The following is a 144,179-nucleotide window of genomic DNA, read 5'->3' as shown; positions in this document are numbered from 1 at the left end:
TCGCTGCAGTGACGCTCTTAAAAGCTGTAATGACAAGATTACTATGGAATACCATGTTCGCATGGACAAAAGCGTTTTAGACCTCGCACGTCTCAGAGTAAAACGCAAAATAGACTCTGTTTCAGTAATAGATGTTCTGTATGCCGACGATGTCTGCCTTATGGCTGACAGTTTGGACGACCTACAGAGTTTTTTGGAAAAATAAGATGAGTCCTGTCATAAATTCGGCTTAGTAATCAGTGTTTCTAAGACCCAGATTCTAAAACAACCTGCGAAAGGTAAATCTGCAGACGATGGTGTTGTTTACCCACGAGTAAAACCACTGCCAGAAGTAGGTACCTTCCGGTACCTTGGAACTATTTTGCGCAGTGATAATCGTCTCGAGTCTGAGATCCCTGCGCGAGTCGCCAAAGCAGCTGCAGCTTTCGGTGGTCTTAACCGACGAGTTTGGAAATCACATGACCTGAAACTCCACACAAAACTCGCTGTCTACAGGGCCATAATCTTAGCATTGTTGCTCTATGCCTCGGAGACCTGGTGTCTTTACAAGGGAGATATCAGACGCCTTGATACCTTCCACATGAAGTGTCTTCGGGCGATTCTTCGGGTGAGATGGCAGGATAGTGTGCCAAACTCGGAGGTTCTACGTCGAGCTAAGCTCGCTGGAATGGAGTGTATGCTAATAAAAGGCCAACTACGCTGGTGTGGACACCTTCTACGCATGGAGTCTTCCAGATTACCAAAAAAGGTATTTTACTCTGAGCTTAGCTCAGGTAAACGAAAGCCTGGAGGACAGTTTCTGCGCTACAGGGATGTCTTAAAACGCCACTTGACTGCAATTGGCATGTCTAGTGAGTCATGGGAGGAGCTTGCAACGCAGAGGTCAGAGTGGCGAACTGCTGTCAATACGGGTATAGAAAACTTTGAGCATTCCCGTCTTGAAAACCTTGACGCCAAACGCCTGATCTAAAAAACTCGACCCAAGCCCTCCTACAACTATACTCGCAATTCAAGTGGGTCTCTCCAGGCGAAGACGAGCTAAGGGTGTCGCCGTCGACGGATACATCTGGGAGGACATCATCACTAGCGTATAGGCAAACAAAGTGAAGGAGGCCAAAGAAATGAGAGGAATAGCGGGGAATGGCCCCGCTACTTTCCACGCCACTCGTCCAGTGTATAGCAGGCCCAATATGGGATTTGGGATTCCGTCGCCGGTGCTGCTTTGTAAGTGCATATCACTTAGTAACCGTTTGCCTTGCTGATCTCATTGGTTATTCTCATTAAAAAAGTACATTTTTTAAATTTAGAATAAAGATAAGACAACATGCCTTTTTTTTGAAAGGAATGTGAATTATAGTGTAATTTCCCATAAATCAGGCTGTGAAAACCTTAGATATATGAAATAAAATTAATTTTGTTTGAAGGCTTTAAATAATTCCCCCAAACTCAGGTAAGTAAAATCGAATGACACAAATCAATTTTACGATTCGAAAACCCACAGTAGAGGAATGTAAATATATATTGTAATTATTATTGTGACCCACTTCAAAAACAAGAATAATTTAACGTCCATTCACTTAAGTTATCTCAATGAAGAATTATGTAGATATAGAATACTAATTACTAAATAACTATTACATATTTTTTTATAGAAAAATTGAAAGTATGAAAAAGCAACATAAATATTATAGTCTTATCGTCGTCTTTTCTTTTATTTGGGTTGAGATATTTGTTATAAGAAACGGTGTGTGAACTCATGGAAGTGAAAACTTCATTATGTCTCACCTTGATTAGCCTCAGTTAATTATATCAAAAAAACGTTTGTGTGGTAAAGGTTATTACGATAATACATTGTAATCCATATTTTTATGAGTTTTTTGCGCTCGTTCTTCTCAGGTCTGACTGAGGCACACTATTTTAAGTTGGTGGTAGTTTTTGATGTTCAATAAGTGATTTTTAGGGTTCCGGAGCCAAACGGTAAAAACGTAACCCTTATAGATTCGTCAGTCTGTCTGTCTGTCCGTCCGTATGTCATAGTCACTTTTTCTACTATAAGAACTATACTTTTGAAACTTGGCAAGACGATGTATTCTGTAAACCACTTTAAGATCTTCATACAAAAATAGAAAAAAAAAAACAATAAATTTTGGGGGTATACAATACTTAGAACTGAAACTCAAAATTTTTTTTCATCAAACCCATATCCCTCATATGGGTATGGATGGGTATTCAAAAATGATATTGAGGTTTCTAATATCATTTTATTAATAAAAGTGTTTGAATTTGAACATATGAAATGCAAATATTTTATGTTCTATATTCATAAAGTTTACACAAACAGGGTGAGAAATGTAGGTCCGTCAGTATGTCTATGTCTGTAATTATATCACATCAACTATTAAATATCATTGTATCACATACAAAGATCTGCTCTTGTCAACCATGTCATAAATTTTAGTAAAAAGAAAAACTGCATTCATATATTGAAAAAACAACGCAGTTCGGGAAACCAACCCGGAAGTATTAAAAATAGAACGTACAGTCAAATAACTTCAATTGAGACCGAGTTTTAAAAATACGAAATAATATTTAAGGCTCTATGTATGACGTAAAATTTTCCCGAAGCTCTATATGTCATTTTAAAAACAGTTGCAACTCTAACGTTAAACGTTAAAAGAGGAAAAAACTATTATCAAGATATTTTATTAAAACACTTCATTTTAACCTACATGTTTCAATAACTAACAATATAACTATGATATTGTAATGGCGGACATAGACAAAGAGCGACAAATCATATCTGTGTTTATTATAAAAGAAACTAGATGGCGCTACTTGAACCATTAAGATTATAATATTATCACATGTTACAACAAAAAAATATATTTTCATATTTCAAAGTGAAAATAACATTATAATTACTACATTATTTTTATATATTTGCTTCGATTTATTGGTCATGAGATTTATGAACACTTATTGAAGTAGGCCCATTTGAGACTAACATAAATGTTATCATCGAAATATTGTGAGCCTTCTTCACTGTAAATTCCGCTAAGATTCGAAGACACGAGACGTGTCGTGCTAGAATTTGGCGAGTGAACATCTCCTGGGGATGCCTCGTGTAGAGGCGAAAGACGTGTCGAATTGATTGTAGACGAATCTTAGCGTAATTTACACTCAAGAAGACTCACAATATTTGGATGATAATATTTTTGTTAGTCTCAAATTTGCCTGTGAATGCTTAATTAAAAGCTGCATGTATTACAAATACTTTATGATGCAACTAATGTACACTAAATTATATTAATAATATTTTTTTTTCTTTTTCGTCTTTCATCGCTAGTCAACGGTTCATTCTAATAGCTTATGTATATAGAGGATATATCTTGGACAAATTTTCTATTCTAAATTATTTAACAACCCTTTGTGACTACCCACTGATCTAGAGGTCCCGGGTTCGAAATCCCGACAGGTACAACATTTATAATTTGTGTAATTAATATGAATGAAGTTGGAATAAAATAATTCTTGAATAAGTATATCATTATTATTATTATTATTGTAGCATCATAGTTACATAGTATGTGGATAGATAGATTGGATTCCATACCTAGTAAGACCTCAATTCATTTATACCTCTAGCTATGAAAACGTCGAAAAAATGATGAGTTTAGAATTAACGTCTATTTTGAGCAATTCACGCACACTAACACAAAGTGTCATACAAATCGGGAGTGTGAGATGTAGCTTGTCACGCACACTAAACTGATATACTAGCTTGTTTTTATCTGTTGTCTAACAGCAAGAGACTGAAAACGAAAGATGTAAACTATTAGTATATGCTAAGCGGCTAATTTTTTAAATCACTGATCTGAAATCTTAAAATAATTATTTTCCTCCTTAATTAATATTCTAGTTACCATATTACATCCAAAATATAAATCATACCAGTATAACTTAACATCAAATTCATTGTTTACAAAACAATACGTTGAAGGCAATACAAGAGTGTTGACAAAACATTATTAAATAAATGTTAGTTTTACTCACTTCAATACGTCTTGTAAAGTTTCGAACTTGGTCTTTGTACAGCGTCCATAAACAACAGAGTTTTAGAAATGTTCTAGAACAGTTCCATATTTGAAAGTTTAAAGCGACGAGGGTTTTGTTTGTATTGCTTTTGTTTATTTTGTACTAGTTTCTAACTGCGACTTTGTCCTTTTGATTTTCGTATCGCCATGAGAACTCTTAAAAGTTTCTGTATTCCTGTAAAGGTATGTATGCACGAGAAATTGTACGACAGTATAATTGTAATATTATAAATACGAAAAGTTATATTAGTATTTCATTAAAATGGTCAAAATACAATAAAGGTAACTTACTACTTTATAAAAGATACCATTCCTTGGAAGCGGAAATTTCGCTTCTAGGTTTTTTTCTTGAAATAATACTTTTTTCTACTGTTTTTATATTAATAATTTGAATATGCGAAAGATTGGCTGATTATCAATAAATTATTCTGAAATCCAATTTGTATTTGAACAAATACAACATTATATTATCTACGGTAAGCTTTTCCCAAAAAATGAATCTGCCAACATGAAATCGCACAAACTACAAGATAAATGCTCTTCCCTTCAAACACTCGCAATCTAAACGCACTGCAGTTAAAACCACATGGATAATGTGTGACTAGATAGTTCAACTTTATACATAGTATCCTATCCCTACTCTGTTTTTCTCATAAAAGTGTGCACTGTGTTTTTGTTACCTATAAGAAATTATATCTGTCACATTCATATTTATTCGATGAATAAAAAGGAACGTTATTGATACATAGTCCAGTTATTAAAACTTATAAATAGATTGAAATATTAATCTCAGACCGCGATCTTAAGATTGCCAGTGAATAACAGAAGTAACCGTTAACTTGCATGTCATCTTATGATTTAGTTTGATTTAGATGCTATAATTTTAAGCTTTCATAAACTGCATAAATAACCATTTTTTGTTAATTTTAACTTGATTCAAAAGCGCCTTCCTAAGTTTCGGCGGATTCGGTTCATTGCTATTTAACAAAAGTTTAACCCGGTTAAATTAAGAGTCTTCCATCTACAAACTGATGACATGCAATAATGATATTTGAAAGAAAAAAAAATCAATTCGCAACTTCCTTAATCTAGTTTACAATTAATATTTGGATTATTGTTGTATTTTATAACATATTTTAAAATTTGGATTCACCTCGGGACAATGCAGATTATAATTAATGTGATGGACGGCAAGTGGTGTTGCATGTATTTTAATTCTGATATTAAAGGCATGTATAGCTTTAAGCCTCAGTAAGACGGTTGCAAAACGTTGTGTTGAATGTCCTATTGTATAACGATTCAGATCGTCCTGTAACTGTGTACTTTCTTAGATTCATGAATCCCAAATTCACCCAAATCAAAGTATAATTATATAAACTTTTTTAATGTCAGAAATACAGTAAAGTACTTCGCCCCAAACATTTTCGTCGCATCTATGGCATGTCGAATTACAATCAGCTAAGGAGAATAGCTAAACTTGAATTATTTATTACAACTACTACTTCGAAGTCAGGTTAGCCGAGCAGTCTAGTTTTAAACTCTGATTACCTTATCTGCGATCGAACCCCACTCCTTAAAAATGTATTTTTATTTTATGAGTAAGTATAGCATAATATATATGATTTTCTTTACTTTCGATTGTTTAACTGATAAATTATGTTAGTTTGTGAAAAAAAACAATCGGATTTATTTATTAACGGGTACTAGTGTCAATTTGAATGTCATATCTAGTATCGAGTGATCTGCGTTATGGTTCCAGATAGCACGAAGCCTGATTGCTCAGGGACGTGCGATGTTTGCCGGTTGTTACTAACATGACTCTACGGGATTTCGTGACTTTAAATTAATACACATACCTATATACAACCTGTACTAGATATTTCATTTAATGATTTGTACATATTAAGAAATATGGAATTTAAATTTTCAATTACTCAAAATAAAAATAAAATTACTCACACGTCAACCAAATACCAATTTAAGAACCATTTCAGGGTACAATCGCTTGGATAGTTAAGTGGAGGTGCTGATACTGGGGTGGTGGACCCGAATCGACCCTCGCAAGTACCACCTCGGATAACAGCGAAGGAAATAACTTAAATAATATAGAATATGACTAAGGGTAGGTCTCCCGGTCATGACCACCTCAGCATTGAGCACTTTTAACACGCTGGTCCACATTTACCTAGATTGCTGGCGCTCTTGTACACCTTCTGTATTAGACATTTGTATCTGCCAGGGGCGTTAATGTGAACGGTCCTTGTCCCGATTTTAATAAACAAAACAGGCGACGTATCGCATAGTAAACAACTATCGGCCAATCTCCCTGGCAACCATAACTGCTAAGGTACTCGATGCAGTGCTCGAGTGGCAGGTGAGTAATCATCTTAAATTAAGTGATGCTCAGTTCGGCTTTAGACCGATGTTATCCACCGAGTGTGCAATCCTGTCGCTAAAGCATGTGGTAGGATACTACACGAAAAGGAATACGCCTGTTTATGCAGTGTTACTCGATCTTTCGAAGGCTTTCGACCTAGTCAGATACGACTTGTTGTGGGGTAAGTTAAGGCAGACGGGAGTACCGGGACCTTACGTGAACTTCTTCTCCCATTGATACGAGCATCAGACCAATCAGGTAAGATGGTCAAACACACTGTCGGAGGAGTACAGGTTGGCGCACGTGTCGGCTGCTCGATTGATGGTCACTGTGTGAACACGACATGGTGCTGTTGAGCCCATCGAATTAAAAAAGTGAACTGCTCGTCTTTAAGGCAGCAAAAAAAAGCCGACTTATGTGCCACCAGGAACGCTCGGAGGTGTTCCACTGAAGAGGGTTACTGAGTTCAAATACCTTGGCCATATTGTACCTGAGCACCTTAAAGACGATGCAGATATGGAAAGGGAACGGAAAGCGTTGGCTGTCCGCTGCAATATGCTGGCCCGCAGGTTCTACCGTTGTGCCGCACAGGTTAAAGTAACCTTGTTCAAGGCGTTTTGCCAGTCCTTATATACCTGTGCCCTGTGGGTTGGATATACGCAGCGGGCATACAATGCTCTCCGAGTGCAATATAATAATGCTTTCAGGATGTTGTTGGGGCTCCCGCGGTACTGTAGCGCATCAGGTATGTTTGCGGCTGCACACGTGGATGACTTTTCATCAATCATCCGCAAACGGATAGCCTCACTGATGCGTAGGATTCGTAAGAGTACTAACAATATCCTGATGGTTATAGGTATAGGTATGTATCCCGAGTGTGCTGTTTGGAGACACTGGGTTCATATACACACCCATGTACCTGGTGCCTCAAAACAACGCAGATTTATGAATTAATTTAAATCATATATAATGCTCAATTGTTTTAATAATTTTGTTAATTCTTAATTTTACTTACATAGTTTTAAGTATTATTCTACTAACAATATATGGATTTATAATGGTCTGAATTAAATGAATTTTATATTATTAGGTAACGGTCACGGGGGAAGTAAAAGCTGTAGGCGACATGCCCGAACCTATAAAACAGGACCTATACATACTTTCACGCTTGTCTCCCAGTAGGAGAGGCAGAGGTTACGGCCATTCATTGGGCACGTTTCACATTATTGTCGGGCTTCTTCCACTAGCTTCAAACTGTCAAAAGAGATGAGTCAAGACCGGAACGCAGCATTGAAAAAAATAAGAAAATCACAACCCTAGCAGAATTCCCTACTCTGACCTCTAGTGTCCCTTATAAACTCTATGACGGGGAGAATGAGAGCGCGCTTAGACGTTCAAAAAACTTAAATATAACTTTTTTTTATTTATTTATATTATTTTAATTTTAAACTAACATTACAGGATGAACCTAGTGCGCTAGTGTAGTTGTCCATAAATAGTTATTTATTGTTGTGTTATAAGGGGCATTAAAACACGAATGAGAGATAATAGTATCACATGAGTGTTTTAATAACTAATTATCAACAGTTGCATACACGACTTTATCCACACCCATAATATGAATCCTCTTTAAAAGATGCTGAAACAGTTAGCTTAGAGCTAACATTTAAATTCAAAAGCCAGTCCTAGTAACTGTAATAGAATCAATAATAGAGGATTTAAAGTATAGGAAATTAATAAAGATAATAATTAAATTCAATTTAAATAAAATGTACCTTTACATGGTACTCTAGACGTCTTTTGATTTTGAACCCCTTTTGAACAACCAAACAAAAGAATGAGCTTTCTCGCTGTGTATATATACGATACGACATGGACTGTACGATTAAAAAATCGCGTACACTTTCTAAGAAGCAATGCTCGTGTGATTCTTCTTGTGTTGTAGAATGTGGGCGGGGGTGATCACTTAATTCCAGGTGACCCGTGCGCTCGTTTGTCCTCCTCGTCCATAAACATAATTATGATAAATGCCGAAATGATGTTGGAACATACGCGTTGAACAACTTTTTCGCAATGGAGTTGTTCCCAAATGGACCACCTCTTTGAAAGTTTACTAGATATAGCATAAGATTATGCATAAAAAAACTTATCGTTACTATTTGTTTGATATATTTTGTCCTATTTTTCGTGTACAAATTCAATCATTGAATTGATGTTGGCAATACGGCTGTAGTACATCATTATTTTTGCACGAGCAGTAGCCTTAATACGGCAAAACAAAAGGCTAACATGGAACCATAGAGTACCTATTATTTTGTAACATAATAGTATTATAATGATCTGTCCTTATTATTATGAGATGAGCGATCTTATTTGTTGCAATTATGCTGAGTTTTCATCCATGTAGTGAAGTGCGCGTTTATACGAAATTGGACGTTGTAAACGTCAATGTCACTGTAATAAACTGCCAACTGTCACATGTGTACATGTTTCAGGCACAGAACGGTTAGACGTGACAGTGACAACTGACACACACATTCACGCCACATTTAAATCATTGCAAATGTTGCCTTAATTTGTTACTTACTTGCGACCTTGTCCGCGAGGAATAGTTACTTTGAACAGCATTTTAATTTTTTTGGATTCTTTTCAAATAATACACTTACAAACTGCTCAATCCGCTGCTGGTGTCGTTCTCCTATGATACAGCGGATATCCCTTGTCACTTTATTTAATATAATCCTATTTCATCCCACCTATACAAACCATAAAATACCCATAAAAACACCCGGCTAGCTGTATAAAATATAAACAATATAGAGCAAATACTAAAGATAAATCACAAACACCCTGGGTGTCCCACACTCTCAACAATAATAACAGACAGGATATACAACATCAAAATAACGACGACAGAAGACAACCTCCACAAAGACCTCAAAAATCCCAACAAAATAGAAGAAACTCAGAGCACGTGGCACCCAGACTGCGCGAACAACACTTTCCTACACTGGAACAAAGATTTGATTCGGACATTAAGAAAAATACTATTCCCTCGTTAGAAAGACATAAAACAATATCAGGACAAGGCAAATCCTATGCCGCAATGATCAAAGAAAAAATGGTCGACAGAAACGCGACCATAGCCAGCAGCTTACCAGATAAAACTGAACTGGAAGTAATCATGGACAGAATGTTCAACAAATTCCAAATTATTATGGCAGACATGATTGACAAAATGATGGATCGAATATTCCAACTTTTCAGCCGACTGCAAATAAAATGACCAATAATATTAGAATAATGACATGGAATGCCAATGGCCTGACAGAACGTAAACTAGAACTAGAGACATTCCTAATAATAGAAAAAATTGATATAGCTCTAATATCTGAAACTAGATTTACTGCAAAAAGCCATATTGAATTCAAAAATTATAAAATATATACTACAAACCACCCTTCAGGGAACGCTCATGTAGGGGCTGGCGTTATTATCAAAACAAATATAAAACATTACCCCTTAGAACCCTATTCCTCAGAAAAAATACAAGCATCTATCATTAAAATCATCGACACAGTATCAGAAATCACAGTAGCAGCGGTTTACAGTCCTCCAAAGCATACCATAACAGTGTATGATTATAAAGAATTCCTAAATACTTTAGGCAACCGCTTCATCTGTGGCGGTGACTGGAACGCCAAACATACACAATGGGGATGTCGTCTGATTAACCCTAATGGAAGGCAACTTTACTATGCAATGGGTGAGTTGAATCTCGACTATCTTTCTACCGGCGAACCCACATACTGGTCTACTGATAGGGCAAGGCAACCTGACTTAATGGACTTCTTTGTAACGAAAAACCTTGCAACCTCAATAATATGAAAACAGAGCATATAACAGACCTCTAATCTGACCATACACCAGTCTTATTGAAAATTTTTAGTAAAGTTATTCTTCAAGAGGCTCCATCGAAAATACACAGCCAATATACTGGCTGGGGAAAATATCAAAACATCATATCAAACAAGTTAGAACTAAATATACCTTTAAAGAACTCAGAAGACATAGAAAAAGCTATAGAAAAATTTAATAGAGTTGTACACATAGCAGCTTATGAATCGACCCCGAAACATAAATTAAGAGTTCCCAAAGAACATATCTATCCAATTTATATAAAAAATAAAATATTAGAGAGACGGGAGATGAGAAAGGTGTGGCATAAATCCAAATACATCAGAGACAAAGCAGCAGTTAACGAATCCTCAAAATAACTGAAACGACTAATCAGAGACCTTAATAATAGTAACTTACAGGAATACCTAAATATCCTCAGCCCTGGCAGTGACACAAACTATTCGCTTTGGAAGGCGACGTAAAAACTAAAACGTCCTACAATGCAAATAGCCCCTTTAAGAAATCAAGCCGGAACTTGGGTCAGATCGAACTTGGACAAAATCAACATTGCAACAAAGCGCATTTGCAAAGCACCTAGAGCAAGTATTCCAACCTTTACCTAGCACGAGTAAGGAGCATGACGATGAAATACATAGATATCTTAAATCAGCTAACCAAATGTGCCTACCAATGAAAAGTGTATCACCGAAAGAAGTCTTAAGTGAAATCAGTAAACTTAAAGACAAAAAAGCTCCTGATCAAAATCAACTCTTTTAAAAAAACTCCCGCAAAAAGGAATAGTCTTTCTGGTCTTAATTTTCAACGCATGCTTAAGACTTTTGTGTTTTCCAAGTCAATGGAAAATAGCTCAAATTATTGTGATATTAAAACCTGGAAAACCGGCACAAGAGCTTTCCTCCTATAGGCCTATAAGTTTGCTACCAATAGTAGGTAAATTACTCGAAAAAATCATATTATCCAGATTGACAAATCATCTTGAGAAGGTGTTGCCTTCAATTTGGCTTCAACCGGTCATGATACGATCGAGCAAGTCCACCGCCTGGTTGAAAAAATCAACAGAACTTTGGAGAACAAACAATACTGCTCTGCCATATTTCTAGACATCAGTCAAGCATTTGACAAAGTCTGGGATGATGGCCTTCTTTATAAAATCAAGCGAAATATTCCTCATTGCTTCTTCCAAATCATCAAATCATACTTGGGAAAAAGATGCTTTGAGGTTAAATACAACGACGAAGTAACACCAATGCATGAGATTAAGTCAGTTGTACCCCAGGGCAGCATTCTAGGACCAGTGCTTTATCTTATTTTCACAGCAGACTTACCAACCCTTGATGAAGTTACCACAACAGCTACATATGCAGACGACACAGCGCTCCTATCTGTACATGAGAAACCGCAGATAGCATCTGAAAACCTACAAAGACATCTTTCTTTAGTTCAGGAATGGTTTGATAAATGGCGCATTAAAGCAAACAAGGTTAAATCCATACATGTAACTTATACACTCAGGCGAGAAACATGTCCACCAGTTTTCATCTACAATGAGCCAGTGCCGCAGGCGGATGTTGCAAAATATCTAGGGATGCACCTGTATAGACGACTTACGTGGCAGAAACATATCTGGACCAAAAGCAAACAGATACCAAAGTCCGCAATCTATACTGGCTGTTAGGTGGAAAATCCAAACGCACATATGAAAATTGCTGTTTACAAAGTCATTCTAAAACCTATTTGGACATATGGAATTCAGCTCTGAGGATCGGCAAACACAAGTAACATAGAAATACTGGAGAGGTTCCAAAGCAAAACAATCAGAAACATGCTTAATATTCCTTGTCATGTTAACAACAAACTGATGTACGCAGACATAAAACTGGAAACCATTAAGCGAGAAATAGAAAAGTACAGTAAGAGCTACCAGTTTAGACTTAACAGTCATAGAAACAAACTTGCTTTTCAACTTCAGGGTCCTGGCAGCCTTAAATTCAACAGGCTGAAGCGCTACGTATTCAGGGACTACCAGCAAGATTTGTGGACAAGAATTGAGAGACTTCTCACCGGAAAAGCCTCTCCTAAACACAACGCCAAAATACAATCATTTTCAGACAGCTTAATGGATCATTGTTGAAAGACAGATTGCCAAGACAATACAAAAGAAGAAAAAAAGTGTGCGTGAAAGGCTACGTCTCACACTCGCGATGACACTTTTTGTTAGTGTGCGTGAATTGCTCAAAATAGACGTTCGTTCTAAACTCAATTTTTTTTTCGACGTTTTCACAGCTGTCATAGTCTATCTAGACGTATTAATGATATAAGCTAATCTTATTCATCATCTCAACAAGATCAAACCATCCCAACCTGTCAATCATCTATGACATCACTCTCCTATGACATTGTTATACAACAGTTACGCACTTTTCAAATTTATTTCTAACCGACTTCAAAAAGGAGGAGGTTCTCAATTCAATCGATTTTTTTTATATATGTCCACCGATTAAACTGAGATTTATGATCCAATTTACGTAATTCTTTAGTTCGATGTGGAATCGCTGCCATATGGTCAAATATAAATTTTTAATAAAATAAAAAAAATTGTTTACGTGAATGATGTGATTGTAGTTTCTGTACAGGTTTTTTAGGATTTCTCATTCAGGTTGATTATATATTATTATTAACTGACACCAAAAAGTAAAAAAAACGACTTCAAAAACTAAAAAAATAACTTAATAACAATTTAATTTAATACACATCATATGAAAACCTTTACCTTTAATTTTAATTAAATACTATTATTTGTATGTGCTACATTGGAAGTTGGTTTAAGTCTGATAGCATCGTCTAGAACAAAACAACCCAAGCGGGCAGACGTCCAGTAAGCAAGCTGTTGTTTATAATATAAAGTTTTATATTGTTTAGGGCTTGGCACCTACTTAAGCCTATCAATATGTAGCACATAAAAATAATAGTATTTTATTAAAATTAAAGGTAAAGGTTTGCATAAGATGTTTACAAAATAATTTTTTTATTAAGTTATTTTTTTACTTTTTGATGTCGGTTTTTTGTCTTCGAGCTTTTAGGATATTTACCAAAATACCATAATATGGATCACACAATTCGCAGTACTTACGGTTATCTATGTGTTTCCTTGAATGGTTCTAAAGAAAACATTAAGTAATACTCTTAGAAAACAATTGTTTCGCAGCCTTTATATTTTTATTTTATCTTAAGATGCCTGCAAATACGTTACGTTCATTGTTTCTCTTGAAATTGTTTAGCGTGTTCATTATCTGGAAGAAAAAAAGTATTAAAAACAATATAGTTATCTCAACAGGGTTGGACTTATAAAATAAAATAATTATTATAATTGTTCAAGTTGTATAATACTAGGTTAGTAATTATATAAATTTTACTGAAGATACTTTATAATATTTATAATTCTGAATTTAAATGTAATTGATACAGCGTCGTATTGTTTTAAGCGTTAATTAATTTCAAAACATATCCAATATCTAGATAGCATCGGTGCCACAAATGTGTTTTCGATTTTCGAATTTTCATAACATTATATGTTTTTTCACAAATCTCACCGATTTAACACATAAATATTGTTAGGAAGCATAAACAACACAGTTATCTGTGGGAGAGTTTTTGCACAGGATACCACCATGTTGTAGTAATGGTAATTGATCTCCCTGCCCATTATAATGCAGTACCGCACAGGATTCGTGTAAAACCCCAAAAATTCTGAGTGGCAATACAATGCGCCTGTCACCTTAAGACTTCAGATGTTAAGTCTGGGCAAATCCCAGTAATTTTACTAGATACGGCGCACTGACCGAAACACAATAATGCTTACACACTACTGTTTCACGGCAGACAAAGGCGCCATTGTGGTGCCTATAATTTAGCCGGCCCTTAGTCTCCTCTTACGACACCCTCGGGCCTGGGACTTCCCTATTCTTTTTATGCCCCGAGGAATCACAGGGATGTCTCTGTATGCAGATTTTGCCTTGAGGCCGATGATACACCTCTCGATCTCCTCTGGGATTGTGGCTAACTGAAGCATAAACGTAACACCATCCTTGGTGACTACACTTACAAAAACTCTTAAGAACAAGTTAGAGCGGCGAACACATTAGTTAAATTTTGGGCGCGGTGTTACTAGGACTCATTAGGACTAGATTAATAGTCACCCTCTCCAAATAATAATGAAAATAATATGTCCCAAAACGGCAAGCGTAATTGTGGTATCCCACAGATTTTGGTGAAATCTTGCTCTTCACTATTTCACATAAAAATAGCTCACCAACGAAGAAAATCAAAAAGGGTCATTAGTTTGCGAGTTTACTGGAGAACAAACATGGATTTATGTATATTATTAAGATGTATTCAAGGCGGTACAATAACTTGAAATGTGCCATCGTATTCATATGACAACCGAGCCAATTCGTTATTTATTACGTAAAAATATGTGAGCGGAAAATGTATTATGATATGCGAGAGTTTAATTAAACGGAAAGCTGGTAAAACCGGTTGAATCTGCTACATTTCTTGGTATAAGTCTTGTTTTCTAATTACAGTGGTGGCCCCATACTTACGGATTGGCGAAAAGACTTACGGCCGTTTTCAATAACTTATCTATCCTTAGTTTGACTTACTAGAGGTAGACAAATCTATCCTTTTATGCTTACTTACATTTCAATAACCTATCGACATAAAGCATTGGACTATAACTACGAGTATATTGGACATAACTATGAATAGATAAAGTCTTGTCATTAAACGGTGACAGCAGTGTATCCGTAACCGTTTTGAAAAACTGTTACTTTATTTGATTTCGTATTCAGCGATCTAGGGCAAACACGCGAGATAAATCTGCTAACGCTGTTTGTTCAGGCGCTCCACTGCATACGGCAGTAACATGTGTTTCATGTTTCAAATGGTTTTATTCTTTTAATTTGTGCTAGCCTGGTATGTTCGGAATAAAAAGATACTGTTTTATACTGTGTAACGTTTTCATGAAATTGTAAATTTTATTAATTATTTTTCTACTAAACGGGAACATATACTAAAATACCATATTTTTTAAATGTTATGTCACATGCATTGATGTTCAATAAACAACAAGACTCACAATCTCTCCGCAAAACTCAGCCTATGCGTTTATTAAGGCAGAGATGTCGTTCAGTTGTGTTTCGACCCCGCTTTGAATAAAATGCCGCGCAATGACAGTGTTCAGTGAATTGACACTGTATAAATCAAAGTCAAAGTCAAAAAATCTTTATTCACTGTAAAACTTTATAAGTTATTTAGTGCAAGTCAGGATGAAGTACAAAAGTTACAATAGCATTTAAATGAGTATAACAATATTCATTAACAAAATTTAGAACATTAATTCCAACTATCTTTATCATTCAAATAATCTTTCACGCTATAATAGGCCTTAGATGTTAATTTTTTTACGATACATTTAAATTATTTAATAGGTAACATTTTAATTTCATTTGGGAGTTTATTATAAAATACAACACAATCCACTTTAAAAGATTTAGCAATTTTACGGAGCCTAGTAGATGGAATTGCGAGTTTATGTTTGTTTCGAGTATTGACACTGTGTACATCACTATTCTTTTTAAATTGGCTAATATTTTTATCGGCGTATAGGAGGTTCTCGTATATGTACTGGCAGTGTACTGTCATAATATTTATTTCACTAAACTTTTCTCCCAATGAATCCCTTGAACGCATTTTATAGACTGCTCGAATTGCTCTTTTCTGCAGCACAAATATGTTTTCAATTTCTACAGCCCTACCCCACAATATAATTCCGTAAGACATGACCACTATATATAACAGCATATCCAAACTTAAAAGTGATGGAGTGTCGTATTTCAGGTAAGTGCCCCATTAAATTAACAAAATTATGAAACCAATTTGTCGTTCTTAATTATTTTGTCGAATAATTTAATTTCACATGCTTGCAAAATGTTCTTACTTGATTTCTTGCATTTTAGACGACCTTTTTATAGGCAAGTGTGAGTCTAGTCTTGCCATTTGCTACTTTTAATTAAGGCTAGGGACCGAGCCAACGGCCCTGAGGATTCGAGTGGAGCTAGGTTACCTCTCCCGTACAAGATCGCCATAGTTTTAGTTCGGAATTAGATGCATTTTTAATTTATTACAAACATAATATAATTTTCTGTACAAAACTAACAAAACTATGTCATGTTAAATAGTATTGGTGCAATTAATAAATTTTCGTACAATATTTATCTATATTTAATGATTAGCATGACCAACTGTAAAAGTTATGGGTATTTTGGTAGATTTTTTTTCTCATATTCTGTAGATATATAATTATTTTTTGTAAAAATATAAGCTTTATATAAACCGTCAAGAAATGGTTTCAACTATGCGCTATTTTCGCGATTTTTTGGGATGGCAGCCTTAAGAATCGGGGATTAAGGCCCCTGACGTTGTGAAAACAGTGCAAGGGTGAGTGTAACGGAAATTTTCGCAGATGTAGTGGGGACGAGACGAGCAGTACGTTACGCACCCTATCCAATTCAATGCAGTGCCACTCAGGATTCTTTGAAAATCCAAAATTCTGAGCGGCACTACAATTGCGCTCGTCACCTTGAGACATAAAATTACCCAGTAATTTCACTAGCTACGGCGCCCTTCAGACCGAAACACAGTTATGTTTACACGTTACTGCTTCACGGCAGAAATAAGCGCCGTTGTACCCATAAACTAGCTGAAAATCTGTGCAAAGAGGCCTCCCACTTGTACTCGTATGTCTATGGTATATTGTTAGTCAGTGGTCCAAAGGGCTTAAGTAATTACTGGGAATACGGCCATAAACGGCGTATGGTACATTACAATATAATGTTAGTAAACGTACAACTACTAACAGCTCATCAATATTCATAGTGCTATCAAGAGACAGTGGACCATCGCTATCAATTACCAAATGCGCGACCACGCTTCATGAATATGGAAGGAGCACTCAGTGAATTTGATCATTAGACTGTGCACTCGCGGTGCAGTGAGAGCATTTGGCGTTGATAATTTGGTTTCAACTTGTAATAGTAAAATTGTTTCACAGCAGAACTCTCAAACTGTGTGTCAATAAATTATTTCCTAGAAAATGTGTTCATACAAAACAAATATTGGAAATTAAAATAATTATGGCTCTCATAGCGAAATAAAAACTATCCTATCTCTCATGTTGGACTAAACTGCTCCATGAAGTAATCCCCATTAAAATCCGTTTATTAGTTAAGGAGTTCACTGAAATCAAACATCAGGATACTGGATTTTTATATATAAAGATACCAATGAACTTTCTTGGGTAGAATGCCGGCTAATCCACAAGCCGACAACACAGCGACGCCTTCTCCTACCGTGAAGCAGTAGTAAACAAACTATACTACTTTTATATCGGTTTAAAAGGCGACATAATTAGTGAAATTCGTGGGGCAATGAGACTTAACATCTTATGTCTCAAGGTGACACGTTGTGCTACAGGAAAACAGCCTTGCTTGTCTCGTCGCTTATTGTAATAAAAATATAATTATCAAAAGTAATTTTTTGAATTTGTTATATGTATTCAGAATATTGCTTACTTCAACAAATTAATATAATAATAAATAAAATTATAATAATTTTTACATATGATATTGGATTTGTTGAAAATACACCGTCATTACTTTGAGTGTCAAAAATCTGCTTTTCGCCTATCACGAACGATTTTATCAGCTTTATTCTCCAGCTTACTTAATTGTTTTAACTTTGTTTTTGTTTTAGCGTGTTTGTTAACAACTGAGAGAAACTTAATTTCTGAAAAGAGATATGTGGAAGCTGTTACATTTAGATTTTTATGGTTATAAGCAACATATACATCTAATATATAATATTCTCGTGTCGCGGTGTTTGTAGTTAAACTCCTCCGAGACGGCATATTGGGTAGGTCTGATAATGGAACAACATCTATTTTTCATCCCCCTAAATGTTAAGTAGTAGTAGGTAGTCCACCCTGAATTTTTTTAAGTTTTAGATAAATTATTTATTTTTTTATGATACAAAATTAAAAAATACATACAACCCTAATTATTCAACCCTCTACGATCAACACCTATTTTTCTATCGGGATTATAATATTATTCTATTACATTCACAGATACGCACTAGAGTTGCAAGATGGCAATCGAATTTAATGATTATCGAAGTATGATCAATTTTTTGTACATTTATATGTATCTATGTATGATAAATTATAATATATCATTTGGTAGGTCTGCGAATCGGTCATCATCTATTTTTATACCCCAAAAATTTTAATTATTGAATTTATTTTATTACTCTATATGGCAATACAACGTTTGCTGGGTCAGCTAGTATATGTATATTATTCATGAGAAACAAGTAAACGGAAATAAACTATTATAAATTAATAAATCGGTAAATGGAAAACCACCATGTAAGTGAAAATAAATGCTTGGAATAACAATAAGTATAATATTATTATTATACTTATAACCTCAGCAACCAGCTAACCTCGACAATAAGGAAGTCCGGTATAATTGATATTCGCTCTATATGCCAGTCTTATCAGTATTATAATACACACAGTGAAACCTGGTTAAGTGAGACATCAAGGGACCTGCAATGTCGTTTCACTTATAGAGGTATTCCACTTACCCAGTGTCTCAGATATACAGGTATAAATAAATATCTGTCTCATTTACAGAGGGTTCAATGGAACCCTTAATTAATGAATAGAGGTGAGAATACAGGTTATTTCAGTTATACAGGTGCGATCATTAAATAAAATAACGTGTTATGTATGTAAACGAGTTTTAATAAAAAAAATATTATGTACCTAAGAACATTGTGATTCAATTTTATGTTTACTCTGAATTATTCTACAAAGAGTAGATTTTGGCACATTAAATTCGGCACAAACTTCTTCGCGTGTCTTCCCACTTTCATAAACGGATATTAACTTCAGTTTTTCACGTAATAATAACGATTGTAGCTTTCGTTTTGACATTTTTCAAATAAACATCTGTATGATAGTAAAGCGAAACTAAAACTGAAGGTAATTGAAGCTCAAAATTTGTACTTACGTTCTTGGAATTACGTGTGGAATTTGTGGGTAGAATAAGAATGAGTAAACAGACAATGTTATCTATGATGATAAATCGAAAGAACAATTCCCAGATATAGAGGTTTACCTCGTCCCACTAACAGAGGTAATTCAGTGCCAAAGTGTTGGGACCTCAGCATGAGTTCCAGTTATGGAGGTTTCTCACTTATCCAGGTCCCACTTAACCAAGTTTCACTGTATTACATAAGTACCTACTACGTGGTAGTGGTAGGCTCCTTTGCATAGGATGCCGGCTAGATTATGGGTACCACGACGGCGCCAATTTTTGCCGTGAAGCAGTATGGTCATGGTTTGTAAAGTGGCTTTGATCCAGTTCAGTTCAGCCCTGTTTCACTGCGACCAATGGAATCTATTGTGATAGCAGTTATGTGTAAACATTATTGTGTTTCGCACTGAATTGAGTTGAGTTAACATTTTACGTTTAAATGGGAACAGCGCAATTGTAGTGCTGCTCAAAATTTTTGGGTTTTCAAAAATACTAAGCGGCTCTGCATTATAATGCAGGGCGTATCAATTAGCATCAGCTGAACTAACCGCCTCATCCCTTATTTTCATAAAAAAATACTACTTTGTTCGCCTGAATTACTGCAATCCGTACACCTTACTTTGTAACATCTATACGCATCGCCCAAAAAAAGACTCACAAACACGATTCGACAGAGTAACAGTAAGCTTAACAAGTTTATATCTATTCCAGTATAATTTAAATCTTAAAATATCAGTTTTATATCGCCCCAAACTAAACCAATTTTCGTAATATAAATTTAATTAAGGTTTCCCACAGTAAGAATGGTGTGAGTGGCAGCCCTAAATCACCAGTCAATATTCAGGAGTATGCATTATTCAGTTTCATTACTCCCAAGCCACTTGGGCTATAAATTGAAGCCTCATTTCTCTTTTTTCTGTTTACTGAAGTTTTCTCGCGCAAACATTGATTGAATATGATATTTCAAACTTCTTTGATTTCTTGATTTATTCGCACTAAATAAATTGTATTTTGTGTTATAATGTAAGAAGCATATATTATGTTTCAAATCAAATTAAATTAATTCAATTTTGCTGGATCACTTGGCAACTCTTAGAGTAGCTTCATTGTGTGTCTTCTGCCGAATTTATCACGGTGAGTGTTCCTAAGAGCTGTTTTACGAGTACCTAATTCCTGCCACAGAATTTCACCTTTGTATGACACGCTACACATTAAAATACCATCCCCACCATCTGGATGTGTGGCGTTCCTCGGCAGTGCATCTTTCAAGATAATTTCTTCCATGTATAACCAAGCTGTCGAATAAGCTTGCAAAGCGGTAACCATCCTGTAATTCCTCTGGTGTTGTAAGAGAGCGTGGGCGGCGGTGATTACCTAACACCAGGTGACGCCTACACTCGTTAGTGTCCTCCTCTGCCAAAAAAAAGGAAGGAATGGAATGAGTAGGGAATAATTTCAAAAATTCATATCAGTAAAAAGTTTTAGTATATGGTTAAATATAATATCATCCATAATTTCAACGACTGTCTTACAAATTTTTCTATCAGGCCACGTGTCCTGACGCGAATTTAAAATTTTATGCCCATCCCAAGAAAAGTGATCAACGCCACTAAAAAAGATTTCACTTCAAAAAGAAATATAATTATTTTTTCATATAATAAACACGAAGTAAAAACTATTACCTAATACGAGGATCCCGCGTTGGATATGATTTGGTTCGATAGCAAGGGTGACCGTTGGCCGAAATAGCGTAGATAGTACTTTTTACATTCTCATTTCTGTTCATTTCTAATACGTCTTATTCTCAGTGGAATATATATATCTCTATTTATAGTTCGTCTTCTTCACTTCTTATGTTTTAATAAGAAGAGTTCGTTCTGTAAGTATATAAATATATAATACTAGCTGACCCGGCAAACGTTGTTTTGCCATATAAAGTATAATTCACGCGATAGTTTTATAAGTAATAAAATATTGCCTTATTATAGCCTGTACATCATTTTGTTCTATTGTCAATAGTTTTTGAAGCGCACGCAAAAATAGGTTTTCGATTTTACACCTTGTGTTACAAAATAGCAATTTTATTACGGATCCCTAATTTTGAAAAAAATAAAAACAGCCTATAGCCTTCCTCGATAAATGGACTACCCAACACTGAAAGAATCATTCAAATCGGACCAGTAGTACCAGAGATTAGCGCGTTCAAACAAACAAACAAACACTGCAGCTTTATAATATTAGTATAGATTATACCTAGTCCTGCCATAAATACATAAACATTTATTACTTTTACAGTGTGTTAGTTTAATACATAAATATAAAACAATTTAAAATATGAAAAGCTTATTCGAAGTGGTCACCATTGGCTGCAATACGTTGAAGTCAGTTATCAATAGAAGCACGCACTCTTTCCATGGGAAAATTCTTCACTGCCAGATCTTTTTCTGTCTCTAACAGAATAGGTCTCATTGTACCTGTTGATAGCCCGGTACAAAACATTTTACTAATACCAAGCGTATGAAGAGTTTTAAAAATTTTATTTGGGTCCATGCCTAATTTGGGTAATGCAATCACAGCGATTCGGTTCTCTTTATCTTCCCACTCCATTTTAAGGGTGCTGTATCTGCCAACGGCCTTGAGTATATGGGCGGAGCGAGATGTTTTCCCCGCACCTACCGGGCCCCCGCTATTATTTATTCGCTGGCCGCGCGGCCACGCTGCAATCTGCTACTGGGCCATCGTTGGGTCGTGCGTGCGGCCTTCTGTTAAATATCAATGAGTTGTCTGCACCCTCAAGAACCACGGATACGATATCCATATTGTTGTAATCATAATTTTGCGCGGCGGCCATCTTGGATTTCAAAAATGATCACAAATTCGTTGTGTTTGCCCTCGAGAACCACGGATTCAATATCCATATTGTTGAAATCATAAATTTCCGCGGCGGCCATATTGGATTTCGAAAATGATCCCAAATTCGTTCTCTGCACCCTCGAGAACCTCGGATACGATATCCATAATGTTGAAATCAAAATTTTGCGCGGCAGCCATCTTGGATTTAAAAAAAAAACCTACACGATACAAGGCTAGTAGGGTAGCCCGAGAGAAAGATATACTCCTCCTCAATCGGTGTCAATCGCTCTCTCCCTTGAACAAAAACCTCCTCCTCTTCTTAAACAAAAACGTCTCAAATTTGCGTGAAGCTTCCGTTTCCGCTTCATTGGTAAAAAAATTACCCTCATGCGACTAAAGAAGTTTCACTTCAAAAACTTTTTTGCACACTGTACATTGCACAAACGACAGTTGAGTCAGGCGTCATGTTGATTCGCCCGAGTTGTACCATAGAAATGAAATGTACCTACCTAATATAAATGAAAGGACACGCAAAAGTGTTTTAGTTCAATAGTCCTATATTCAATAGGATATTATAACAACTGATAATTGAAGCCAAATAATATCGATAGTATCGATATTTTCGATACACAGTAATACTATAGTATAATTGAATCTAAATATTCAATGTTATATCGATAGCTCTATAGATATTATAGATGATTTCTGGCTTATAATAAATCATACATCTATAACCGAAGTATCGATAGTTTGACAACAGCAATCCGCACGCACGACGCAAAATGAAATTTTATTATTTACACAATAAGTACCTTATACTAAAATAAAACAAGTGTCACTAAAGCGGAATGCGCGAATTAGTGCACCATAAAATTACAACAAGTAGAATTTCCTCTCCGTCCGAAAGTCTGACTTACACTGCCGCCCGTCGCCCGCGCACGGACCCGCCCATGCGAATTTGTATAGAAAACAAGGAATTGTTATTTGTAACCTAATAAGTCATTATATTGAGTCGCCAATCGTACACTTTGTGAAAAATATCTAGCCAAAAATTTATGCGAAATAAAAATACTGAAATTCAATGCCGTTTAGAAGTTGTTATAAAAATTCAAACAAAAAAGGCTTAACTTTGAGATTTTTTTCCATCTATTTATAACAATATAAAAATAATTTCAAACGTTCAAACTAAAATATAAGGTCCAATAAATAACATGTATTTTTTTTGGTTATTTATATTCACTCAATAAAGAACAGTTACACGGAGAAAACCAATTATTGACATACACACAAGCCTTAAAATATCGCAAAATATTGTACAATGTATTGGCGCCAAAATGAGAAAACTCAATATAAAAATGATAGATTCCAAATTCAAATGTAATATTTTTTTTAATTTTAATAATATTTATAGCCCGACTAAGTATATTCTGTAAGTATATAAATATATATATAAACGATCTCTCAATATTAAAAAAAATTACAACTAATTAACGATTGTTTATTTTCTTTATATACACCAATATTTTATTTCTATCCGAAGCCCGTACAGAAGGATTTGCTAGCAAATGCTACTAATCAATATAAATAATGAATTAAAAAGCCAATTTATAAATACTCCATAAAAACGGCTCAAATTAAAGGCACAAAACTTTATTATATTCGGAGGCAGACTGGCTTTGATTTATATGAAGTTTCTGTTTTTAAAATCCTTACATTTCCCAGTTTGTACTGTGAACTGGGTTAATATTGCCTGTTTGTAAACTTTTGTAAGAGACAGCATGATTTATAAATTCTACAGAATTTTTTGATTAAAATTCCTTTCATTGCTGTTTTAACGTTTTCAATGTTCCGTGAACAAAATTTGTTTGAACATAAAGAGATGATTTTAAAATCTCAAAACTAATTAACGATTAAACAACCCATTATAGATAATACAGCTTTTAGCCTTAAAAGCCTTAAAAGTAATTAAATATGAATTCGCTAAGAGTGCGCTTTATGTACATTCAATCAATCTCGGAATTGTTTGTGTCTTATTTCTGTAGTTTAGTTCTGTAGTTATTACAGTTGTTTATACATTATTTGAGAATCAGTTTTTTTAGGCCATAGATTAAGAAAACTGACATGGTTAAAATAATCATACATTAAACATAATCTTTTTGTACCTATTTAAGTACTCGGCGACGTCTCGTTAGCAGGTATGTCTTTTATTGGGCAAAGTTCTGTATTCGCATTAATAATGCCAAATATTATGTTTATGATATATTTATTGTTAAATTAATTGTATTAAACAGCTGTTCCAGTCTTCCTGAAATACGTTACGGCCTCTTGAAACGCATTCACTTCAGGGCTTGTTAAACATATACCTCTTAGCTTATTTTTAAAATTTGTAAGTACCAAAATCTCAAATTTCCGGACTAGTCACTGTCTAGTTGTTTAATGTACGTCAATGCTTAAGAAAAGGTATCATCATTTTCAAGCATCGTCAAAATCATATTAGAGTACAGTAGTTGTATATGGTCTCCAAAGTACTTCTGCAAGATCGGAAAATATTCCAAAAAAAATCTTGTGGCACCTATCATTTGCATATAATAAATGTAGAAGTTTACCAAAGTATGAAAACAGATTAGTATATTTTAAAATGGAATCACTAAGCACTCGCCGGAAAATCTTGGTTTTAATATACTTATTTAAACTAATGCATGTCTTCGTGAATTGCCCTGAACTGCTGGCTCTTCTACCGATACATGTTCCACGCGACAGCTGCCGGCTCATGAACCGGAAGACCCACCATTTACCGTATCGTCGAACTAACGATGGTAGAAACTCGCCCATATACAGGTTGTTTTCATTACAAGTCTTTTTCCCATAAAATTGATATTTTCTATGGGTCTTTCGCCTCAGGTAAAGTCTAAATTTAGGCTATAATTTGATTTAATAAACATAATTAATGTTACCTTATCTACTTATATACTTGTAACCTAAAACTATAAAGTACCTTCTGTTTATTTGAGTGTCGTGCTCACCGTTTATAGGAAAGACACTGTATTTATTGTCTAACGTATTGTCTTTAATACACAAATTCTTATGAGTGAAACAATTAAGTTGTGTTTAAAACGTTTATTTTCGATACAATACACATAATATATAAATTTTACACTGGTACCACACTACGCAACAATTCAATGCGACTTAGATAATCACAGGGGGGCCATTACAAAATATGAACATGTGTTGATTAGTACAGACAGCATCAAAATCATTCCAGTTCCTAGTCACTTTTATTAATTTGTCCGACCCAGGATTCCTCTGGAACGATTATTTATGAGATACATAAGGAAATTTATGAAGCCTCGTGAACATCAGCTACGGTTTCGGTAGAGGATGAACAGCAAGAAATAAAATACATTCAATCGAGTCCTTTTAACTGAGAACTTGTTTAATTGTAATGAACCCAATATCTTAAAGAAAAAAAAACAATCAGCTTACTTACGTAAAAATAATTTATACTTTCAATAATTTCCTCTCAACTAAAAATTTATCTGACGGTAGCGTTTATGCAACCATGGGTAAAAAATATGTGTAATTGTAATGGGCAGGGCGTATCAATTACCATCAGCTGAACTTTTTGCACGTCTCGTCCTTTATTGTCCTAAAAAAATATTAATCTTGCAACATTATATTTGTGTCGCTTCTTCATAAGCCGGATGCGAAAGTCCCCGTTCTAAACTTTTTACAACGTTGGAATCGACAACAGTGAATCTTTTACAAATGTCTGCGTTTACATAAATAGTTTTATGAGTAATATGCTCACCAAGTTATTGTAATCTTATATTGGCTTGTAACATAGCTGTAATTTCACACATACATTTTGTAACAGACCCCCAAGAAAGATGTCATGAACACGGAAAATAAGGTTTTATGACGTTGTTAATTAATAATATTATATACCTACTATAGCATAATATATTCAAGGGTCTCACAAAGAAACATTTTCCAATAAGACAAAGAGAGACAAACTTGGTATTTGATTTATATTGATGAAAGTGGGGTTAAATTTAATCTTTTGAAATTATCAAGTTTCGTCATCTTTCAGACTTACATCTAAGGAAACATCAGTCTTATAAAAGATATAGGTACAACAATAAACTTTCAACACGACTACCTAATGACTAGATTTATAAATATTTACATTTAAAAATGATATTTGAAACATTTGGACAAAATATACATGTAATAAATAATTTAATAATTATGATTATGTCCATAAGAAATATAATATAAAAATAAAAAAACAGGCTTTCTAATTTGATTTTATTTACCAATTGCCTTGCGCTTGATAGCAGCTGTGTTCCTCGTACCATAAAACTGAATGCGATAATTATGCGACAGTCGGTACCCACCAAACATAAAAATAGTCCACATTATAAAAATAGTATTAATTTAAAATAATTCATATTTAATATAATTAAACATAACTGATCCAGCAATATAAGTGACATTTAATTTATAAAAGTATGAAATTGGTATAATAAGTACAAAAATAATAATGTTTAAGAAAAGGATAATCGAAACTCAGTAACCTAATTGAGTCAATAGATTTAACTCACATACATTTATGTAATAACAACATTAATAAAACGTATTAAATTTACATTCAATATGATATGACTTAAGTTCTCATGTAGACCTAAATTTCATTTTAAAATTATAGAAATACTTAATTTTAGCAAAATTATTTTTTATCTGTAGTGCGGCGTACGGCAGTGACCTGGAATGAGTAAGATGTAATCTTAAAAATCATTTATACGCCTAGATAGAGTTTGAGAGCTGTGAAAACATCGAAAAATTGAGGTTGACAGTTAACCTCTATTTTGAGCAATGCACACTAACGCAATGTGATACAGCGAGTGTAAGACGTAGCTTGTCGCGCACACAAAAGTTATAAGCCTGCCTGTTTTCATAAATTATGTAACGGCATAATATATTGACACATTGGTTTGGTACATTGATATTATTTGTTTAGGATGGCTACCTGAACAAATAATATAGTTAGATATATAGCTTATCTTATTTATTACTCTAACTCAATATTATGCAGAAAGTGAATCAGATTAGATAAGTCAAACGTAACCATATAAGTCAAGTATACCAGTGGGAGGCTATTTCTGCTGTGATGCAGTGCCACCGTAGCTAATGAATTTACTGGACAAATCAGTCTTAACATCTTATGTCTCAAGGTGACGAGAACAATTGTAATGCCATTCAGAATTATTAAAAAATATATGAGTTATAACAAAAAACTTAATGACACAGAAAACAATATTGCATACTGCTACCTAGTATAATTTTAAATATAAATTAATTAAATAACAGTGACTTGTACTTATGGAGACAAAATATTTTTATGAGAATTTGAGAGCATCGGTCACCTTATGGTAAAATTATTTTGATTAGCTGGTAATACAGTTCAATAAAATAAAATTGTCCCACATCTTTATTCCGTATGTACAAGCCAGCTACAAATAAAATTTGTAACCGAAATTTATGAACGATGTGAGATTCGACCTCTCGCGTTCCGTCCGAGCACTCTTCCACTGAGCCAACCGTTCGAGTGACGTAACGTTCATACATTTTGAAATGTCTTGTTCAACTGTCAGGTTGTCAGGCTCATTCATAAATTTTCTTTACAAATTTTCTTCTCAGATCATTTATACGACTAGATAGACTATGTGACAGCTGTGAAATCGTCGAAAAAAATTGAGTTTAGGACTAACGTCTATTTTGAGCAATTCACGCACACTAACACAAAGTGTCATACAAATCGCGAGTGTAAGACGTAGCTTGACACGCACACTAAACTAATATTCCTGGCCTGTTTTTATCGGTTGTCTAACATATAAATTATCTTAGGTATAATGAATCCGAAGTGAGGGATGTTGCTGATTTTGTAATAGACTCTGTAAAACTTTTGATTAACTTACGTCTTGGCATACCAGCAACTGTAGCTTTAGAGGTGCTGTCACTGTCGTCAGACTCCGAGCGAGTTTGGAAACTGGTCTCTATGAACAATACGAAAGAATTTGTATTAAAATCATAAAGATCTTCATTTACCTCGGAGTTCTAGGTCTCGAGTTTTATAAGCGAATATGGGTTTATACGTTTATAAACCATACTTTCAATCATTTATTTAAGGCTGCTTTTCAAAGTCTTAGCTCATTGGCGATCAAAATTATCATTCGTTTTCATGAAATGAAATGTTTTTGGGAAATCATCTTTAATATAAATTTATTTTAATTTACTAAATTGTAGTCGGCCCCAAAAGGCAAAACCACATTTATATTTTTCTTTTTCAATTACAATATGAACATATTGTGTGGAATCAGTCATAATTGTATCCTATAGGTTTATGCTGGTAATAGTTTACTGAACCTCTCTGCTGTGAAATGTGTATGGGTATATTACCCCTCGTCAATCTAGTTAGCTCTGAAGTTGCCAAATGCAGCTGTTTGCGATAATACATTCCGCATTCGCCCCTGCGACATCCTGTTTTTGTACTGCGCAGCTATTCGTACCAACGTCAGAGTGAACTAGAAGTTTGGCCAGCGGCAAAAAAAAGTATCTATATTCTTTACATAAGTCATTATAAAACTTAAATAATACAATTCTCTGTTTACAGTCCGGTAATATGTTATATATATACAGAAATATTAGCTGTTATTTGTTGTTTTAAAGATAATGAACTAGTATAGTGATGATTAATGTAGAAAATGTCTGCTATTTTTTAGATCTCTGTTTTATTATGAAGTGAATTTTTTTGAAATGAAATTATTTATTTTGCTTTGGAATAGGGTATGTCCAGATCTTAAATATTACAATGTGTCCTCTATCCAGCTTAAATTAAAAGCATACAAAAATTTAACACTTATTTAAATATTCATTAATACTATAAAAAATATTTTCAAGCTGCCATTTAAAGAGTCTTGGTATAAACATTTTATTTGGCAGTATTTTCAAGTCCTCAGCCAATTTGTTATAACATTTTATACACGTGTTTTGGCTATTTTTAAGAAAAAACATTGTTTTATGACAATGTCACAAAACCAGGCTATGTGACTGTCTTGTTACTCTAGCATTCAACAGTTGACGTGAAAAGATATCTGTGGTTACGCATAAATTTGCAAGCCTCGAAAATGAACATTCGTGGTATAATTAGCAGATTATGTTTTTTAAATAGCGTTTTGCAAGAGTGCAACGGCCCTATACCTACTATTGCACGTAAGCATTTTTTTTTAGGCAACAAAAACTCGCTGAACATATGAACCATTACCCCATGTTAGTATAAAATATAATACATATTATTAATCCATTTAGATTAAAAATGATAATATATTATATTAAAACTCAGTACTGACTTACTAACTAAGATGGATGATAGCTCCATTTTTCCAACAAAATCGCAACAGCGATCAATCAGTATCTCGCGAGCAGATAACAGCGCTGGGGAAGTCATTTATTTCATTTAATTAGACTTTGATTGATGAATTATAGTTCCTTGCAGCTATAATAGCTTTTTTCTTCACCTCTACTTTCTACTGTCATTTATACAACCACGATCACTTACATAAATACATACTTTATATGCCCTAAAATAGTAATTTTATGAACATACAGGACGAGACGAGCAGGACGTTCAGCTGACGGTAATTGATACGCCCTGCCCATCGTAATTTTTAAATTATAATTTAAAGAAATCCATTTTGAGAAAATAAATGCCTTTTTATCACACGCTATCTTTGATTGACAAAATGAAAAAGAAAGGGTATTATATTTAATAAAACATTAACTTTAAGCATGCTTTCTGCAACTAGCGGTAAGCCGTTTCACAATTTTCGAAATACTCTAGCAGTTACAGTAAGAAATATATTTAAAAAAGCAAGACAGAGAGAAAAAGATAGTGGTAATATTGATCTTATTTGGGAAAAAATTTGGTCTAGGGTTAAAAATCAAGGAGAAAAGAGTCGAGAACGTTTGTATGTAAATGGCCCACCAATTGATAAGATGGCAAATAAAATTCGAATACAAACAGATAATAGTATTTTATGCAACAGCTGTATAAGAAGCGTCAAAAAACGTGTTAATTGTGTAGTTGCAATGAATGACGCCACGAGCGTTTTATGAACTAACTAACTACGAGTAATTTTAAATGAAACAGAAATTTAAAAAAAACACAAGTTTTCGGGTTGCTGTTTAAATGAGCGGGAAATGTCAATACATTTCCCGCTCAATATATAATAAATATACATACAACTCTGGGAAGTGGTTTAAACTACCATCCCTCATCGAGATTTAGTTAAAACTGTGCTTTTTGGTATTGGTAAAGGGCTCCTGTTTCCGCAATTAGACCGCTTAATTGGGTCCATTTTGCGTGCTTTTTTTGCGTGCTTTAAACTGTGCTTTTTTGTTGACATTAAAGTACGATAAACAAGGTTTCTTTGCACAGGATGCCGGCTGGATTAGGGGAACCACAACAAATCAAATCAAATCAAAATCATTTATTCACGTAGGTCACGGAAATCAATGATTTTGATTTGATTTGAATCAACGGCGTCTATTTCTGCCATGAAGCAGTAATGTGTAAGCATTACTGTGTTTCGGTCTGAAGGGGGCCGTAGCAAGTGAAATTACTGGGCATATGAGACTTGACATGTTATGTCTCAAGGTGACGAGCGCAATTGTAGTGCCGCTCAGAAATTTTGAATTTTTCAAGAATCCTCAGCGGCACTGCACTGTAATGGACAAGGCGTATCAGTTACCATCAGCTGAACGTCTTAATCGTGTTTTCATAAAAAGAAAGCATTTTAAAGGGTTAGTGAGTTTGTACGCTTGTTACACACCATAACTACTCAACTGATAAATATACAATCTAACACATTATCAGGACTACAAAAAAAGGATATATTACAGTAGTTCCGGGTACTTTTTATTCGGTGAGGGTATGTCGCGGACAGAAGCGAATTAATACAAATAAAGAAACAGTTACAAAATTGTATGTTAGGCATATTTACCAATTTAAGGAAGTCTTCATGTAAATATACAATATTGGATGCTATCTCCTTATCAATAACTTTATCCATCTCAGGACGGAAATGAGAAACCCAACTCAGAACGCTAAGTTGAAACGTAATTACGAAAGCTACTCCCGAGGGATAATTACGCAGCCTTATCGTATGTAATCAAAATTTCAAAACCAAATATTCCGGATAAGTGATTTTTAAATGGAATGAATATGGAAACGTTTAATAATAATAATAATTAGTAAGTAGTAGCCAAGTAGCCAGGATTATCCATCAGCAACTTGCTCTTCGATACAATCTTGTGCATTTTAAAGTCCCCTATTACATAAATTATAGCAGCTAAGAGAATTTGAACCTGCTAAGTCATATTTATAAGTTATATTTATTCGTTTTTAAGTCTTTTAAAATATTTTCACTGTGTTCATTTAATTTATAGCATAAGTTGTTGTTGAGTTGTGACGTATTATTAAGTGTTATTAGCATTAGTTGTTAACCTTTGTGGTTTTTTTTAGATGCTAATTTGACCTAGTTTTATATCGGTATATGTAATATGATAAATAAAAAAAAAAGTATACTCTGGAGCCAGTTCTGGAAAGCAGCCGTGCCAAGCTCTACTGAGACCGATCTAATATCATCACGGACAGAACTATTATTGCTAATAAGCCTGATATTGTGTTGGTAAATCGGTTAGAGCGTCGGGCATTTGCTGATATCACCATTCCGTGTGATGATAACCTTGTGAAAGCTGTTATAGACAAATTGTCGAAGTACCTAGACCTAGCATACGAGGTTACTGACACGTGGGATGTTATTGACGCCCCTTATTTTCTTAATTTAAAAAACCCTGTTGCTTCAATGGAGTGTACGCAAGTGTAGGTAAGTATTTCATCAATAAGGCTTAATTTCTATACTGTTACATATTTCTATTGTGATAATATGCGTCAACTGCTATATTTTTTGCAATTGTTTAAAATATTCTTGGTGAATAAGCAGCAAAATAATCACTTATTCAAATACGTACCTGTGTCAAATCTAGGTCTTCCAGGCAACCTTCGTGGCAGGTCCTGGTTTTCAACGTGATCGAATGTCCTAAAGCCCAAAGCGAACTCGGCGTACGGGCTTATCTCGAACATATCTATATTCAAATGGATTAGTGAATTAATTGTATCTAATAATATTTTCATTTGATATCATTGTCCTACTAATATCTTCCTTTTCCTGGCGTGCGTCCGTGCAGAATGGGATATCGCTATGACAACTTAATGGCTGACAGGCTTGCGCTGCATGTTTCAATATGACAACTCTCTCTATTATCCCTACTTAAACATTTTATTGAGATAAAACCTTTAGTTGCGAATGCAACGGGCAACTACTAGTAATATATAAAGCGTCTGTTTCATCTTATATATAAAATTCTCGTATCACAGTGTTTGTTACCAAACTCCTTCTGGCTCCATGGCTCAAGCGATTTATGTGAAATTTTGTGTACATATCGGGTAGGTAGATGTTGGCCGATTCTCAGCCAGCATCTATTTTTATTTATATTTTTTTTTTATATATTTGTATGGCAATACAACGTTTGCTGACTCAGCTAGTTATATAAAATATTTAATTTCTAGCGCAACCCAGCAACAGCTCGAAAAATTAGACCGCGTGCAAAGCAGATCTGCTTGAATTGTCGGGGATCCAATGTTCTAAGAACGGCTAGATCACTTGGCGTGTCGTAGAGACGTCGGTTCATTGGCTGGCCGCTCCTATGATTCCTCTCGTGTTGCAAGAGAATGTGGGCGGGGGTGATCACTTAAAATCGGGTGATTTGTACCAGTGGGAGGCTCCTTTTCACCGGATGCCGGCTAGATTATGGGTACCACAACGGTGCCTATTTCTGCCGCGAAGCAGTAATGTGTAAGCACACACTAATTGACAATTAAACCACCATTCTTTTACAGCTGTGATTATTTGCTATTTAACTATTCAGATTCTAATTCATTAGCTTGGCAACCACGCTTTCTTCATGCATTCCAAATACGTTCTTCTCTTCGAAGACACGGAAGTAAAATTTTAATGGTAGTTAGATATGATTTACAATGGTTATATCATTATGTATACAGCTACTCAATAACAAAATTAAGTTGAAATGTACATTCCGCTCTTTAAAGCCTGTTCAACAAGGCTTCGACCTATCCAACTAATTAATTAAATTGTACACTTATACTTAGTATTACATGGCTCGAAATGAAATTTTAGAACCCTTATCACTTCGACGTCCATCTATGTGTGAAGACCCGGATTGTCATCGACCGTAAGCATAAGACTCCTTAATACATAGCTATTTATTCGCTATACCTTTCAAGGTTTTTAAAAAAAGACTGCATCAGTGGTTAATAAATAAGAGATTCTATAGTTTAGATGAATTTTTCAATACAAAATGAATTATTAAATTATTTACGTCTTATAACGAGGGCGGCACTGAAAATTTCGGGAATCAAGGAAGTGACACAACACTACTATTTAAAAATGTATTTGTTGCCTTTCGAAGTATTCAGCGCGAAATTTGACAAATTCTTCCATACGATGGAACCAATCATTGAAGCAACCATTCCATTCGGAAGTTGGGGTCTCCAAAATGGCCGTTTTGTTTTTGTCTTCAGGTGATGTAAGTCTCTGACCACGCAATTTATTCTTTAATTTAGGGAAAGTATAGAAATCATTAGGGCTTAGGTCGGGGCTGTACGGCGGATGGTCTAATAATTCTATGTTTTCTTTCTAAAAACTCTTTTGTTCTGTGCGCGGTGTGAGCATTGTCGTGATGGAGGATGATGCGGCTGTTGCAGTTCTCTTTAAGGAGTTCAGAAACGACCTGTGGCAAACAAATGCTAGCATACCATTCTGTATTAACCGTTCTTTGTCCCTCAAGAGGAATAGTCGCAACATGGCCGGTTTTGGAGACAAACGTGGCAACCATTTTTTTGCAACACTCCGTGAGCGAACATTTTTTGTTGGCTTTAATTCCTTTTCGAACACCCAAACTCGTGACTGCGGTATCCGCTATATCGGGAAAACAACCTAAATGCCTAAAGTTGCCTGAATTTCGCGGTATGTCACATGTCGATCTTCCTCAATCAGCTTACGCACAGCATCAACGTTTTCTTTGGTGACTGCAGTTTTTAGACGACCTTGACGGGGATCATCACTGAGCTTGACACGTCCAAGTTGAAATTCAGCAAACCAGCGATAAATTGTGGTTTTGGATGGGGCTTCATCACCAAATGCAGAAATCATCCGGTCAACACACTGTTTTTGTGTTAAACCACTTCGAAAGTCATAATAAATCATCGCTCTAGAATTTTCTCCAGTCAATTTCCATTTTCTCGACGACAAACCAAGTTTGACAAGACTTTGTGACAAGACCAAGAATCTTTTTTTAAATTAATAAATGGTATTCGATTATTAAAACCACGGAATTTTTTAATTAAAAAGATTTTAATATGACAGGAACAATGGAAATATTCCATTCCCGATACTTTTAGTGCAGCCTATGTATTATAATATCTTTAAATATTAATTTTATAAATATTTGTATGTCAATTGACATGCAAATTAACATCTTGAGTACAATATTTCTTGTAAATAAAATTTCGTTTCATTTCGATGCAAATAATTCAATAAACCAACTGAGGTAAGCGGACGCTTATACTCAATGCTCATTGGATTTCTTAACTTTCTAGCATTACCACCGTAACATCCTCATCCTCTGGACCTCGCTAGAACGTGAAGCCCCCTCCCGTTCCCCTTTCAACCCTCGCGCTCGTCCTGTTGCGTCAGTACGGTGTACAGTTTCATTACCATTAAGTACAACATGTCGTATTTTTTTCGTGCTTTCACTACTTTGTTTTTCAAGTTTTCATTGTCACGTTTTGACTTTTGTTGTTAATAGTTCTTTATATTTCATAATTATTATAATTATAATAACCAGAAAAATAAATCATTAATTTGTTTATTATTTATTTATTACTTTAGAAAAACAAACAGTTATTTTACAAATTATAGTTAAATTTAGATTAAGTAAAAACAAACTTAAAGTTCCATAAAAAATGCATAAAATAAAATTACTAATAAAATTATTTCACAAAGATCTACTTACATTATTTATTAATAATAATATCCTAGTGATGCTTGTTTTACACACCGCTACAAAGTGACGATGTGACGTCATCGACGTCAGGTCCAGAGTTTTTTTTATGAAAATAAGCAAGACGTTCAGCTGATGGTAATTGATACGCCCTGCCCATTGCAATACAGTGCCGCTCAACCCAAAAATTTCGAGCACTCGTCACCTTGAGACATAAATTGTGAAGTCTCATTTGCCCAGTAATTTCACTAGCCACGGCGCCCTTCAGACCGAAACACAGTAATGCTTAAACATTACTGCTTTACGGCAGAGATAGGCGCCGTTGTGGTACCCATAATCTAGCATCCGATGGAAAAGAGCCTCCCTCTGGTAAAGATTATGTAACCGGGTAGTAAGTAGGTACTAAATTATATGTCTCTGTTTTTGCTATGAGAGAGCGAGCCTCCTACTACAGCATTTCATGCTTAAATAATTTAAGTTTTTGTTTCTCAGCAAATAACAATTTTTAACTAATCTAATCTGTAGCGTGTGGTATGCATATTGTAATAGGAATCGAATCAGAACAAATAAGTTCGGAACACTGCCCTCATAACTGTATATAATTATGAGACAGCAACTCACTTCAACTAGAATGATTATATATGACTTTTTTTTCGAGAAAAAGTTACGAGCCCAGCAATGTAATGCGCCCTGTCCATTAGAATGCAGTTACGCTCAGGATTTCACTGAGATCAAAATTCTTTACGACATCTTAATTCCTCGACACTTTAAGACATAAGATGATAAGTCTTATTAGGACAGTCATTTCTCTTCATACGACGCCCTTCACGACCGAAAAGCAATCGTTCTTGGATACTGATTGACGGCAGAAAAACCCGCCGCTTTGGTACCCATCTAGCATTCTGTGTTACCCATCTGTTGATACCCATATTGTGTTGTTACCCATACCCTTTTATTCAACATATCTTACCGCTCTTGCCAGTCTTCGGCGATGTAAGAATTCTCGGCGCGTGCGCATATCGCTCTTTGTGTTCGGATTGAGAAGCTACACTCTCCTCTCGCGACTTCACCTGCTCGATTGAGTGTCGATACTGCGACGTGTATGTTTGTCTGCAACAGTGCCTTCATTTAAACTTCAGATATTTTATGTTATGATGAAGATGATAGTTATGAAGATAAGTCCTGACTACTACAACCCAATATCTCTGAGAATAGTTGACAACACAGAGCTCTAAACAGTATTGCGTTTGACACCTTAAAATATTACGATGATAAGGCTGCATTTAGTGCTCGACTGACGGTGAGCGCTGACGTCAGTATAGCACTAAATAATAATAATAAAAAAATAAGCAATAACAATGAAAACCAATTATATACGTGTACAGCCCAGCACTGAAGAACTGATACGCGCGTACATCTACGTCGCGCTGACGAGAACGTATTCATCGTTATGTAATTGTAAACAAAACTTCAAGTTTTACACAAATAAAATTTGAAAACAAATTTTTATGAACGATGCAGGACTCGAACCCACGACCCCTCGCGTTTCGTGCGAGTGCTCTTCCAACTGAGCTAACCGATCGAGTGACGTATCTTCATTAAATATTGTATGCTTTGTTCAACTCTCAGGTTGTGTCTTCATATATTATATTGAATATATCATATAAAATTCTCCTTAAGCACACCATGGTCAGTGCGTACGGGTACGTCGTACTGTAGACCGACATCAGCACTGACCGTCGGTTGATCACTAACGGCCGTTCCCAATATACTATCTACAGATAGAGATCAATTACTACCTCCTACTGTCAGTAATTCAATGTCTATAATCTGAAGCTGTCCCAATATACCCGATAAGTCATTCTTATCGCCTTATATTGGAACTCGTGAATCGCAATTTCCATACAAACTTCTATCGCTGGTAAGCTATAGTTGTCCCATTGACAGACAGCGTGTACGGATAAGGTGACTTACCGTTGATAAGTTTATTGGGACAGAAAAGTCAACGATAGTTACGATTTTTATTTCAAGTAAGAGGTAGACTGAATATTGGGAACGTTCGTAAATCTAGCCTAAGTCTCAGTATTACAGTAAGTTCACTTACTGTTTGAAAAAAAGTAATAAATCATTTAATTTTGTCTGGATTTTTGTAATTCAATGATCATAATGATAAAAAAATATAAACTCACCTGTGCCTTTTAAACAGGATGCATATGAAGGCGAATAGACAAGCTACGAGTAGCACTGAACTACATATTATCACCAACATATTCAGGTCGAACAGTTCTGAAGGTGGACCGATTTCCTCTACAAAGATATTCAAACAGTTACAAATAAAATTGGTATATAGTTATAACTAATCACAAACAAAGAATATGCAAAATGTTTACAATATCGCTGACAACACTGTCAATACAATGATTATTCAGAAGTTTTCTTAATGACAAGCTGCCTTGCAAATAAACGCGGGAAACGTTATACGTCCGCATTAAACAATCGTAAGCAAAATGTCTATTTGTAAATATTTTGCATTTTCCTGGTTTATGATTAGTAATAACTATATGCCAATTTTATTTGCAAGCCCGTTAAGGTTTTGCCACAAAAGTGACATCGACAAACAAATGTTCGATGGATTCTCATATCGTCGTTATGTATACATGGAACCGACAATATAAGAAACAATAAATATGGCCGAAATATTGTTGCAACTTAAAAACCTCAACTTTTTATTTTCTTTGATTCAAATTTGGAACGCGTTTATTTTGTTAGAAACTTCAATCATTTTCCGCCATTTCACACTTTTTCACGGTGAATATTAAATCACAACAATGGGATAGGGTGTTAATGAAAACGGGATTTCAGTAATTGCCATGGACTAATATGGAATGAAGCATCAGTCGTTTTCAAGACTTCCAAAGCATAGGTATCAGTCACGGATACGTATCTCGTATTATCAATATATATACATCTAAGACGTTTATTTTATTTAAGCGTAAAACCATAGATTCTTGGCCAGACAGATTAAAGGTCTGTTTTATTGATATATAATTTAGTTGAGGATTATCGCAATTTCGACTCCTTAAAAAAATTGTACTCTTTCAATAGCATGAAAAACTTTGCATATCGTGGGTTCCAAGTAGCCTTGTCTAAATATAAAACCAAGCATTATATACAATAAATAGAACAGTGCTAAAGAATAAATAAATTAAAAAACAATTTCTACATGTGGCGCTTTCTTTTCTAGTCAGCTTCAAATTCAAATATTATTATTCAAAATAGGATTTTTCATTCAATTTAAATTCAAATTCAAATATTTTTATTCAAAATAGGATGTGACATTACTTTTTGCTAATCAAAAAGTCCCACCTATTCCAAAACGAATGCCTCAGACCTGAGAACAATGGGCGCAACAAACTCAGCGGTCTTTTTTTTCATCAAAAAAATATATTTACAAAGTAATATTGTACAATTAAACTTAATATTTAATAGCCTGGGGCGGTCACTCCATTCCCAATCTGTGGTATCATTAAGAAAGTCATTTATGTTATTGTAACCTTTAACAAAACAAACGTTTTTTAACAATTCTTTTGAATAACGTAATACTTTTGTTTTGATTATTTGAATAGGACAGTTCGTACATAGATTCGTAGAACATCATATTATGTAGATCTCGTTATAATCAGTCAAGAAACACATTAACTCTACTCACCTCCATCCAGACTCTTTGTGGCATACGTATACAGTGTTGTGGCTACTCCAGCGTCGTTGGTTGCTGTGACTCTAAGCTGGTACCAGGTCGAGGGTTGAAGGGATCCCACAGCATACGAAGAGGGCACAGACCGTATTGAAGACCGATAGTCGTATCCCCATTGAAGAGTGTGATCCGATGTCTATGGGGATGCAAAAATAAATAATATAGGTTTAATTTTATATTAAATGGATTGCGAAGATCATCTTAAGAGTACTTAAGTAACGTTACCCTGGTTCAGTATCTCAGATAAAAGACTTTAGAAAGAAAGAGACAACGTAAACAAAAAAACTAGAAAATTATTTCTATGCGACATAAAGTTTCTATAAAATACTAATGATTATATATAACTGTGTACAGTCATTATTATACAGCCTTTTTAATTTAATTTAGTGGGCAGATTAGGCTTGAAATTATTTTCAATAAAGTAGTTTTTTTGATAAATATGTCTAATTTTTTATGATATTATATATTATTAATATGACCCTTGCAGAGAAATGAGTTATATAAATAACTCATATACTAACCTCTACATGCAGAAAACATCCTTAATGTTGGTGTTTCATTATATCACATGCTATCTTTGACTGTCAAAATGAAAAAGAATGTGACGGTATTGTATTCAATGAAACATTAACTTTAAGATGCTTTCTGCAACTAACGGTTAGCCCCTCGGAGTACAAACTACGATCAGTTTTCGAGAACATTACTAAGTCTGAACATGACGTTGAGACAGAGTATCTTACATAATGACTAAATCATTTTTTTTACGGATACAGTTATTTGAGCATACAGCGAAAGTAAAATGATTTTTTTAATACCGAGACAAAAATATATACCTCCATATAACTATTGTAGTGGTATGTTAATTGTGTGTGTGCGTGTCTGTAAATAATATTGCTCACTGGCATAAAAATCACAGACAATCAATGATGTTGATGATTGTCACTAGTATGTTTATGTATTAAAAAATTCACTTTCAATAATATAACATTATAGGCATATGTTCTTCAAATATAATAACATCTTACCAACGCCTACACCACGTTCAAAACACCGGTTCTCATCCGATCATATAAGTTGAGCAACATCGGACGCGGTATGTACTTGGATGGGTGACCGCCTGGGAACACCGCGTGATTGTTGGCTTTTCATCGCACTCGGCGGCGAATGCAAAGTCTCTTTAAACGTTAAAGTCCATTAGACTAAGAGATATATTAGATCGTAAGTGATATTCTCTCCATCCAGCCTAGTGAGCAGGTGTTCCGAGGTTCGAGTCTCCTTCCAGACGCCCGCACTTGTCAGCTACATTTTTGATCTCCAAGGGCACCGCCCGGCTTCATATGGCTGTATAAACCTTTAGGGCTATCGGCACAGAGGAGACTTATAGTCGTTAGAGGGTGTTTACACACGAGCCCGACATATGCGCCCCATTTCGGGCTCTTCAATACGTAAATGTATTTTCCTCCTCTCCATAAAAAAAATTACAGCTTACCGCTCTGTTGTCAGCTCTATGCCAAATGGTGGACCCGAGAGGTCTGTACTCGACGTCCCATTTCGTGACGTCACATCCGCCGTCGTCCCAGCCACTCAGTTGAATGTAGATGTGTGTTGAGTTGCTCCACAGCCAGTCAGTGGTAGGTGGTGAAACTGGCGCTAAAAATATTTAGTGACGATTCAAAAGCACTTAGTTTAAGGTGATACTGTATAGGCGTGGTATAACCGAGTGGAAAATCTTTTTTTTTGAAAATAAGGGATGAGACCAGCCGGACGTTCAGCTGATGGTAATTGATACTCCCTGCCGCCCTGTCGCTCAGAATTCTTGAAAAAATCTGAGCGGCACCACAACTGCGCTCGTCACCTTGAGACATAAGATGTTAAATCTCATTTGCGCTGTAATAAAACTTAAACCCAATAACAGGTAACTGAAAGGACATAATTTTTTTTCATATGTATTCAGTAAAGGGTAATATGAATTTCGGTAAACTATTTTGTTTTTAAAAACACTATTCTGTAGTATATTACGCGAAGCATGCTCAATTCAAATCGGTTAAGCAGTCTCTGATTTTAGTGTGGACAAATGAACGGACAACCAGACAAAAAGTTATAAAAGCTACTTGCTTACACTATTAAGTATACCATGTAGAATGTTTTTTAATAAATATGCAAATCACGAACATATTATATTTTTACCTAGATTGTTTATTCGTCTATAAAGACTGTGACTGCTGTGCAAACGTCGAAAAAAAGTTGAGGTTAACACTTAACCTCTATTTCGAGTAATGCACAAACACAAAATGACATACAAATCGCGAGTTTAAGACGTAGCTTGTCACGCAGTCGTTGTCTAGCAGCAAGAGGCGCTATCTAGACGTATAAATTATCTATGTATTTTCATTTAGAATTATTAAAATTTATTTACTCACCTCCTCCAAGCGTAGTTACGTCGACATGCGCCGGCGCAGACGTCCCCACGTGATCGGTTGCCGTCACTCTGACGGAGTACTTGGTGCCGCACTTCAACCCAGACAGGGTGTTGTGGAGGACACCAGGCAAGCGGGTCTCCCTCATCATGGGCCAAGCTTCCTGCCACGGCCCATCATCTTCCCGCCATGTTACATTGTAGCCTATGTATTCAAATAATGTGAGACTATACTAATGTCACCAAAATATCCCAGATGGTTGCGAAACTGGCGTGCCAATGGGTAGGGCACATAGCTCGCCAGACAAATCACCGTTGGGGCAATAAAGTCCTCAACTGGCGACCACGAACCGGAAGATGCAGTGTTGGTAGGCCCCCAAGAAGGACCGACGATCTGGCCAAGATCGCCGGAATACGTTGGATGAGGGCAGCGATCGTCTTGGAGATCTTTGGGGAAGGCCTTTGTCCAACAGTGGACAAAACACTCATAAAAAATATTTACAATAAATATTACAGCCGCCATCTTTGTTTAACATTGTGAATTATGTTCACGAATTTATTATAATCGATCTCACGGACTTATAATTCGAATACCTACTCATTATAATAATAATATAACAATTAATCATTCTTATAAACTATACTCTTATAACATAATACACTGGCCTTCAAAAGTAAGTATCACACTTTTAAAATTGGGATAACGTTTTAAGTTCACAAGATATACTTTCGAAATAAAAAGGACTCCAAAGAGAATTTCATTTTGTACATAAAAACTTTATTGTCGGTAACCTTCTTTTAAGAATTGGCTGAAAAAAAACTTCAAAAACAAAACCATTACTTTTTCAAAGTGGACGTTTCCGAATTACAATTTTACCATTCACATTTTTCTTTCTGTTTTAAATTTTTTTCAAGATCGATGGGTCATGTTTTAAAAATTTATGCTAAAAAGCACATAACATTTATTTATCATGCCTCTTTCAGTTGAAGAATGTGCTAGGATCATGGCTTTTCTGGAACTAGGCATCAGTATGCGTCGCACTGCAAGAATGGTGGGTGTCACGGTACGAACGGTCCAGAAGATAAAGCGAAGGTACGAAGAGACTGGACACCATCTGAGGAGACCTTGTAATGGCAGATCAAGGTGTACCAGTGCCCGAGAAGATCGTTATATTATTTCCACTGTGTTATTCTTAACATCGCCACCAAAATGCAGTTGAAGTCCAGCAACAGCTACTTCAGACCCGGAGGGACTACATTAGTGACAGTACAGTGAAAAGAAGACTTGCTAAAGCAAATTTGAAACCCCGAAGACCAGCGAGTGGCCCAAAACTCGAGAGACAGCATCGAGTAGCGAGACTGCGATACGCCCGTGAACACATGCAGTGGGATGAAGAAGAATGGTCAAGAATTTTGTTTGCAGATGAGTCTCGATTCTTCCTTTACACTTCTGATGGAAGGCGAAGTGTTTACAGGCGACCTGGTGAGCGGTACCTTCAAGCCTGCATCTCAGAAAGAGTCCAATACGGTGGAGGCAGTGTACATGTATGGGCTGGCATATCTTCAGAAGGTCGCACAGAGCTAGTAGCCATAGGAAATGGCACCCTCACTGGGCAAAGATATGCTCAAGAGATTCTCAATGAGTATGCAGGGCCGTATTTAGCAAATATCGGTGATGGATCGATGCTGATGCATGATAATGCCCGGCCACATACGGCTCATATCGTACAAGAGTATATTCAGCGTGATGGCTTGGCCATCAAGAAGTCCTGATCTCAACCCGATTGAACACGTCTGGGATGAGTTTGGGAGGCTAGTCAGAAATCGCAGACCACCACCTACTACCCTCAGGGCACTAAAGCAGGCCCTGGTAGAAGAATGGGAGAATATTCCCCAACATCGGCTCCGAAACCTAGTGTTCAGTATGCCAAACCGGTTCGAAGCTGTAATCAGAGCTCGAGGAGGCAATACTAGTTATTAAAAATTAAATAACATGTAATACATTTTAGTTGAATTTTTTTACACTAAACTAAAAATGTCTATTTTCATTGTTTTATCTTTTTAAGTTAAAAATGTTGCTAATGTATAATTTTAGTTTCTAAGAATTAAAGCCTATAAAATTTGCAACAAAACGTTTTTAATCTTAAATCTCTACCTTCTATAGTTAAGAAAAAAAAATAATTTGAAAAGTGTGATACTTACTTTTGCAGGCCAGTGTAGTTTAAAAAACGAAAAACGGAGTTTTGATGGAGCCGAGTTCAAATAGCCGTATACCATGCAATACGCTGGCATTTTTAAAAAGATCGCGGAAACATATTACAACGTGACACTCGCTTCCGCAAGACCGCGAAAGCCGCTTAGGGACCTCGTTGATGCGCATGTTTGTGTGAATGTGTCTTTCGAACGTTTGTAGGCAGTTTCTGTACTGGTACATAATATGTCTACTGTGACAGAACGATTGACCACATGACGTTAATCGTCATAATCTACCCATAACGCTTACAATATGACCTGAGTATGAAACGACTTCTGTTTTAGTACAAGTAGTTATATTACGATACCACACCAACTAAACACAGGATTCAAAGTTAATTCCTTAGTAAAAGCACAGAGTAGTGATGTATATTTGGGGATAACATCTGTATACTACAAACTAGTACTACTTTCTACTATTAATTACTACTCTCACTAATTAAATTCTAAATCATCATCATTATTTCAGCTGAAAGACGTCTACTGCTGCACAAAGGCTTCCCCCTTTGCCGTGATAGGTCCTGCGCTGCCCTCATCCATTCTATTCCTGCGATCTTGACCAGATCGTGGGTCCATCTCTTGGGCTACCAACACTGCGTTTTCCAGTACGTAGTTGCCATTTGAGGACTTTTCTACCCCAACGGCTATCTGACCTTCGAATTATGTGCCCTACCCACTGCGATTTCAATTTCGCAACTATCACCAATTCTAAATATTTTAAAATATATATTTCAAATCAAATCAAAATCTCTTTATTTATGTATGTCACGAAAATGAAACTTATTGTCAATTTCGTGACCTACATAAATAAAGAGGAAAAAGGATTAATGAAAGGAAGTGCCAACTTTGCCAGTTTATTAAATCAAAATTTACATTTTCATCGTTTCAATATCAATATTTGTAAAGTGATGCAACAAAAATACTCAAACGTAAAATAGTCAATGCCTTACACGAGTAAGTCAAATAGTAAATGTAAATTAATGCAATACAGAAGTTATTGAGTACAGTAGTTGCATTATCCACACACGAGCGTAAGCGATTATAAAAAAAATTATAACTTTTGAGAATCTGAAGCAGAGTTTCTCATAACAGGATCATCCTGCCATCACAACTAGCGCCCGTTCACGAGCATGACGCATCGCCTCCCTCGGGAAGGAGACGACAAGTCCCATGTCGCCGCGACAAGCAGTGACATTTAAGCGATTTATTTATTATATAAATTTATGGTAACTCACTGATTCCATGTACTAGTGTATCATTCGCTTTGAGCTCGTCCCATTCTATCAGAATAGAGTCCTTGAATGGCGTGGCTCTCAACAACGGAGGCTCCGGAAGAGGCAGTACAGTGACCGTATACACCACTGAATCAGACCCGTACAGATTCTTCGCCAAGCAAGTGTAGTTTCCGCTTAGTGATTGGTCAATATCTGTTAGCAATAAGAAAAAAATATATATATGCTATTATTAAAGATTCCGGTTCCGGTTGTCTTACCGTAACGCCATAACTGTGAAGCTCCTGTGTATTTTATATTGAAACAAATAGTTATCGCCACTTTTTATATGTAACTAGAACACAAACCGTAAATAAAGGTACCGCGAGTGTTGTGGAAGTACAGGTTTCTTGAGTGGAAGACCGGATTGTGGAGGAATTTTGACCGAATACAATGCTCACTGCTGGAATGAGGTTAGAAATAATTGTTTATTGTATGTACTGAAATTTAGGCTCATCAACCTTAGCCCCCCAAAAAAAAAATTTTTTTTCTATTTTTGAATTTTCAATATCGCATATCGTTAGTTCGTAGTTTGTTCTTAATTGTTCGCTATAAATAATTGTTTGTTCTTTTGTTGTTTATTTAAAAACAATTAATTAAAAATGGGGGGAAACGCCTACTATTTGGTTCTGGCACTCGCCGGCCGCTGCCGCGGCACGCTACGCTCGGCTCGTGCGTTGTTTTAACTGTTCTAACATAACCTAACCTAACCAAAATTAATGAATTGCAAATTTATTTAAAAAAAAAATTGAGAACAAACAAATGTTTATAGAGAACAATCAAGAACAAATGGCAAACTAGCGATGTAATAAAAAAAAATAAAAAAAAAAATAAAAATCTGGGGGGCTAACTTTCTTGAACTTGAAATTTAACGAACCAAGCAATTTGACAGTTGACATCTGTATAAATTTTCTGAATCGTCCTGAACGGTAAAGGCAAAGGCTAGGCATTCATTCAGCCCAGTCAAAAGAAGACCATAAACGAAAGCGACATCTGTATTTTGCTACTAACAAAAAAAAAACATAATTATACAATACTGGTGCCGGATACTCTGGTTGCAAAGGTGCCTACAGAGTTGTAGAAAATCGGAGATTTAAAAAGTTGTACGCTATATCTGAACAAAACCACCGCTCAAAAACGTTCAAAAAAAAACATCAGTCGAAATCTCACTACATCCTTCCAGTAAAGTTAAATAGAAGATCCACAACATCATCATCCGAAGTTAGATCATTAATTAACCGCCTTTTTGACATTTAAATAATTTGCACGTAACTTCAACTGTAGTCTAATATCACTGGTACTTTGATGTCACTCTAACTGTCATCTGGTTCATTTGGTATCAACTAGAGTGTTGCCAGAACAAGAAAACCCAAAGTTACTGTTTACTGTTACGTTCCGTTTCACGTAACTGACATTATGGATAGACAATTTGAAATATTATTTGAAAAAATGAAAATGGAAATGAAAAATCAGACAATCGAACTAACAAAAGAATCTCTTACAAACACTATTATGGATCGGATGGATGAAAAACTAATGCCTATCAAGGAGGAAAACGAAAAACTAAAAGAAAAAATCGGCAAATTAGAGAAGGAGATAGAACATTTAAAAAAGTAATAACCTAATTATTTTTGGATTAGAAGAGGGCGAAAACTTAACAGCTGAGCTATTTAAAAATATAAAGGAGAAGTTCAAAAGGGACATAAACATCAAGTTAGAAGAAAACGATGTAAACAAATTAAACCGCTTAGGAAAACCAAAAGCAGGAATTAATCCGAGACCTGTACTATGTTCCTTTTTAAGTGAATGGAAGAAGAAGGAAATTCTGAAAAGCAAAAAGAATCTTAACGGAATTTATGTATCGCAGGATTACTCGAAAGAAGTATTAGGTAAAAGGAAAGCTCTGCAACCACAATTACTAGAAGAGAGGAAAAAAGGAAACATAGCTTATCTGAAATATGATAAAATAATAATTTAAGAACCTAACACCAACAATGACAAAAGGAAAAAAGAGCAATCTACCTCACCACAGTCACCGTCAAAATCTCAGCCCTAAAAGCAACAATCACTGAGCTCTCTAATAAACAATAGAACAAACGCCTTCGATGCAATGAAAATCAAATCAAACACTCTAACCAATATTTCCACACGCAAGAACCAATAGCAATCAACATTTGGAACACCGGAAATTCAAACAAACTACGAAAATCAACAAAATATAAAAACACAATCTCCCCAAATCCGACTGGTCCTCGTGGGGGATGAGGACCACAACCCTCCAACAATCCAAAAAAGAAAAGAAAAAATCTATATTGCAGCACTAAATACCCTTACTCTGAGAAATGAAGAGAACTTAATAGAATTGACATACGCGGTCAAAATATCAAATGGGACATCGTTGGCCTTAGCGAAGTGAGACGATTGGGAGAAAGGATAGTTTCATATCAGGATTTCTTATTATACCATAAAGGGACCACTCCTGGCCATCATGGGGTTGGCTTTATTGTAAAGAAACACCTGACAAACTTTATAGAAGGATTCATGGGCATTTCGGAGCGCATAGCAATGATGAATTTAAAGCTACCAGGATACCAAGACTCATGGTCTATTATACAAGTGTAAAATCATAAAAGATAAAAATATAAAAGAAATCTAGACCAAGGCAAGAACTAGTAAATGTCAAGCTCGGAAAACATAAAATGGAACAATTATCGGCCAGCCTGAGAGAGAAATTCACAAACTTTAAAGAAAATACAAAGAACCTAAACATACAGGAAAAATACAACTGGATACAGAATATTATTATAACTAAAACAAAAAACGCTGCAAATTCCAGTAGGGAACACAAGCAATGGCTAACAACTACCACTATTAAATTGCTAAAAAAAGGAGCCACTTAATCAACACAAGAGATGCAAAGGACAGAAGAAAAAATCTGAGAGAAATTAACAAATAAGTAAATAAAAACATAAGAATAGATAGGAATAGAAATAGAATGGAGACTATTGAAAAACATATAATAAAAACGGGTGGTATCAAAAAAGCACACAAGGAACTAAGTAAATCTGTAGACTGGGTCGTAAAAATGAAAAGCAATAGAGGAAAATGGAACCACGACAGAAATGACATATTGGAAATTGCAACATCCTATTACTAAGATCTATATGCATACAAAAACATTTCGCCAGAAGAAATGAATTTGGCCGAGACCTCAGATATTCCCGAAATTCTTCACGTAGAGAGAGAGAAATCAATAGACACACTACGGAAAGACAAAGCACCAGGACTAGATGGTATAAATAACGAGATCATAATGCAAAATAAGCAGGTAATCCGATCCTCACGGAAATGTTTAATGATATAATAGACACAGAAATCATCCCACAACAATGGACAGAATCAAACATTATCCTTCTATATAAAAAGGGAGATAAACACGACATCGGAATCTACCGCCCAATCAGTCTCATGTCTAATATATATAAGATATTTGCCAAGATAATTTTAAAACGGATAGAAGGAACACTAGATGAACATCAGCCCATCGAACAGGCGGGCTTTCGGAAAGGCTACTCAGTAGTCGATCACATTAATACTGTCCGCCAGATCTTAGACAAGTATAAAGCCTATCAGCGCGAATACTACATTGCTTTTATAGACTATACCAAAGCATTCGACTCCTTGCATCACGAAAAGATATGGAAGTCCCTTAAGGAACAAGGAATCGAACAAAAATATATCCGTCTAATAAAAAATGTATATAGTCATAGTACCGCAAGAATCCAGCTAGAATAGAAAGGTGAACCATTCAAAGTACAAAAGGGAGTCAGACAAGGAGACCCTCTATCTCCAAAGCTATTTTCAGCGGTTCTTGAAACAATCTTTAGGGGCCTTAACTGGGAAAACCTCGGAATCAATGTCGACGGAGCCTCCCTAACACACTTGAGGTTCGCAGACGATATAGTGCTTTTTGCTGAAACGTACAACAAATGATCCATGAATTAGCGGATGAAATGAGAAGATAGGCTTAAAGTTGAACCCAGTGAAAACGAAGGTTATGACAAACGGAAAGAAAACCACTATACATCTAGGAAATAACCAAATCGATTACACCGACGAATACACCTATCTGGGACAGCTAATAATACAAGAAGATCCTATACCTAAAGAAGTTGAGAGAAGAATAGCAAATGCCTGGAAGAGATACTGGAGTCTGAGAGAGGCCATGAAAGACAAAACTCTTCACATTTATGTAAAGAAAAAACTATTTAACACCTGCGTACTACCTGTCTTAATGTATGGCAGCCAAACATGGCCTTTAACACAAAATATGACGAGAAAACTGGAAACCTGCCAACATGCAATGGAAAGAAGTATGCTGAATATGAAAAGGTTGGACAGAATAAAAAACCATTACATCAGAAAAAAGACAAAGGTCATAGACATAACATCCAAAATCAAAAGACTGAAATGGAAATGGGCAGGACACATGATAAGAGGTCAAGAGAAATAGAGCAAAATTGTAACACGCTGGTACCCTAGAGAAGGGAAAAAGAAAAGGGGCAGACCACAGAAAAGGTGGGATGATGATATTTGACAAGTAGCAGGGGTTACATGGAATAGAGTCGCCCAAGATAGGCAGGAATGGAAAAGGTTGGAGGAGGCCTTTGCCGATTGGCAAACAGACCAACAAAAAATAGTTAAGTATTAGAATAGAATATATTCAGACTAGTTTAGCAAATAAAAATAAATTTGTTATATTCATAGATTTTAGATTATAATACTTTGTAAATAGATATTAAGTTGGTCTGAATAAAGGGCTTTATTATTTTTATTATTATTAAAGGCATAAAGGCACTTATTTTCTCAAATTGTTTCCTTTACATTAATTTTTTGATGTCTGTTCAAACACTACCACCGCTTTGGAAACAAATGGCGCTTTGAGTGAGAATAAACGGCGCAAGAAACTTTCTCAGCATTCTTTTTTGCGCTCTTTTTAATCTTATTGTTATTTTTTTATTGCTATCGCCTAGCAAGTGTAGTTTCCGCTTAGTGATTGGTCAATATAATGTTAACAAGTTACAAAAAATATGTATAGGCTTTTACTATAGGCAAGACATTTATTTTCTCAAATTGATTCTATTAGAATTATTTTTTAATGTCATTTCAAACACTACCACCGCTTCGGAAACAAATGGCGCTTTAAGTGAGAATAAACGGCACAAGAAACTCTCTTAGCATTCTTTTTTACGCTCTTTTTATTGAAATGAAATATACAATATTGTACTGTCATTGTTATTGCTATAAAATAATGATAATCTATCCCCAGGCTGTCCGATCGCTTAGGTATTCAACTGTGGAGTAGTACGTTTTATGTTATTGTTTTGAAAATGATTCGTCTCAAACCAACACACACTCTTTGAGAGTTCATTGTTCATCTCGTCATTGATGATGTGAATATCACTTTATATTATTTAAATCATAAAAATTATGTTGGTCACCGCGACCCATACTTTCCTATAACACCACAGGAATCTTAGGAGCGTTGCCAAGCGTCTAAAAATGTGTTCTTTTTTAATGAAAATAAGGGACGAGACGATCAGGACGTTCAGCTGACAGCTGATGGTAATTGATACGCCTTGCCCATTATAATGCAGTGCTGCTCAGGATTCTTAAAAAACCCAATAATTCTGAGCGGCACAACAATTGCGCTCGTCACCTTGAGACATAAGATGTTAAGTCTCATTTGCCCAGTAATTTCACTAGCTATGACGTTGTGGTACCCATAATCTAGCCGGCATCTTGTGCAAAGGAGCCTCCCACTGGCACGTGGCGAACTCTGCTACTTTAAAAATTCGTTTTTCAATTTTCAAATCTTACCTTTGATAAATAAGCTGTCGTCCTTATTCCTCTTGTATCTTGGGTGATGTGTGATGATGTAATGGTTGTGGTACCACACGGTGCGAGGTGGTGGTACGCCCACACTCCGGCACATGAGTACTAGAGATCCGTGAACTGGCACTACTACTTCACCACCCAAGGACGAAACACCAGCCACCACTGAGTAAATTATGTGAAGTTATTTTATATGGATTAGAATGAGATTTAGAGAAATATTCACATCATTTTATGATAAGTTATCACCATTTGGGTAATAGCCAATGGCAAATTCCCTATTTTAATACGAAAATTAAAAATGAATTCCACATACAGCTTGAACTCTGATGTACCTTCTCCTTAAATGTACCTATATCGTCTTCGATATAAAATCATACAAAATACACAAGAGTTTCTTGTGTTTTTTACCCTTATAGTACTAAAGTCAAAGCATAGGTAATAAATGGGTAGCTATCATGAATAGTAATTTCATAATAATCACTTTTAATTATTTGTTTCAGCGACTTTATGGAGATTAATAAAAATAAATATGGATCTCTTATAACATACTATGCGTAATGAAATTGACTGGACGATAGCCAATACTTGGAAGACATATTGGTCTCTCAGTATCTCTCAGTTATGAAGGACAAGGGAATGCCAATTAAAGAGAAAAGAAAGGTTTATAATATGTATATCTTACCTTGCTTGACCTATGGTTGTATGACAACCCTAGCCTAACCTAACAATTATCAAATAAAATAAATGTCTGTCAAAACAGCATAGAAACAAGCATAATCGGAGTTAAAAGGAGAGGTAAAGTAAAATTGAAATATAAAGTGTGACTAAATTCAAAGGCGCAAAATCAATATGAAGAACACTGTAAGGCTTATTTTATTTTATTTTTATTATAACATTAAATAAGCTTTGCTTAAATTTTGCCTTTTGCCACAATACCGTCCACTTGACTATTCCAGGTAAGTTTCTGGTCTTTAGTAAGTCCCAGATATTTTCTTTTACCTTGTCGGAAAACCATTTATGTTATAGTAACCTTTACCACACAAACATTTTTAACAATTTTTTGGAATAACGTAATATTTTGTTTTGAACATTTTCTGGGATATTGTTGTAAAAGCATATACATCGCCCCACAAAAGTCTTACTAACTCGACTTAGCCGAGTAGTAGGCATTTGCACATACACATACATACACACACGCGTGCGCACGGGCACACACACTTTTTAGTAAGGTTAAGTAATAATGTCATGTTAATGTGTCAAGCATTCGGAAGGACCTAGCCTATGATACTCAGGGTATCCTACCGCAGAGGGTAGTGCACTAAATATTCTGTAACCATAATATATTAGATTTGAATAAATTATTATTATTAATAGGTATTAGTCAACTTTTCCTACTCGTTTGCTGTGTGAGTTAATTACTTACTTTTTACTTTTAAGATAATTTAAGTTAAGCCAGTACGTGAATTGTTAAATACATAAAAAAGAAATTGTTCAAAGCATTTTCCAGTGACATAACCGAGCTAGTTAGCATATTTCACGGACGTGCACAGACCGCAAGCGGTTAGGCCTGCGAATGTTGGATTAAATTATCTGACATGGTAAGCCATACAGGATGTTACTTATGGTTTTGAATTTGTTAATATTGTAATGGAGCTACTTATTAGGACACAGACTTGTCAATTGTAACCATAGACAAATTCAAATTCAAATATCTTATTCAAAATAGGACTTAAAATCACTTATTAAACGTCAAAAATCTACCACACATTCGAAACATGACTTACTACAATAAGACTTACAATATACTAGCGTGAAGACAAACTAAGCGTGCGAAAGAGAAGATCATCTCTAACGGAGATACATCAAGATAGAAAAGGAAAGCGAATCTATTGTTACTGTAACCAATTTTGATTTACAACTCGTGAACAAGTCAGCCACGCTTGGAATTAGCTCCTAATTATTATGAATATTAAACCACTAACGCACATATTGACAAATCAAGATTGGTCACGTATTATCGAGCTATTAGATTATCTATACGCTTGTTTAATCTAAGTCTATGATAGAAAGTTTCATATTTTGTTACCTAGTCTGATAGTCCGTTAGGCCCGTGTCCACCAAAGCGGAGAGGACCGGACATAATATATTTTGTAACCAATTAGATTTCGTTATTTCCACATCTCCTCTCCGCTTAGCTTAGGTGGAAATGGATGAAGTCAGCCCACCCTTTACCCCGCTGCCTTCTCTCCGCGCCTCGCATACCCGAAAGCGTTGCTATAAACACAGCTCACATCTCCTCTCCTCTCTGCTTTGGTGGATACCCGGCTATAAGCGGTTTACTCGTTCGCGGCGTCGAAATTGGTTAGTCACACGAGTATATTCTTTCGCAAAGTTTAGAGGGCATCCATTAATTATTTGAGATTTTGGTAATTTTTGGATCCTCCCTCTACTCTTGGTGAGACAATCCTCCCCCCATAACGTTATCTTTTCAAATGCGTATTTTAAGTGTAAGTTAGGTATTGCGTAGAAATTTTGCTTATTTTTTATTTAAGACCACTTCGTTTTTCTTATTTTAATTTAAGCCAGTTTTGTGCCAGAATTTTGCGAGTCAATATCTCCTGAGGATGCCTCTTGTAGATGTGAAACATGTGTCGGATTGATTAAAGACAAAAAATTTGGATAATCATGGATTTTCAAATATTATTATCAAAATAACTCCAAATTCAAAAAAACACCTCAATTTATGTATAGTTTTCTTCCAATCACAAAAAATAAATGTCGTGATACTTTCCGAGAACCCACTCTCCCTCACGTGACATCGGGTGATATTCGTTTCGACCCCTCGCACATAATAATGGAAAGCCTGTTACTCAGTGAATCTTATAAGCTAATCAGCTGCGGGAGTTTCTTTTTCTTTTTATCTTTTGTCTTTTTATCGTTTATAAAGAAACATGATAACTCAGAGAATAGTATAAAATAAATTGTACAGATTTTTATTATATGTAATATTATTATGGACAATTCTATAACTATATAAAGTTCACTAAGAATCTCTTTAATCAATTTAAACAAGTGTACTTTATATATCTATATAACGAATAAATTATACTTAATAATCATGTTCTACTGTTAAAGCATGTTTTTGTACTTTTTTTTAAATTCTAATTAATATTTTTGTTCGAGGTCTGAGTCTCCGCTTGCCTGTGAACTATTAATCACTGTTACAACTACTTCTTTAATTATTATGTCTAGTTGGTATGCCATTAGCCGTATTACGTAAGAATTGTTTAAGTAGTTTAATAAGTGATGTTATATATAAATACCTTTCTGCTGTAATACACTTGTCACTCTCCTCGTTTCAGGTCCTTCTCCGATAACAGTGCTAGCAGTAACCCACACGTCATACTGCCTGCCTTCTTGAAGACCCTTCAGCTCTAGACTGTGAGTTTCGTCGTATGCTGTCGTACTTTCTTGATAATCTATTCTATGAGCTTCAGGGCCATCATTGCTGAAAATTTACTGCGATAAAGATTCTAAAACATTGCGAAAGTTTGTAAAAAAATATAGATGTATGTTTATTGCTCTTTCACGCAAAAATTACTGAATGGTTTTGATGAAACTTTACAACAATATTAGCTTACACATCGGCCATAATTTATAACGACGAGTCGGACGTTCAGCTGATGGTAAGTGATACGCCCTGCCCATTACAATGCTATGCCATTCAAGATTCTTGAAAGATTCCCACAAATTCTGAGCGGCACTACAACTGCGTTCGTCACCTTGAGACATAAGATGTTAAGTCTGATTTGCCCAGTAATTTCACTAGCTATGGCGTCCTTTAGACCGAAACACAGTAATGCTTACACATTACTGCTTCACGGCAGAAATAGCCGCCGTTGTGTTACCCATAATCTAGCCGGCATCCTGTGCAAAGGACCTCCAACTAGTCCTCACTTTAATGTGTAAGCCATTATCGCCAAAATAGTGAACTATATGATAAAATATTATATTATGTAATATGAATAGATGTATTGTGCGAGTAAATAAGCTACAAGAAACATACCTAGCTGTAGATTTGCAGTAAACTGTATAATGCAGCAATCTTCCATTGGGCTGACGAGGTTTCTTCCAACTGACCAATAAAGACGTTGACGATTGGGACAGTAACTTGATTTCTGATGGTGCATCCGGAACTATGACAAATATATCACCATTTTTACAAGTTTGAGCTAATATTTTATATATATTATATACATGTTTAATCTGCGCGCGATCAGAAGAGGATTCATACTTTTGGAACAGAAGCGCAGAATCAGCAGTATGTAATATTATTCAGAACTCCTTTGCTAAAAGCACAGTCTTTTTAAAGTTATACTTCTTTAGGTGAATTATGAAAAAAATATGAGAGTGAAATTCTCAGATGCGCACGTATCACAGTAACACAAAAGTAACAGGGTGAAGTTGGTTCCTAAAACTTTCTGACGTTAGCGACATTTTTTTTGCTTTTATTTTTTTTTTGCTTTCTTCGTCCATCATTAGGAAAGACAAAAGGGTTCAAGCCCGTACAGCCGTATGCGTTATTTAATGATCAATTGTCAAAGCCATGGTTGCAAAATTTTTACAATATTTTTCTTTCTACAAACGTAGAATAGCACGAGGAATAAATTATTTTGAGGATTTTTGCTTTGTTAGGCCAAAAAGTATAAATTCTTGCGTGCATACATAATATGTACATACACAATTTTTTTCCATCTATTGTTCAAAACAAAGCATACAATAAAATTTATACATCTAAATACCACGAAAGCCCGGAAAGGGTTTATCTGGGTAAGTTGTCGTTCACATTACAATAAATATAACAATTATATAACGATATTGTAATATCTACATTAGTCTACACATAAACATGGTTGTTGCTCTATATACCATTTTTTTATTTAGCCTGTATATTTTCCATTGATTTAATATAAATTTTGTAGGTTATCTGGCAAATCGTTGAAAATATTACTTAGCATTCCTATGACATAGATGTTTTTCGTCTTTTTAATGAATAATATCTTGGAATTTATAAAGTTTCTTAAAATAGTTGGGCCTTTAATACTCTAGTATAGGGATGGTTCATTAACTTCTCTAAGAATTAAATATTTGATTTTATCATATTATACATTAATAATCTTGGAATGCTTAAACAACTTCAATCAACAATAATTTTTAAAGTTGTTAATAATATTTTTGTGAGCCAATAATTTTAACATTTGCAATTGAATTTTATAAATTTCATTCATATGAGTTTTATAAGTTCTGCCATAACTACTCAGACCATAGTTAATAATAGAATCTGTTTGAGCGGTGTTAATTAATCTCATAGTAGTGTGTGGCAGCTTTGGTTTTAATATAAATTGTTTACTGAGTAGGTATAGTTCGTAGTTTTAAGCAAACATACTTGTAGACGGTACTGCAGTCGCACTGAAATCGCACCACGTAAACTGGCAACGTCGAGTGTAAACACACGCGACGTTGCCAACTCGCGCTCTTGTAAATCAAAATATAAAGTAAAATATCAACTTACCGTCTTGCAGTGTGGAGCATACAATCGGAAAGGAGAATGGCCCGACACCGTAATTGGAGAATCCAGCAACTTTCACCGTATAGTTTGTATATTTGGTGAGGCTTTGGATTCGCACCTCTGTGATCGGTGAGGTTGAATTCTGCCACTGACGACCTGAGAAATGTCATTAGTGTCAAAAAATTATTCTGTGTGTTTTTACATATAGGCATATTTTTTTTGTAGAACAAATAACACCCGCAATTGTTTTGTGTTAATAACTATTTAGATCCGAATCTACAGCTCCGAAGCTTCTTCATCAGGATAGGTGCAGTGTAAGTCCCATCTCGCATTACAAATTAAGGGTCCTAGTGCGTGACTTGACAGAGCGGGGAGCGCGGGGTTGAAGGACCTTCGGACGGTCCAAAACTAGTCAGTACAAGATAATAATGTCTTACGAAAGTTTTAACCATTAGTTCTTTAATTTAAAGATCACTTTATGGAATATTTATTGTTTCTTTACTGTCTCACCTTGAGCAGCATAAAGCACGGTGTACCCGATGAGTGCACCAGCCTGTTTGTGCTGTGGTATTGGCTGCCAGCTCACGCGTAGTGCTGTTGAAGATATCCCCGAACATTCCACCGATGTAGGACCCTCTTCAGGAGCTTTGTATTCGAAATAAATGATTGATATCAGTCAAATCAAATATATTTAATTTATATTCAACAAATGGTACTCGTAAATGTACAAAGTATATATTATACCATTAACCACAACTTCCAAAAAGGGTGAGCTTTAATCAGAAGTGGCATGACAAGAGCGGCAATGATACCACTCATTTAAATCAATATTTACAGATTTTATGAATAACGAAATAAAAAAAATAATAAATTTGCATTTTTTTTTAAATAAAATAAGGCACGAGACGAGCAGGACGTTCAGCTGATTGTAATTCTCAAATTTGGATTTATTCAAATATAATATTAATCCAAATGAAATGTATGATATGTTATTTAAAATAATTAAAACAGAGTTTGCTTCTATATTTACTTCTAAGACAGTCAAATCAGGCGGTCTCCTGTTATTTAATGATTGGGCAACAGCTGGCATTCATAGGAGCAGACAAAGGCTATATGAACTGTATAGTGAGAGATCATTGTATAATCATGATGCATCTTTTCTCGAGTAAGTTAAAAAATACTCTAAATTATTTAAAAGTGTTTGTTCTATTGCAAAGTCTATGCATATCAGACAAATAATTAAAAATGCACCAAATAAAATAAAGATGACTTGGAATGTTATTAACTGGGAATCTGGAAGATTGAAAGACCGCAACATTGAATATAATCTATCAATAAACAATACAATAATTCAATCTCAGCAGGAAGTTGCTACCGCATTTGAGAATTTTTTTCCTGAGATTCCAGTTTCTATCACAAACACTCTTGTCTCCTCCACCAGTGTTGCTGAGTCACTTCTTCTGGAAAATGTTATAGGATGTCAACAAAGTTTCAATTTTAGTTTTGTTAGCCCTGGAGAAATAATTAAAACTTTTAAATCTCTAGACATGAAAAAAACTGCTGATATATGGGGCATTTCTGTTAAAATAATAAGTTCAATAATTGATGTCATAGCACCATATATTGCAATAGTATTTAATAATTGTATTAATCGTGGCGTGTTTCCTGACCTTCTGCAACATAGTAAAATTACACCAATATTTAAGTCGAGATGCTCTTCTGACCCGAAAAACTATCGTACCGTGTCGGTTTTGCCGACCCTTAGTAAAATTTTTGAAAAAATAATTTTAAACCAAATGCTAACTTACTTTAACTCTCATAAGTTACTTCATTTGAAACAATTTGGCTTTACTAGGGGACGTTCAACAACGGATGCAGGTGTTGAGCTGATCAAGAATATTTTTGATGCCTGGGAGGAATCGCAGAATGCACTTGGCATCTTCTGTGATTTATCTAAGGCTTTTGATTGTGTTCAACATTCAACGCTGGTCAGAAAGCTATACCACTATGTCATAAAAGGAACTGCGCTCGATTTTCTGACTTTATATCTAAACAATAGAATTCAGGGGGTCGACGTGAATGGCAGGAGATCTCCTGGGACTCCTCTCAGTATGGGGGTACCACAAGGGTCTATTCTTGGACCGTTCCTCTTCCTTATCTATATAAATGATCTTCCTAATCTTATAGAGAAAAAACATAAGGTAGTATTGTTTGCGGACGACACTTCACTGATTTTCAAAGTGAAAAGAAACCAAGCTATGTATGACGAAGTGAACGATATTTTATCTGACATCGTGTACTGGTTTAGCGCTAATAACCTATTGTTAAATAGCAAGAAAACTAAATTCATTAAATTTACCGTACCAAATGTCAAAAATGTAAATGCAAATGTTTTGTTAAATGGAGAGGTGGAATCTGCTATATTTCTTGGCATAACTCTAGATTCCAAATTACATAGTTCTGCAGCATACGTGGTTAAAAAAATTAGACAATTAACTGACATAGATACGGCGCGACTAGTATACTTTAGTTATTTCCATAGTATTATGTCCTATGGTATATTGCTATGGGGCAACGCTGCCGATATTAATACAATATTTGTGCTGCAGAAGAGAGCTATTCGCGCTATTTATAACCTAGGTCCTAGGGAATCATTGTGAGCAAAATTCAAAGAACTAACAACACATTCAAAGAATTAACATCTTGACTGTTGCTTCTCAATATATTCTTGATAATGTAATGTATGTTCATAGGCACATAAGTGAATTTGCTACAACTGTCAGTACCATAATGTTAACACCAGAAACAGACATAAGCTTATAATGCCTACTACTCGGCTAAGTCGAGTTAGCAAGTCTTTTGTGGGGCGATGTATATGCTTTTACAACAAGATCCCAGAAAATGTTCAAAACAAAGGTGTTACGTTATTCAAAAGAATTGTTAAAAAACGTTTGTGTGGTAAAGGTTACTATAACATAAATGACTTTCTTAATAATACCACAGATTGGGAATGGAGCGACCGCCCTCAGGCTATAAAATAATAAGTTTAATTGTACAATGTTACTTTGTAAATGTTACTTTAATTGTAAAACATATTTTTGATGAAAAAAAAAAGCCCGCTGAGTTTGTTGCGCCCATTCTTCTCAGACCTGATGCATTCACTTTGTAATGGGTGGTAGTTTTTTTGACTTTCAATAAGTGATTTCACATCCTATTTTGAATAAAAATATTTGAATTTGAATTTGAATTTGAATTGATACGCCATGCCCATTACAATGCAGTGCCGCTCATTTAAAAAAAATAAATTTCGGATTTAAAAAAATCCAAAAATTCTGAGCGCAACTGTAGAGTTGCGCTCGTCACCTTGAGACAAAAGATGTTAAGTCTCATTTGCCCAGTAATTTAGTTAGTTACGGCACCCTTCAGACCGAAACACATTAATGTTTACACATTACTGCTCCACGGCAGAAATAGGCGCTGTTGTGGTACCCATAATCTAGCCACCATTCTGTGCAAAGGAGCCTCCCACTTTTGTGGAAAATAAACACTTTAATTTAACCCATAGAGATCAGTGAGTGCTCGAGTGATTTTTAAATTAGGAATTCCGTTTCAAAACTCTGTGTGCACATTGTGGCAACATTCGAATTTTCTGTTCGGAATAAAAGCTTAACTCTAGAAACCGTTGAACAAAGTACGAACTTAACTTTTAAAGGACTTCTCAACTTTCCAATATCTTATAGTTGACTTTTAATCCCAGCATATTGCAAAGCTTAAATGTTTCGACCTAGTTACTTTGCTTTTTTTAAATGCCTATAAGAATTATATAAGTTTTACATATATTAAACTGCTTTTCCAAATTCAAATATAACTCTTATGCAAATAAAAACAAGCACCTAGGTAAAAAGCATACGAGTAGTTCACTGGCATCTTCAGATTATTTCATAATTCTAAGTAGCTTGTATCATTATTGTATCAGTACTTTAAAAAAATAAGCAAAAAGTACTTTCTGTCAATTTCGTCATTACATTTCCATGGAATTAATGAAAAATGATCCCAGAGTCGTATCTGTTCATTAAATAATCAAGCAGACAGTTGTTTTAACTTAAAAATAAAACGTAAAAGCTTAATATCAAGTATGGCCCCCCTCTTGCTATAATGACAGCTTCTATTCGTCCGGGCATGCTGTAAATGCAATTCTTATTTGTTTCTTGTGGAATACGCTCTCACTGCCCAGCAATTACATTCCTTAGCTCCCTGATGTTTTGCGGAGCGGGCTGCATCGAACTTACTCTTTGTTTAAGAACATGCCGAATGTGCTCTATGGAATTGAAGTCGGGACTTCGAGCTGGCCAATCCAAACGATGAATCCCTCTTGAATATAAGCTTCCACATCGCCAGAACGGTGATTAACTGTTCATGACCAAATTTTCTCCAAGAACCGTTATTCCGGGCTGTACATAATAAATTAGGACTTCAGATATGTACCGGTGTGCATTCAAAGTGCCATTCTCTTTGACGACTAACTTCGTACGGTCCAATACATTAATCGCTGCCCAAAACATAACTGAGCCTCCACCATAAGGGGATATTACTTCAAAACAAACTTCAGCGATACGTTCCCCTTGCCGCAGTACTCGCCAACGTCAGCCCTCGTCATATACTGATATTCTGGCTAGATCCGAGAATAATACTCTACCCCAGCTCACGAGCGAAGCTCAGTCTAGCAACTCTGCGCTGGCAGAGTAATGGAGGGCCACGGGCAGGACGCTGACTGCATATATTGGCAGCTAGAAGCCTCCTCCTGATAGTCCATGTCCATGCAAGACAGGTTCTCAAACCTCTAACTTCCTCTAGAGTATTTTTGAGATAAGAAGATTTGCGTTTTCTCAATGCCAGGTTCACCAGGAAGCGGTCATCTCGAGATTGTGTGCATTGTTTTCTTCCTGACCCAGGCCGTCTTCTGACGGAACCTTCATTAATGAAGGTAAATAATAAAGTAATAAGAAGGTAAAAGGTATATATATATATATATATATATATATATATATATATTTCAGAGACCGCTAAATAATGTTATCAATATTCAAATTCAAATATTTTTATTCAAAATAGGATGTAACATCACTGATTGAAAGTCAAAAACTACCACCCATTCCAAAATGAATGCCTTTGATACTTCAGCAAGTTTGAATTTTATTTTTTTAATACTTATGTATTTTTGATAATTGGTTGATGTATTCGTTTAGTAGTTAAATATTAGAATTTTAGATGGCAATTCTGTCGCATAACGTCGTGTGCAGTAAACGCAGTTTTTTTTAAATCCAAGATGGCCGCCGCGAAAAATTATGATTTCAACAATATGGGTATCGTATCCGAGGTTATCGAGGGTGCAGAGAACAATTAGATAGGTCTTTCTAAATCAAATTTTGAGATTTTTTAATTAGGTTGGTAACAAAATGTGTTTTGTACATATTGTGAGTGAAAAGTCGAAACGTAAATAAAAGATATAAATATAGAAAATATTTAGGGAATGAAGAATTAATTTAGCATGTGGGATATTGTTAGACAGGCCTTTTATAAGATAATTTAAGTTTATGAATGAATTCTAATTTTGACGATGTAAATGACACCCATGAAGAAAATTTTGTAGATTTCATAGGCGCCATCATGGATTTCGATTTAGGCCCGCTATTCGTTATTGTTGACCCTAAAATCCATGAAAATGACACCCATGAAGAGAAGTTGGTAAGTTTCATAGGCTGTTATGTAAAAGGCATTAATTATTTTCACAAAATTGATTCCTTTAGAATTCTTTTTGATATCATTTCTAATAACTACTAGATACTACTACCGCTTCGGAAACAAATGGCGCTCTGAGAGAGAAGAAGCGGTGCAAGAAACTCTCCCAGCATTCTTTTTTGCGCTCCTTTCAATAAAAATATAGAATATTGTACAGTCATTTGTATCGCTATAAAATAATCACAATCTAGTCCCAGGCTGTCCGATCATTTAGATATTCAGCAGTGGAGTAATAGGATTTATGACAGAGCCATTTTTTTATAAAACATTTAAATTTATTTATTTATATGTGTAAAGAACATCATTGGGTTTTATAGCTGATTTATTGATGTCTTATGGATATATTTTATTTTGTTTAAAAGGTCAAAGTTATGACTTATCTAGTATTTATTCAAACCTATTGTTATTTTACTTATAAGAAAAAAAAACCCCATATAAAAAAAAAGCCCGCTGTTTTTTTGTTTCATCGAAAAAATATGTTTACAAAGTAATATTGTAAACTTATTATTTAATAGCCGGAGGGTGGAAACTCCATTCCCAACCTGTGGTATCAGTAAAAAAGTCATTTATGCTCGTTCTGCGCCACCCGATAGTAACCTTCACCACACAAACGTTTTTTAACAATTTTTTTGAATAACGTAATACTTTTGTTTTGAACATTTTCTGGGATCTTGTTGTAAAAGCATATACATCGCCCCACAAAAGTCTTACTAACTCGACTTAGCCGAGCAGAAGGCATTATAAGTTTATGTCTGTTCCTGGTGTTAATTTTATGGTTATGACAGTTTCTAGCAAATTCACTTATGTGCCTATGAACATACATTACATTATCAAGAATATATTGGGAAGATGTTCAGTCAAGATGTTAATTTCTTTGAATTTTGCTCTCAATGATTCTTTAGGACCTAGGTTAAATAGCGCGAATAGCCCTCTTCTGCAGCACAAATATTGTATTAATATCGACAGGGTTGCCCCATAACAATATACCATAGGACATAATACTATGAAAATAACTAAAGTATACTAGTCGCGCCGTATCTATGTCAGTTAAGGACGCGTTTACGAATCCGACAAAAATAAGATATTTTTCGGTAGAGTTTGCGAGGAAATTAAACTAAGTCTAACAAAACTAAAAATTGCCACAAATAGATTACTTCTTTATCTCCAATTAGCGGGAAATGTTTGCTTTGAAATTTTGATATTTTATGTCGTAAAAACGATTATCCGTTACCTCTTCACACAAAATTGACGAAATGGGGCTTCATTCAGGATCAGTTTTCTGCTACCACTTACACAATTTTGGCTCTTAAAAATTATGTAAGGAAAGCAGATATAATATTTTCAAAATCACGGGAAATGAATTAATGAATATCTAATAAATAATCTCAGAAAAAAATAAAAATGAATAGTCTAAAATTCATATATATTTCTGATAAGCATGAGCTTTAAAGTGTGGTATTAAGGGTTATTTTATTTTGTCACTCCGTACGCATTGCACAGAAAGATCTATCGAAATAACCTCAGTCCGCGCTCGGCCGCCGTCGTGGGTAGACCCTGTGTCGGTTGTAAGCCGCAGCTCGTACTCGGAAAGATCGCTGTACGAACATGAATATTTTTTATTAGCTATACAATACTGTCATTGATACTTTACATATTTTGTACGCAGTCAGATTTTCAATAAATTATGTTTCTGTATTTTTTTGAAGAATTAGTGATTTATAAGTTCATCTCTAAATATAAGGTCTAATCGAAATCCAAGATGGCGCTTATAAAATTAGCAACTTTTCTTCATGGGTGTCATTTTCATGGTTTTCGGGGTCAACAATAACGAATATCGAGTCTAAATCGAAATCCAAGATGGCGCCTATGAAATTTATCAACTTCTCTTCATGGGTGTCATTTTCATGGTTTTCGGGGTCAATAATAACGAATATCGGGTCAAAATCGAAATCCAAGATGGCGCCGATGAAATTTACTAACATCTCTTCATGGGTGTCATTTTCATGGTTTTCGGGGTCAACAATAACGAATATCGGGTCAAAATCGAAATCCAAGATGGCGCCGATGAAATTTACCAACTTCTCTTCATGGGTGTCATTTTCATGGATTTTAGGGTCAACAATAACGAATAGCGGGCCTAAATCGAAATCCATGATGGCGCCTATGAAATCTACAAAATTTTCTTCATGGGTGTCATTTACATCGTCAAAATTAGAATTCATTCATAAACTTAAATTATCTTATAAAAGGCCTGTCTAACAATATCCCACATGCTAAATTAATTCTTCATTCCCTAAATATTTTCTATATTTATATCTTTTATTTACGTTTCGACTTTTCACTCACAATATGTACAAAACACATTTTGTTACCAACCTAATTAAAAAATCTCAAAATTTGATTTTGAAAGACCTATCTAATTGTTCTCTGCACCCTCGATAACCTCGGATACGATACCCATATTGTTGAAATCATAATTTTTCGCGGCGGCCATCTTGGATTTAAAAAAAACTGCGTTTACTGCACACGACGTTATGCGACAGAATTGCCATCTAAAATTCTAATATTTAACTACTAAACGAATACATCAACCAATTATCAAAAATACATAGGTATTAAAAAAATAAAATTCAAACTTGCTGAAGTATCAAATTCATTTGATTCCCGCAATTAACTTTAAGTGTGTGTATGTGTTTGAGCGGTGTCAGTGTAGTAGTGCGATTCGATGCCTCTCTGTTTTGAGAACGCGTCCTTAATTGTCTAAGCTTTTTAACCGCGTATGCTGCAGAACTAAGTCTGTTCGCCAATCCTTCAATATGGGGCCCCATTGTAATTCGGAATCTAGGGTTATGCCAAGAAATATAGCAGATTCCACCGTTTCTATCACCTCTCCGTTTAACAAAACACTTGCATCTACATTTTTGACATTTGGTACGGTAAATTTAATGTATTTAGGTTTCTTACTATTTAACAATAGGTATTAGCTAAACCAGTATACGATGTCAGATAGAATATCGTTCACTTCGTCATGCATAGATTGATTTCTTTTGTCGCAAACAATACTACCTTATGATTTTTATCTATAAGAAATAATAATATAATATAAGAAATAGGAAAATCCGTCACTAATTATCTAAAAATTAACTGCAATTTTTTGTATAAGTCCGACGATGTCTTAAATTTAAATTTGAAATAAACTTCTTTATGCATCACATCACTTCGTAAATGTGCCAGGAATATTCTCAAATTATTAAAACCTCTTTTGGTATTGTGTTTTTTTTGCAAATGGGTTGTTTATTCGAAAATGTATGCCTCCGAACTGAGAAAAATTGGGGTTATTTCGTTACAACTTAATTTCTAATTTAAAAAGCATGAGGATCGTCTAGTAAATAAACGTATTTCAACTATCTGACAAATAGTTTCGAACATCAATCTCATGCAAAAAATATATAGGGTCAAAATTGTTACGGCGGCGGTTCAAAGCCGCCGCGTGTTAATAGAATATATAATAAGAAAAAAAAAGAAAGAAAATTATTTTATTTGATCACACAGTTTACAAAGAATAAAATAAAATACAATAGTAAAAAAAAAACAGTATGAGTTAATACGTATTAGGTACGTATAACTATTTTATAAAATAAATTTTGCGGATAATTACTATATTAATTACTTATACTGAATATTGTAGATAATGATTGGTTCACGTGTAATGGAATACGGCGAGAGAAACCAAACGAACGAAAGAGAAAAAGTGTGCGTGTGTAACATAGACTAATAATATATTAGCGAATAGAAAACCTGACAACCCGGAAATGTGAAACCGATTTTAATAGTGATAACCGTCACTTCTGGGATTATTTATACAAATTAAATTTGGAACAAAAATTTATGAACAATGCGGGACGGGAACTCGCGCCTCTCTCGGGTTCTGTCCGAGCACTCTTAGCAACTGAGGCAACCGTTCAGACGGGTTTAAGTCCGTTCATAAGTTTTGGTTACAATTTTAAATTTTATAGTGGTATAATATTCGAAGTTTTAGTTAATCGGTTACAGTAACATTGAACGGAGATACAGCAAGTAGAAAAGGAAAGCGAATTCTTCTTTCTGTTCTATTCTCTTGCAACTTTATTTGTCTATACGCTGGTGTATGTCTTTGATGATGTTCACCGAAGGGAGTAAAAGAGGGGTGATATCTCTTTCGTGCTTTCGTTCGCCGTTGGTTTCCGCATATTTTTTTCTTGTTTTTTATGAAAATAAGAGACGAAACGAGCAGAACGTTCAGCTGGTGGTAATTGATAAGCCCTACCCATTACAATGCAGTGCCGCTTAGGATTCTTGAAAAATCCTCGTCACCTTGAGACATAAGATGTTAAGTCACATTTGCCTAGTAATTTCACTAGCTACGGCGCCCTTCAGATCGAAACACAGTAATGTTCACACATTACTGCTTCACGGCAGAAATAGGCGCAATTGTGGTACCCATAAAATAGCCGGCTTCCAGTGCAAAGGAACCTCCCACTTTTATACAATACAAATAATGGTAGAAGACATAATAAAAAATATTTTGTATATAATAACTATGTAGTTTTATTCATGTTATAAGTAGTTACTACTATAAAATATATGAAACATACCTCCTTCTCTCGTATCTTCAAATATTGGTATCGAATACGGTCCTGTATCAGCACCGTTGAACGCAGCAACGGAGACTGCATATCTGGATAAATCAAAAATAATGTAAAAAGTTTCTGGCAATATCCGCAAAATAGTCGACCGAAACATTGGGAAGGCCACGGAATTGGATACACATAACCTTGTTTAGTTAAAATCCCAAAAGACTCAAGTTTGTGCATTATAACCCTGATTTAATAAAATATTGACTTACTTTTACACAAATTATCTTGCCCCAAGTTAGGCGTTACCTGTACTATAAGTGGAAGATAGGTTTAATACAAAATACTAATAATTATAAATATAATGTATTAAGAAATTATACGTCTAGATAGAACCACTTGCTGCTAGACAACCGGCGAAAAATTGCTCAAAATAGAGGTTGACTGTCAACCTCAATTTTTTTCGTTGTTTTCACAGCTGAAACACTCTATCTAGAAGTACAAAGAAACACAAATAATATAATAAAATCGCACCATACTCTTCAACAACAATCCCATAGTGCCTCGCCTTGTACAGGAATTACTAGTACTCACATTTCCGACCGAAATTTCTCGGTCACATTGAAGGCAATCATAAATTTGTTTCCAAGAAACTGAGAGCTACTTATCACAACTAATGCTGAGTACTAACTGTGCGAACTAAATAACTTTGGGCCCTAACAGGTCAAATTGGCTTAGCGAATTTATATCAGCACTTATACATAATCAATTCTAGAGAGTTCCGCATCAAATATTCATTGAGCCGAATACATTTGCATGGAACGTTTGAAGCCTTTCAAAGGTCGCTCAGTGAACAGAGAAAATATTAAAGAGAGCTCGAGAGACTGATTTTATTGGTGTTTGTTAAACATTTTAATATTGTTATTGTCAAGAATATTGTTTGACTATATATTATTTATATGAATATAGGACATTTTATCAAAATAATAAGTGGTTAAGTGGAATAAAGCGAGACTTATTTTTTTCCAATTATAGTGGATTAAAAATCGTTAATTATTTGAAAATGTTTTATTGAAACAAGTGAAATCTTGCAACTTAATTCAAACCTAACTGATTTGGCTGACATTGACGTACAATAAACAACTAGACTTACACAGTTGTGTTTCGACCGCGCTTTGAATATGAATGCCACGCAATGACAAAGTGTTTAGTGAAAACCTATCCAAATAACAGCATATACAAACTTAAAAAAGATCGTTTGTCGTATTTCGGGTAAGTGCCCCTTTAAAATAAAAAAATTGTGTTACTAACTTGACATTTTTATCATTTTGCTAAATAATTACATTTCAACTGTTCTTGGCTCATGTTCGCGTCCGATCTTCTAATGAGGGTATACAATGGACTTTGAACATTACTGCCTCAATATAAGGTGTAATTTTGAATGAATGTTTTAATGTTATCTGCATAAGTTAGTGTATACGTATATACAACACCGCTTGGACTTTTTTTGTCGACCATTTTAATAGGCGATTGGGAGTCTAATTGTTTATTGCAGTTCAATAATTGACCATTTTACTGTGTTATTAGTGACTCTATTCTATATAATATATGAATGACTCCTATAAATGGCGGAATAGTTATTTTTATACACCGTGTTGATATGGGTCTCGAATAAAAGGGTTAAAAGAATGCGAAAAATCTTGATGGAAAAATGTTATAAATAGTTTATTTTACAAGAAAAAGCGAGGCTTTATATTTAAATAGCATATATTTTCGTACTTCTACCTAAATTACAATACAATTTGTTATTTTTAATTGATTTCGCTTACTTCTGTGATTAAATGTAGAAATTTAATTATACTAAAATAATTGGACCATAAATTCAGGATATGATGCCACTGTGGCATACTGTAGTAAGTCTTATAAAATTTGTATTTGATACAGTTTTTAGAATTTTACGCTTCAAATGAGTAAAAGGCATTTATTTTTCCTAAAATTGATTCCTTTAGAATTCTTTTCGATATCATTTTTAATATACTAGATACTACTACCGCTTCGGAAGCAAATGGCGCTCTGAGAGACGAGAAGCGGCGCAAGAAACTCTCCCAGCATTCTTTTTTTGCGCTCTTTTTAATGAAATATATAATGTTGTGCTGTCATTGCTATTGATATAAAATAATCATAATCTAGTCCCAGGCTGTCGGATCACTTAGATATGCAGCTGTGGAGTAGTAGGATTTACGACAAAGCAACATTTTAATTTATGTATAGAGTATGCCTGATTAGTGGCTGGGACTTTATTATAAAAGTGTATAAATTTACCCTTAAAGCTATTATGTATCTTATTAAGCCCACTAGAATTAGTTACAAGCAATCCCTTATTATACGTTTTATATTAGCTCTACCTGTATGTTTGTAACCGACTTCTTTGGGCGCGATTTTGACCCACTTTAAACGGCTAGATTTCGTTCAAACTTTGTAGATTTATCGAGGACCGATGACATTACACTAATTTGATAAAATTATTCAATTTTTCAATTTGCAAAATATGATTTTTGTTAATTTATATAATTTTCATCTATAGTCGATAAGGCAGGAATTGATGTTAAAGTACTTAATAATAGTTTTAAAAATACGCTTTTATAGAAAATTTTACTAAAAAATGAAAAATAAATAATATTTAAAAAAAACTAAAAAGCACGCTTTATATAAAATTCAACTAAAAAATAGGAAATAAATTTAAATTGAAAAAAAGTGTAAAAAAATATATTTTATTGTAAAAAAAGCGTGGGGTGCTTTTTAAGATATTATTAAAATAATAATTCTTCTACACCCCACCCTTTTTTTTACAATAAAATATATATTTTTTAAACTATTTTCAATTTCAATTTATTTTCTATTTTTTAGTTGAATTTTATATAAAGCGTGCTTTTTAGTTTTTTTTAACTATTATTTTTCTAGTATTAAATTAATGAAAATCACTATTAAGAGCAAAAAGGTGACGATTTTTGTGAACGTATATTAAATTTTCATAAATGTACTGACAATGACCAGTCATAATATTTATTTCTTTAAATTTTTCTTTGAGAGACTACCAAGCTACTACTAAATAAATATTTACTAAAGAATAATCCATTACTAAATAATCACAAAAAGATAGTTTACCAAATTTAAAAGGGTCTCGAATAAGTTTTTTTTTTTTTGCTTCTCCTGAACATTTTTCAAAATGGTGCATACTAGGTTTTGGCCTTGGACTGCAGACAGCTCGAGAAACATACTAAGATTTATGGATCCGGACGGTTGGCGTAAGGCTGGGGACCGAGCCAACGGTCCTTAGGAATGGAGCAGAGCCAGGTTAGCACAAAATCGCCATAGTTTTAATTTAGAATTAGAAGCATATTTGATTTATTACAAACTGAATACAATTTTCTTTACAAAAATAACAAAAATATGTCATGTTAAATAGTATTGGTAAACAGTCAATAATTTTTCATTAAAGTGTACTTGGTGATTTTTGTCGCAATGTCTATTAAAGATAGCAATGTAAATAAAAAATTGTTTTTCTTCTTATATTCTGTAGACATATAACTGGACGTAATTCCAGAAAAACGTTCCAAACCACAATCCATGGACGAGTAAAAAAAGAAGGACTCCGCACCGTGACATTAGCAAGTGAAGCACCGTTATGGTAGTGTGTGTGCGGTTACGGGGGATACTAGTGACACAATTTTTTCTCCCTTAAATATTCATATATGGCCACTAATACTTATATAGTATCGTTTTTACACTTTTTCACAACGGACGACGGCATTTTTAAAATATTGTATTGAGACGCAAACTGATCTATCACAGACGATGACAATTCTGGCCGCCTATCGGCCTGTAGTAGTGTAAGTGTGTGCGTGGGGCTATGTATTGACACGTTAATCGGCTTGTTTTGGTGCTACACTGGTATGTAAGGTGACACGGATACCTTATTTTTTTACTAGTCCGTGCCACAATCATGCTGAAATTGAGTTAAGAACAAAAACCTGGTCACGTGATTCATATTAACGGACTGACAAAAAATGGCAGCCCTATTGTCACTCTTTATATGACATCATGACTTAGCAGCCCATTCCACATATATGGAATACACTAATATTGATTAAACTTTAAACAAGAATCCCTTAAAATCTGATGGATGTAGCTTGGAAGGTTTTTCAGGAACACAGTCCAGTTATTTTATGTATAATAATATTATATATTATATTATAATATTATTTGTAAAATTAAAAGCTTTATATAAACTGTTATGAAATGGTTACAATTATGCGCTATTTTGGCGATTTCTCGGGATAGCGACATTAATGAATAAAATACTGCATCATGCATTGATTTTAGTATACAAATTTAAATTGTTAACTAATAAAGCTTGGTTAACAGGTTAAATGTAAATCATATAGCTTACCTGACTCCTTTCAGAAGGCTGGTAATTATTGTGTCTTGCTTTGAAAACACTGAAGTCGTTTTCATAATTTTGTCATTCACATCTTCAGAACCTGTTTAACGACAATACATGGTTCACTAAGGGTAAGATATAAGCTATATCTACGAGGGTTCAATTGATCACGAGGTGAATTGGAAGGCCTCAATACACTGAATAGGGGACTTATAATTTCTCGCAAGTGCTTTGTAATAGTTACGGTACGCCAACGAGGAAAATAACGAAAAAATATTATAATTTTAGAAAATAAATTGCAAATTCCACCATCATATGTACCATGTATGGCGTTCCTTCACAGTGCACTCTTCAAGGAACTCTTCCAGGTACAACCAAGCTGTGGAATGCGCTGAAATCCTTGTGCGGTGTTTCCGGGACGGTACGACTTTGGTAAGATCGCCAACGGTCCTGTGAATTCACTGGTGTTGCAAGAGAATGTGGTGGCAACATCTGGTGACCCGTACGCTCATTTGTTCTCCTCTTCCATGCATAAAATAGCAATTTATTAACTTAGCGGCTCTGTGAACGGCTGGGTCACTTGGCGTTGCGTAGAGACGTCGCTTCATTGTGTGTCTTCTACCGCATTTATCACGTGGAGTGTTACGAAGAGCTGTTTAACCTGATTCCTGCCGCCGAATTCCACCTTCGCATGACACGCCACAAGTTAGGATATCATTCCCACTATCTGGATGTGTGGCGGTCCACCACAGTGCGGTTTTCAAGGAGTTTTCTTCCACGTACTACAAAGCTGTGGAATGAGCTTCCTTGTGCGGTGTTTCCGGGACGATACGATATGGGTACCTTCAAAAAATAAGGGGAAAACCTTCCTTAAAGGTCGGCAAAGCTCCTGTGATTCCTCTGGTGTTGCAAGAGAATGGGCGGCGGTGATCACTTAACACCAGGTGTCCCGTACGCTCGTTTGTCCTCCTATTCCATAAAAAAGAACTGAGCACTTAAAACTATATGAAGAGAACGTATAGAATTATATTAATTGTAACTGGTCTGTTTCTATCGAAGTAATCAAAAGCCAAATAAATAACACAATCGAAGTGAATTTGAAATAGAAAGTAGGAAAACAGATATAAACAAACCTTTAACACTCGTCAACTGGGGTACAGCTCGAATCTTGTATCCTAATATCATGCCGTTGTGTGAATCCGAAGGTGGTGGTAGCCATCTTACCCGAAGTTCCCCTGGCGATTCCGTCTGCTCTACTTGGACGCCCAGTGGAGGGGACACTGGGGCTACATTAAAAAATCGTTAATATAATACAAATAATAATAATTAACACGCGCGACTTAATTGTGGACTAGAATGCGAAAAGATTTATTATCATAAGCACAGAGTAGCCGGCATCCTGTGCAGAGGATAGATATCCACTCTACGTGGCTAATTCACCTGATTATTTCAACAATTAAGTTATAGCAAAAATATTAACTTCAAGAAGAAGGATCTAATCCGTTTACATAACTTTCTAGTAACTTTCCGAATGCGAAAATGAAATTTCCAAGATATATTGTGAGACAAATCCCAAAGCGAATTCTGAGTGAACTATCTTGACATTGATAAATTAAGGAAAACTCTGAGACGATATTCTGTGCGTTAGAAACGTGCTCTCATTGTTGTTTACAAGTGTGAGTTTTGTAAGTAAAACTAGTTTTTAATATTAAGTAGCAATTCTGTACGTGGTTTTCTGAGAAAATCGTAACAAATGTACTGATCCATTTTCTATTTTTGTTGTTACAATTATTTCACCACACATTTTCAAATCTGTCAAGATGAAACATGTTCATACCGACAAAAAGCTGTGACAATGTGTGAGAGTATTTTTCTTGTAAATAAAGAACTTTGAATTAATGTCGCTGATTATGTGACAAAATGAGTATCAAAAAGATCTCTTAAATCAGGTAGATATTGGATATCAGAAACAGGGGGGTTGCTCCCGCCGTATTTGTTGTATCAATTATACTGGGCCCCCGGGCCACGTATGGTATTAGGGCCCGATGTGCATAATAAAAACTTCCCAAATTTTTTTATTTCAGAAATGACAAAAGTCAACAAAAGGTAAAACAAACTAAAGTCTAATTAAAAAACTAAGCTTAAGCATGTCTACAACACAATATTTGTGTTCGAAAATGACTGCATTACAATGTAACGCTATCCGTTCCCAATATTCAGTCTATCTCTTACTTGAGATAAAAATCGTAACTATCGTTGACTTTTCTGTCCCAATAAACTTATCGTCGGTAACTCACCTTATCCGTGCACGCTGTCTGTCAATGGGACGACGTATAGCTTACCAGCGATATAAAGTTTGTATGGAAATTGCAATTCACGCGTCCCAATATAAGGCGATAAGAATGACTTATCAGGTATATTGGGACAGCTTCACATTATTGACAGCTAATTACTGACAGTAGGAGGTAGTAATTTATATCTATCTGTTGATAGTATATTGGGAACGATCGTTAGGCGCAGTCACTTACATCCAACTACAGAATAGGCTTATTCCATTAATCTCAGTTAATGTTCTAAGTGATAAATGTTAAATTTTATTCTACAAAAAATAGCTAATGATTCCTGATACATTTGAATATCGAAACTCTCACCTTCTTCATTGGTTGTAAATCTAACTGGAGTACAATAGTTGCTGACATCAGCCTGATTTCCCCCGGCCACCCTGGCAGTGTAACCAGTAGCCGGTTGTAAATCTTCTATATCAAAGCTTTGTCGAATATCGTCCAACCTACGATAAAATCAATCGAATACATTTATTTTTAAAGGAATTAGGACTGTAACCTGATGGTTAGTAATAATCGCAATCGATGTTTTCTTGCAATACCAGAAGAAAAAATCAATCATGTTATGACCGTTGCTGGCCTTTTAGAAAGAATTTATAAAAAAAACTTTAGACGTTTTAGATGTTTTAATGTCAAATTGCTAACCTAATGTAGTGGGAACTAGAAGGAAGATCTATTATAGAGATCCAGTTAATTTTAAATCCATATTTTTAAATAATTTGGATAAACAATCGTAAAAGCATGTCGCATCGTATAACTATTAATTACTCAAAATTATACCTTTTTCTATTGACCAAGTTTACATTTAACTTTCGATAATATTCGCTTGAAAAATATAATGTACGATTTGGAAATATTAAAATTTTACCTCGTAACATTAAATATCCTAGCCGTAGTCCAGGAGGGCCGGAGAGTATTTGTAATTTGGACTGTGTAGTAATGAGCGAGCGATCGAGTTGAGTCGCGCCAGGACAGTTTCACTGAACGACTCTTTACTGCATCCACTGATAAATCACTTGGCGGTAGCGGAGGTTCTAGATGGTTTAAGATTTAATGAATATACACACTTTTAATATTAAACGAGACAACACAAGATTGTCGTTGAAAAATATAAAAAAATATACAACATTTAAAGAGGTGGATTATTTCATTCGATCTTTAAAAAAATAATCATTAGGACTTATAAGCGACAGATAAAGAAAATTTTAAATGAAATAAATCTGCTTAAGTAAAATAGGTGTAGGTGACTGATGTCTCCGTAGACATCAGTCACCGTATTTATATTAAGTGCCCAATATTCTGTCAACGGCAAATACAAGATACATTTTGATAATATACTTTTGATATTAATTGAGTTTCATTTCATCTCATTGAATACCTAAAATTGTAAGATGCACGCTATATACATCAGCACCGTAGGGGTTTCCAGCTTTGCACTGATATAGAGCACCATCGCTCGGTTCCGTTTGTAGAAGTTCCAAAATACCCGTCATACCATCTTCAGTTTTTACTTCTGATATCTTGACCCTGAAATATTTTTACTTATGAACCAAAACATTTATAATTCAGTTTCAAATATTTAGGTAGTTCAAATTTCATCATATTGTATTCGTACAAACAATCAGATTTAATTCAAGACACATTCATGTAATTTCACTCACGCCACTTTTATTCCTCTCTACTACACTTTTATTGTACCCCTAACCTAGGCAACTAACACTAAAAGGAGACAATTTTTTATCCCATGTCTAGTGGTTATTATTATACCACTTCTTTTGGGGTTTTGTATAGTGATTATATTCCGCTTAGAAATACAATCATTTTCTTAGGATTAAATGAGATTAGAGTTGCAAATAAATGCAGCTGAAATATTGACTTTTAAAATAATAAAAAGTATTGATTTGCACTAAGAATTTTGTAATAAGATGTCAGAAGGCCAGGATTGCCAACTTTCAAGAAAAAATAAACAAATCAAATGTATTTGCTATTTTATTATGTGTATTATTAAACAGACAGAAAATTTTCATGGAATCAATATCTTTTAAATGGGAATCAAATGTTTTGATAAATATTTTTTCTAGCAAATTATTGCGAGATCTAGCTTAAGTTGCAATGTTTCTCAGTGATTAGGTTAGGAAACGTAAAACTTTTGCAGATCGCATGCAGAAGTACGTAATTTCTCTATTCAAAGAAAAAATTTCCTTTTTAATATAGTTTAATACTTCGAGTACAGGCAGAAAAAACAGAATAAGGCTGAAACGTTCTACATCAATCATTTTGAGAGATATTATATTGTTCGAGGTTCTTATTTTTAATAGATTAGAGCGTTTTTCAATTTTATTTATTTCGAGACACCTAACAGGTTGGAAAATTCTAGCGACGCCCTTCTCAGTCAGATATATAATAACATTTATTTTAATTAATAACACAAGAATATTCAGAGCTGGCAAGGAAAGTACTAACATTAATAGTACCATTCGCCACTTCATACTGTGTAAACGGACATTATCTACAATGGCAGAAAATAACTAAAAACAAAAATCAATTAGAAAATGATTGATTTATGATGAAAAATAGCATCATGATATGAGAATTTTTTGGAAATTAAACAACAATTGTGTTTTTATTGTAGTCTACCTTGCCTTTTTGCTTCTGCGGGTGACCCCCCAAGTAAGGCTTGAAAAACGGCCAGCCACAGATTGATAAACACTGCATTAGAGCAAATTTACTTCTTAAAATGCTTATCTTCTTATACTTATCCTAAAATAAGTCCAAGTAATATTTAATTTAATTTATATTTACAAATAACACACCTCTGGGTTAGTGGGTTAATTGGTTTGCCATTGCGTGTCCACATCATTCGTATAGGATCGTCCCCTTTTGCTTGACATTCTAAAACCACCTCCTGGCCTAATTTGGCTGTTAAATTTCGTGATGACGTATCGAATGAAACGGGTTCTAAAAAAACGAATAGAATATTGAATAATATTAGTTTTATACATATATTTTCGTGACTTGAGAGAAAACCTGTATCTTCCATTCATGTATTAATGTTCTTTACACCTTGAAGGTGCTAAGTCAAATCGGCTTTGAAACACCTACGGCTCTAAAACTAATTGAGTTTTTCCGAAGTCGTTTGGTGGGCTGAAGCTTATCTCGCGATCAAAGCGATGTTTATAAATACGGATTCCGACTTAAATTGCTAGATAAGTCTAAGCAAAGTCTTTTCTCAGCTTTTAGTTCAAGACGATTGATAAGATAGCGTTGAAACTTACGATGTAAAAACGACTATACAAAGCTGAAACTAACATTTTTTATCTCAAACAGTAAAATTGCGTTTCTTGTCAGTTAACATAACAGCTAATGCTAACTTTAGCCCCAATAAGAAGAACTTTTCTCGATCCCTAATCAAGATGTTAACTTAATTCGGACCAGGAACAGAATATACAAACTAGTTATGCCTACTCTCGACTAAATCGTGTTAGATTTATTTTGTTGCTCGAAATACAACAGAATCCTTTTGATTCATTTACTATAATTAATAAATAAACCTTTTCACCTCTCCAGCACGAAAAGGGATCTATTGATACGTGAAAACTCGCAGCAAAAAGCAAGTTAAATTTCGAACCCCACGTGACCATACATCCGGGAATTACTCCGCTTTAAAAAAATAAACAATGCGATCCGGTGCGTTCCGAAAGTCATTTTAGACTAGCGTATTATCTCATTGTCACAAAAATTTATATATTACTTATTGAAATTTAGATTTATAAATTTTACTATGGCCTTTTAAAGACTTTATATTTAAAATAAATACTAGTAAACATTGTTAAATATTATCTTAATTGTTTCTCTTACTATAACACTTTTCCCGCTAGTCGAGGTGAAAAGTTGTATGTTTCACACGAGAGCAAATTTTTTAACTTTGCTCACTTGTTGAACAAATAACTATTTCTTATTAAATACTATAACATGTTTTTAGGAACTCTGTTTATTCCTAAATCAGACAATATTTTTATGCCTATAACTCGGCTAAATCAAGTGAGTAAGGCATTTGTGAGGCGATTTAAGCTTAACAAGATCCTAGAAAATATACAAAGCACATGTGTTGCAATGTTGATATATTAAGGAAATTTGTAATAAAAATATTTGAATTTTATTTTCAGTTTGATTTAGAATTATATTCAGAATAAAATCGCAAGAATAATACTGTGCTTGAAAACGTAACGTTGAAATTAAATGTAGAAACATATTTCTTTAAGGCACTATAACTTCTTTAGTATCAACATTATTTAGTTGGTAAATGTACATTCCTATATTTGTCATTTTCTGATTTTTTGTTCAGGTAAAATACTTACGAATTTGACGATTGGTCGTCCAAATTTAAAAAAGGTTACTAACAAACTCATATACGAGTAGTACTCTTGCAGGAACCCTTGAAACATTAAATTCAAGACGCGCCATACATCAAAATATAATATTACTAGCTACTATTATGTGTGTTCATGTAATATTATGTTCACCTTAAACATATCCAGACATAACTAAACATATATAGACAAAATTTCATATCAAAGTTTGAATTCTTTTTTGTTATATTACGTTATTACAGTTCAATAATACGTGTTAATACCTCGTTGCTCCCTGTTCTGCCAATAAAATAATGTCTGTCAAACTGTGCGCCAAAGCTGGATCAAAATGCACACAGTGTGTAAAATTTGATTAAAATCAGTTCAGTACTTTAAGAGTTCATCACGGACAAACAACGTGACATGAAATTTTTACATATATTTTATTTGTTTTTCATTGTAATATTATTATTTTATTATTATAAACAATACCTGACGTTAATACAATTAAAGAAACAAATAGTTAAGGATTTATCCTAACAGCGAACAAGTACGATTTAAAATACAGGACAATAACGCTGAAAGAAATTAGAAATAAGAGGACATCGTAAAAGTAACTTTAATACCTGATTGTACTAATAAATCAAAGATAAAATACTACTTACTATTAACAGAAATCCACACAGTTTTGCTAAGAGCTTCGCCCACGCCGTTCTCTACGTGACAAGTGTACAAACCAGCGTCGGATAGCGCCACGGAGTCAAATATCAGCGAGCCATTAGACAAACTTAGGACTCCGCCACCGGCTATTTCGAGAACAGGCCTCCATGTTTCCGAAACAACTACAAAATTAGATTAGAATTACACATACTCGAGTACATAATACGAGTCACCCATGCCTTCAATCATTATTAAAGACTCAATAACACTTAGCTTATTGCCAACGTTAAAACACCCAATGTCCTTATAACCATTACATCATCCAAACGAGTGTTGTAATGAAATTCAGTAGAACATTACAACATTCCTTTGGATGATGTAATGGTTACTAGGACTGGCTTTTTTAATGTTAGCAGTAAGGTGTTTCAGAATCTTTTATAGAGGATTCATTTTATGGGTGTAGATAAAGTCTTGTATGCAACTATTGATAATTATGTAATAACCACTCATGTGATACTATTATCACACTCGGCGTGATTTAATACCCCTTATTACACAACAGTTGCTTATATAACTATTTCACTACATGTGAAACTCCCGATGCGCCAAAACATTTCAATGACGCCTCATACACTAAAGTTGCATTTTACTTTTAACTTATATGAGGGAGTTTTCGCAATTTTGTTGTAAACTATTTAAAATTAATAAATTTTACCAGAATATAGAAGTCATAGATATCATCATAGAAGCAAGGCCGGCAACGCTCTTGTGATTCCTCTGGTGTTACAGGAGAGTGTGGGCGGCGGTGATCACTTAACACCAGGTGACCCGTACGCTCGTTTGTCCTCCTATTCCATAAAAAAAAAGAAGTATAATGAAATGATTAAGAACCAGAACTAGTTTGTGACAGCAAGGATGTGAAAAAAGAGTGGATCTGTATTTTGCACTGATTGCTTAGTGATGAAAAGTAAAAACAACTGCCCATGAAAATATGCAATACCAGAGGTCTTTAAGATGCATTGCGTTGGGAGCACTTACTGTTTCGGAAAATACCCATGTCATATCTAACTGGAAACGGTATAACGAAGTTCCACAGTTTCGATATACAGTTACCCTAACGATAACCCCTCAAAATATTAAACATAAATTATAAATAGTATTTTCTTTGACTACGCGAGTGTTTACACATTTGAATAAAACACTTTTTAAAGGATTAAGACACGTAAATTGTATTTTTATTATGATTTTAGCTAACCCGACGTTTCGTTACCTTTTCAGAGCACGTTTTCAGGGGGACTGCTTGGGTTAGCTAAAATAATAATAAAAATACAATTACACGCGTTTTAATCCCTTAAAAAGTGTTTCATTTAAATATTTATTTAGTTACCCTTCAAAAATTATTTGTAGCACTCTTGTAATTATTTTCCTTTAATGACATAACGTAACTTACGATCTTTTTTCAACCAATGTGTTTGGGGTTGTGGGTATCCATTGGCTCTGCAGGAAACGTGACCATTTCTGCCCAACAGTAACGATGTATTCTGTGGTTCTTCACTCCACTTTGGAGCAACTGTTAAATATATTTCGATAACTAAGTAAGTAAAACAATAATAAGTTAGCTTAGTATTCAAATGTAAAACTGTATTATGTCTTTGATATATATATGTATAGATGAAGCATTGACTTAATTTTTTTTAAATAAACATATTGGACGCAATTTCACCTGGATTAACAAGACACCGGTACAATATACATAGTACTTACCAAATATAATATATGCATTGTTTCACTAGAATTTTAACCCTACCTCTAGACTCAGAGGTCGGCTGTCCACAGACCGAAAAGGTAATTAAAAAAACTTCCAAAATAATATTTAAGGGAGCAAATGGATAACTGGCTCTCAAGCAAGAAGCAAAAGAAGGTCTAAGCGTAGTTAGCGTACGTAATGCATATAATTACGCTATTAAGAATATTATCATTCATTTAATTGTCTTTATAAATAATATAAAGATGAATTAAATTGAGTGAGTTAAAACAATCGCTGTACAAAAAGGGGCCCTAAAAGGAGAGCTAGAGAGAACAGGGGGCTTGGCAGACCATCACATCGCTGTGTGAGCAACACGGTGGTTGAGATTGGTTTAGACACACGCAAGAAGGCAATGGAAAAAAGGAAGAGGCCTATATACAATATTGGATGCAAATAATGGTGGAGAAAACTGCCATTATGCTATGCTATTCGTTTAACTAACGACTTGGTTAGTTAATTGTCGTGACACTTTAAAATCATAATAAGAGATAAAGACATAGTTTTGTTTAACAAATATCCAATCGAACCATAAAAAAATTTACAAGTATTATTCGTATATATGTTATAGAGAAAGCAGGCACAATTTATTTCTATACAGGCACAAACAAGTTTTATTTGCATGAAAACATAAAAAAGGCAACGCGAAAGCCATTTCGCGCATTTTATTACTGCGAAGGATTTAGAGATTTAAACCGGCATTAATTCGTTTTTACGTGGGTATAAAAATGTTGTATTTTACGTATAGAATTTCATGATATTTTTTGACGATTAGAAATCAAACCACGTTTAACAAAGGTTAAGACAGAAAGCTGCTTAAAATTGATTTTAATTAACAATGTTTCTTGTATTAATTAATTAATTCCCTGGCTGATTTGAAAACGGCTTAGAAAACGGAAACAAGTATCTACGATATATATATTCCGTAACCAAGAGAGCATCCAATACCTTTTATCTGACGTTTTTTTCAGTGTTCTTCCCAATCTTTACTTTTTGCATTTTATCAAATTCCATGATATTTACTTGACTTTTAAGATTTGATTTACATAAGAGTGTGGAAATAAACGCAATTTTTTATGAGTAAGTGATGTATTCAGGACTTACTAAATACTTAGTGTTAGCATCTGCCCATGATACTGAGCATACGTTCTAACTCACAATACTAGCCTGATCTCATCGGTCTGCCATGCTTATATTAGGTACGTTTGGTAAAAATGTTCACCGAATTCGCTTAAAACAGTACAAGAAAATATTTTCCAAAATGATAATAATATCACAAATTGATAAAGTGTTATAATATGGTGCTTGTTTAATTGCTTTTGGATGGTTTTACGCTTTTGCTGCCTCTTTTATTTGGTACTAGAGTAAATGATAAATTTCAGAAACCTCACTATTTGGTGCTACTAAAATACTCACCTTTAATATACAGATTGACGGTTCGATTTACTTTAGCGACATGGTTGGCCGCTACACAAGTGTATGTCCCGCAGTGGTCCAAAGACACATTCTTAATTATAAGTACACTAAACACTTCCAAACTTCTCTCAACTATCTAAAACAATATTTTTTTTATATAGATGATATTAGTTTTGTATGAGGAAAAGTAGCGAAACGAGCCTGACGTTAACTTTATGTTAAGTGATACGACCAATACAATGCAGTGCCGCTAAGAATTATTGATGGTACACAAAATTCTGAGTGTAACTGCAAATGCGCTAGTCACTTTTATGCAGTGGTTCTCTCAAGTCTCATTAATGAAGTAATTACACTAACTGCGGCGCCTTTCAAACCAAATCCTTGCACACTTCTGGTTGACGGCAGAAAATTGCAGCGCTGTTATAAAAAGAAGCCTCCGGCTGATATTTGTTTTCGAGAGAAGGAATGTATGTTGATAACTTCCTTAGACACTAATACTTACTTTTAAGCTTGAAGGTATCTTCTTCCCATCTTTCAGCCAGGAGTAATAAACAGGTGAATCTCCACTTTTCAAATTGCAGTGTATTTGTACCATTTGGCCCTCATGAAGATCTGAGGCTAGTAAAATTTCCTCTAATGATGGTGCCTCAACAACTTGCAAATCAAACGATCTTTTCGCCATTTCTCCAGATGGACTTCTAACTATACACGCATATGCTGCACCATTTTCAGCCTTACTTACTTTGTTTATATACAAAACACCATCATTATTGACTGATACATCCCTTTTTCTTAATTTTGGCTTACGCCCGTATATCTCTTTACTTAATTCAATGTTTTTCGATCGTTTGTACCTATTGCCATGTTTATCTGGAATTATTTCTTTTCCTCTGAATTCCCAAGTAATATCCCTAAAATATCAAATCAAAGCCGTAAGATCCATTTTATTGTTTTTAATATTAATGGGGGGAAAACGGGTGTCGAAAAAATCATTACAACCGTTGACTTATACCATGACCCTCATCCACTCCTACTCATCAACGTAGTGCTAAAATAATGGAAAGCGTTCTTGAGTGCACTTCATCCCTAGGAAAGTCGTTCGCTCAGATCTGTCCCATCAGTGACCTTATTTTCTACATTTTCTCTAAAGTTTTTTCTGCGAAAACTTTTGATCGAGTGTGGCACAAATCGCTTATAGTGAAGCTGCTAAATGCTAGTTTTTTTACTGATTGAAGCATCGTGATTATTTTTCGATGCTGAATAAAACCCATAAACACTGGTATCCTGCAATGCTGACTGTTATCCCCTATACTGTTTCTTCCGCATATTAATGATATTATGCAAATCAGCAGCATTTATTGCTATCCTTGCAACAGCACAAGGTATGCTTCTTACTCCGGCCGTGCCATGTCTCTCAAGCAAGCGACGAGAACCGGAACAAACATATTATGCAACAAGCATTCTACAGCCGAACGTTTTGCAAGAAATTTACCCAAAAGGTCTTAGAGATATTCAAGCGTAGAGCATAACTTAAAGGCCGGCAATACATCTATTGATTTCTGGTGTTGATGTTGGCGATTACTTTACAACTTTCCATCACATGAGCCTTTTCCCGTTTCCCCACTATTAAATTCAAATAATTGCGAAGTCCCGAAGAAGGCCGATAGGAAAGATATATTATAACAGATCAACTTACCTAATTGGATACCCGTAATAAGGACATTTTAGTACAATACTCTGACCACTCTGAGCTTTGATAGGTGGCAGTGCCCTTATATACGGCGGACCTAGAAAAAATTATAAGTATATTATCATTTCCCTGGTTTTTAGCTGGCGTCCTATCCAGCAATCGTTCTCTTTGTTGATATTCTTATATAGACAAATTTATCAAAATTTCCCGGGAGGAATGAGAAGTGACCGTATATAATATTTGTCACATGCGACAATTCATCAAGATTAACGATAAATACAATCTAATGCCCTGTCTGCACTATCAGAAATGGTAAAAGCTACTCGTTGATCGTCTGCAATCGGCAAGGTAATGGCTACGATCATCGTACAAGAAGTCCCATGATCGTATTATGATACAGTCATTTTATCAATTTAGTTGAACGAAAGTTGTGCAAAAACAATTGAAAAAGGTGAGACGGTGATGTTTGAACATTCAACATAATAGGACAAAGTACACTACTTATATAATATATTAATATAAAGTAATAGGTAATTCTAGTGCTGAACGTATGATCAGTTGTCATGTAAGTACGCGGTTGCACCAAACGAATTCGCCTTGATTGCCCGAGAAACCGTCAAGTTACCTATCGCCGCAACCCCTACACCAATTATATAAGATGATCGGCGAAAGCAAGTGCCGCCAATTGTAAAAAGAAGGCAATATATTAGGCACCTTCCAAACTAATTTGTTACTTAACTAAAATCGTAACGCGACGCAACAAAAATACTCTAAAGTCAAATAGTCAATGCCTTACACGCGTAAGTCAAAGTAAATGTAAATTAATACAAAACAAAAGTTATTGAGTACAGTAGCTGCATCATCCATACACACCGTAAATAAATAAAGGTATTTTGCGAGCATTTTATAAGTGATTATACAAACAATTATAATAACTTTTAATAATCTGAAGCAGAGTTTCTGGTAACAGGATCATCCTGCCATCACAAGTAGCGCCCGTTCATGAGCTTGACGCATGGGCCAGCCATCGCCTCCCTCGACCATATGCTAATGCCAAGTATATACACTCTACGTATACCACGCCATATTATAGACTTTTCTATATTGTCGTATCTCCATTTGCGATGTTTTTTCTCACGCACAGTGATTGTCTATACACTTATATATTGTGTATCTATGGGTGTGGCTACACTTTTTTTTTTGGAATGGACTCAATGGCTGACAGCTCACAATAGTATTTCCAGAGTGTTGGAGGTGCTATGGGTGTATTGTAAGTATAAGGTGCTCATTTACATTCAGGTAAGATTTTTAAAATTAAATATTTGAGTTGCTTTTTCAGCGTTTAATTTTTTAATAATTACACACCAAACTACCGAAATTACAATTTATGCATATTCCCGAATACTGTCCTCACGTTTTTTATAATTTTTTTCCTTAAAACGCTATTTAATAAATGGAAACTTACCATAAACATTGACTCTATCTTCGTGGCTAATGATAGAGTCACCATGCTGTGCCAGACAGCTGTATCTGCCTCCATCATCAACTCTTACATGAGAAATATTCAGCTGAGACATAACACCATCAGCACTCATCATCTGTCCCAGTGTTATCCTGAACCAAAATGTGTATTAGGCCTTAATTAAACTTATCTACAAAATATATGGTAATAGCTTTTGTGCTAACGGTACTCCCGTGCATTATTATTTACTGATATCGGTATACGCAAGGAACAGAATGGCTATTAACAGGGATTAAATTAATAGGCTTTTGCTCTAAAATAATAATAACAAGCCATGGATTGAAAACATAAAAATAGTGAATAAGAGCGCTTTCGCTTTGTACTTTTTTGTAACTGTCTAGAAATATAAAAGTACCTTAATTTATCTAAACTATTAATTTTTTCTATGGTCACTGTATAGAAGATACTTAGCCCATTAAATATATTATTTTTTATTTATTAGTAGAAACATTTTGTACAAGCCAAGCTTAGTAGTATATAAAAGTACACACATTGAGATATTCTTATATCGTAACTCAAATTTGTCTAAATAAAACAAAAACAAACTAAGTTAATTATATAGGTGATAAACCGTGAGGTGGCAGTGTGAAGTCAAAGAGGATGTAAATACTACGTAATAAGAGGCGGGGCTGCCTAAATTTAAATTTAGTTTAGTATGAAACGTGCAGTTATTTGACATTAGCTTAAAATAGTAGTAATTACAGTGTGGTGATTGGCGACGAAGTATAATCCGGCTAAGTTTGAAAGCGAACAGTTGCTTAAAACGTAGTGGATTTCTGCTATCACCTCTTTATAGGGTTCCGGGTAGCCAAATGGCAAAAAACAGAATCCGTATGGATTCGTCATATCTGTCCGTCCGTATGTCACAGCCACCTTTTTCCGAAACTATAAGAACTATACTGTTGAAACTTGTATGTCGATGTATTCTGTAAGCCGCATTAAAATTTTAACACAAAAATAGAAAAAAAGCAATAAGTTTTAGGGGATCCACATAATTAGAAATGAAACTCAAAAATGTTTTTCATCAAACCTGGGATGGATAGGTCTTCAAAAATGATATTGATGTTTCTAATATAACTTTTTTCTAAACTGCAAAGTTTCACTAAATTGGTTTGAACGAGATCTAGTAAGTAGTTTTTTTTTAATGCGTCATTAATCGTAGGTGTTTTGTATGTATTTATATTAATATATTTCATAATAAAAGCGAACTTATTCTATAATTTTGTTTTCTGTGTATACAGCCATTATACTTTAACATTATTAATTTCAACAATATTAAGTTTGAATAATAATAACATTCTAATAAAATTTGTTCTAAAACCAAACGCGATAAATCGAATGGCCATCAGGCAAATTCGGTGAATCATTATCACATCGAATTGTCAGACTCAACATTAGGAAACTCATTATTTTCCCTAAATTTGATTCGGGCTCAAGTGACGAATTTTTCATTACGAGGTTGGAGTGTATTTTTACGAAAGAATAAAAGTATATTAAAAAAGGCTTTAAATAACTAAAACCATAAACATATATAACTATAAGCTAAAGAGAAGTACGTCATTAGGCTTTTAAAAAAAATGTTAAACGAAAACATAATTCTAAGGATTGGGAGTTTGAAAAAAATAATAAAATACTTACCTCAAGCTATTTTACTCTTTTCTCAAATATAACACAACATGATTTAGATCGGGTAGATCTAAATCATGTTGTGTCATCTTCATAAAACAGTATTGTCTTGACAGTATATCAATAGATAAACACGGAAAATATAAACACGATAAGCAATAAATCACGTCGGAAAATTGTAGGCTTGATATATTTACACCATTACATTAATAATATCAAAGTATTAACTTACCTCGAATCTGTATTAGAGGATATTACAACACCGTCCCTTTCCCAAACAAATCTTGCTGGATGTAGGCCATTGACTACACATTGTAAATTTACCTACAAAAACAAACAAAACTCCCCTTAACGACCTTTCACATATAGCCCAATTTTCTGTACGCCCAATATCTGGAGAGTAATTACGATTTTAATAAGTGAAAATGGTCCGTATTGTATAAGTATAAGACATATTATTGCCTGAGTGTAAAATGGCTATTAGTTTGCGCCCAAACGCAGGAATCCTAAATTAACAATATCGATTAGGTGCTTGATCTTGTAATTAAAATATGTGCGTTAAATAATGTTTTAGGAATACATTGCACCTTTATTTATTAATGTTTTCCGTCTAAATGACATGACAATTCATTTTTGTCGAGACATCTAGCAAATTGTAACATTGAATTGAAATTAAACACAAGGTGTCCTGCAAATATATACAGGGTGGACCAAAAGTCCGTTTATAATTGGAATGATGATTTAAAAAAAACTAATTACAGTAGATCAAAATTGTTTATTGTTTTCGATAGTAAACAAAAGGGAAATTTATTTCTTAAAAATCACATCATCCATATGCAATCCTTCATTATTCTGGCATTGCTGCAATCTAGAGCGGAAATTTTCGATGACAACTTCACATGTTTCTGTTGAGATGTTTTGGATTTCTGTGCGAATACGATTCTTTAATTCGTCAAGAGTTACTGGATTGGTTGGCTGGAATGCAGGGATTTTTGATCACCATGACATAGTGTCACTCCAATAACGACAATTTTGTCTATTAACATGCCCATTTAGGTGGAAGGGTGCCTTGTTGAGAAAAAAATGTTTGTAAAACTGGTGAATCGCTCTACCATTTCGTTCGCAAACTGCAACCTTTTGCATGGTCCTGAGCCCTTAATTCCTGCACCATTTGGATTTTATAGGAATGTAGACTTAAATCTTTCTTGAGAATGCGGTTTAATACATCATTATCCTGGCACGTTAAGGACAGCAGACCGCTTTCGAGTTGATAGTCCAGGTTGGTCACGAACAGACGATTTTACTCGCTCCACGTTTTCGGGGTCCCTCGACGTTCTAGGCCGGCCAGATCGACGTAAATCCATTGTTGAACCCGTCTTCTCAAACTTGAGCACCCATTTTTTAATTAAGACACCTGATGAAGCTTGATTTTTGTGTCATATCTTGTAATGATTGCAAAACTTTCGTTGAGCTTAGGTCGCAGAATCGTTGTTTCGATAGTACTCGCGTACACAAAATGCACGTTGACTACCGCTAAACGACGCCATGGTACTAAATTCCCATTGGCCGCTCTTGCAATGCGTATCCCTTCCCCTCCGCCGCCGCTGCTAGACGCGGCCACCGATTCAAATGTAAACGGACTTTTGGTCCACCCAGTATATACATTTACCTTACAATAGATTGAAATAAAATATTTATGGAATACAGGGTGTAAACGTTTTTTTATTAAAATACTCATGCCATCGGGAAAGTAAACAGCTACGATAATGCGAAATGAGAACTATAAGAATACCACAGGTTCACTGTTGGTCTATGAAAAAGAAATATATTTATTTACCATAGGGAACTTGAATTGTTACCAGGGGTAACAATAACATAGCATATTGCAACAATACTTGGCCCACGTCATTAAGCTACATCAGTTCGTAAAGGAGCTCTGACATGGGGAGAACAACTGACAAGCCCATCTCTAAATCATATAATGATAAAATTGATTAGACTACTTTATACTTTACTACACAACAATTACTACACGAACAACTTTAGGTGGCTCGCGCAGAAAACCACGTATTAATAATTATCCTCTATTGGTATAATCTATCATAATATATATAAAGTGTTCTTTGTAAAATAAGCTTTAATATATTTCTTGAGTGTGTGCTCAGTGAGTCGTAGTATACTGTCTAGTATTTTATTGTAATATTAAATATCAAGACCTATGATAGTTCTTAACCCTAGCTGTCGAAGTAAGTCTGTCTGTTTATTCTTTCATCTTGCATTGAATGAATTCAAATCACACCGTATTATAGAATGATAGACATAAATGCAATGCGGATGAAATTTGTAAAGCGCACGATGCACTGTAGTGAAATAGGACAGCTGGTATTAACCTAAAAATTGCTACAAACACTTCCAGTGGTAGAAAATGCAGAGCGACCACGCATCAGCCACGCATTGACAATCGGAGAGGACATGATCGGCGCAACTACTAAATATGAAGCTAAGTCCAAATTTTTTAATGGATTTTTTGCATTTAGGATGCCTTTGATATAACAATATAACTAAACTAACTAACTGCCTATGTAAATACATTTATTTATTGGAACGAAGTTCCTTACGGCAGGCTTGGAGGAGATAGGGATGCGCAGGCGCGACAGTTGTTTCTATTTATATGTAATTTTATGTTGTCAAACAAAAATAAAGAGACATATTTTGTTATTTTAATTGATAATTTGGATTAAGATTTTTTTTATTTTACGTAATTTATTATTTCCTAAAATACTGGATTTCCTAAATACTTTCGTGTAGTTAAATAAAAACTGATCTGCAAAATTTAAGAGAAAAATCAAGAAAAACTACATAAAATTGAACACGATTTTTTTTTTACAAATTGTGTCGATTCTACATTAGCCGAAGGAACTTCGTTCCTACCTGGTGTCCCACGACACCACATCTTTTTTTTCTATTTGAGCAATCGTATTCTTACTTTGTTTGATGTTACCTACTTTTCTTTTTATCGAATATATTATGTTTATTCAATAAAAAAGTAGTTATCATGTTAAAAAAACACCGCTTACATCAACTCCTGCTGTTACGGTGGTTTCTCTGAAATGATGAGTCATGATCATTTGTAAACTTCTTTTATGCCTTTCGTGATCTGAAACAAATATTTTGATATATTTTTTATTGAACAAATATTATATCAAACAATCGAATTTATGTATTCGTTATTCCGAACAGACGCATTTACTACAGGATGACGCACAGGTAATTATTTTTCCTTTCAAAAAATAAAGAAGAAACTCTCCGAAAGTGACATTCTTATCTATCTGATATGTACCAACACACACGTTAATTTATTTCCATCGGTTTGTCCAATTCAATAAATGGAATCAGTATAAGTTAATGTTACTGTAATATAAAAACTGATCAGTTGCGAGTACACTGCCATAGGGAGTGAATAATATAGTATATTGCAGCGCTACATCATTTTGTAAAGGAACTTATAATACACACTCAAACTTTTAAAATCTCAGCTGTCATATCTATTGTGGTTTATGATTGCCCTAAAAGAAAACCACCTTAAAAGTATATATTACCAAACAAATCTTACCGTATATAGAGAAATTTGCTCTGTAATCGTTGCTGTATCTTGCATAACTGAGACTCGATCTGAAACAAGCCCAAGGCGATAATTACTGTTACAATCTACGACATAAAAAGTAATATATTTTAATGTTTGATGGTTGGTATCTTGTATCAAAAGTACCCCCTAATCTTACAAAAACAAAAACGACCGCTTCGTTTGAATAAATCATATGGAATTTCTTGAGTCACACTCGCTTGAAATCAGCAGTACAATTCTCTGAGCAACACGACCTCCAGCTCGACGCTGAGGCAGCGGCGAGTGTCAATTTCGTATTCACTAACTTCACTGACGCAGCACTAGCGCAACGAAAATTTTCGGCTTTTTATGGAACTACTCAAGGCTGTATAGTTTGACAATTATTCTATGACAATCGGTATTCACTAAGCAAAAATCGCCCAGACTTCGACGACAGCCTCGCCCACAGCCTCGACTTGACTTGTCAAAATCAAAAGCTACTATTTTGTAGGCGATTCGCTCAAAATATAAACAAACTGAGGAAATGTTAGATACTAGTTGAATATTTGTTAGTACACATTTGTTTAAAATTACTGCTCGTGAATTGTGCATAATATATATAATAAAACAAGGTAAAAAATCGACGATTTACGAAAGCGTCGTGAAAGAACAATTACTCGGGATGCCGAATTAATTTCAAACTATTTCTCTATTATGGAAGTTAATTAAATTAAGTAGTTCCTCAGCTGCACCACCACCAGTACGACGCCTAGCTATGTTTTGCTGACTGACCTTTTTTTTATGGGCATATTTTTTATCGTTCCACTGAAATTAAGTGCTAGGAAATATATACTTAGGTACCATGTATAAAATATAATCTTTATAAAGTCCTCTAAAGAACTGACTTTAGCCTATTGCTACCAAGTCTTATATCCTAAACACGTGATCGGATTTGGTACGGCTGGACCATCAGACAGTCCGGTGGGTGCCTCGCACCATATGATTCAGCGTCATACTCCGGATAACGGTAATAATAATACCAATGCCGTACCAATTATTCCATTCATGTGTTTCGGCTATTAATGCAGCTATTGCCCTTACTATTGAATCTAGTGGCAACTTCCTTCCAAGCTGCTCTAGTATGGTTTCTAGCATAAGCAGTACAAACGTGACCGGAGGCAAGAAACCTATTAAACATATCTGACAATTTTTCTAGCCGGGCAATTCTGGGCAAATGCTAAGAATCATTGATAGCGACATCTTTGCTTAAATAAATCGGATTTCTGTTATTCTATTAAAATTAATACGACATAAATACAACCAAATAAGCAACGACAAAACATAATAAATAAAATAAAAAAAAATACTTTCGATTAGCACAGGTTTTCCTTTATTTTAACTATAAAACAGATTTGGTATTTTGTAAACAACAAACGTTTGGTTTCAGTTAGCTTTATTTATTTAGAGCATTGGTTACAAGACCGTTGGCTCAAACCAAAATACAATAAAATAATAATATTTAAATTATTTTTCAATATCAACTATATAACAAGAAGAACCCCGTTAGGTTTATGGGCAAAAAAAATTACATCAAGAAGTAAGTTAGTCGTAAAGGTTAGACGTAGACCTCCACGAGACCTTTAATTTTTTTTTGTTTCTATTATCTTATTTATTTATTAAAAAGACCGACACCATAAATGTTACAAAAAAGTCTTGAAACGTAGTGTACGTATAAAGGTGACATTCTACAACATACATCAAAAATAATTAAAAAAAAATATTATTAAGATTATTTTTCCTATACCTAAAACTGCAAGCATGTTACTTATTAAACCATTTTTGTGTGTAAAATATTTATTAACTTAATAGTTTTAATTTAATTGCCTTAGAAAAAAAACATTTTTTTAACAATTACAAGTTTATTTAATCAAATTCAAATTTTATTTTTTATTATCGCTTTATTCCCAGTCCGTGGTGTCATTAAGAAAATCGTTTATGCTATAATAACCTTTCCCACACAAACGTTTTTTAACAATTCTTTTAAATTTCGTAACACATTTGTTTTGTACATTTTCTGGGATCATATTGTAGAAGCATATACATCGCCCAACAAAAGACTTACTAACTCGACCCAACCGAGTAGTAGGCACAACAAGTTTATGTTTGTTCCTCGTGTTAACATTATGAATGTCACAGTTTCTAGAAAATTCCTCAATGTGCTTATGAACATACAAAACATTATCAAAAATGTATTGAGAAGTCAAACAGTCAAAATGTTTATTTCTTTAAATTTTTCTCTAAATGATTCTTTAGGACCTAGGTTATAAATCGCGCGAATAGCCCTCTTCTGCAGCACAAATATAGTATTAATATCGGCCGCAATGCCCCATTACAATATACCATAGGACATAATACTATGAAAATAACTAAAGTATACTAATCTCGCCGTATCTATGTCAGTTAACCGTCTAATTTTCTTAACCGCATATGCTGCAGAACTAAGCCTACTCGCCAATCCCTCAATATGGGGGCCCCACTGCAATTTGTAATCAAGAGTAATGCCAAGAAATATAGCAGATTCCACTGGTTTTACCACCTCTCCATTTAATAAAATATTCGCATCTTCATTTTTGACATTAGGCGCGGCGAATTTAATATATTTGGTTTTATGATTATTTAACAATAAGTTATTGGCGCTAAACCAGTACACGATGTCAGATAGAGCATTGTTTACTTCGTCATACAAAACTTGGCTTCGTTTCATTTTGAATATAAGTGAAGTGTCATCCGCAAACAATACCACCTTGTGTTTTTTTTCTACAAAGTTAGGTAGATCATTTATATAAATTAGGAAGAGGAAGGGTCCAAGAATAGACCCTTGTGGTACCCCCATACTGAGAGCAGTCCCAAGAGATCTCCTGCCATTCACCTCGACCCTCTGAATCCTATTATTTAAATATGAGATCAGAAGATCGAGTGCAGATCCTCTTATACCATAGTGGCATAGCTTCCTGACCAGCGTTGAATGTTGAACACAATCAAAAGCCTTAGATAAAACACAGAAGATACCAAGTGCATTCTGTGATTCCTCCCAGGCCTCAAAAATATTCCTGATGAGTTCAACACCTGCATCCGTAGTCGAGCGTCCCCTAGTAAAGCCAAATTGTTTTATATGAAGTAACTTATAAGTGTTAAAGTGAGTAAGCATTTGGTTTAAAATATTTTTTTCAAAAATTTTACTAAGGGTCGGCAACACCGAAACAGGGCGATAGTTATTCGGGTCAGAAGTGAGAAATCCCTAACTCGCCTTAGAGAACAGCGACGAACGGCACGGCATTTCAACAGCGGTCAGTTCGACGTCGTATTGAAGGCTAGCTGGACGGCGAGCTATATTCTTACAGTGGTAATATTATATTATAAATATTTCCGCCTTCTGTCAGAGAGTCTTTACGACCAACTTCAAAAGTTTTTAGAGAATATTATTGTTGCTAGCCCAGCTCCTGAAGGTATTTGATTTTTTTTTTATCTGCCATAAGGTAGGCATTGGACATTCATTATTTATTATAATTTTTATATAATTCTTGTGGAATAGTTTGATACATTTTAGTTTGATGTTTCGGGTACTGGCTATATTATTTTATAAAGTTATCATTTTCAAGAAGTGAACTCTGTGACGCTGTGAACTCTATTTAGCGTTCCAAGTACTTTAAAATAGAGGTTTAATATATTATATACTACAGTTTATTTTTGCTATTCCATTAAGTATTAGCTATTATAGTATTAGTATATATAGCAGTACTTTTTTTTTTATGGAATAGGAGGACAAACGAGCGTACGGGTCACCTGTTGTTAAGTGATCACCGCCGCCCACAATCTCTTGCAACACCAGAGGAATAACAGGAGCGTTGCCGGCCTTTAAGGAAGGTGTTTCTTTTTAATTATTCGTTATAAATATAATTTTTTAACAGATTCTTGTTTTCTTTCAATATTATTTTTATACAGGATTCCCATATCTACATTAAGAATGTGGTAAGTATCTGCTTCTTTTTATTTTTACTATTCAATTGCGTATAGTATCCGTTGTTTTCAAGTATTTTTTTTTTAAATAAACTTGATAATATTTGATTTTTGGTTTGCTGTTATATTAATGTAAATTTGTAACGATTTAAATAATATATTTATTAACAAAATTAATACAAAACTTAATGTTTTATAGATTCCCCCATAATTTCATCAAAATATATTAGTTGTAGTTTATTCAGAACATATACGTGTGTCTAACATATTTTTATAGATCTTCGGCCTTACAAATAAACTTGGCACAAAGTTATACTCGAAAATAAACTAGGAATTTACACAAAATGCTTACAAATATACATTTTGCATAAGATTGGTTTAATGGACGTATAATGTTTCCAGCGTTTATCTGCAAGGCTGCCTGACATTCGGAAAGCTTCAAACTTATCGTTGTATTGACTGTGTTGTCAGCGATATAAACTTTTGCATATTCAGTCATATTGGTTTATTATCAGTTATAACTTTAAACCGAGTTTATATGTAAGGCCGATAAAGTATAATGGAAAATATAATCTTTGAATTGACCGAACTCGACGACTCGACCGAATAACTTTATCTTAAGGCTGGAGACCTAGCCAACGGCCTGGAGGAATCGGGCGAAGCTAGGTTATCTCTCCGATACAAGATCACCGTAGTTTTAATGCAGAATTAGAAGCATTTTTATTTTATTACAAACACTATATAATTTTCTACATTTATAAAATTTACAAAACTAACAAAACTACGTCATGTTAAATAGTATTGGAGTACAATTACTAAATTTTCATACAATTTTTAACTAATTAATTGTCAAGTCAAGTGAGGGGTATTTTGTTGATTATTTTCGCACTGTTTATGAAAGTAGAAATGTAATGATAAAAGGAATTTTCTTCACATATTCTGTAGATATATAATTATTTTTTGTAAAATATATACTTTATATGAACCGTCAAGAAATGGTTTCAAATATGCGCTATTATGGCGATTTCTTAAGATAGCGGCCTAAATCCAGACTCAGATGGATAGTTAAAATTTTAATTCATGCGAAAAAAGAATTTTCTATAATATAATATCTACTTAACAAAATCCTTGACTACGGGAATATTAAAAATACCTTTAAGAAACACCAATAAGATCTCTTTTGAGCTCTTTTTAATATCTTCTCTATACACCGAGCTACCTTTGAAAGGCTTCAAACGTTTCATGTAGATTCACTTCAATGAATCTTCAAAATGAATCTATTTCGAATTGATACTGAATTTTAATAAAGATATTTGATAATAATTCTTGCAAAAGAAATAATGTAATTTTAAATCCCAGTATTTTTTCCACCTGGGTTTTTGGTAAACAGTTTCTAATAAATTAAATGATATTTTTAAATCTCAAATCATCGCCAAACAGTGCAATAATGAAAATTGGTAAAAATATTTTCACAAATTATCTTGCCCTGAACGAGACATTACGGATGCAATACAACGATATATTTAATACGATATATACTTTTTTATATTCATTTATTTATTTATGGGCTTCTATACCTAATTACATGTCAGCCCCATTATTATCTAATTGCAAAAAGACTTAATCAAAAGAAAAACAAATTTCTTAATAATCAAAATAAACAATAATATAAACAGAACAAAAAATGAATAAAAAGAAAAGCAAGTTATACAGTCTTCAAGACGATATATACTTATATAAACAAAAATACATATCTATGACTCTATGCAAATACACATCCATATTCATAATATTTTTTTTCTGAAAAGGAGGACAAACGAGCGTACGGGTCACCTGGTGTTAAGTGATCACCGCCGCCCACATTCTCTTGCAACACCAGAGGAGCGTTGCCGGCCTTTAAGGAAGGTGAAAGCGCTTTTTTTGAAGGTACCCATGTCGTATCGTCCCGGAAACACTGCACAAGGAAGCTCATTCCACAGCTTTATAGTACGTGGAAGAAAGCTCCTTGAAAACCGCACTGTGGAGAACCGCCACGCGTCCAGATGGTGGGGATCCTATCCTAACTTGTGGCATGTCGTGCGAAGGTGGAATTCGGCGGCAGGAATTAGGTGAATTACGTTTTCAATTGGATTCGAACATTCACTAGCTATGGGTCTTACTTGGTGTTAGCTGCACTGTCGTAGCAAATATACTGTATATCTACTATAAGTATAGACTCACAATATACTAGCGTATAAACAAATAAAATGTGAGAGAGAAGAACATCTCTAACGGAGATACCGCAAGATAGAAAAGGAAAGCGAGTCTATTGATACTAAACGTAAACTATTTTGATTGAGAGTCGTAAACATTCAGCGACTATAACAATATTAAACGTGGGTTCGGGTCCCGCATCGTTCATAAGTTTTGTCATTAGCTATAAATAGCAAATTGTTAACATTTGCTGCGGAGGCAATATAGACAACCTTGGTCACCATGGCTTATCTTGCCGCCGGAGTGCAGGCCGTCTCTCCCGCGATACCGCCTTAAGCGACGTCTTGCGTGGGGCCTTTACTACCGTCAACATGCCGGCTATCATAGAGCCGAATGAAATTCCACGTGACGATGGTAAAAGGCCTGATGGTATGACGTTGATTCCTTGGAGTCGTGGAAAGCCGCTGGTGTGAGATGCGAATTGTGTGGACATGCTAGCCCACTCTCATATTGATCATTCATCTAGAGCGGGAGGTGCAGCGGCGGAAACTGCCGAAAGCCTAAAGCGGCGGAAATATGCATCACACGGTGATGGATACATATTCGTTCCCCTTGGGGTGGAGAGTTAGAGACGATGGGTCTTTGGGGTGGAGAGTTAGAGACGATGGGTCTTTGGGGTGGAGACGATGTGTCTTTGGGGTGTTCATCGGCACAAAAAGTCATAACAGAGTTATCCAGGCGTCTAACTGATTTGACAGGTGGCCCAAGATCTGGTACGTACATCTGTCAACGGATAAGTTTGGCCATACAAAGAGGTAACGTTGCCAGCTTCATGGGCACATTACCTGCCGACATCGTTCTTAATGATATTTACTATTTGTAATTAATTAATTTTATTAGATTACTTATGTTTTATTTTATTATTTTTAACATATACAGTTTTATTAATTATTAAGTCATTAATTGATTTATGTTTATATATTCAAATTAATTTTGGATCATCTACAGAAATTTTCATTGACGACTATACTACGTACACCTTATTTTGGTAGGAGTTTTTTTTTCTGCGACCGCGTAGTTCCGTCGTCTCAATAATATATAACAATACGACCGCCTCTCCCCCTCGTCTCTTGGCAGCGTTTTTATAAAGCTCTGCCAAAAGATAGCTGATTGCTGAACCTGATACCAATAAAGGTTTATAGTCATTTTTATTGAGATTCAAATAGCATTTTCCACGTCCTCTATGGCCTTACAAATAAACTTGGCATAAAGTAATAACTGATAATGAATCAAGAATAGGCAAAATATTGACTACATCTCTGACAACACTGTCAATACAATGATAATTCTGAAGTTTTCCTAAAGCAGCCTTGCAAATAAACTCCGGAAACGTTAAACTTCCGAATAATCCATTCATAAGCAAAATGTCTGTTCGTAAACATTTTGCATATTCTTGGTTTATTCTCAAGTATAACCCGGCAAGGTTCTTTGGTACACCAGAAGAACCACAGGTAAGCCTATTAAGGTGGTACGTAGTTTTTTACAGTATCCCATATCGTATCAACTTGTATACCAGATACCATTGTATTGGATAGGACTTATAGCTCAGAATTAGGTGAACATCGTTTCGTCACTTGCTATGATATATATATTGGGAACCTATAAATGAGTCGGTGCCTATCAAGATCCTTTATTACAAAAACACATCGCTACCACATATATATGATTTCTATAATCAAATAACACAGGTACCAACCAAAGGCACCGGCGATCCACAATCAAACTTTTAAATTATTAATTTAATTTTAAATTTATAATTCAAGTATTCAACCATCTTGCCAATAACTACGACGCCGTCCAACAAATGAATCTCTACCAGTCATAAGAAAAATATGCATATACAGCGTGGCTCTATAATGGCGACATTAACGGCCGTTTTCAATAACGTATCTCTAGTTATGGATACATTGCTGTCACCGTTTAATGACAAGATCTTATCTTTCCGTAGTTATGTCCAATATAATTATAGTCCAATGCATTATGTCGATAGGTTATTGAAATGTAAGTAAGCGTGAAAGGATAGATTTGTCTACCTCTAGTAAGATAAAGTAAGGATAGATAGGTTATAGAAAACGGCCGGAAATGAACACACGGGTAGAGCTATCTAACCTTAATCATAAAGAAATAAATTCAAAAATAAAAATACGCAATTCACCTAAAATAACATTATTTCGGAGTATCCTGTAAGTAATCTAGTATCCGCGAGCTAGCGTAGCCACTGAGCCCTACATCTTCTACGCCGCGCCGTAGCCGTCATAACTCGTAGGTGAATATCGCTCACGTAATGGTTATTGACATTTTAATGTATAATTTCTTTATTTGAAAATTTATAAATTTCAATTTTAATTCAACTTTAATTTTTAAATTTATTTTCTTATCAAGGATAAATTGCTTTAGTAAAAGCTAAGCTTTTTAGCTAAATTTTACAACATCAATTTTGCAGGTGATTTTTTTGTTTCTTTTTCATTAAATTTTGTCAAAAAAGTCGACGATTCTAACATCAGCCATAGTCCGGGCGGATAAGGGCCGGATCTTAACGTAGAGGAAGAGTTATAGGACTAGATAGATGTTTTAGATTACTAAAATTAGGTTTAGTGTTCGTTTTCTTTACTAACAAATATGAACTTATGGTCGAATTAAATGATTTTTAATTTATGTTATATATTTTGAAACACTCGGTCTAAAAATAATGTAACATTCGAAGCTTAATAAGAGCCGGTTCTAAGAATTGACCGAAAATAAATGATATTCAAAAAGTCAAGGAATGTTTATATTATACACTGCCACACTTATACATACATAAATACATACAAACATAACGACTCGGCAAGAAACAACCATATTAATGATATACTGTGGTACCACAGTTTCACTAGCCATGGCTATATGGATCATTTCATTTCATCATTTATTTGTAATCACGGGTCTACGATACATAATATGTTACAAATCACAATAAAAGTTCTCCATTCCTTGGCCGCATGCTGTGGCGTACAAATAATTATTAATAACAAGTTGTCAAAGAATTATATATGTATACTAGCTGACCCTACAGACGTTGTTCTGTAAATAATAAATAAAATACTGTTTTCTTATGAATTTGTCAATAATATTTCATAACATCAAGAATTATTTCGTAAAATATGTTTCCTGCTGTTATAATGAAATTGTTTCACAGCAGAACTGTTAATAAATTCTCTCATAGAAAATATGTCCATACAAATCAAATATTGGAATTAAAAATAATTATGGGTTTCAAATCGAAATAAAAACTATCCTGTCTCTCAAGTTGGACTAAACTGCACTCGATGAAGTAATCCCCATTAAAAATCCGTTCATTAGTCCATCGCGTACAAACAACGTGTCACGTAATTTATATATATATTAAGATATACACAAACAATATCAGTAAATTGATATCTAAACAATTGAAATTGGTAAACAAATTAGTTTGTAAGTAAGTAAAATGTTATTTTAAAATATCAATTGAGTGAAGGATCTGCAACGAAGTATTTTATGGAATAGTACGATTTTGTCAGTAGGAGATAAAATAGTTTCTTATTTCATCGATCGTCATGTAGTATTTTTGTTGAGCTTTTTACTTGTAGATGAGACAAAATTGTGCCCATTTTACGGCAAAATATACACAATGTTATGCCAAGAATACAATTATTACTTTTAAATTTCATAAAATCTAAGGACTAATTATTTAAATGATAAGTGGCTGAGGCGTAAGGGTTGCGCTAATAGTGCAGATGAACAGATTGGTCTAGATAACATTTACCAATGGCAGGCTTCTTTGCACAAGATGCCGGCTAGATGATGGGTACCACAACGGTGCCATTTCTGCTTGAATTGTGTTTCGGTCTGAAGGGTGCTAGTGAAATTACTGGGCAAATGAGACTTAACATCGTATGTCTCAAGGTGACAAGTGCAATTGTAGTTCCACTCAGAATTTTTTTTTTTCTCAAGAATCCTGAGCAACACTGCATTGTAATGGGCAGGGCGTATCAATTACCATCAGCCATACGTCCTGCTCATCTTATCCCCACTATCATAAAAAAAACAATGGTTTCAGTGAAACAGAGCTACACTGAACTGTACTAGAGCCGCCTTAAAAACCATAATCTATCGCACTACGTTTGTGTGTGTGTTTGAAATGTAAAGTAATGTTGTAAATTGTTAATAATAAATATGTGATTTCTTAATAAACGACCATAAAATAGACATAGCTTGAAGTGTGTGAAATACTCACCTAATTGTGACCAATGCGTAGTCGTTAAGCGAAGTTGAAATATCTGAAACAATAAAATAGCTTTAGTTATTATATCATATATAAGCAGGTGAAACTACTACATTACTATCTCTTCCACAAAAGCCATTATTGAAGAGTTGAAATTGAATAATAACAGTAGTACTACCAATAGACACTACTACAGTTGAAGAATAGCAACTATAGGTTCTTAATGATACAATTTCACAAATATTTTAAAAATAATATCATTTCTTCTCTCAATTCCGACATCATCCGCCTATACAAAGCGTATATTTTCTGATAAGTAACAAATGGTGAGATGAGCGCAATAGAGCCAGTCTAAAATTAATTAAAGCTAAACTACATAATTCATTGTATTTTGTAATTTAAATTGCAAAAAAGGTATGAGACATTCTTTAAAAATTAAAATTTATTAGTAGAGACTTAAAGTAGCAAAAAAGAAATACTAGCGCCAAAGAGGTGGCAACCCTAGATATGAGCCACAAATATGCATGGATCCTAAGGAATTGGCTGTTAGCTAAAAAAGAGCTATGCCCTATAACCTGCAACCATCTGAAGCGAAAAGACATTCTAACGCTGGAAGCTGTCAGGAAATTTAAAAAAATTAAAACAACTAACAAACAACCTTAAAACACATTTGCTTAAAGTTATGTAAGTTTTTACCAGTGAGCCTACCTTTTTTGTAAGTTGTAAGTTTTTACCTTTGCACAGGATGCCGGTTAGATTATGGGTACCACAACGGCGCCTATTTCTGCCGTGAAGCAGTAATTTGTAAGCATTACTGTGTTTCGGTCTGAAGAGCGCCGTAGCTAGTGAAATTACTGGGCAAATGTGACTTAACATCTTATGTCTCAAGGTGACGAGCGCAATTGTAGTGCCGCTCAGAACTTGTGGGTTTTTCAAGAATCCTAAGTGGCATTTCATTGTAATGGCAGCTGACTCAGCAAACGTTGTATTGCCGATATTAAAATCGCGATACAAAAGTAACTGCTGATCATAGATGGTTGAAAATTTGAAGTTGTATGTATTTTTTAATGTTGACTCATAATCAAATTTAAAAAAAATTACTTAAAAATAAAAAATAAATTTGGCGTGGACCACCCTTAACATTTAGGGGGATGAAAAAATGCATATTGGGTAGGCCTGAGAATCGGACAACATCTATTTTTCAATAGATGTTGTCCGATTCTTAGACCTACCCAATATGCACTCATAATTTTATGAGAATCGGTCAAGCCGTTTCGAAGGAGTTTAATTACAAACACCGCGATATGAGAATTTTATATATTAGATTGTTTGATGAAAAAATAATAAACAGCAATTTTTTAATCTAAGCCCTTACGTCAAACATAATATTAATTCGCGTATTCCATAATCATATAACACCAGTATAGTATAAACACGAGGCAAAACCATTAATTATAAATTTAAACATCGGAGGCGAAGATTAAAATAAATAAACAATAGGCCCCAAGAACAAGACGCCGAGGTTAAACAATCAAGTTGAAGAAAACAATAGAATGTATATAGCGGTCTTTGTTGGTCTTTCTCTTGAATTTATTCGTTAACAATCAGAGCACGAACAAAGTTGTAAGATTCAACAATTTTGTTTATCTTATGTCTTATATCTAGAATATTAAAATAGTTAGGTCCTGTTTTACAATTTACAATTACAGTTACGAATAGACTTTGAGAAGTGGAAGAGTCACGCTGCCGTCTTATGACGTCAGCACAATCGGGCCAGACACGTCCGGGTTAACTACCACTCTCGCACAGAATACCGGCGTGAAGTAGCGGCCTAGTGCCCTAGTGCCGCTATGTTTCGCATAGGTTAGTGTCGAGGACCGAAGGCCATTCCCTCCCCCCCTCCGCCTGAATATGACAGTGGATCTAAAAAAGATTTTACCCCAGGAGCTCTACCAGAGTCGGAGAATCCCTCCCCGAGCACTCTCCCTCGGGCTGCCCGTCGTATTCTGGGGAGGGCACAGAACCGCGCATTTCCGAGGACAAACGAGGCAGTAACAACACGGCACCCCGGTCCACGCTCAACGTGTAATTTTGCAATATCAGGGGAATTCACTCCAATTTAAACGCCGTCCACCACCACCTTGAGACGGCGCAACCGGCCTTGTGTTTCGGAGACGCAGATATATCGACCTAGCGAAACGTCATATTTAACGTACCCCGGGTATAAAAATGAGCACATTTTTTTGTCTCATACCGGAGTATGTGTGTACGTTAGGGAGGATATCTGCTGTCGCCGTCTCAGCAATTTTGAGGGTAGGGACCTGTCTACTCTCTGGCTCCGTGTAGATTTTGAGGACCACGTCCGTATCTATGCGTATGTCTACAGGTCCCAGGTATTGGTAATGCAGAAGCGGATCACCTCATGGGCAATTGACGACGTGCTTGCACTTATTCCCTCCGCTGAAATCTGCCGAATGGCTTGAATCACATACCACAGACTACGCAAGGCGATCTGTACATAATTTTGCATTGGCGTATGGTCTGTCCCAATTGGTTGAGTCGCCAACGCGGCTCCCGGATGTGGATAGCCACATGCCATCCTTATTAGATCTTCTGCTGACTACACCTCCCGATGGTTACCCGGTCTCTGTCGACGCCCCTCTCGGAACGTCCGACCATTGCTTGGTCAGGAGTGTAGTGCCTATCCGACGCCAACGTCGCAGACCACCAGCGACCCACCGTGTTTGGCACTACAAGTCAGCAGATTGAGATAGGATGCGTTCCGTTTTTGCAACCTACCCTTGGGGCAAGGTTTGTTTCCCTTCGGATGATCCTAGTGCCTGCGCCGTTGCAGTAGCCGATGTGATACTACAGGGCATTGATATTTTTATACCAAGTTCTGAAGTACTCATGGGTGGCAGATCACAGCCCTGGTTCGATGCGTCAGTTACAGCAGCACCTGACTGCAAAAAACAGGCGTATCGAACTTAGGATCTAAACTGCAAAGTTCTGAAGAGGAAATATAACCGTGTTTCCAGATTTTTTAAGCGGTGAAATCGCCCGTGTGACATCGATGCACGTCGCCGAAATCGATTCACGTCGCCAAAATCGGCGAGCAGCTTTCGTGTTACCCGACTGGAACACGCAAGTTCTGGTCGTTGTCGAAAGCTGCTCTTGGTAATTTCAACCAGCCGTCCCTGCTGCCGTTGCACATGAGGAATGACACCCTGACCCATACGGCACAAGAGAAACCCGATCTCCTGTGCGCTCTTTTTGCCTCCAACCCGACTCTTGATGACAACGGAAAAACACCGCGGACCATACCGCTGTGTCAGAGCTCTATGTCTGAAGTACAGTTTAGACAGAAAACTGTTAGGCGAGCTGTTCTCGATGGACGTCAGCAAGTCGAGTGAGCCGGATGCTATTTCGTGTGCCCCTGAGTTAACGCCGGCGCTAACGCGTTTATTCTGGCACTCATGTACAAAAGGCGTAGTCCCTGACTCATGGAAGTCAGCCCTTGTCCATCCGATCCAAAAAAAGGAGACAGTTCGGATCCGGTAAACTAAAAAATCATGGAGAGCATAATTAATGCGCCAGCTCTAGGTATATCTAAAGGGTCACCAGTTGATCAACGACCAACAGTACGGCTTTCACCATGGTCTATCGGCAGGTGATCTTCTGGTATACTTAACACATATGGCGGCGGCTATCGAAAGCAATGGGGAAGGCCTGGCAGCTAGCCTGGATATAGCGAAGGCCTTTTATCGTGTATGGCATAAGGTGCTTCTCGCAAAACTTCCATCATTTGGGCTTCCCGAGAGCTTATGCAAGTGGACCTCCAGCTTCCTCACTGGGCGCAGCATTCAGGTCGTTATCGACGGTCTATGCTCGAATCCCAAGCCAGTGAACACATTCTAGCGCTGTACAAAGCGCAGGTCCAGCCACATATGGAGTATTGCTGTTATATCTGGTCTGGCGCACCTCAGTATCAGCTCGATCCATATCACCACGTGCAACGCAGAGCAGCTCGAATTGTCGGGGACCCTGCGCTCTGTGAACAGCTGGATCACTTGGCGTTGCGTAGAGACTTCGCTTCATTGTGTGTGCTCAACCGCATTTATCATGGAGAGTGTTCCAAAGAGCTGTTTCACCTGATTCCTGCCGCCGAATTCCACCTTCGTACGATACGCCACAAGTTAGGATATCATCCCCACCATCTGGATGTGTGGCGGTCCTCCGTGTGCGGTTTTCAAGGAGCTTTCTTCCACGTACTACAAAGCTGTGGAATGAACTTCCTTGTGCGGTGTTTCCGGGACGATACGACATGGGTACCTTCAAAAAAGCGCGTACACCATCCTTCAAGGCCGGCAACGCTCCTGTGATTCCTCTAGTGTTGCAAGAAAATGTGGGCGGCGGTGATCACTTAACACCAGGTGACCCGTACGCTCGTTTTCCATAAAAAAAAGAATAGGCTACTCATCTATCAAGTGCACCAAATGCACCATGAACATTAACGGCCGTTGCAATAACTTATCTATCCTTTAGAAAAATCTATCCTTTTACACTTACTTACATTTCAACAACCTTTCGACATAAAGCATTGGGCTAAAGTATATTGGACGTAAGTATGGATAGATAAGATCTTGTCATTAAACGGTGATAGCAATTTATCCATAACTAGAGATACGTTAGTGAAAACGGCCATTAGTCGCGTTGATTGATGTATTGAAATGGTATAAAGATTTAACGGAAGTGATTCAAATGCTGAGTTCGACATACATATGGGTGACAAAAGCTGGATTTACTACAATAATCCCGAAACGACAAACTGCTCAGTGGGTGTTTTCCACCGAGGAGTAGCCAACTATAGGAAGAAAAAAAAGAAAGAAACAAAAAAGTAAAGAAAAAATTATGATGGCCACATTTTTCGGAAGGACAGCTCATTACGAGACAATTGTTTTAGAGAATCAAAATTCAGTAACTGCAGAATGGTACATTTACAATTGTTTGCCACTTGTCATAGAAAAAGTCGGTAGAAACTACTTCGCAGTAAGATCCTTCTTCAGGTAGACAATGCCTTGTCGCACATCGCCAGTTGAACCACCGACTATTTGGCATAAAAAGGCAAAAAAGGCATTTATTTTCTCAAAATTGATTCTTTTTGATGTCATTTCTAATATACTAGATACTACTACCGCTTCGGAAACAAATGGCGCTCTGAGAGAGAAGAAGCGGCGCAAGAAACTCTCCCAGCATTATTTTTTTATTGCGCTCTTTTCAACAAAAATATATTATATTGTACAGTAATTTCCATCGCTATAAAACAATAATAATCTAGTCCCAGGCTTTCCGATCACTTAGATATTCAGCTGTGGAGTAGGAGCTATTAAAAAATGGAAGAAACAGATAAAATAATATATTATTATTTTTAATTTAAGAAAACACTAATATCAATTATTAAATTATTTCAGCCCTGACTGAGCAATTCACAACAACATTTGAAGACGCACAAGAGAACAAACGATACTTCGTTCTTTAATATACGACAAAGTATGCTGGAGATAAGCAATACAAAACTTATTAAGCCCGGAGTAGAAGCATATTTCTATACCAAAGGATAAAATGCAGATATAGTCAAGCTGTTAAAAGTTTCTTAATTACAGCTGCTAGTAACTTTGTCGAGTCATGCCAGCGTCTGTCAAGTTTGGCAGCTTTCGTAATAATTAGGGGAATGCCGTGTAACTATCAGTAGTTAGTAAAAATCTATTAATTGTAATATTATAACACCATCCATAAATGTTATAAATTAAATTTATTTATACATATAATCTATAGTACCTAAATAGCGGGAAATCACTTCAAAATAACATTTTCTTTAAGAACAATTTTTATTTTAACTTAACAAACAATTTCATTTATATTATTTATGTATAAATACCCGATTGACTTGATATTTAGCCTGGTTACTCATTTGCGACGTCTTGCGAGGATATCTTATCCAAAATTATAGATTAAACATTGATCTCCGCTGAGCGTAGCGGAACTAGATACAACAAACAAACTAGATACCGGATTACCAATGAACTATAGCTTATTATTACGACAACTATTAGATGCTTCTGTGAGTTGTTATATTACTAATTTTGAATCATGAATTATGAAAATCGGTACTTTGAAATTCGTTTTTATGTCGTGCACCCGTTACTTTTACATTTGAAAATTAAAATTAAATCATTTTCATTTTAAAAAAGTTGCGAGCTACATATCTTTAAAAGGTTAAGGCGCAGTAATATATCAATATATTTTTATTTATGCAATAAACACAATTCAGTGTGCGTTATATGTCAAGATATTTTTTTTATATGTAAATCTTCGTTAGGCGTGACTTGGGGGTAACTCAGAATATTTTTCTGACGGAAGTAACGTCAGTACTTCCGGCAGAAAAAAGTCAATTGAAACAATTTTTAACCATTATAATTTAATGGTTTAAAAAATTGTTTCAAATTACTCAGTAATATTTACTGAAAATCCCCAAGTGTCTTTGTTCATTTATGACTACTTTGTAATAAATAATAAATAGTAAATAAAAGTTCTCAGTCTGACGTTTGCGACATTCGGTAATTTTTCTTCGTCTATTGGCAGGCAAAAGAGCCCATAGAGCTTCGTTAATATTCAATATAACGTTATATTGATATGTGTGATATTAATAATTTAATTATTTTTATTCAATTATTTATTAATAACACGGCTTTAATTAATGTAAGTATATATTTAATGGTATAAATTAAATCTTCTTGTCTTTGAACTTTTTAAGAATATTTGTTATATACTGGACGTCCTAGAATAGGTGGGACAAACAAGGCCAAACTAAAATAACATATATTGTCTATGAGCTTTCAGATAAGCAAAAAATAATTATGCCTAAAGTTAATTATAATTAAGTTTTACTTCAAACGTGCGTAAAGATTACACGCACACACTTTTTTTAAATAAACATATTCCCATAATTAATTAAATTAATTATACTTACTTGAAACAGAATTATGATATGAGTCAAAATAAATAAAACAGTTTTATAGTAAAAAGACATACAATAATAATAATACGCACGTACTTTAACAAAGTATCAAAACTAAATGGTCATACTAAACAATTGCGATATTGTTTGTCAAATTCAATTCATTGACATTGTATTAGAGGTGCCAAGTCAAAAGTTTACAAATAATTCCCACAAAGAGGATGTAAATACTACGTAATAAGAGGGGGGACTGCCTATGTAAAATTTAAATTTAGTTTACTATGAAACGTGCAGTAATTTGACATAAGTTTGAAATAATAGTAATTACACTATGGCGATTGGCGACAACGAGTAAAGCGTAGGTACAGTTGCTTAAAATGTAGTGGATTTCGGCTATCTCCGTTTTTTACAAGATTATAGCCATCATCCTGTCAATGACTGCACGTTTCATACAATCGAATGAATCTATTTTTATTAGAGAGTTTCGCTAGGCTGAATTCCAGTTCCAACTTTCGTTAGCCAGACTCTATATATTATGCGGCTATAAATATAGACTATGGACCTCCATAGTCTATATTTATATTTCCATAGATAGCTATCTATGGAACAGTCTTGAAGCGAGACAGTCAGTTATATAACTCGCCATAGCTTTATCACAACGTAACTTCAAAATTATTGCTAAGGATGCCCAACTTGGCAGAACCTAGCAGTACTTGATAAAGTTACCTGCTAACTGTAATTAAGAAACTTTTAACGGCTTCACTCTGTCTGTATTTACAGAAATAAAGCCTTAGTTTGTTCAGATATGTATTAGTTCAATTTCAGCATAGGTACTTTGACGTTTAGGTATTCATGAATTATTATTATTATGAATTATTATCATTAGAAGAACTTTATAAGTACAGGCGGACTAACTTATATACTTTTGTTTTTTTTTATTTGTTGTAATTTTCACTTTAGGTTTTATATTATTGTCTATTGTAAACTAAAAAAGAATGAAATAGTAATTAATTTATGGAACTGTTTTTGTCATAATATATATTTGTAGTCTTACTGTTGTAAATGACAGCTTTATTTATGTTTAGATTTGGGGGGGGGGGGGGGGGGGGTCACTAACCAAATTTGACATTGTGTGACAAAGGGAGAGGGCGGAGGAACAGCTTTATGACGTCACATGTCAAAATTTAAAGAAATATCATTCTATCTCTATCTTTTTTTATAAGTAAGGCTTATGTAGGCTTAAGTTGTCAAAGTCAAATTATCTTTATTCAATTAAACTAAGCGCTTTTGAATCGTCACAACAAGTATTTCTTTTAAATTACTGAATCTAGCATAATGTGTACGGAAAAAATTGAGCTCATGCAAAGAATATAAAAGAAACTCAACGGCCATTCTTTTCAATCATATAGAATATTTTACAGTGGCTGTAATATACGTAACAAACTATTTTGTAGGTCGCTGCATCCAATATATTATGATTCGTGTTAGTTGTTGGCGAGTAACAGCTCGCTGTCCGATCTATGGAATAATTTAGAAAATAGCCATATTCATTTTATTATTTATCTATACTAATATTATAAAGCTGCAGTGTTTGTTTGTTTGTTTGTTTCTTTTGAACGCGCTAATCTCTGGTACTACTGGTCCGATTTGAATGATTCTTTCAGTGTTGGGTAGTCCATTTATCGAGGAAGGCGATAGGCTATGTTTTTTTTTCCAAAATTAGGGATCCGTAATAAAATTGCTATTTTGTAACACAAGGTGTAAAATCGAAAACCTATTTTTGCGTGCGCTGCAAAAACTATTGACAATAGAACAAAATGATGTACAGGCTATAATATAGGCAATATTTTATTACTTATAAAACTATCGCGTGAATTATACTTTATATGGCAAAACAACGTTTGCCGGGTCAGCTACTATTAAAATAAAATTGTAAAAAATGTGACGTCACGGTAGGGGAGGGTTTTCAAAATCCTATGACAAGCACGGGGAGGGGGTTAAAATCCTTTTTTTTTATGAAGGATTTATAAGGGACGAGACGAACCGGACGTTCAGCTGATGGTAATTGATACGCCCTGCCCATTACATTGCTGTGCCGCTCAGGATTCTTGAAGAACCCCAAAAATTTTGAGCGGCACTACAACTACGCTCGTCACCTTGAGACATAAGGTGTTAAGTCTCATTTGCCCAATAATTTCACTAGCTACGACGCCCTTCAGACCGAAACAAAGTAATGCTTAGACATTACTACTTCACGGCAGAAATAGGCGCCGTTGTGGTACCAATAATCTAGCTGGCATCCTGTGCAAAGGAGCCACTGGTGAAAATTCTTAAAATTTGTGTGATGTAATTTATAGATGGATCCTAAGGGAACAACAAACCGATATTTTATAGCAAAGCTGGCGTTAGTATAATTATAATAAAATTATTTATTTGAGTCAAGAAATATATTGTACAAGTAATAATAATAATAAACTTTATGAAAAGCTTTACATAGATAACACAAACTCAAGACGCTACGTTTTGCATAATTGTTGAAGTTATAACAATTTAGCTTTGTAATTTGTACGTAAACTTTGTTTCTCACGCCTTCCGTATTTATGAAAATGGTACTGCGCTTTGAGATTTTGCATAAAATTATTATTATTTTTTATGAAAATGAGGGACAAGACGAGCAGGACGTTCAGCTGATGGTTATTGATACGCCCTGAATGGCTAGTGCCATTCAGAATTTTTGGGGTTGTAGTCAACAGTTGCGCTCGTCACCTTGAGACATAAGATGTTAAGTCTCATTTGCCCAGTAATTTAACTAGCTACGGCGCCCTTCAGACCGAAACACACTATTGCTTACACATTACTGCTTCACGGCACAAATAGGCCTTTGTGGTACCCATAATCTAGCCGGCATCGTGTGCAAAGGAGCAGCCACTGGTGGGAGGATAAATAATCATAAAACGTTGCGTGCTTTTGGTTTTTATTTATTTTTATTTATTTATTAAATTCCGCCAACAAGGTATACACTAATATAAACACAGTATAATACAAAAAAAATAACATTCATATGGTAAGTGATGCCTCAATTATAGGCGAAAATGACATGTTATTCAATTAAATTAAGCCACAAAATAAAATAAGAACAATGATATATTATATATCTTATACGAATACAATCTTAATATAAATTTACACAAAATATAATCGAAAAATAACGATCGAGGTCATTCCTCCCTTGAAAAAACCGTTTTAATATATTTTTCGACGTTTTATAAGCTCGATAATGATCTTGTGATTCCTCAGGATTTACAAGAGAGTTTGAGCATACATACGGGTCATTTTTAGCCTCCTCTTCCATAAAAAAGCGGCCAAGTGCGAGTCGGACTCGCCCATGAACGGATCCGTAGCAGCAAGTAACAGAATAAAAAAGTTCTGTGTGGGTATGTAGTTCGTTGTAACTAAATCGAAGTTTTAATAATAGTATCTTTTTTTTCAATTAGGTTATTGACAATATGATTTATGGCGTATTAAAAAACACTACTTACTAGATTTCGTTCAAACCAATTTTCAGTGGAATGTGATGTACATACATATATTTTTTTTAGTTTTATCATTCTGTTATCTTAAAAGTTACAGGGGAATCACACATTTTACCACTTTGGAACTGTCTCTCGCGCAAAATATTCAGTTTAGAAAAAAATTATATTACAAAACCATTTATCATTTTAAAGACCTATCCATAGATAAGACCACACACGTATGGGTTTAATGGAAAAAAAAACTCGAGTTTCAGTTTTAAGTATGGGGAAATCCCAAAATTTATCGTTTTTTTTTTCTATTTTTGTATAAAAATGTTTATGTGGTTTACAGAACACATCTACTTACCAAGTTTCAACAGTATAGTTCTTAAAATTTCGGAAAATAGTGGCTGTGACATACGGACGGACAGACAGGCAGACATGACGAATGTATAACGGCCGTTCCCAATATTCAGTCTATCTCCGGTTGTGGCCTACTTGAGATAAAAATCGTTACTATCGTTGACTTTTCTGTCCTAATAAACTTATCGACGGTAACTCACCTTATCCGTCCACGCTGTCTGCCGTCAAGGGGACGACGTATAGCTTACCAGCAATAGAAGTTTTTTTAGAAATTGCAATTTACGCGTCCCAATATAAGGCGAAACGAATGACACATCGGGTATATTGTGACAGCTTCAGATTATTGACAGCTAATTACTGACAGTAGAAGGTAGTAATTTATCTCTTTCTGTAGATAGTATATTGGGAACGGCCATAAGGGTTCCGTTTTTTGCCATTGGCCTTAAAAGACGTGTGCGTCTAAGGAAGCCCGACAAAAGTGATAAATTAAACTAATCTAAATTGATATTTAAATTTTGTATGTTCATTATTGATATCATTGTTAAATCCTATAAAAAGTAACAATTGATTAGAGTGAGAGAGGAAACAGACAGACTGGCGCCGTAACGCGTTACGTTACGAAGCGGTTTACCCTCCCATAAGAAGTTATCACTTCAATAATATAACTAACATATTAATGATTCTCACTTGTTGTAAGAAACACAGCACAAGAAAGCTCATTGTAGAAACTAAAGAGTTTGGTTCTACGTGAAAGAAACTTTTGTGAAAACAGCACTGTAGAGCTCTTATTATAACAAGTAATTTACGTAAATTTATTTTAGAAAATGAATAAGATTGCAATAATACTTTTATACTTATAAAAAAAATATAAACTTTGATAATATGTCTAGATTGAGAAGGTTAGTTCTACCTGTAATTCTTATTAACCTTATTATAAACTCAATTTTTTCGACGTTTTCAGAGCTGTCATAGTCTATCTGTGACGTATAAATGATCTAAGTAAAAACTTTGCAACATTTTGATGTTGGTATATGTGCTCCCAACCAATATTATATTTCGTATTAACATTACATTAGGTATATTCACGGATGAGTAAAATAAGGACTGATACTAGCAAGTGAAGCACAGTTATGCTAGTGTGTGTGCGGTTACGGGGGATACTAGTTACACAATTTTTTCTTCCTTAAATAATCATATATGGCCACTAATACTTATATAGTATCGTTTTTACACTATTTCACAACGCACGACGGCATTCTTAAAATATTTTATTGAGACCCAATCTGATCTGTCACAGACGATGACATAATGGCCGCCTATCGGCCTGTAGTAGTGTAAGTGTATGCGTGGGGCTATATATTTACACGTTAATCGGCATGTTTTGGTGCTACACTGTTATGTAAGGTAACACGGAGTCCTTATTTTTTTACTAGCCCGTGGTTATATTACATAAAGTCAAAGTCAAATAAACTTGAATCTAGTATTTTCTTTGATTAACGCGAGTGTTACACATTTAAATAAAACACTTTGTAAAGGTTTAAAACGCATGTAATTGTAAGTCCCCCTGAAAACGTGATCTGGAAAGTGCTAGAAACGTCAGGTTAACTAAACTAATAATAAAAAAGTAAGTTTTACGCAAAAATCTAATGTAAAAACTCAGATACAATAACATGCGTTTTAATAATTTAACAGTGTTTTATTCAAACTTTATTCATTTAGATTTAAACTAAGCGCATTTGAATCGTCACTATAATATATATTTTCTTTTAAATTACTGAATTTACCATTTGTTCGGAAAAGTTGAGGCCGTTAGAAGAAAATACAAGAAACTCAACGGCCACTCATTTCAATCAATATAGTTTGAACAATGGCTGTAGGTAATATACAAAACAAATTAGGTTGTAAGGTGGTGCATCCAATAAATGGGTGGTGTTCAAAATAGTTATTAACGTTTTAAATATTAAATATTTCATAAAAAGTTATAAAGAATAAATTATATTTAAATATAAAGATCAATATTACTATTGAATGGCGTTATTTTTATGTATAACTTGGCACCACTTCAATTTTTATCGAGTAAAAATATATTTTTTTAATTTAAGTGCCCTCTTTTATATGTATTTCACACCAGTATTTTTTTGTAAAAGGTTTTCCTACTCCATTAATTACGTTAGGCTTTTAAGGCTGGAGGGGGCGAACCTCATCCGTCGTCAATGGGGGAGGGAGAATCACATAACAGTTTTTTACAGGCGACAGTGCGACTAAATAAGAGAAAATAACGCAAGTATATTTTTTTTTTATTTACAACAAACAATTACACGTGACATCTTACTTAATAATTACAATTATTATAATATAAATACATGTATAATCAACTACGCTATCCACAAATTACTTATTTGTGTTGGAGAAACAAATTCACTAAAATCACTTCAGAAAGGTTTTAAAATACATACATATATATATTTTTATACATATACATAGAATCATACAAATATACATATTAATACTTATCCACATTATATAACAATATAAGTCAAAGATTACGTAATTATTTTATGCAACTTGTTAAATACCAGTTTCTTAAAGGTACCCACTCTTCTTTCTAGTGTGTCAAGGACGTTGTCAGAAATAAATCTTTACTGGCAGTATTTCGGAAATGTATTGGGTTAATTAAAATGAAACATTCTTTACAAAGTACAGCCCTCACGGATTGTCATACGTCGAGTTACTGAACTTTTGTGTATAAGCGACAGAGGTTTAGAGCACACATACTAACTTACTTCAGTTCAGTTCACTTACAACATACTAACGTAAAGACGAATTAAGCGTGTGAGACAAAAGAACAAACAAAGGGGACACAGCAGAATCTCTTGTTACTTTGACCAATTTTGATTGTCAAGTCGTAAAAAGTCAGCGACTCTTGAGCTCCTTATTATTTTGAATATTAAACCACTAACGCACACATTAAGAAATCAAAATTTCTATGTGGTTTATAGTGGCTTATGGCCGCATTTAATATGCGATCGTTAAGATATTTCAATAGATCGTAATGTCGTCCAATTAATGGTTTGTTTTTAAACAAATTATCTTCCGCATATAATTTGTTATAATTCCAAAATCAGGAATACCATCAAAATAACAATCCTTCCGTCTATATTAAGCAAATTGTTACTTAAGTTAATTGTTACTGGCACCTGTCTATGACGAAAAAACCAGCGAACTTAAATCACTACAGTCACAACTCCAGGTCCCTCATAAGAGTAATTGCTGGGGTAAAGGCGAAGCACATAGGCAGAATTGCAGACTTGAAACGCCTTTCCTCGGGAACTGCTGCGTTCTGGTCACTCACACAGGCTGTCCACCGAAATGTGTACGCAATTACCGGCTGCAATTTCCCCGAACCAATAAGATTCAAGGACCCTCAAGCATAGAGGAAACTCCCTATTATATATATATATACCAGTTGGAGGCTCCTTTGCACTAGATTATGGGTAACAAAACAAAACGGCGCCTATTTCTGCCGTGAAGCAGTAATGTGTAAGCATTACTGTGTTTCGGTCTGAAGGGTGCCGTAGCTAGTCAAATTACTGGGCAAATGAGACTTAACATCTTACGTCTCAAGGTGACGAGCGCAATTGTAGTGCCGCTTAGAATTTTTAAGAATTTCAAGAATCCTGAGTGGCACTGCATTGTAATGGGCACGGCTCATCAATTACCATCAGCTGAACGTCCTGCTCGTCTTGTCCCTTATTGTCATAAATAAAACTCATGTGTTCTAGTCACTCACACAGGCTGTCCACTGAAATGTGGACACAATTACCGGCTGCAATTTCCCCGAACCAATAAGACAAGGTCCTTCAAGCATATAGGAAACCCCCTATTATTTTATAATTATTATTAATTTTATTATTTTATAAAACTTTCACAATCCTTTTTATTACTAAACATCAACGTTTTGAAAATGATTGTAATTGTTAAATTATAAAACTTTGATAAATTATTTAACCTAAGTTTAGGGATATTTGATTTATTGACATAAAAAAAATTATCAAGTCTTTCGTACCTTCAATAGCCATTTCGTCAAAGCTATTAAAAGGAGAGCTATCTTTTATAACATGGAAAGTTGCATAGCTTTCTTAAAGCTTCTTAAAAGCTCTTTAGCGAGATGTAACCTAGATAAGGGTTTTGTAACTCGTGAAATACCCCGTGCCATCCACGGTTTACAAAAGTGAATTGAATGAAACATAAAAATGAAAACATGAGATTGTAAGGAAATTCTTAAGTTTTTCTAAATAATACGTGAAGCGAAAACTTTCCCCCTTTTTCGAAACCAAATACATTAAAAATTCATTAAATTCCTTATATTGAGGATTGGTCTCCGCTAGATACTAGATACCGCAGGCGTAGTCGCAAAGTGCGGCAACTAATACTACGCCCGCGTGGGCGTACCTACTCGAGTTACTCTCGAACAATGTGTGACGTTGACGTGCCACGTCATGTTCTGTTAAACTTTGCTAATAATTGAAACTAAAATGCCGGGTTGCGTAGTAAAACTTTGTAAAAATATTACTACAAGAAATAAGAAAGACACTGGGATCACATATCATCAGTAAGTATTTTGTATTATATTAATTTCAATGTAAAATAACACTAAGCGTATGTTACAAAATTTGAAAGATGTCATTCAGTGATTGTTCTTAGGTAGTGCGGTATCTAATTGGATCTATGTTAAATTCATTAAAAAATACTACACAGCCTACTGCTTGAATGACACACAATATACATTATGGAGGTTTACAGTCTTTGACAAATAAATCTATATATATAAAAATGAATTGCTGTTCGTTAGTCTCGCTAAAACTTGAGAACGGCTGGACCGATTTGCCTAATTTTGGCCTTGAATTATTTGTGAAACTCTAGGGAAGGATTAAAAGGTGAATAAATAGGAAAATGCTGCTAAATTAAATAAAAACAACAAATTTGTTTTTCCTTTGATGTGTCCATACATAATTCCTATGAGAGAATTTATTGACGCACGGTTTGACAGTTCTGCTGTGAAACAATTTCATTACGACAGCAGGGTGCATATTTTCCGAAGTAATTTTTGATTTTATGATATTGATTATTGACAAATTCATATAAAAACATTATTTTATTTATTATATATAGAACAACGTCTGTCGGGTCAGCTAGTAGTAAATAAATTTAAAAATAAAGTTCAAACTTAAAAATTGTCACCCATTTTCGAATTTCGAATTTGTAAGTAGTGTTTGTTGCGGCCAGAAATGGACATCAGTTTAAAACTTCTGTATTTCTGTTCTACCAGTGGGAGGTACAGAATGCCTGATAGATAGGTTTTAACAGCGGCGCCTTTTCCTGCCGTGAATATAAATTTTTGTCTCAAAGTGACCACCGAAATTGCGATACCGGTAAAAATTTTGGGTTCTATTTATAATCCTGAGCGGCACTGCATTGTATTGGACAAGGCACTTGGCATAAGGTGAGCGTCTTGTTCATCTCATAAAAGACATTATTACAAGGCATAAAAAGGCATAAAAGGCATTTATTTTCTCAAAATTGATTCCTTTAGAATTCTTTTTGATGTCATTTCTTATACTACTAGATACTATTACCGCTTCGGAAACAAATGGCGCTCTGAGAGAGAAGAAGCGGCGCAAGAAACTCTCCCAGCATTCTTTTTTTTGCGCTCTTTTCAATAAAAATATACAATATTGTACAGTCGCTATAAAATAATCACAATCTAGTCCCAGGCTGTCCAATCATTTAGATATTCAGCAGTGGAGTAATAGGATTTACGACAGAGCCATTTTTTTATAAAACATTTAAATTTATTTATAGATAATGCCTGAACAGGGGCTGGGACTTTATTGTAGAAGTGTATACATTTACCCTTAAAGCTATTATGTATCTTATGAAGCCTACTAGAATTAGTTACAAGCAATCCCTTATTTCTAGTGTTATAATAATTATTGTGTTACGGTATTACCACAGGTATTATGGCCAAATTCAAAATTCAAATTTGCTTATTATTTGCTTTTAAATTCAAATTAGGAACGCGATTATTATGTTATGAACTTCGAATGTCTACTGTGTCATTACCCGCCTTTTAAATATTTTCTTGGTGTTCCAGATCAAGTGTATGTTAACGAAAGTGTGCATAAATACTGACTTTAATGCATGGGACCAATTTTTTTATTATAATAATAATATTAATCTTTATTTGCATTCGAATAAGGTCAGTTTTACTGTCGGTCTTATTTTATTTATATTACGTTTCTCTTATTCTACCTACAAGGCATGCAAATATATGCTGTATAACATTTTATTTCATACAAAATTGAACCTAACCATTAAGTATTATATACTTAACAATACAATTTTAATTCTAATAAAATAGTAATATTCACGTCAAATTTATATGTCAAAATTCCTTAAATTTAAATAGTCAATATCCGGACCACCGAGCCTTGCTCGGATTTTTAAGAATGTACAAACTTGAATTTAAAAAAAAAAACTAATAGGACAACTAATAGGGTCTTCTGCTTTCCGGATCACCCAATGTCCCATCTGAGCTACTATAGTCTTGTATATAGTGTCGAAATTTACCTTTGTATTCTAAAGTTATTGTAGCTGTTTCTCATTAAAACGGATAAAACTACATTTTTTTAAATTGAAACCTAGCTAGATCGATTTATCGCCCCCGAAACCCCCTATATACTAAATTTTATGAAAATCGTTGGAGCCGATTCCGAGATTCCAATTATATATATATATACAAGAATTGCTCATTTAAAGATATAAGATTTATTGAATAAAAACAATTTTTTATTAGCCATGTTGTTAATTTGTTCTTAAGTTGATTACATGTCATGTCTTTTAAATGGTCGGGTAACTTATTATATATTTTTATCGCCATGTAATGAACATTTTCTTGGCAGAGTGTCAATTCACATTTGGGTAGAACTCTGAAAGCGCGAATTGCGTCCGAAGAATTTCTCAAATGATGAGCCCATAACACAGAATGGATGACACATATCCGTGGTATGCACACCACGCGGCTTGTTCTGATACTGTCTGTCTTATTCTCCTAATGGCAAAAATAAACCTGTCCAATTTATTACAAATGTCTTCAATATGTTCTCTCCGTTTAAGATTTTTATCAATTATTACGCCAAGAAATTTAATATTATTTATGTGTTCAATCATTGTACCATTATATTTTATGTTCAAATTATTATTTAAATCTCTGTTAGTATTAAAATGGATTATTTTAGTTTTTAATATGTTTAAGTTTAAGTTATTATTATTAAGCCATCTGGTAATGTCATTAAGTGAATTAATAATTGTATTTTTTAGTGTAATTATATCTTTTTCTTTAATAATTAATGTGGTGTCATCGGCAAATAGCACACATTGATTAGTTGTAGAGTCTGGGAGGTCATTGATATATGATAGAAATAACAAAGGGCCAATAATGCTACCTTGTGGAATGGCGCAACTCTGATTTTCTCTAAATTCCGAAGTGTAGACAATTTTTGTGGATTTATTACGACACTTAACTATTCTTGATATTTCTGTACGTTGTTGCCGACTTCTTAGGTAACTTTTAATCAAGTTATGGGCATTGCCTCTTATACCGTATTTTTCAAGTTTATCCAATAAATTTTGATGTAATACCAAATCATAGGCATTTTATATAAGGGCAGACGACATGGACACAAAATAAGTTTGAAAACAAAATTTATGAACGATGCGGGACTCGAACCCTCGATCTCTCGCGTTCCCTGCGACCGCTCTTCCACTGAGCCAACCGTTCGAGTGACATCATAAATATTGATATATCTTGTTCAACTCTCAACCTCAAGTCAATTTCCAAATATGTAATGTATTGTGGTTGAGCAGGTATCTGTAACGGTATCTGTAAAGTATATCCTGTAGATGAAGCCACAACCAACAATAGTATTTACTTAAAAGAAGTATTTAAAAAAAATTGCCATATTTGAAAATTTATTAATTAAGCTTGGAGAGTGCAAACAAAAAAAGAGGAATATAAAAAAGAATCTGTCACGCTAAAATATTAGAAAAAATATTTATCTTATATTTATCCAAATGTTTCCTTTAGTGTTGATTCCGCGAATATTTGTCTTTAAACAATTCGACACGTGTTTCGCCTCTACACGAGGCATCCTCAGGACATGTTGACTCGCCAAAATCTGGCACGTGCCGAATTGTTTAAAGACAAATATTCGCGGAATCAATTCCTAATATGTAATGTATTGGGGTTGAGCAGGTATCTGTAACGGTATCAGGTAAAGTATATCCTGTAGATGAAACCACAACCAACAATAGTATTGACTTAAAAGAAGTATTTAAAAAATATTGCCATATTTGAAAATTTATTAATTAAGCTTGGAGAGTGCAAACAAAAAAAGAGGAATATAAAAAAGAATCTGTCACGCTAAAATATTAGAAAAAATATTTATCTTATATTTATCCAAATGTTTCCTTTAGTGTTGATTCCGCGAATATTTGTCTTTAAACAATTCGACACGTGTTTCGCCTCTACACGAGGCATCCTCAGGACATGTTGACTCGCCAAAATCTGGCACGTGCCGAATTGTTTAAAGACAAATATTGGCGGAATTAACACTAAAGAGTACTCAAAACATTTGTATAATTATGGATTTCCGCAAAGTAACGCCTACTTCAAAAAATTATCTTATATTTTCCTTTTTTTACACACCTTATGTTATTATAAGAGATATATTTAAAGTTCGTCTCTCGAAAATACAGCATTATTAATGTTTGTTAAATTTTATTCTTGGTAAAAAATTCAAGCATTTGAATTAAAATTATATTGTGAGACTGGCTATTGGGCGCTAGAACAAGAATTGGAAGGAATAAAATGTTTATAAATCCTGAGTTAAATTTTGTAAAAATTAGTTTGAAAATATCGAGTTTTATTAATTAATATAAAAATTATTAAATTAGTATTCAATTTCAGCTAAAGTGATTTATAAAAAGGCATCACCTTGATTTAAATAGACAACCAATAATTTTTTTTAAATGAATAATATCTCCCTTATAACATAAAGGCAACTTAAGTTTATTATAAAACAAAAAAAAATATTTTCCAGACACTTACGGTTAAATTGAAATAATAAAAACAACACCATAAATTTCACATCCATTTTCGCTCGATCACTCACGAAAATTAATAAAATTAAACGTAGTAATGTTTCATTTCACAAATTCACTAACATTGTTAAACATCTCAAAGTTCCGCGCATACTTTTTCAATTCCCCCTTTTTATTACTAAACATCAACGTTTTGAAAATGATTGTAATTGTTAAATTATAAAACTTTGATAAATTATTTAACCTAAGTGAATTAGGAATATTTGATTGATTGACATAAAAAAAAATATCAAGTCTTTCGTACCTTCAATAGCCATTTCGTCAAAGCTATTAAAAGGAGAGCTATCTTTTATAACATGGAAAGTTGCATAGCTTTCTTAAAGCTTCTTAAAAGCTCTTTAGCGAGATGTAACCTAGATAAGGGTTTTGTAACTCGTGAAATACCCCGTGCCATCCACGGTTTACAAAAGTGAATTGAATGAAACATAAAAATGAAAACATGAGATTGTAAGGAAATTCTTAAGTTTTTCTAAATAATACGTGAAGCGAAAACTTTCCCCCTTTTTCGAAACCAAATACATTAAAAATTCATTAAATTCCTTATATTGAGGATTGGTCTCCGCTAGATACTAGATACCGCAGGCGTAGTCGCAAAGTGCGGCAACTAATACTACGCCCGCGTGGGCGTACCTACTCGAGTTACTCTCGAACAATGTGTGACGTTGACGTGCCACGTCATGTTCTGTTAAACTTTGCTAATAATTGAAACTAAAATGCCGGGTTGCGTAGTAAAACTTTGTAAAAATATTACTACAAGAAATAAGAAAGACACTGGGATCACATATCATCAGTAAGTATTTTGTATTATATTAATTTCAATGTAAAATAACACTAAGCGTATGTTACAAAATTTGAAAGATGCCATTGAGTGATTGTTCTTAGGTAGTGCGGTATCTAATTGGATCTATGTTAAATTCGTTAAAAAATACTACACAGCCTACTGCTTGAATGACACACAATATACGTTATAGAGGTTTACAGTCTTTGACAAATAAATCTATATATATAAAAATGAATTGCTGTTCGTTAGTCTCGCTGAAACTTGAGAACGGCTGGACCGATTTGCCTAATTTTGGTCTTGAATTATTTGTGAAACTCTAGGGAAGGTTTAAAAGATGAATAAATAGGCAAATGCTGCTAAATTAAATAAAAACAACAAATTTGTTTTTCCTTTGATGTGTCCATACATAATTCCTATGAGAGAATTTATTGACGCACGGTTTGACAGTTCTGCTGTGAAACAATTTCATTACGACAGCAGGGTGCATATTTTCCGAAGTAATTTTTGATTTTATGATATTGATTATTGACAACTTCATATAAAAACATTATTTTATTTATTATATATAGAACAACGTCTGTCGGGTCAGCTAGTAGTAAATAAATTGAAAAATAAAGTTCAAGCTTAAAATTTGTCACCCATTTTCAAATTTCGAATTTGTAAAATTGTTGCGGCCTGAAATGGACATCAGTTTAAAACTTCTATATTTCTGTTCTACCAGTGGGAGGTACAGAATGCCTGATAGATAGGTTTTAACAGCGGCACCTTTTCCTGCCGTGAATATTAATTTTTGTCTCAAAGTGACCACCGATTTTGCGATGCCGGTAAAAATTTTGGGTTCTACTAATAATCCTGAGCGGCACTGCATTGTATTGGACAAGGCAGTGCCGCTCGCACTTGGCATAAGGTGAGCGTCTTGTTCATCTCATAAAAGACATTGTTACAAGAATTATTGTGTTACGGTATTACCACAGTAGAGTGTGGTATTATGGCCAAATTCTAATTTGCTTATTATTTGCTTTCAAATTCAAATTAGGAACGCGATTATTATGTTATGAACTTCGAATGTCTACTGTGTCATTACCCGCCTTTTAAATATTTTCTTGGTGTTCCAGATCAAGTGTATGTTAACGAAAGTGTGCATAAATACTGACTTTAATGCATGGGATCTATTTTTTTAATAATAATAATAATAATAACCTTTATTTGCATTCGAATAAGGTCAGTTTTACAATCGGTCTATTCTACCTACAAGGCATGCAAATATATGCTGTATAACATTTTATTTCATACAAAATTGAACCTAACCATTAAGTATTATATACTTAACAATACAATTTTAATTCTAATAAAATAGTAATATTCACGTCAAATTTATATGTCAAAATTCCTTAAATTTAAATAGTCAATATCCGGACCACCGAGCCTTGCTCGGATTTTTAAGAATGTACAAACTTGAATTTAAAAAAAAAAAACTAATAGGACATCTGGATTCGAACCGGGTCTTCTGATTTCCGGATCACCCAATGTCCCATCTGAGCTACTATAGTCTTGTATATAGTGTCGAAATTTACCTTTGTATTCTAAAGTTATTGTAGCTGTTTCTCATTAAAATGGATAAAACTACATTTTTTTAAATTGAAACCTAGCTAGATCGATTTATCGCCCCCGAAACCCCCTATATACTAAATTTTATGAAAATCGTTGGAGCCGATTCCGAGATTCCAATTATATATATATATATATATATATATGTATATATATATATATATATATGAATTGCTCATTTAAAGATATAAGATTTATTGAATAAAAACAATTTTTTATTAGCCATGTTGTTAATTTGTTCTTAAGTTGATTACATGTCATGTCTTTTAAATGGTCGGGTAACTTATTATATATTTTTATCGCCATGTAATGAACATTTTCTTGGCAGAGTGTCAATTCACATTTGGGTACAAGTAATTTGTTTGGGTATCGAGTGTTCCTAGAAGAGTGATCTTTCATTTTGGTGAAATATTCCAGGTGTTTATGTACAAATATACACATATCCCGAATATACAGAGAGGGTAGTGTTAATATTTTCTTTTTGATAAAAAGTGGCTTGCAGCTATCCATCCAGTGTGCATTGCATATTGCACGAATACATTTTTTTTGAACTCTGAAAGCGCGAATTGCGTCCGAAGAATTTCCCCAAATGATGAGTCCATAGCACAGTACGGATGACACATATCCGTGGTATGCACACCACGCGGCTTGTTCTGATACTGTCTGTCTTATTCTCCTAATGGCAAAAATAAACCTGTCCAATTTATTACAAATGTCTTCAATATGTTCTCTCCATTTAAGATTTTTATCAATTATTACGCCAAGAAATTTAATATTATTTATGTGTTCAATCATTGTACCATTATATTTTATGTTCAAATTATTATTTAAATCTCTGTTAGTATTAAAATGGATTATTTTAGTTTTTAATATGTTTAAGTTTAAGTTATTATTATTAAGCCATCTGGTAATGTCATTAAGTGAATTAATAATTGTATTTTTTAGTGTAATTATATCTTTTTCTTTAATAATTAATGTGGTGTCATCGGCAAATAGCACACATTGATTAGTTGTAGAGTCTGGGAGGTCATTGATATATGATAGAAATAACAAAGGGCCAATAATGCTACCTTGTGGAATGGCGCAACTCTGATTTTCTCTAAATTCCGAAGTGTAGACAATTTTTGTGGATTTATTACGACACTTAACTATTCTTGATATTTCTGTACGTTGTTGCCGACTTCTTAGGTAACTTTTAATCAAGTTATGGGCATTGCCTCTTATACCGTATTTTTCAAGTTTATCCAATAAATTTTGATGTAATACCAAATCATAGGCATTTTATATAAGGGCAGACGACATGGACACAAAATAAGTTTGAAAACAAAATTTATGAACGATGCGGGACTCGAACCCTCGATCTCTCGCGTTCCCTGCGACCGCTCTTCCACTGAGCCAACCGTTCGAGTGACATCATAAATATTGATATATCTTGTTCAACTCTCAACCTCAAGTCAATTTCCAAATATGTAATGTATTGTGGTTGAGCAGGTATCTGTAACGGTATCTGTAAAGTATATCCTGTAGATGAAGCCACAACCAACAATAGTATTTACTTAAAAGAAGTATTTAAAAAAAATTGCCATATTTGAAAATTTATTAATTAAGCTTGGAGAGTGCAAACAAAAAAAGAGGAATATAAAAAAGAATCTGTCACGCTAAAATATTAGAAAAAATATTTATCTTATATTTATCCAAATGTTTCCTTTAGTGTTGATTCCGCGAATATTTGTCTTTAAACAATTCGACACGTGTTTCGCCTCTACACGAGGCATCCTCAGGACATGTTGACTCGCCAAAATCTGGCACGTGCCGAATTGTTTAAAGACAAATATTCGCGGAATCAATTCCTAATATGTAATGTATTGGGGTTGAGCAGGTATCTGTAACGGTATCAGGTAAAGTATATCCTGTAGATGAAGCCACAACCAACAATAGTATTGACTTAAAAGAAGTATTTAAAAAATATTGCCATATTTGAAAATTTATTAATTAAGCTTGGAGAGTGCAAACAAAAAAAGAGGAATATAAAAAAGAATCTGTCACGCTAAAATATTAGAAAAAATATTTATCTTATATTTATCCAAATGTTTCCTTTAGTGTTGATTCCGCGAATATTTGTCTTTAAACAATTCGACACGTGTTTCGCCTCTACACGAGGCATCCTCAGGACATGTTGACTCGCCAAAATCTGGCACGTGCCGAATTGTTTAAAGACAAATATTGGCGGAATTAACACTAAAGAGTACTCAAAACATTTGTATAATTATGGATTTCCGCAAAGTAACGCCTACTTCAAAAAATTATCTTATATTTTCCTTTTTTTACACACCTTATGTTATTATAAGAGATATATTTAAAGTTCGTCTCTCGAAAATACAGCATTATTAATGTTTGTTAAATTTTATTCTTGGTAAAAAAATTCAAGCATTTGAATTAAAATTATATTGTGAGACTGGCTATTGGGCGCTAGAACAAGAATTGGAAGGAATAAAATGTTTATAAATCCTGAGTTAAATTTTGTAAAAATTAGTTTGAAAATATCGAGTTTTATTAATTAATATAAAAATTATTAAATTAGTATTCAATTTCAGCTAAAGTGATTTATAAAAAGGCATCACCTTGATTTAAATAGACAACCAATAATTTTTTTTAAATGAATAATATCTCCCTTATAACATAAAGGCAACTTAAGTTTATTATAAAACAAAAAAAAATATTTTCCAGACACTTACCGTTAAATTGAAATAATAAAAACAGCATCATAAATTTCACATCCATTTTCGCTCGATCACTCACGAAAATTAATAAAATTAAACGTAGTAATGTTTCATTTCACAAATTCACTAACATTGTTAAACATCTCAAAGTTCCGCGCATACTTTTTCAATTCCCGCTCTTTTGAAACCAGGAACGTCTAGTCCCCGTCATCCCCTTGTTCGTACTGAAGGTTGTTACCAGCGGCCAGCGCCCTACTACGAAAACTCATATCAAACTCACCTATAAAACACATTATCCTTTATTCTAAAACTCGATTTTGACGTTTTTCTTATGTTAATGATTAGAGACTGGATAATATGGACTATCAATGTATTATACATAGCACTCGACTGGATTTCTTTAAAGTTAATAAGTTAAACATATATTTACGGTTGTGTTTTTTCAAGAGGAATATGTTGCAGCATCACTACGATATATTATACGATTTTTATATATTATATTCTAATGGTGAGTGATTTTTAGGGATATTACTTAAAGATTCGTCATGTCTGTCTGTCTGTCCGTGTATGTCAGAATCACTTTTTTCCAAAACTATAGGTACTATACTGTAGACACTTGGTAAATATATTATGTATTCTGTGAACAATAAATTTTGGGGGTTCCCCATATTTAGAAGTGAAGCTCAAATTTTTTTCATCTTTCGTCATATTGAGGTTTCTAATATCGATAATGAGCTTCCGTTTAAACTACTGTTCGATTTTTACACTACAATATGGAACAATCCGGCAATTTTATCGTTTTTCGCCTCGCGTTGCACGCTGTGTGTCTGAATGCCAACTGAACGCGCATCAAACGACATTTTGTTAGTAGAGGTCACTATAAAGTACACTATTATATTATCGTTTTTATATTTAATTTCTAAGTAAAGTGATCAAAATCGAGTACTAATTCCTTAGTAGTGGCGCTCCTTGTGCAGATTTCACTCAGCTACAATACTCTAGGGCTCAAGCATTTTAAGAGATCATCTTTATAGCGCTCGCCCGAAGTATTCGTAAGAAGCTGCCGTTTTGCTCTCCATACCGCTTCAACATTTACATTCGGAACGGTTTTATTATCTTACAATTTACTTGTTAAGGAAATTTATGTTTCTCTGTATAGGTCCTTGTATTCGCTTTTGTTGTTGGTTGCGAATGTTTGCTCAGGCAATAAGCTCAGACATATCTGTGTCTATTGACGGTCCGGATTCTATCGCTTTAATAACTTAAAGTTGTGTAATAATTTAAGTATAATAAGTACCTACCAGTACTTCTTTGCACAGGATGCCGGCTAGATTATGGGTGCCACAACGGCATCTATTTCTGCCGTGAAGCAGAAATGTGTAAGCATTATTGTGTTTCGGTCCGAAGGGCGCCGTAACTAGTGAAATTAGTGGGCAAATGAGACTTAACATCTTATGTTTCAAGGTGACGAGCGCAATTGTAGTGCTCCTCAGAATTATTGGGTTTTTTAAAAATCCTGAGTGGTACTGCATTGTAATGGGCAGGGCGTATCAATTACCATCAGCTGAACGTCCTGCTCATCTCGTACCTTATTTTCATAAAAAAGTAATGTCATTTTTATAACTCAAGCGTAAATTTTGAATGTGAGGTATGAATACAGTTTTTATGGAGTAGAAGTGTACTGGTACACGCTAAGCTTAGGTATATGTTTGAATAATAAACTAATAATAAATAATAAAAATATTTGGGAAGTGATACGCTCTGTCTAATACAATGCTGTGCTCAAGATTCTTAAAAATCCAACATTTAAGCACGGACTAGTAAAAAAAGAAGGACTCCGCGCCTTGATATTAGCAAGAGAAGCACCTTTATGCTAGTGTGTGTGAGGTTACAGGGTAAGTATATCAGTTACACAATTTTTTCGCCCTCAAATAATCATATATCCACAAATACTTTTATATTATTTTTTTACACTTTTTCACAACGCAAAACAGCATTTTAAAAATATTTTATTGCGACACAAACTGATCTGTCACAGACGATGGCAAATCTCATAATGGCCGTTCGGCTTGCATTAATGTAAGTGTATGCGTGGGGCTATGTATTGACACGTTTACCGGCTTGTCATGGTGCCTCACTGATATGTTAGGTGACACGGAGTCCCTATTTTTTTACTCGTCCGTGCATTTAAGCAGCACCGTAGTAATTAACACAAATACGCATTTTCACAATCCCACATGAGATTTGAGGAAAGGTTTCTGATCTCATTCTCACTCAGGCGAGAGAAAGCATTGCTCAAACAAATTGTGTAGATAGCACCTAGGAGGAATTATTATATTTATATGTAATGAAATAACTTAACAAGTACTTATCGATTTTAAAAGTTCTGTCATCAGAATGGTATCACCACTGAGTATCATGGGCAGTATTATGTTATTGAAACTTTCATGAGAAAACAAAATTTATGAACGACGCGGGACTCGAATCCGCGTTCTTCAACTGAGCCAACTGATCGAGCGACGTCGCGTTCATAGATCTTGATATGTCATGTTCAACTCTCAGGTTGTGGCTTCATCTACAGGATCTACTAAACAGTTGACAACCTGCTCAACCCCAATATTTGGATATTAGAGTTGAATAAAGCATCCAAAATTTATCATCGATACGTCACTCGAACGGCTGGCTCAGATGGAAGAGTGCTCGTTACGCGCGAGGTCCCGAGTTCGAGTCCCGCATCTTTCATTTTTGTTTTTTCAAATTTATTTGTGTAATTAATCCCAGATGTGAGGGTTATCACTTTAAAACATAACAAATTATTTTCGTGAGACATTATTAACTGTATATATTTAAAGTGGCTATACTCACCATTTATCGGTGGAGGTACCGACTAGTTTCGGACCATTCGGAGTTCATCAGGGTGAGTGTAGTGTGTTCGCGATAACGTCCCATCTCAATCAGATATCTTCATGAGAAACTAATTGGTACCTACACCGACAAACCATGGTGTAAATTAATGTAAAAAATCATTCGTAATTATAATAATGTAAACACAAGTCAATATTGCTGTTAAAAAGGCTAGGACGTTAATTTTTTAATTGGAATACTATAAAATTCTGAACACAGTCGGGGCAAGCAGCAAGTGCTTCATAAAATATTAGTTAATATTCAAATATTTTTATTCAAAATAGGATGTGATACTTATTGAAAGTAAAAAACTACCCAGTCCAAAAGGTCTGCCTCAGACGTGAGAAGAACGGGCGCAACAAACTCAGCGGGCTTCTTTTTTTTAAATAAAAACATGGTTACAATGTAATAAAATTTATAATTTAATCACCTCTGGGCGGTCGCTCTATTCCCAATGAATGGTATCATTAAGAAAATCATTTATGTTATAGTTTCTTACATTACTTTTACCAACATTTTTAACAATTCTTTTAAATTCGTAAACAAATGTTTGGAACATTATCTGGGATCTTGTTGTAAAAGCATATACATCGCCCCACAAAAGACTTACTACCTCGACTTAGCCGAGTAGTAGGCATTATAAGTTTATGTTTGTTCCTGGTGTTAACATTATGGTTATGAGAGTTTCTAGCAAATTCACTTAGGTGCCTATGTACATACATAACATTATCAGGAATATATTAAGTTCCATTGAAGCAACAACCAATAACATATCTCATCTAAAAGCTAAGGTTCGAATTACATTTATCCAACTTAGTATTATCTCAGAAGTTAAACTCAGCGGGCATGTCGTGGCATATTGCTGATTATCTTCAGTTGTAAAGCGCGCTATATCCGAATTCGAAACGGATTTAAATTCGTAGATGTCTGATATATTCCTGAACATTTTTATTAATTTATTCATTTTGATGTTTAAGCTACACAACAAGTTCAAAAAAGTGTTAATTTTTTTATGAAAGAGGAGGACAAAGGAGCCGCCTTATCACATGATGTTAAGTGATCACCGCAGCCCACATTCTCTTGCAACACCGAATGACAGGAGCGAAATTCTTAGTACATCTAAAAATATGAGTGATCGCTCATTAGATTCGGAATGACGTCTAGTAAAATGTATGGAAAGTATGCAATTGTTATTAACAGCATAACGTATAAGTTCCAGAATAAAGTATTAAAGGATTGTGAACACATCCTGGTACATTCGAAACAGCGAACTCCATCGGGACCTTAACATTGAGTTTGTAGACAATGGTATCCAAAAATATGCTGAAGCTCATCAACATAAACTTCATCATCACGTGAATGTCGAGACAATACAGCTCCTTGACAACACTGATATGGTATGAAGACTAAAACGAACAAAACCTTTTGTTTGTTTTGAAGTTAGTGTAGTGCTAGTGAATTAGTATAACACAATATGAAAATAGTGATATTATAAAAGACACATGAAAAAAGTGACTTCCCCTTAATAGAGACATTATGAAATGTGTTCAAATTCAAATTCAAATATTTTTATTCAAAATAGGATTTATAATCACTTATTGAACGTCAAAATCTACCACCCATTCAAAAGAGACTGCCTCAGACCTGAGAAGAATGGGCGCAAGAAACTCAGCGGGCTTTTTTTTAAATATAAAATATGGGTTACAATGTAATATCGTACAATAAACATTTATAATTAAAGAGCCTGAGGGTGTTCGCTTTAATCCCAGTCCGTGGTGTCATTAAGAAAATCGTTTATGCTATAATAACCTTTCCCACACAAACGTTTTTTAACAATTCTTTTAAATTTCGTAACACATTTGTTTTGTACATTTTCTGGGATCATATTGTAGATGCATATACATCGCCCAACAAAAGACTTACTAACTCGACCCAACCGAGTAGTAGGCATAACAAGTTTATGTTTGTTCCTCGTGTTAACATTATGAATGTCACAGTTTCTAGAAAATTCCTCAATGTGCTTATGAACATACAAAACATTATCAAAAATGTATTGAGAAGCAACAGTCAAAATGTTTATTTCTTTAAATTTTTCTCTTAATGATTCTTTAGGACCTAGGTTATAAATCGCGCGAATAGCCCTCTTCTGCAGCACAAAGATAGTATTAATATCGGCCGCACTGCCCCATAACAATATACCATAGGATATAATGTATGTTATTGAACACATTCTTAGTTTAATCTATCTAGCAGTTTAAGTTAAAGTAGAATTATTTATTAGTCTAAGTTAAGGCTAGATTGTAATGCAAGTGGGGCAACATTATAATAACTATATTATTATATTCCCTAATTGAAAGAAAAAAAAAATTTATTAACAAATTAAAAACGAAATTTTATACAAGCAACGTGCGTTATAGCGAAAATAAACCGGAAGTAGATAATTAATGAATTAAATACTTAATAACTTAGACTATTGTTAATCTGTGCTTAATAAATAAAGTTTTTATAAGTTTATATTAATGCAACTGAAAATCACAAATAATAATGATTTAATTTAAAATATTTTTTTGTTTAATAATGGACAATTTGTTTTTATGGAATAGGAGGACAAACGAGCGTACGGGTCACCTGGTGTTAAGTGATCATCGCCGCCCACAATCTCTTGCAATACCAGAGGAATCACAGGAGTGTTGCCGGCCTTTAAGGAAGGTACGGAGCACTGGGTCCCCGACAATTCGAGCTGCTCTACATTGCACGCGGTCAAATGTATCGAGCTGATACTGTGTGGGCCGGCTTAAAGTATTGCCGTGCTCTATTAATGACGCCCAGCTTCTTCGAAGCCAATTTTACTTTGCCCTCCAGGTGACCACTGAATTGGCAATCGCTCGAGATTTCGAGACCCAGTATTCCGATACTAGGCGAGGCTTTAAGGCAAGTATTGTCAAAGGGCGGTGATACGACAAATAGGGTTTTGTTAGTGGTAAACGCGCCAACTTAAATCTTCTGGGGGTTAAATTGGACAAGGTTCAATGTACCCCATTCCGCGACCTTCTCGATAGAAGACACAAGTTTCTCCCGGCACAGGTCGACGATATCCCTAGAGAGACCTGCATGGCCCGTGAATACGGCATCACCAGTGCTGTCGTCTGCATAGTAATGTATGTTGGATGTGCCTTGGGGCACTCCAGCGTTCACGGGCTTCGGGTTCGAGCAATATCCGTCGACAACGACCTGTATGCTGCGCCTAGTGAGGAAGCTGGAGGTCCACTTGCATTAGCTTTCGGGAAGCCCAAATGATGGCAGTTTTGAGAGGAGCGCCTTGTGCCATATACGATCAAAGGCCTTCGCTATATCCAGGCTAACTGCCAGACCTTCCTCCTTGCTTTCAATAGCCGCCGCCCGTTCCTTGTCTTAAAACGAATATTTTATTTATCAGTGTGTCATTCGTCAGAGATTCAGTTGATGGTAATTTTGACAGTTCAGATTAACATAAAGTAGTGCAGCCGTTAGCGTTCAATATCTGAATAATAAATGGTCTGATTCTGTTATTATGTGTTGTAGCTATTGGAAACTTTCTTTTACCAGTGGGAGGCTCCTTTGCAACGGATGACGGCTAGATTATGGGTACTACAACGGCGCCTATTTCTGCCATGATGCAGTAATGTGTTAGCATTACTATGTTTTGGTCTGATGGGCGTCGTAGCTAGTGAAATTACTGGGCAAAAGAGCCTTCACAACTTCACAAATGGGCAGGGCTTACTTACTTAGGGTTACTAACAGCTGAACGTCCTGCTCGTTTCGTCCCTTATTTTCATAAAAAAATTCTTGTAAGCGAGATTATCGCTTGAGATTTTACCAATGTGTTCCTCTATGTACTTGAATCTCTTTGGGCTTATCTTGAAGTTTGGACGTAAAGTTAAAGTCACTATGTAAACGGACACAGTTAAAGCTTATCATGAACGTACAGCTCAAACTTAGTTCACGGAACTTAAAATGGCTTGTGGTTACTTTATAAAAGCCGCTTTAATATCAAAGGGCATTCAATTATTATTACTTATTTAGCTACTTAAAAAAGTATACTCTTAAAATAAAAAATAGCTGTATGTTGTACGACTTATGTGCTCCATAAAGCATGGTAGTAAGGTAATGAGCACACCACACACCAACTTTCTGACCCCAATTTGACCTTCTATTCCAAAAAGTACTGATGTCATCTCTGGGTGGGCACAGTACCATCTACTTCAATTTTTTTATGAAAATTTGGGACGAGACGAGCAGGACGCTCAGCTGATGGTAATTGATACGCCCCCAATACGATACAATGCAGTGCCGCGCCAGCCAAAAATTGTGAGCGGCACTACAATTGCCCTCGTCACCTTTAGACATAAGATGTTAAGTCTCATTTGTCTCCCAGTAATTTCACTAGCTACGGCGCCCTTCATACCGAAAAACAGTATTGTTTACACATTACTGTTTCACTGCAGAAATAGGCGCCGTTGTTGTACCCGATCGAATCTAGCCGACTTCCTGCAAAGGAGCCTCCAATTACTGCTGGTATTTGCAAACGAAGAGACTTATTATAAGTATTTTATTCATATTACAGGTATTAGGTTTGCGTAGAAGGTGTTTATTAAATTATTTAATACTTTTTGGTTTTTGAAGTCGGTTTTTTTAAACGTAGTTTTATTTTCTTTTTACTTTTTGGTGTGTGTTGTTCTGGTAACAGTTTGTTATAGGTAATAGTAATAGGTTGTTCTGTAACCTACATTAGGATTTTTCTAGATTACATTTCGTTATTCTTTATTATCATATTTTAAATAGTATTTTCTTATGAAGCTATGGGTAGGCCTACGAAGGGTGCCGCGCGCCTTAAAAATATAGATCCCAAGAAACGGGAACGGAAAAAATGAATCAACGTTCTACAAAGCTGTGGAATGAACTTCCTTGTGCGATGTTTCCGGGACGATACGACATGGGCACCTTCAATAAAGCGCGTACACCTTCCTTAAAGGCCGGCAACGCTTATGTGATTCAACTCAACGCTTATGCAAGTGATTGCGGGCGGCGGTGATCACTTAACACCAGGTGACGCTCGTTTGTCCTCCTATTCCATAAAAAAAGAAAAAAAAATCAACTCCCAAAAAGTGCTGTTCGAAAGTCTAGTTTACGTTCTTCTGAGACGCTGAAATATCATGTAGAATGTTTGTTAGCTATGAATGACAGCATAAGGCCAACTTATCGGGACACGGGTTAGTTATAATAATATATAATTAACCTAAATAAAAACCATTAGTAAAGTCGTACACAAACTATATTTACATCATCCACGTACCTAAACAAAAATATTCATAAAATGGAAAATACTGGGCCAAACTATGTCAAATTTTTATGGGATCAAATGGCAAACATTGCATCAAACCACGAAAATCTGATCATAAATCTCAGCGTAATCGGTGCACATACATAAAAAGAAACAATCGAATTGAGAACCTCCTCCGTTTTGAAGTCGGTTTAAAAGCTTTAATTGCATCATTTTTGTAGCCGTACTCATAGGAAATCTGCAAAAGTAACTGCATCAGATAAAATGCTAAGTAAATACAGTAATAAGGAATAGCTTATGCTGTACCGTCAATAAATAAATAATGTAACAGTAGGTCCAAGACCAAGTGGCTAATTTTGTGAGGCAGATGGCGCTGTAGTCGACCATTACTGTATGTCATCCCGAAACGACTAGTGACGTAACGTAACGTTATCGATATCTTTACAACTAGAAATAGCTGACTTATTTGGTGTGCATTAAAAAGTTTTGCGAACTACAGAAAAGCTATAAATGACGTGTACACAATAGAAGAAAAACTTCATCAAGGCGAGGTTAAAAACAATAAATAGGTTTTTTTGTTTTATATTCAAATAGCCATAGCATTTGCAATATGTATTATAATTGTTTATACTCGAGGGGACGATACCTGAAAGATTGTTTATGACCGAGCGTGACAGCTCAGTCTCATCGAATACAACAAAATAAAGCATCAGAGTGCCTAAATAAAGCTTACTCTTTTATAAATATCGATGCCAAAGGTAAAGAAAATTCCGATTTATTTAATATTTTAGAAATAAAGTGACCAAATCACAGGACGGCCCACATAAGGGGCACTATTTGCCGATAGAAAGTCAACAGAAGAAAAGTTTTATAGTCGTGTGCTAGTAATTTAAGAGCCACCCATAGAAATCAAACAACGTAATAATACAAGTGTATCGATAATTAGCTGCAGAAAAAGTTCTTGGCGGTGGCATTAAACACGAAAACATTCGTATCGCATGTTTCTCACTATCCAGAGCGTTGCAAGCGTAGAGTAATTCAATATGTACGTATTTATAGGCATCATCGGCAATTCATCTCGCAAACAATTTTTAAATTCTTCACGTTTTGTAATATCTAATATTTACCTATGTATTAAAACAGAAGTTGGGCGAAAATTTTTACTTCCATTAGAGACAAAATGTTTATCTTCTCTACCATAACAAAAACACAAAGCGATATATCGAGAGAAACACACAGTGATTGAACCCTACAGATCTTTTTATAAGATATTTACTATCGATATATGTGATCACATCCCTAGCCGCTGTCTAAAAGCTATTAGCAGTTGCCAGCGCTGCGCACCTGCGTCTGTCATTTCGTAGAGAGATTACTTACCTTCTAGGACGCTATTGTTAGAATATCAATAAGCGATAGTTGATACTCTTCGTAATTATGCTTCGATTAGTTTTTAACCTTATTATTTTTAACGGAGGAGGTTTTGAGGATTACCACTGGAGTAACTTTGACTTTGATATTAAAATGGAACGTCGCCTCAAACTTTTTCGTCCATTTATCGCATGTCACATTACATCCGTGCCTTATGGGGTATCGTATGCAAGGGCTTCATTGGCACAAGCATAAACAGATTTTTTTTTTATTTTTTGTTAGTAAACTTTTCCCTTTTTTATATTTTTAGGTACCTACCTATCTAATAATATTATCGAGTACCTTCTTGGATGCTTTGGTGATAACCAAAGAATATATAATAGTACAATTACGGAAGTCTCACTCCTCAAAATCAATTAAAGAAATAGGGATCTTGCGGTCATACAATAAGTTGTAATCAAATCACACAGCGCTACTAACCTACAATTTTATTCACCTAGAAGTTGCCTCTCTTTCTATCGCGTGACTCTTATCTCTTGTGACGACGTTAGGGTTGACTTCTTAACCTAAAACTGTACCTAGCAAGTATTTATTTTATTTTTTGGAAATAGCTCAGTTTTTAGTATATAGGAAATAAATAGGTAGCTATCATGAATAATTACTTTAAATAAGATTGTTTCAGCCTCCTGGACGCATAAAAATTTTAAATTTGGATCGCAATGTTTCCCCATTTTTAAAATATCATTCGGATTGGTAAAGTAGGTGACAACACAGCTCGTGCGTCCGTCACTGCTTGCTCGTGAGTCCCTACTAGATGGTCTACTGTGTAGAGGCCATCGTGCGTACTTACGATTTCGATGCCTACACGGGAAGTGAGACGTGAGATAGGCCTGCTATCACCTACAAATTTGTACGGAACCTCGGTAGGCAGGTCCCGACTCGCACTTGTCCGGTTTTTTCATTTGAGGGCATTGAACTTTTAAAAAAATAAAAGAAGCAAGTAAACCTCTATAATTTTAATTAAATCGTGACGAACATTTTGACCTAATTAGTACGTTAATTACAATATTGCTTGGCGAAACTCTCGGAAAATTATTTCAAAAAACTCTGGAATAAAAACTGGCAAGTTTCGGGACGAACTTCGAAACAGATTGCTTTCATCGTTACGGTTGTAATTGAAGAGAAGTAGCGTTTTTATTTGACATAATACCAATTGGCACCCCAATAGGAAAGTAAAGCTTAATATGGTTTATTTTTAATTTATTTTTTAGAGTTTTTGTCTCGCACATTCCGTGTATCCACCAGCTTCAAGTTTTCTTGAATTATTTATTTCGTATTGCATGTTTTCTTGCATGTTTATTCACATTTCACTGATAAATATTACCATTTTATAATTCAATATCAATAATTTGGAATTTAACGCAGTTCCGCCGCGACCACTATTCATGCAATTGGATCGAAATATCGGCCAGCCTAGCGAAACTCTCTAAGAAAAAAGGGATTCACTCGATTGTATGAAACGTGCAGTCAATGATAGATTGACAGATGACGGATATAATCTTGTAAGAAACGGAGATAGCCGAAATTCACTAGGTAACTGTTCGCTTTCAAACTTAGCCGGATTATACATCGTGGCCAATCGCGTTACTATAATTACTACTATTTCAAACTTGTGTCAAATGTACTAAACTAAATTTCAATTTTTACTTAGGTAGTCCCATCTCTAATTACGTACTATTTACATCCTCTTTGACCCTAATTTTTATTAAATAACAAATAATTGAAAATCGGATGAAATATTATTAGAGAGTTTCGCTAGGCTGTTAAGAGTGACAGATAGGTTAGACTTTACCGATCATTTTGAAATGATTACACAACATTGCACCAATTTTCTAGTAATATCCAGGATCTGCAATATGTAAAATCATAATATCATTAAGAAAATTCTCTGTAAAAAACGTTTATTTGGATGACAAACAGCCTTGGGTTCATTGCTGTTCAACTTCAGGTAACATAAAATAAGCTGTTTAATAAATATAAATAACGAAGTATAAAAATTTATTTTTAAAATTAATTAAGTCATTACGTTAATTTTATAATGTAAAGTGCTATTTAAGTGGCCTACTTACAGAATAAACATTAGAAATTACGCCCCCGGAACACGTATTTTCAAGATATTCAATGAGACTGAAGCGTCACGACTAATGCGGGATGTAGACCAAGAGCTATATAGGTTATAGGTTATCACGGGCTATTATCCGCAACTCGACGACTACAGCGCGCCTATTTTGCGTGGTGAGGAGGGCGGCTAATCCTGCCACCCTAGTTCCTCAAGGTAATGTATCAAACCTCTGATGTCACCCATGACCTCGGGGAGAGTCCTCGGTGACCCCAGGTGTTTGGCCCGGTATGAGGCCACACTCCTACACTCCAAAATGACGTGTGCGGCCGTTTCGTCCGCCTCCGTGCAGGCTCTGCACAGTGGGCTGTCGGTGACACCTATATTGAACAGATGCTTGTTAAAAGGGCCGTGACCCGTTAGTACATGAGTTATTTTTCGTAACCTAGGTCGTGGAAGTTTTACTAGCTTGCGAGAGAGCTTGGGGTCTATTTGAGGTAGAGCTTCTTTTGCTTGTCTACACCCACTTACATTCATCCAGTACTTATTATGTAATTCCTTGGTGTGTTGGCGTATTACCTTCGTAGGCCAGCTAGGCGGGAGAGGGATAGTTGGTTCTGGTCCTTTTGCTGTCATCGCTGAGCCTCTCCTGGCCAATTCATCAGCGGCATCATTCCCTCGTGAGTTACTGTGTCCCTTTATCCATTGAAGAGTTACTTGGTTGTTATTTTCGCATAACTCCCTCAGACATTGGTGACAGTTGTATATTAGCTTAGAGGTGATAGTGTGGCTTTGTAGGGCTTGTAGTACTGATTTGCTATCTGAAAGGATGCGGATGGAGTAGTCTTTTACCTTTCGAGTCAAAGTAGCAGTGACTGCTTCTATGATACCCATACATTCTGCTTGGAAGACAGTGTTATGAGCTCCTAGTGATGCAGCTATTCTTATATTTAGGTCATCCGAGAACACTCCGTATCCCGTGCCCGACCTTGTCTTTGAGCCATCTGTGAAAATCCTGAGGTTTTTTGTACTGAGGTCCTCTTTCAGTTCTTCATACAGCTGTATTTTGTATCTCTTATCGAATATGTATTCCTTTGGAGATCTATCACTTACTGCCAACAGCAGAGGCTCCTTTTCAATCACCTCATTTAGAACCTCTGGGTGTGGGGATTGAGTGGTTTTCCAAAGATTTAATGTCTTCAACCTTACTGCGGCGCAGGCCGCCTCTTGTTTTATATAGAGGTGTAGTGCCGGAAGATTCAGCATAGCTTCTACAGGCGCGGTAGGTGTAGTTCGCATACATCCTGTGATAGCCATACACGCTAGTCTTTGGAATCGTTGCAGTTTATTACAAGTAGTGATCAGCTTGGTGCGTGGCCACCATACAACTGCGCCGTAACATATCATAGGTCGTATCACAGCTGTGTAGAGCCATAGTACGATGTTCGGGGCAAGTCCCCATGTCTTTCCCAACATTCTACGGCATTGCCAGAAGGTTACGGTAGCTGTATTTATTTTTGTTTCCAAGTGGGCCGCCCAGTTTAACTTGCAGTCAAGTATAACTCCTAAGTATTTCACTTCGCTGTTTAGTTGGAGTTCGGTGTTAAACAGTTTTGGCAGTTTATAGTTACCCAGAACTCTTTTGTTTGTGAACATTACCAATTCCGTTTTATGTGGGTTGACTGATAGGTCGTTATCTATGCACCATCTTTCCACGATTTTCAATGCTGCATTTGTTACTTCACATATAGTACTGGCAAACTTTCCGCTTATTAATATAGTTAGGTCGTCTGCGTAGCCTACCGTAAAGTAGTGATTTTCGTTTAGAGTGGTAATTAGATCATTTACTACCAAGTTCCATAAAAGAGGTGAGATAACTCCTCCTTGGGGGCAGCCTTTAGCTACAAATGCTTTCTGTGTCTCACTTTCATTTAGTAAAATCACTCTGTGTTTGAGCATGTTTTCAATCCATGATGACAGAGTTGTACATACTCCATGGCGGTGTAATGCTTCTTTTATTTTTGTAAATTTTGTCTTATCGAAGGCTCCTTCAATGTCCACGAAAGTTCCTAGACAAAAGGTTTTTTCCGAAAGTGCGCCCTCTATAACGTTCACTACAGCGTGGAGTGCAGATTCGGTGCTTTTACCCTGACTGTATGCGTGTTGGTTGGGGTGTAGGGGTATGTTCTTAAGGTAATTCTCCCTCAGTTCTCTTTCACACAACCTTTCTAGGGTGTTCAGGGTAAAAGAGGTAAGGCTTATGGGTCTGTAAGATTTAGCGTTAGAATAGTCACTTTTACCTGGTTTAGGTATGAAGATCACTTTAACTTCCCTCCATATCCTAGGGATGTATCTATGCGCTAGACACGCCCTGAAAATGTTGATCAGCCGGTTGTGGAGACCTTCTCCTCCCCATTGCAACAAGGCGGGAAAGATCCCATCAGGTCCTGCTGACTTAAAGGGGTGAAAGGAATTTATAGCCCACTTTATTTTATCGGTTGTCACCAACTTGTGTGCTTGTTGCCAGTCAGCTTCCTCAGCGGTTATGTTTTCATTTACCCACTCGATATGCTGCATTATTTTGCATCCTGGAAAGTGAGTTTCCGTCAGGACTCGCTCTGTTTCCTCTGGTGAGTTGGTAAATGTACCGTCAGGTTTCAGCAGGGATCCGAGGATTTGCCTGGGTTGGTTAGAGATTAATTTCCTTGCCCTGTTGGCCTGGTTATGGCATTGGATGCTGCTGCAAAATTTACGCCAGCCTTCTGATCTTCTGTATCTGATGCGTTTCTTGTATTCAGACTTACACTCTTTGTAGATGTCCCAGTCGTATTGATCGCCTGTGTTCATTGCGCGGTTCAGATGTCTCCTCACTTTTTTCCTGAGCCTTTCTAATTCAGGTCCCCACCAGGTCTGGGGTCTTGGTCTGTCTGATTGAGGGCTGGTGAGGGGACATGTAGCATGATAACTGGCAGTCATGAATTCATATATTTTTTCTATTTGGTTTTCGATGTTGTCTACTCCGATTATCCTGGCTGGGAGTGTATCGTCCTTTAGACGCGATTCCATCAGCGACTTGTACTGAGTAAGATTCGTTCTGCGGGGTTTCCTCTTGGGAGGCGGTGTAGTGATGTTTACCTCCATGTTAAAAAGTATCCATTTGTGGTCTGAGCAGGATGCTTCTTTCGACACATGCCAATTGGATATATAATCAGACACTCCCTCTGTTGCTAAGGTGATGTCTATAATTGTTTTGCTCCTTCTATTTACAAAGATGGGTTCTGAACCTACATTCAAGATATTAAGGTTAGTAGAAAAAAGGTATTCAGTGAGTTGCTTACCCCTTTTGTTGGTTGTTTGCATGCCCCAGAGCGGGTGATGTGCATTGCAGTCTGCAGCCACAATAAGCTCGCTCTTGGTTGTCTCGCAGTAGTTCACCAGTTTGACAAGTTCTTCCGGCGGTGGGTCTTCCCCGTCAGGCATATAGACGGAGGCGACCACTATCGCTCTCTGGTGAGTTGGAAGGATGTGTCTGTCCAGTATTTTTATTGCGCATAAGTCTCTGTAACAAAAATCTGTTAGGGGTTGCACATGTAGATTATTAGAAATGTAGATACAGGCTCTAGGGTGTTCTGGTCCTGAGTAATGTATAAGCTTACCTCCGATATTGGAGAGATGGCATATCCGGCCCCGCCTAACCCACGGCTCCTGGATTAGGGCGAGAGCTGTAGGGTTAACCTCCAACCATTTCCGAAGTTGGGCCGTTGCGGTTTTGCTATGGTGGAGGTTTATTTGGATGGTGCTGCACTTAGAAGGGGATGCCATCTATGGATAGCACACCCTCCTCGCCATCCCCGATGCAGAGCTCTTCAATGCCCTTGGTGCAGTCGGCATCGCCTTTGGTGCCCGTCGCCAGAAGCTCTTCGAGCTCCTTTAGGCTGTCGAGCACTTCCTCCGAGGGAGAGCTAGTGGCGCAGTTGCCGTCTGCTGGGTCAATTGCTTGAGCGTCCATGGGTTCCGGCAGTGCATCACTGTCGTCTATATTATTCCCAGTTGTTGTCGATGCCTCACCGTTTGTATCCTTAGAGGGGGGGGTCTCGGTGTATTTACCTCCTGGCCCCTGGAACTTCAGATATACTGAGCCCAGCATGAATGATAGCCGGCGCTCATGCTCCACGATTTTGGGGATTTGGTCCTCCGGGATGCTTACCACGATGAAGCTGTGGTCGTTGTGGTGATAAAGGGCGTGTAACAACCAGCTGTCTACTTTGGCCCAAGAGTTCTGGAACCGTAGCATCCCGCCGATTGCTTTGGTGTCCTTTCATTCACCTGGTAATAGAATGCCACACCTGACGCGGTTGGGAATTTCCCAGATGTTTTTTACTGCCAGGGTGTCACCGTTAGGGAGTTGGATTTGCGGGACAGCTATTTTCAGCCACTCCAATGTTTTAAGATTAGAGCACCACAGTTTTAGGATGCCCCCATCATAGACGGGTTTGCCCAGAAACGCAGGCCCTTCTCTGTCTTCATTCATAGCGGCCATCATGGCTGTCATGAGCTTATCTTCAAGCTTGCTTTGTATAAGCTGTGCCATATTCGCGTCAATATGCCCTGTAGTGGTAGATGTTATGGCCACAACAGGGTCGGTTTTCGCAGCGTTGGCGTATGATGTCGGTTTGGGCCGATTTAGCAATTTGGCCCTCTTGTGGTCACCCCTCGGAGAGTTGGGGTCGTCCAAGCGAGTGCGTTTGGTGGATGTCGAGGGTTGGGCTACTCCGCCTGCTTTGTTGGAAGGAGGCCTTCGGTTGTCTGGGGCCTTCCTAGGATCATACCGGGCTTGCCTGACCGGCATATCCGAACCTCGTGAGGTGCTGGGTTGCGGTTCGGGTTCAGAGGAGGGCATTGAGGCGCTAGCTTTCTGAGCGTTGGCCTTGCGAAGGCGAGCTGCTATGCGCCTTTGCCTCCTGTTGGGTCGATGGCGATCTGTGTTGTCATGTGCCGAGTGACTTTCCCCTATTCGGGGTTTGTTTTGGTTTCGGCCCTTGTAAGATACGAGGGTCCAACCTGCCTCCAGTCTGCTGACTGATTGGGCAGACACTGCTGATGCGGCGTCTGTGCCCATAGACGGTTCCCTATTAGGCTCCTTGGTCTGTAATTTCTGGGTGCCAGCAGGTGCTGAACACGCTCCAGAGGTCTGTGTGGTCCCGGTGGATTTCTCCGCCGGGGAATTATTTTGTTTTGGGGTTTTTTTGGATCATGGGTTGTCCATAGTTTACCGGGTAAAAACTTCGTTCCCCTTGCTCCCCACCCTCCACCGAGCCCGCAACTGGGGATGGTTAACTTAACCATCAGGGCTGCAAGGGGAATATAGGTCCAGCTGGTTGGTCTCTTGCGCGACATCGGGAGCTCGAGATGAGCGGCTGATGGATTCGATCCTATCCATCAGTTCCTCCACCCATTCTTACCCCGTCAGCATGGCTGAGCACCTCCCCTTGCGGGGACCAGCCGAACCTCGCCTGTGGCCCTGCCAAGGCGGGGACACTTGACCATTACCCTCGTGGCGGCTACTCACGGGGCTACCGTTTAGCTTGAAATCAGGACCGAAGGAAGCGTATTACGTTACAGGGGTAACTAATCCCCGACCCCTGTCCCGCTCAACCTCCCAGGACTCCGTCATCCCCGCGTACGGCGATCAACTGCGCAGGCCAAAGACGCAGGTGGATGCTGTAAAATCTTCCGGTTGGCACCCACTAACCGCCGGAAGAGTGGAGCAGATATTAGCCACTGGCCAGCAAAGGACTGCCATTACGCAGCAATTAGTGAAAATCGAGCGCAATAACAAATCAGTCACAGGCGCAATGTTTCCAGGGTGCACCGGAGAGGTAGGTGTCACTCTATTCAGAACGCCTAAGAGAGGTTTCATCGTGGATCGACACCACCGCCCACACGTGGAGGTTTCTGCTAAGCACCCCTGCTAAGGACCAAGAGCTAAGCTAAGTTAGTTTAGCTTAGCTCGCAAAGCTGACACAGTTTTCTATACATGTGTGCAGACCGCAAACAAGCGTTGTGTATGCCGATGTGCAGCTACACGAGGG

At 35.3% G+C, this 144,179-nt stretch overlaps 2 protein-coding genes across 2 annotated transcripts; both read right to left on the bottom strand.

Moving 5' to 3' along the window:
- Positions 1-25,536: 25,536 nt before the first annotated feature.
- On the bottom strand, positions 25,537-126,584 carry LOC126976365 (cell adhesion molecule Dscam2-like). Its single transcript, XM_050824663.1, has 32 exons — positions 126,392-126,584; positions 101,165-101,207; positions 90,649-90,707; positions 90,113-90,192; positions 87,268-87,359; positions 85,353-85,501; positions 83,894-83,984; positions 82,700-83,108; positions 82,198-82,333; positions 80,428-80,547; positions 78,983-79,159; positions 76,782-76,926; positions 75,347-75,495; positions 74,837-75,002; positions 74,278-74,414; positions 72,760-72,912; positions 71,636-71,726; positions 67,207-67,289; positions 57,284-57,418; positions 56,777-56,929; positions 55,271-55,400; positions 54,528-54,712; positions 51,187-51,366; positions 45,271-45,462; positions 41,787-41,987; positions 40,856-41,016; positions 39,322-39,502; positions 37,802-37,919; positions 36,583-36,722; positions 32,502-32,615; positions 28,388-28,465; positions 25,537-27,174 (listed from the first exon to the last, which is right to left on the bottom strand). The coding sequence occupies exons 1-32, from the start codon at positions 126,435-126,437 to the stop codon at positions 27,146-27,148; spliced, it is 4,323 nt and encodes a 1,440-aa protein (XP_050680620.1). The 5' UTR covers positions 126,438-126,584; the 3' UTR covers positions 25,537-27,145.
- Positions 126,585-138,200: 11,616 nt separating this feature from the next.
- On the bottom strand, positions 138,201-139,631 carry LOC126976369 (uncharacterized). The gene is made up of 2 exons (XM_050824672.1): positions 138,667-139,631; positions 138,201-138,467 (listed from the first exon to the last, which is right to left on the bottom strand). Exons 1-2 carry the CDS (start codon positions 139,561-139,563, stop codon positions 138,312-138,314), a joined length of 1,053 nt encoding a protein of 350 aa, XP_050680629.1. The 5' UTR covers positions 139,564-139,631; the 3' UTR covers positions 138,201-138,311.
- Between the last annotated feature and the right edge of the window lie 4,548 nt (positions 139,632-144,179).

The sequence above is a fragment of the Leptidea sinapis genome, chromosome 40 (genome assembly GCF_905404315.1).
Source record: "Leptidea sinapis chromosome 40, ilLepSina1.1, whole genome shotgun sequence".
Lineage (NCBI taxonomy): Eukaryota > Metazoa > Arthropoda > Insecta > Lepidoptera > Pieridae > Leptidea > Leptidea sinapis.
This window is presented reverse-complemented; position numbering and strand designations above follow the sequence as displayed.

Coding starts and splice junctions, on each gene's coding strand:
- LOC126976369 (XM_050824672.1), bottom strand. CDS start 139,563: ATGTTGGGAAAGACATGGGGACTTGCCCCGAACATCGTACTATGGCTC. Junction 138,468..138,666: donor CGCCTAGCTGGCCTACGAAG/GTAATACGCCAA, acceptor TGTTCAATATAG/GTGTCACCGACAGCCCACTG.
- LOC126976365 (XM_050824663.1), bottom strand. CDS start 126,437: ATGGATGTGAAATTTATGATGCTGTTTTTATTATTTCAATTTAACG. Junction 83,985..85,352: donor AGATAGAGTCAATGTTTATG/GTAAGTTTCCAT, acceptor AATTTTTTCTAG/GTCCGCCGTATATAAGGGCA. Junction 82,334..82,699: donor AGATACCTTCAAGCTTAAAA/GTAAGTATTAGT, acceptor ATATTGTTTTAG/ATAGTTGAGAGAAGTTTGGA.